Source organism: Sardina pilchardus, chromosome 3 (assembly GCF_963854185.1).
Source record: "Sardina pilchardus chromosome 3, fSarPil1.1, whole genome shotgun sequence".
In the NCBI taxonomy this organism is placed as follows: Eukaryota; Metazoa; Chordata; class Actinopteri; order Clupeiformes; family Clupeidae; genus Sardina; species Sardina pilchardus.
Window position 1 is genome coordinate 37032740 of NC_084996.1, and position 140555 is coordinate 37173294.

The following is a 140555-nucleotide window of genomic DNA, read 5'->3' on the forward strand; positions in this document are numbered from 1 at the left end:
TCACAACCCCTCCACACAGACACCTGTGGGCACGGGAGAGTTTCAATGCACTTTCAAGCACAAATTCCCTGTGTGCTGTTAGGAGGAATTCCCTTAAAATTAAGGTTGTTCTTTATTCACAAACAGCTTCACTGCTGGCAAGTGGTACCCAGTGGAAAATGGGGAGTGAATTAAAGTGAAGGTTAAAAATAATATATATATATATATAATGCAAAAGGCATGCCTTTACAGTCACGGGTGAGCAGTTCACTTGTGAAGGCACAAGCACCCACATACAGAGGAAACCAATAATGTGCCAGTCGAAGCTTTGCCATCTGCTGCCTGAAGGCTGTGGTCACTGAGTCAACTGCCCCTTCCTGTTTGGGCCACATTTGCAATTCCTCTGGAATGTTCCTCTGTAAAATGCATCAATGTACTTACAGATGCCAGCAGATGTCTTAAGAGAAATGCAAAGGGTAGTAGCTATCTGTGTAAGCTGACTAGTTACGCACTTCTCTGAATGAGTACAAAGAGCAGAAAGAAGGGCTAAGTGTCCATTTGTGTGTTTATGAGTCTATGTATAAGTACAGTATATGTGTTGGATGTTTGTGTGTAAGTATATGATTTGTGTGTTTGTATGTCTCTGTGTGAGTAAGTATATGCTTTGTGTGTGTGCTTGTGAGTGAGTGTGAGTGTTTGGAGGTAGGATGAGGTCATGCTGGAGGCAGCGCTGGATCTCGGAGCGCGCCAGCGAGAGTTCTAATGGAGCAGGGGCAGCGTGGAGCTGCCGGTTCCCTCATCTCGTCTTCCTGGAAAAAGCTCCTCATGCGGCCAGGGTGAGAGCATAGCAGCCCGGCCACACGGCTACTTCACAGAAACGACACCCACATGCTTTTTTTCCACTGCCTGCCTGCCAGTCCACACACACACACACACAGACCCCTCCAGCCGAGCTCTGAATCACCGAGCGAGGCCTAGTCAGTCAAGCTCAGAGTCAGCAGCAGTGGATGAGAGCCAGTGCCAGTCCAGTACACGGCATGAGTCATCTGATAGCGAGGAAATCGGTTAACCAATACTTGGAGTGACTCAGAGATTGCTCATTAACATGGTTGCTTGACTCCTCTGAATGGGCTGCTATTTATCAAAGAGTGTCTGAATCAGCACAGCACAGATCTGTCTTAGGCACACTCAGGCCTCTCATCAGCAAGCATGACTCAACACACACACAGAGAGAGAGTTTACAAAAGAGCTCTCTATCAAAATGCCATTCTGCTATTACAACAGTATTAGCTGCAGTGAAAAGCCCATTAAATCTACCTCCTACAGATAGAAAACGCCCGAACTAGTGCCTTGCAGCACAACATGATACACAGGGCCCCTATTAAGTTCAATTTAGCTAACAGCCTGCCTTGAATAGTGTGTCCACTGTGACAAATGAGAAGAGCGTTAGTGTGGCCTGCTTTGAATGAAAACAAGCATGTTTATTCATGTTGGGCCCTGCGGAGAGACAATGCAGAATCCAGTTTATCCCCCTGACACTGCCAGGGCCACAGAAATGATTCAGCAGCTGGGGATAATTGTTTCCTTGTGACATCAGTTCTTAATCCTTTTGTGTTACATGTCAAGTCATGACCAAGATGGGCTAATATCATTGGGCATGTTCACCCTAAAGTGACCTTTAAAGTTAAATACCGGAGGAAGAGTTTGGCGAGAGGAATGAGCTGATTTGTGTAACCGTTGCCGCTGTTTTTGTTTAGCAGCAACTCTGCATATCCAAAAGGGTTTCCACGATCAAAAGCAGTTGGGAAAAAAGTCCCAAGGATAAATTTAGAACTGTGACCAAACTTGTAGAAAAGCTGTTTGCGCCAGTAGTTTTTGCCAAGAATTACTTGTTGCAGTCAACAATTCACAACAACACAACACAGGTCGTGATTGCTTAGGTTCATGTTTCTATTTACATTCATTAACAGATGCTTTTGTCCAAAAGAACATTATATTTTAACCAAGGCCAAGGGCAATACGAAACACACCAGAGAGGTAGCTCACCCCTCCCTTTAGTATTCCTGGAGAAACTCCACACGGGGTCTCATTCTAGTTTGGGGGGCAAGCTGCCACCACTTTGTTTGTCTCTAGTTTTCAGAGCCTGGGTTGCCTACAGAGACCTTGCTTTACAGAATATATGAATGGGCAGCTGGCGGTCGTGCGGAGATGATTGCTGCATGTGACAAAAACATGTTATGGTCTTCAAATCGCATGCAATCGCTGACTGCACTTTTAAGCATCAACATATAAACAGTCAACTGTTGCTGGGGTTCTTGTGACTCCGCTTCAAGCCATGTGCATTTTGCTGGTGGTTATGTAGGCAACAAACAAGCAGGGACTGATTCAACATGCTCTCTCCTTCTCTCCCAATAGCCAGAGGTGGAGGCTCCTCTCTACCTTCCTTCCTCCCGCCACCTCCACCCCTTGTCTTGTGAACGACCTTTCCGTACACTCTGACAGAAATGTAGGTGTGCAAACCCCCCACCTCCCCCTGACCCTCCCAAATGAAAAACAAACTGGAAATGCATGAACCCATTGTGTTTGCTCTGCGCGCGTGTGTGTGTGTGTGTGTAACACCTCAACAAGACGGAGCATGCAGACACCAGCACCTATGCCACTACAGGCCCATGCAGATACTCTCCACCCCGACCGCCTCCCCGCCTCCTCCTCCGCACCCGTAGCGGGCCGTGTGGTCTTTTAACACATGTATCAAAAACACAGGCCACAAACAAGCCACTTAGGGAGGACACACAACACATGCGGAAAACACCTTAACACTTAGCCACCGCCACGGGGTGTAGACCAGCAATAGCATTCTTTTTTTTTTTTTTTTATCAACACGCTTGAGAAAGCATGAGATAGCTAGATGCTCTCAGTGTATCACGGTTGTTTCAGTTTCATTCCAAAACTGCTGTTAAGAAAACAAGCCGTGACGCCAGGTCTTGTTGACGGCAGTTTTAAATTCTGCAGAGACGGTGCATATGCAAGTCCTTTATACGTCATCTTCACACGGTTCTTGCGCCAGAGCTCTGGCCTCGAGTGGAAAACAACACTGACACCGGCGACGTGGTGCAACAACACTGTGGCTTTTGAGTTAAGAGCACATCTAGGGCTGTGCGTTTGTCAATTCCCATTCTGGTGTCAGACTCGGTGATAGATCGGTGGCCCCGGTCAAGTGCAGGTGTCTGAGAGGCTGTGAAAGAGCTGGAGCAGGGATGGGTGATTGGCTCTGAATGACTGGAGAGTGCAAATAAGGGGAAGAGGAGGAGGAGGAGGAGGAGGAGGGGAAAAGAGGCCTCCGCTCTGTTCTCCGTCCATCTATCCAGCTGGCCGTGTTTGCCCAAGAGGCTGGGCGCTGCTTGAGCTCTGTACACACACACACACACACACACACATGCATGCACAAACACGTACATACACACATGCACACACTCATACAACATGCAAGCACACACCCAGGGCAGGCAAAAACATACGTGCCACGTGAACACACTCACATACAAACACCCACACACACACACATACAAACACACACACGCATACAGCCCACATCTGCTCCATTGTGTTTTTATGGGCCTCATTACACATGTTGGGAGTGTGTGCTGCCAACTCAGCACTGTTTCACAACCCCCTCTGCTCTCCACTGTCAATGACCAGTGAGGAATGAAACCGCCAGACAAGTCCCCTCATTTTTTCCCTTTCTTTCTTTCTCTCTTTCTTTCTTTCTTCTCCCCTTCTTTTCCTTCCCCTCTCCCTTCTTCTCTTTGTACACAAGTTTGATAAGATCTGGACCTAGAAGCCACTTCCCTGGGGAACGTCTGCGAATGGAACAGCATTGACCATGACCCCAGCGACACTGCTGCTTGCCTCGCCGAAAGAAAAATGAAGAACAATTTATTTTCTCACAGACGTGGAAAATCACCCATGTCTTTTTTTGTAGGAGGGGAGGAAACGTCAAGTTAACGACTTTGCAAAAATGCAAATAATAAAAACTAGGGCCGGGCCAGTTCTTGACCTCGGTGAACACCAGAGCGGGTGGATTTTATCAAAGGTTATTTAAACTCACAGCCGGACGGCTTTGTGCAATGGCTGGATATGTCAGTGAATATTATCACGCCGTGATGACAGATTGCTGAAAAGCTTTTGCTTGTGATGTGCTAAGAGGAGTGTGTGAGTACGCGTCAGCTTGCTACTCTCACACATAGGGACTGTGGTCAGATTTCTGCTGTGATAGGCTATCTGTTATGAACAAGAATGCTTTCTGACTTGATTTACAGTGTCGCTAAACAAAACTGCTTAACCTGTTACTATTCGTTCTGCTTTGACAGTTTGGCATACGACAGAAACCTAAATCAAACTGATCAAATGCAACAAGGCCATAAAGGGAGAGGAAAAAAATCATCTTTGAATTTACAGAGGCTTTAAACTTCTATCCAATCAGATAAAGATGGTAGTCACCAGTGCACATTCTTGTGTCTGTGAGTAGTAATTACCCAATAGTCTACTGCAGAATGCAAAGGAGTATCACACCCCCTCAGGACCATTCAAACAAGCAGCATAATGGAGTATCAATGGGCTACAGTGATCCACACTATAGCATGCATGCAGTGCTCATCTCAACACAGAAACTCACTGTGTGCCGCATGGCCATGTCTACCATTGAGGTCATGTCCTCTGTATTTTTTTGTTCAGGTTTTATTTCATTTATTAAAGGAGAAATACGACAATGTTTCAAATAGATCTCCGTTTCTTGAGGTCAACGAGTACTGTCAGTATGACCAAAACACAATTAGTAAAGCGGCCAGCGCTACACTGTGGGGGCATGAACATGGGGCCTCATGAACATGCCCCCAGTGTGAACATGCCCCCAGTGTGTACTGCTGAAGTGTCTTGGAAGTTGGCTGCAGCAACTCAAGCTAGGTAAAAAACAATTGTTTTCAGGGTTTTTCGTACGGACAGTATACTCATGACCTCGAGAAATGGAGAAATATGAAAAATCGCTGGACTTCTCTTTTATGTGCAGAGCTACTGAGACAAATGTCACCGCAAACTTATCATCACGTGACACAAAGTTGCAGGTACAATCTGTCATAGCAGAATTACCAGTATGGTGGAAATGAAAAAGTGTACAGACACTCACACACATGTCATTAATGAACATGGGTCTATAGGCATCCTAGACCCTATTGGTACAGTTCAACAGTTCCCATCCCCCATTATCAGAGATAGATTACTTAATCTGAAGTCTCAATCTGTCCATTTCTTTCCACAAAACTCACCGAAAATCCTGGCAACTGCCCTGTACATTGCCGAACTGCAGTGTACTTATACACACCACTAGAATCACCAGAGTACTTAGCCTAATATGGAAACTGTTTATTTCAACACAGAATATAAACCATTCATTATGATTGCTGCCTGTCCTAAAATAATGACTAAGTCTCGAAGTGTGCACTTTTAAGGTGCTTTTGGCAAGAGTTAGTGGCGGGTGGCCCTTGCTGATTTGGCCCTGTCATAAGCTGTCAAACCTGCCTGTAATGACAAGACATGTCAGGAAGAAGGAAGCTCACGGACAGGAGACAGATAAATATCCCCAAAGGAGTCTACTCTGCTCAAGTTACCCTGCACATACAGACAGGTCTCGCTGAGATGAGAATTCCACTCCAAGCACTGAGTTGAGTGGTGCAGGAGGACTCGTATGACTAAGAAAAAACTTTTGAAACAGTCAAGCGATACCTCCCTTATCCTCTTATGGTCTTTATTAGTCATGAATCACCTGCCCACGCCATGTCAGATAGGCCTTAATCAGTGCATACAGACAATACATGATACAGTAAGACAGTGAATCAGTGAGAATGAACAAGTTCTGAACTGATTTAGATAGCCTCGGGTTGTAAAGAGGAAAGTAAGGTGAAGGATTGTGACATGGTTGTAATTTTGGAAGAGTGCAGGCCATGTTATTGATAGTTCTTCTGAGCCCACTTGAAGGGAAGGGTCCCATTGTTCAACTGTTTGAGTATCATTCCTGAGCAAGTTACTGATTTACTTGTGCTTTTAGGAGTGGTAGGCAAACGCCAAAGCAGCCAAATGCACACACACTAACACACACATTCACATGCATTCACACGAAAATGAACACCCAAACACATCCATACTCAAACACACACACACACACACACACACACACACACACACACACACACACACACACACACACACACACACACACACACACACACACAAGCATAACCTTAAACCGTAACTGTCTCCTGATGAAAACCCAAACATGACAGCAGTTTTGTTGGGAAAGTTTCTGTCAACAAACCTCTATTTACTACAGAGGTTTACTATATCCCACCTCTAATAGTCACTAGCATCAAACACATGCCTATAACAACTCTACTGAAACACTACAACATTTTGAAAAATGCACAACATTATACTCTAGGAATGAATGTGTGTGTGTGTGTGTGTGTGTGTGTGTGTGTATGGGGGGGGGGGGGGGGGGTAAATAATTAATCAACGAGAGAATAACTAATGTATGACTGACAGAATAATTTAATGACTGAATGACAAAGGTTGTGAATGTGATTGCAAACAAATTAATGACTAACCCTAAATATAACTAGTGAAGCCTTAACCAAAAAATCCCCTGCAGTAATGTAAACACGAACCCGTCTGTCAATGGCATTGAAAAGAAAGAACCAAAGCTTTAAAAAAAAAAAAAAAAAAAAAAAATGTCTTTGTGCCATTGCACCAGTCAAGCTTAAACTGCAGAAATACTCCTGCAATGAGATCAGCAGGTAGAGGTCTTGCTGGGCAGGCCCACAGAACTGAGAACAGAGGCGGTGTGATCCAGCATGAGCCAGGGAGTGGGGGTGGGGGACGGCAGTGGGCTCTGTGACAAAGATTGGGACTGCAGCAAGGGGAGAGCAGCATTCCTTGGGAATCACTGGGTAAACTGCACTGACCTGAGCCTATACTTGGAAACCTTCTTGAGGGTGAGAAGTTCACAGGTCACAACCAGAGCAAGTGAACCTTTCATTTGACCTCGTATGCAGGGGGCATGTTGAGAGTGAGTGAGTGAGTGAGTGAGTGTGTGTGTGTGTGTGTGTGTGTGTGTGTGTGTGTGTGTGTGTGTGTGTGTGTGTGTGTGTGTGTGTGTGTGTGTGTGTGTGTGTGTGGGTGTGCGTGCGTGCGTGCATGTGTGCGTCTGTGTTGTTTGTTTGTGGTCCTTGTTGTGTGTAACTTTCAACTGGCAGTGTGTGAGTGAACTGCCATGACCTAAAACTGCCTTAATTCACAGCTGTCAGTGCCACCACTCATCAGACCACAACACTGTGAGATTTCAGAACATAAGCAACTGTCACATACAGAACAATGTATTTCCTTGACTAGGCTATTTATGGAACAATTTCCTTTACATGAAAATAATTACACTATACTTATGGAACTATTATACTTGACCCCCAAAACCATAATTCGTTCAGTGATAACAGTCAGATTCTAACTCATAATGGGATGAAGTAGCCTGCCCTGCCATCTCTGTAGATTTTATGGGGATTTCATTGGATAATTTAATCGCTTTCGCATTCCAGTGTCATTGAGCAAAGGGCAGGTAGACTACTCTTATGACATGGAGGTCGATGCCCTCCCCCCCATGAAGCTTGAGGAAGCCTACAGTTTTACAATATCTTGTTATAGCCTATGGCACAACTGAGAGGGTAAGCAATAATTTACAACGTAACGTGCAATGGCTACAATAGTTAATTGCCAGAAAGAAAAACTCCTACCTGAGTATCCCGCTTTCTTCATGTTTTCTGGGAAGTCTGGGCAGAAGTCAACTTTCTTGACGTCACAAAACTATTTTGTCGCAGAAATTACGGGATATAACAGTTACAGTATCCAACGGAACGTCTTTGAAATCTCCTTAGAGTATTTGCTGTTGTTCACTCCCAAATCACTGTTCCAAGACGTTGAAGTTGGTTTTGCCGTTAAATATGCTTTTAGACAAATAGATCTTTATTCACCATACTGTCCTTACCAACTCAAGAGACTGTCAAAAGCAACTCCTCCTCGTCGATCTGACACACCTGAAGGCTGCCTCTCCACACCTTGGAGCTGCACACCTGGACGTTAACGCACGTTAAGCGCGAGGCGGGACTTGTAGCCTACTGTAGTACTGTATTTATATAGGGTATACTCGGTGATTATTGCATTTTGCATCGGGTTAAGTGTGGGTTTAAGACGGAGGACGTCATGTACGAGCAATGCATACAAATCTTTCCCGTCTTTAAAGCAAAACACGTTCGTGAAGAGGATGCGAATCACAGGGGGTTATTGACTTGAGTGTTGTAGCCTATTGTAGAGTTTGCACGTGAGCAACGCAGGCCTCATAATATAAAATATGTAGCCTATCCTATTACATAGGCTTACCCTAGCTCATCCCTTGTTCCGAAACAGGCCTCAAAAATAGCAAATAGTAATGCGGGGTTGTGAAGGAGGAAGGAAGTCAGAATGAGTCTTCCTGGAGAGTTTCGCAGAAACAAGACTGGTGCTGCAGACGTGAGGCGTTAATGCATTTCGAGGAAGAACAGAAGACAGAACATGAAACTCAAGGCAGCAGAATCAAAGGTGACACATAGGTTACATATGTTCATATGACTTCAATTGCTTTCCATTCATTTCATTTCATCCCAAATAGCTGTCCCGCATGACACATGGACCATACGGCTCTGACATGGACCATGTGGCCATGACCTCTGGTGGTCAAATAGGTAACCACATTATTGCCGCAATTTCGTAAGACTCATAGGCCTACATTTTCACACCTGAAAATAAGTGTAAAGATAGGCTTTTAATAGAGGTGTGCTTCAATTCTCGGAATCTCGACTTCTCAAAAGCCCCCCCCCCCCCCCCCCCCCCAAAAAAAAAAAAAAAAAAAAGCTGCTGAATTATACTTTATTGTATACAGTATGTCAGAAATACAGGGTAAAACAATAGAGCAACAGGCAAATAAATCTCCCCAGCTATTCTGAGAGAGAGAATGGCTGACTGCAGAGTGCAGAACACTGCCGTCTCAAACCGCAAATTGAGCGTAGGCCTAGTCCTTGCGTTCTGGACTACCACTCTTAACTTCTCATGTTCGAACTTTAAAGAACGGGAGACCGTTCTTTCACATAGCACTTTGTATTGAGAAACAGCCATTGATTTGAATATTTTGAGAAAACTCATTTGAAACACATCTGTCACACAATCTGAGACATTCTGGCCTCATCAGGAAAGGGGAAAAAATTGTGTGTACAGTACGTGTTCCAAGACCCATGTTTTTCTCAGAAGGTGATAGACTGAGACGTTTACACACGTATGGTTGTGGGGGTCTGCAACAGTTTCTCGTATTCTCCATTACCAAACAACTTCATCTCTCCACCACCACAACCACACAACCACACAGCCTTTCCCCAGCTTTATCATCAAGCTACAGACTAGTGCCTATAGAAAGTCATCATACCTTTTGAAATAGTTAGTTTTTTGTCTTACAGTCTGAAATCGAAACCCATCTAAAACAAATCTTTTACCAGTTTAATTTAACTGTACAACATCAAAATAATGAAAAAAAGTAAACAGTTCTGAAAATTAATAAACAATTAAAAACTAGAATAACAGGGTTGGAAAAGTCATCATACCCCTGACTGAATTGTAGAGCTTCCTTTTGCTTTCATTACAGCCATAAATCTGTTTGGATATGTCTCTATTAAAGCTTTGCACACCTAGATTGGGGAATATTTGCCCAATCCGCCGTGCAGAATTGTTAAAATTCAGTCAAATTCTGTAGGGAATGGCGATGAAGATGAACTGCTCTCTTCAAGTCAATCCACAGATTTTCTGTAGAATTTTAGTCAGGGCTCTGACTGCCACTCAAGGATATTCACAATACTATCATTAAGCCATGCTTTGTTCTTTTGGCAGTATGTTTAGGATCATTGTCGTGTGGGAAGGTGAATGACCTGCCCATCTTCAGCTGTCTAGCAGAGGGACGCAGGTTTTCCTCAAGAATTTGGGTGTACTTGGCAGCATCCATTTTCCCTTCTATCCTGACCAATTGCCCAGTCCCCGCTGAAGAGAAACATCCCCACAACATAATGTTGCCCCCATCATGCCTCATTGTAGGTATGGTGTGTTTTGAGTGGTGATGCATTTTTTGCACTGTGTTTGGTTAGCGCCTGGAGTTCAGTCCAAAAAGTTCAATCTTAGTTTCCAAAAAGTTCAATCTTAGTCTCATCTGACCATAAAAAAATCATTTCTGTTGCAGTTAGTTTTGGGTTGAGTGATTTTTTTTTCTCACAGACTGCCTAGATAGAAGTGAGTCATGAGAGCACAACCACAATGACCTCAGGTTGCATGGTGTATGTAAACAGGAACCTGCAGTCATCATCTGAACTAAGTGACATTTGGGCAGGAGCTGTCACAGTAAGGAAGGTAGTGCCAAACTTGTGTTGATGTGGTTGGAGGGAATTTGTTTTAGACAGGATAAATGTCATTTTGGGAATTTCAGCTATTAATTTCTCTGTCGATGCCATAGATCCTACACCACAAGAATAACATTATCAAAAAGTTCAGTGATATTCTCATAATCCTAAAAAAGGCCCACGACCATGCAGGACACACACACACACACACACACACACACACACACACACAGCCTCGCTGTCTCATACAGTATGCTTCGCCAGTTATTTAGTCTGCTTTTCAGACATCACACCATAATTGTCTTTAGGCCTACATCTTCTCCAGTGCATCTTCATTCAAACACAGATTGGACATACTGTAAAGATAGGGTTTTACAGTTTTTTTCAATCGTTTACACACTAAAATTAAGATTATCAGACAGTTAACAAAACTTTACACTTAAGAAGCAAAACACCTGCGCAGAGTAATACAACAGTAAGCACAAATTCAGCTTCACACTTTTTGCAAAACATTATACACAGTGAATGTCAAAACGATAACGAAAATAGATAAAGATGGTAAGGTACTTCCTTCTCATTACAAAGTGGCTTGCCAATGACCACACTAATGAACAAATTGAATAATCACATCCACCAGGTGTATAAGCACATGTGCAAAATTGAAAACGCAGCACTCAGGTGTGTTCTACAGTCTTGCCTTGCTAACGAAGACATAAGGTGCTTCTCAACATGCCTCTTCGATCCTCGAGGGGCGTTCCCACTGATCTAACTAACACTGGATAGACTATTCCATTGTTTTCGCCCCATCATTCTTTATGTCGATCAGTGAGGATCGAGGCCCGAGGAGCGAGGGAGGACGTATAAAAGCCCAAATGAGAGGCAGCCTGTGATGTGGATGAACCTTTATGGCCTGATCCAGCTAGACGGAGAGATGATTAGAGTATTACGTATTGTTGTTACTTGTTTGTATTGTTGCTTTAGTTTTTCTTCAGTGTCTACACTTCAGTAGTAAGAACTATAATTTTGCCATTTTCTGTTGATTGACTTGTCACTGTAACTGAACAGTGAAAGAAAGAAATAATGTCTGCAGCATCAGTTTTGTGCATTGCTTGATGAGTTTATTGTATATTTTCTCTGTATCTCAAAAGTAATCATGAAGAAAGTCATCAAAATATTTGTCTATCTAAATTATCCTAATGCTCTCAAACAATATGTCTGAGTAAGATCCATATATTGGAAGAGGGTTTTTACAGATGTGTTTTGAATTTATTATGTTGGTGTGTATAAGATGGAGACAGTGTAGAATCATCCAAAGAGTGATATGAGAACAGTCTAAAGCCCGGCGCCCACCAGAAGCGGCGTTCAGCGGTGTTCGGCGGTCTGGGCTTGCCGCGCAGGATTTTCTATCTCTGTGCGGCTGCTGCGCGGTAGACGTTTCCAGTGGTCGTTGCTCCATTGAAAACAATCGAATTCTATTTTTTTTCGTGGCACGGCGCGCCGCGTACGCTTCTCGTGGGCGTTGGCCTTAAGGTTTTATGAATTTGTTTATTGTTTTGACAGAAATATTCAATTTTGCTAACAACCTGTTGTGTTCTGCTAATTGGGTGTGGTGTTTGGTTAATTGTGTGAAATGTTTAGAAAAAAAGAGCCCTGTTTTCAAAATTGTGTGTTAACGTAATAGAGGTGTGCTTCAATTCTCGGAATCTCGACTTCTCAAAAGTTTTCAAAAAATGACCTCACAATGACCTCAGGTTGCAATGATTATTGATGTTGGGGGAAAGCATTTCTCTCTTCACAGTGTTCTAAGTGCAACCTTTTGCATTTGCATTTCTCATTGCCAAAATAGGGCCCAAAGACATCACTACATGAAATGAAATACATGGAAAATACACAAGAAACATGAACCTGGATCTTCGAAATCCAGGGCAGGATCATGACAATATCCTCGGTAAGGTGTGCTGTTTATTGTGATATGGATTTGCCATGCATAGAATGTTTGTGAGATATTTTACCCAGAGTAATGTGCGTGCGAGGTGTGTGCAGAATGCAAATATGATTATATTTTTCTCACAAACCTTTATCACAGCAACTTAGCTTAGATTCCGCTTGTTCACATGATACTGTATGTTATGTGATATCTATATGTGAGGAGTATCTGTGAGCAATTTAGTTGAACCCGGACTTGAGAATTTATTGGGGCAGAGCAGTTCAGTCTAAGGTCTAGTGATGCCCCTACTAGAACAGAATGTTTTTATGTAATTGTTTTAGGTTTCAAAAAGAGGACATGTCCAAGAAAAAGAGGTCGTCTGGTCACTCTGTAGGCTACTAATAAAGAGGAAGCACCAGCAAGCCGTAGACTAGCCTACAAGACCCACATCACTTTCACTTTGGCAGACATTTTTTTAGAGAAATCTAAAAAATCTTTGGCTGAAATTTTGTGCAACAAATTTGATGTCCAATAGTCCAACAGTCCAACATTTGTGGAGACAATGCACAGGACTGAACAGCACCGTTATGTGGTACATCTGATTTATTTATATATGTTTCTATTTTCTGGATGCTGACAAGCTTTTGCATTGCCCAAAATATACATACCAAAAGGTCTACCAAAATGTATCTAAATATGACCTTGACCATATGACCTTGTGAGGCTGAAACTTAGAAGGAAACTTAGAAGGAAGTGGTGCAAACGCATACCCAGCTTCCATGGCAGCTCTCTGAGCCTGGCAACTGTGCCAGTAGAGGTTGGACCCTTAAGGTAGCAGCCCCACGTTTGTGGAACTGCCTGCCCACAGATGTTAGACTGTCTCCTACTATCACCATTTTTAAATCACGACTAAAGACCCACCTCTATTCCCTGGCCTTCCCTGCCTCCTAGCTGTCCATCTCTCTCCTCTCTTCATTTCAAGTGTCTTCTATACTGCTGCTATTTTATTTTGTCTAGGCTGTCTATTTGTCTATTTGTCTATTTTGTCTATTTGTCTGTTATATTTCTGTATTTGTCTTGCTTACTTTCTCTGTGCTTTTATACTTTGCTTGTTTTTATTTTATTTTATTTTCTATTTTTAGCCATATTCTATGTACAGCACTTTGGTCAGTGGAAACTGTTTTATATGTGCTCTATAAATTAAATTTACTTACTTACTTACTTACTTACTTACTTACTTATAGGCCGCGAGCTAGATAGGCCTACCGTGCACCCCCCCCCCCCCCCCCCCCCCCAACCTCCCAACAAAACCATACTTTTTGGAAAGGTCTGGGTGTGTAGAATATGAATATGAATTTTGGGATGCACTACCTGTTTTAGCCCTGAGAATAGGGAAACCCTAAAAACCGATTATAGGCGATTCTAACACATCAGATGGTTCTAGTCAATCAGAACAGCTTTTAAGTGACCTATTACACACTCAAACTTCACATATGAAGACTTAGGTCAAATATCTACGATGCTGATTATTGGTAGGTGTCTTAAATTAACATAGGAAAAGCCTTATTGATATAATGAGCCCATTTCATGTATAGGCCACAAAGTAGATACGACTACCATACACCCCCCAAACCCCCTTTCTAACAAAACCATGTTTTTTTAAAAGGTTTGGATGTGTAAGATATGAAACTGAATGTTAACATTGAACATTTTGGGTTGTACTACCTGTTTTAGCCCTGTGAATAGGGAAACCCTAAAAAACGATTTCTAGCAATTTTAACACAGAGATTATCCCAGTCAATCAGAACAGCTTTTAGAAGACCTATTACACACTCAAACTTCACATAATGAAGACTTAAGTCAAATATCTACCATGCTGCATATTGGTAGGTGTCTAAAATTAACATAGCTAAGGCCTTATATTGATATAATGAGCCCATTTCATGTATAGGCCACAAAGTAGATACGACTACCATACACCCCCCAAACCCCCTTTCTAACAAAACCATGGTTTTTTTTAAAGGTTTGGATGTGTAAGATATGAAACTGAATGTTAACATTGAACATTTTGGGTTGTACTACCTGTTTTAGCCCTGTGAATAGGGAAACCCTAAAAAACGATTTCTAGCAATTTTAACACAGAGATTATCCCAGTCAATCAGAACAGCTTTTAGAAGACCTATTACACACTCAAACTTCACATAATGAAGACTTAAGTCAAGGTAGGCCTATCTAGCTCGCGGCCTATTAAAAGCAGACACAAATGTGTGGCCTGTCCCCGGGGTAGCACGGCCTACTCATGGCGTGGCGCTCATGGCCTCGTACACAGAGTCATTCCCTCTCTGTGTCACTTGCGGAGCCTGCAACGTCTTGATCTGAAAGGCAGGAGTAGAAATCTCTTATGACTACTTTACTGGTGAAACATTATTGCCACTATTATCATTATCATCATCATTATTATTTCCAAATGACCTTAAGGACAGCAAAGACCATGATTGGAAACATCAGGAAGACCATCACAGTGGTGATGGTGGAGAACAAAATCAGAATGAAATTGGTATTGGAGTTTAAGCCGGGAGTGGGGCCAGTGTTTGTGGTTAATGAGGATGACTCTTGACACACAGGCCCTGAGAAGAGAGAGAGAGAGAGAGAAATGATAAACAAAAATAGTGAAATTCTTGATCCTATTCATTGGTGTTTAGTGACTTACAGCTGATACCGTTGCTTCATTTTTTACGTACTGTACAGCCAATTCTCTGTCCCGTCAGTTCTCAAACCTCCTCCTCCACCCATTGGAACCACCAAGAATATGATGACTGATGCCACTTACTCTTGGACATTTATTTTTTGTTCTGTTTTTGTCAACAGTTGGCTATCAATCATGATTGATAATCAACTATCCATCTCTGATCATGCTGCCTCGGTTGCTTGGTCGTGCTGCTTCGCACTCTACAAGCTAAGAAAAATCAGGCCTACCTGACTCAATATAAAACTCAACTACTGATACAGGCCGTGGTGATCTTGCAACTCAATACTGTAATGCCCCCCTGACAGGTCTCCCAGCCTGCACTGTGAAACTCTTTCAGGTGCTCCAGAGCGCGGTGGCATGCCTGGTCTTCAATCAACTCAAAAGGGCACGATACTCTACTGACACATTTCTCATTTTAGGCAGTGAAATGTTTATACTACCTTTGGTTTGGACAGGGAGCTAGATAGTCAGGTACATGAAGACACTCACGATTCACGACAAGTGCAACAACTTCATTGGCCATGATCCTGATCTTTTCATCCAATGTAAAGTATTGACAGTAGTAAACTCCAGAGTCCTCCTCTTTCAGATTTCTGATGATTATGGACAGATTCTTCAAGGGTCCTGTGAAGTTCACTCTGTTGTTGTATCTGTCATCATAGGTTGGGTACTCTTTTTTGTCACTTTCTGCCCTGAGAACACGCATGACGATGATATTGTTCTGTTTGCTGGATTTGTACAATGCAAGCCGCCACTGTTGCTCTTGTGTAGAGCAGAAGAAGCTGAAGGACTCCCCAGGGACCTTTTCCATCAGAGAGAACGTCGCCATATCAAATCCTGTTAAAGCAACACCATGTGAGAATTGGTATTTGCCCCTTCTCACTGTACTGGGCACAGAGTGAAGGGTTCCACTGATGTCTATTGGTCTATTGGCCTTTCAGAGATGGGTTCCTTCCCAGGGCACCAATGTTGCATAGTGCAAGTAAGTAGATGTTATTATGTTAAGCCCTTTCAAACACAGTTTTCACTGAACACAATAAAACAGATGTAATGATGCAGGATGAGACCTACTGTGCACCAGCAGACACAAATACAACAACAACAACTCAAGAAGAGTGGGGGACATGCCCAGTTACCAATGTCAGGTATTCCGGGCTGTACAGTGGCAATGACAGCCATGCTATTCTCCCAATTATTAAATTCCATCAAAATGATGTAGAAAATGTCATGTTAATGTAGAAAAACGATGTAGCGTTTCTTTAAATCCTTTACCTGAATGATGTAATAGTAATCTAATGAACACCAAGCGTGATTCATATCAATTGAGGAAGGTCATTAAAGGCAGGACAGTGTGCAGTGTCTACTGGTAGTGTGTCAGCTTCCTACAAATTGACCTCAAACACCCAGTGGTACCATTTGCAACCATGCCAGGTCACACATACATTAGCGTAGCGGATCAGAGAGCCTTTTTCAGGGTGTAACCCTGCCTACACCGCTATGTGTGAGTTGCTTCTGAACTTATTTTTAGTATACACACTCATGTTGTTACATTTTCAATAGCCATTGAAATAAACGCTTTTAAATATTTTTTTAATTGATATATTGTTTATTTTTTTTAAAAGAGGTGCTTAAGAGTCCCTTTTGTGAGAACAACACAACTAAGAAACCACATAATCTCATAATTTTACATACTTTATTAAGTGATATGTAAAGCCATTCTCTATAGCCAACCAATACCTGGTATTTAATATACCACTCTGTATTTTTACCTTTTTCTGACCAGTGGAATCTAGTGTGTATATAGCTCAATGTTATGGTCACTTACCTTTTGGGCATGAGGTGCAGGCAGAGAGAGCAATGGTTGCGGCCAAGACCACTAAGACTGAGGCCATCTTACTAACATCCCAGAGACTGAGCTTCAACTTTGAGTCAGACAGCAGACACATAGTGGACACCTACCAGCAGGTCCAGAGGAAGCTTCTTACCGGTGGTTGTTAACTCTAACTCTAACTCTGCACCTCGTTGACAACCAACCAACTAACACCCCACTCGATCACCACTCTCCTAGCACCGACACCTCCTTGCCTGTGGCATTACTCTCAGGGGCGTAGCCGGTAATTTCTGTGGTAATTTAACAACTTGAGCCTGTTTCTGTTTATCTAGATGCCACCTTGTTACAAATATCTAGAAACGCCACTGGCAATGTGCAAAAACTGTAAAATACTACGGGGAGAGAGAGTAATCAGTGGCGATTCTAGATATTTGTAACAAGGGTGGCCCTAGTGGGGCACTGGTTAATTCAAGGTGGCATCTAGATAAACAGAAACAGGCTCAAGTTGTTAAATTACCACATGAGTAAAACCATGTACCAAGCACCATACTCATACATTGAAGGACAAAGACCATACTCTCACATCAAATGTCTTTGTAATTGGATAAAATGTCAAATACACTTTTCAGCTCATTTTCAGCTGTGAACAAAACCCGTTCAGAAATTAGGCCATTTGAGCAAAAGTGGAAGTGTGAAATGTTTTTTTTGCCAGTGGTTCTTATTAAATGGTCTGGTTTTGGAACCCATAATTTCACAGTCATGTTCATAAAGTTGTGACCAACTATATATTTAGCGTTCAGGCCAACGGATATGGTGAGGTATCCTACATAAGACACGCAACGACACGAAAATGCATATGTTAGGCATTACATTTGTGAAGCCTTTAACTGCTGATTTTACCTTTCAAAGTACTACTCAACAGGTTTGTCTTTGACAGGGGTGCGTTGTTTCCATGTGGCATTTTAGTTTGGATGGTTTTATGCTCTCATGTGCACCCCGGCCCACACTGTATTATTTTTTCCTCAATTTAAGTGAATCATATTCTATCTTACTTCAAGTAAGGGTTGCAGCTAACTTGTGTTTCACATGATATCTTAAAATTATGCAGACTTTTATAAAATTAGCTCCCTAACATTATCTAACATGAACATTGCCTATGTCCATGCCATGGCAATGACTGATATAGGCTACGAATTAAGTTTATCAAAATACCGGGCCAATGTTAGATCTGATCAGGTAACATTTTAAATTGGCGATTTTTCATTTGTTTTTAGCCACAAGCTCCGCGACCCATCACTCAGATCAGTACCACAACCCACTTTTGGGTTCCGACCCACCAGTTAAGAAACACTGGCCCAAGCTATATGTAAACTTTCCACAATGTCAATATTACATTAGGGCAGTAGACTACTTACAATACAACATAACAATACAACAGTGTCGGCTGAGTAGGTAGAATAGGCAGATATAAAAAAATTGCCTATACATGACGTGATTCCACAATCGCTATACTGGGTTTTGAGTGTGTGTAATAAGATAAATGGGCACTGGCAGATGCGATAGGTAAATAGATGCTTTCGTGTTACTGTAGCGCAAGCAGTAACCTGATATTTCAAACTAGTGCGCTGCAAGTGCATCAAGAAAGGTCTCGCCTTTGACTGTTAATGGCGAATCGTAGACTAGGATTTTGGGGTGGCATCTGGGGTGGCCAATTGAATCTCAAGGGTGGCCTGCCTGTGCCACCCAGAGCCACCCCTCTGGCTACGCCCCTGCACATTGCTTACACACTAAAATCAAATGCTTAGACCAAAGCCTCAATACCTAAACTTCTTGTAGCATACTTTAAACACTGTGAAACCATAGCTTAAACACACGTTTTATTTACATTAGACACTTTTTTCAAAAAATAAAATCATTTGGAAAACACTTTGCTCAAAATGCAAAGCTCATCTGCCAATTGTAGCCACTTACACACACCTTACAGTTTTTCTCGATTGTTAACACACATTTTCTGAAAGCATGCCTCATATTCTCAGAACTCTACACACAAATCCAAAACAACACACACAATGGGCAAAACTCCACAATTCTCCTGCAAAATGACACTTTACCTTCAAAACAATGTAATTTCTCCTCAAAATGCTCTTTTGTTCTCAAGAGACACACACAAACCATCATATATCAAGACATTTATAAGGACCAGTTGAACACTGAGGTGCTCAGTGTAAAACACTGCGATGAATTGAAAACACTTCTTCTCCATTCATTATAATGACTTGGGCCTTTTTTTGTTCAGTGTTACACTACAAACAGTACTACAAACAGTAGATAAGCTGATACAGTAAGTTGATATGCTTACCCTATCAATATTTTGAAATATCTCATTGTTTTCTATTATTTTTCTTTGTATTTGCGGTAATGTTATGGCGTTTTTTGTAGGACAATGCTCATGATTTCAGTATCCTGTTCAGGAATACAAAGTAGGATTACTTTCCCCAAATACTTGAAACATACTTTATTTTTACAGTCCTACAGAACAGCCCACAGGCAATACTGTACTACTGTGCTACTGTGCTCATTGAGCTGTATTGTACTGTCCGGTACTGTACTGTATTGATACGCAGCACTGCAATGTTCTAGTGGCTCGGATCTCATCAGAGATTACGGTCCTTGGCCTCCCCATCCTCCTCCTCTTACTCTCACTCCTCTGGCTCTGCCTCTGCCTGTACTACTACTGTAATACTAAAGCTCTGATTGCTAATTGTAAGACTGTGTGACAGGAGTTTGCCCATCTGATGAGTCAGTGTGCATGGTAGGGCAGTTAGCTTTAGAATTTGAATGGCAGTGTGTTCTTTGTGAAAACAAGCGATTTTCTTCATGAAAATTGTGTCTAATGCACAGAATTGTGTGTAGTGTTTTGAAAACAGTGTGTTATAGAACTAAAATTTGAGCGTAAAGCAGAAATTGTGCTTATAGTTCAGCAGAATCGGTTCAGGAGGTTGGTGCATGAGCTACATATTATGAGAATTGTGTCTCAAGTACCAGAAATTGTGTGTAGACAATTGAGAAAAACTGTAATTGAACAGGAAACAGAACACCAATCAGTCTGAACCTTCGCACTGTAATAGGCCTGAGGTAAGCCATTAGAACTTTGCAAGTATGAAGGCAATGAAAGTGCGAGTTAGAGGAGGACAAAAAGAGACGAGTCAGATGTGGAAGAGGATGTGAAAGAGCACAAGGACAAAGATGAGGACTCAGATGACATCAGGGTTGCTCTGATCCAAGATTTCCATTTCAAAGTTCAACATTTTATACCTGCCCCCTTACAGCTCCTTTCTAAAAGCAATTGAGGATTTTTTTTCAGCATGGCGCAGGAAAGTATGTGATCTTCAACCACACACCTGCAATGGAGAAGTCTAATCTACAGTAAGGGTGGATTCGGCACACAAGGCGGTATTTTCCCCATTGCCCAGCCCGCGAGGACACATGATGTTGACGAGGTCTTGTGGCCAGATCTGAAAAGAGGATGGGATCCTTAAGCCAAACTCTCCCAGTCCCCCACCACGACACTCACACACACAACAAATACATGTTTTTTTTTTTTCAATAGCAAATAATTGCAAAAATTGTTGATTTTTTTTTTTTTCTTCTGCAGAGCCCCGCCGGACTGTAACCCTCGAAAGGAGGGTAGGGTGGAAAAGTTTTCGGTGAATATCTTGAGAACTATAGGGCCTAGGACAACCACCTTTTAGCATGTTGGTCTTGAGGGGCCATGTCATCACATCCCATAACCACTCATTTCATATAGCGCCACCTAGTCAAAAATGAAAAAGCAAAAATTAGATGTTCGCAAGTATCGCAAGTATTTCTGACCTGACATGGTCAAAACGGCACGAAATTGGAAGTGTAGGACCATTATGACACCCTCTGAATCAAAAATCATAGAGCGCTGAATGCATGCCAAGTTTCGTGGAACTCTGTTCATGGGAGGCCAAAAGATAAATTAAAGTACAGTATGTGTACATTTAGTGACTGTACCAACTGGCTTGTATATGGCCAGACACAGTTTTCTATGAATATCTCGAGAACCATATGGCCTAAGGGCAATGTCAACCCAGCTCATAACAGCTCATTTAATGAATAGCGCCACCTAGTAAAAAATGAAAAAGCAAAAATGAGGCATTGTAATCACAGGTATCTTCGGTTGACAGATTCAAAACTGCACGAAATCTGAAGTGTAGGATCATTATGACACCCTATTTGATTCATGGTGGACCAATCAATAAATGAATATACAGTATGTGTATATTTAGTGACTGTACACTATGCACACACATGCAGGCACACACACACACACACACACACACATGCATAAACATACACACACACACACACACACACACAAAGACACACACATACACAAACAGTAGACAGGCAGGTATAAGCATGCACCTGCATGCACACACACATAAACACATACATGCACGCATGCACAAACACACCCTCATGCACACACACATGCATGCACACACACATACAAGTGAACATACACACACACAGACACATAAAACACTTACAAACGCAGGCAAGCAGACGCACACACACACACACACACACACACACACACACACATATCCCTTTACCCCCACTACATACACGAAAGTAAGCACACACATATGCACACATCCATTTACATACGTTAAAGTTGCAGCAGAGGATGGAGTAGGAGATGGAAGCAAATTGACAAGCTTGATTCATTTCTGGAGAGATTGTGCAGAACTCTGCGGTGGTCATATTTTGTACCGCTTTGTGGTACATCTAGTTTATTCTTCTGCTGTTGGCCGGTTGCTATGTACACTTTACCTTGACAACACATTCGCTGACCAGCTGAACCAAATCCTGCTATGTAATCTAGTGATGATCAGGTATGTGGTGGTGGGGTATGAGAGCAGTGACATAATGTATTTCCATTATTCCAGTGATGTTTTTATTCAATTCCTTACATGCTTTGTGTTATTTTCCATATTAGAATTAATAAATGTTATTGGAAGGCTTGAAAGAGCAGCAAGATTATTTGGAACATCATTCATCAGGTCCCTTTCCACAGATGTATTAATCAAGCAATTGATAGAAGTTAAAGTTAAAGTAACTGACCTAAATCAACAGCGGTTCAGCCATCTGGTGCCAATAGTCTCACAATCACTGAAATGGAGATTACCAGTCTCTGGTCATTGTGGTCAATCAGTATTCCTGACAAAAGAACACTCCAAACAACTCACTTATTACCTCCGCCAATGAGGTTATGTTTTCATTGGGGTTTGTTTGTTTGTTTGTTTGTTTGTCTGTCTGTCTGTCTGTTTGTCTGTTTGTTCGCAAGATAACTCAAAAGGTTATGGGTAGATTTCGATGGGGGAAGGTCTGAATTTTGAGAGTGATCCGTATCACCGTCTGGATCCAGAAGGCGGTTATGTTTTCGCTTGGCGGAGGTCTGCGCTCATGAGTGCTTTTCTAGTTCTCTCTCATTCTCTTCACAGTGCTCTAATTACAGCTTTTCCATTGGCCAAAAAAATATACATGCTAAAATATACAGTATATTTTAATCTCCAGACATGTACAGCACATTTTAAAACAAAGTACACTCATATTCCAAATATTAACATTAGCAATCAAAGATAAAAGTTCAGAACAATCAGTAGATGACCAGGTGGAATTTGTTATCAGTATACAGCTCTTGGTACAGGTTCCTATAACATAGACACATTCATACATGATACATACAACATAGATACATAAATACATACAGTAGGGTCATCCTAATCCATAACAGTCCTCAGCGTTTGGAGTTCAGAACGTTTATCGCTGTGGGAATGAAACTGTTTTTGAAGCGGGTTGTTCTGGAGGGGACTGTCCTGTAACGTCTCCCAGAGGGAAGTAGCTGGAAGGCGTAGTGTGCAGGGTGGGTGATGTCCAATGATATGGTGCTGAGCTCTGGTCCCACAACCCTGCGAGGCGGAAACTTGGAAGGAAGTGGCGCAAACGGCAAACGCACACTCAGCCTCCATCATGGCAGCTCTCTGAGCCTACCAGCTGTGCCAGTTGAGGTTGGACCCTTAAAAGCAGACACGACTGTTGTGTGGCCTGTCTCTGGGGTAGCACGGCCCACTCATCACGTTCTCTTCAGCGTGGCGCTCATGACCTCGTACACGGAGTCATTCCCTCTGTTCTGTGCCGCTTGCGGAGCCCGCAACGTCTTGATCTGAAAGGCAGGAGTAGAAATATCTTATGACTACTTTACTGGTGATGGGTGCAACGTTATTATTGTCATCCTTATCAATATTTCAGTTTTACCTTAGGTATAACATAAAAGACTAGCATGATTGAAAACATCAGGAAGACCACCACAGCAGTGAAGATGGAGAACAAAGCCAGAAGGAAGTTGGTGGTGGAGTTGGGGCTGGTGATGGTGGGGGTGGTGGTGGGGTAGCCAGGGGGAAGCTCAGGGGGGCAGAGCACAGCAGGCCCTGAGAAGAGAGAGAGAGAGAGAGAGAGAGAGAGAGAGAGAGAGAGAGAGAGAGAGAGAGAGAGAGAGAGAGAGAGAGAGAGAGAGAGAGAGAGAATAGGAGGTGGTGGAGTCAGTTAAGTTTTAGTCAGTTAAGAGTTTATATAATCAGGACAGGGACCCAGATAGTCAGGTACAGTAAATGAAAACACACTCACGTTTCACGAAAAGTGCGACAACTTCATTGGACATGATCACAATGGGTTCCCCATCTACCTCGTTAGAGTATTGACAGTAGTAAATTCCAGAGTCTTCCTCAGTCAGATTTGTGATGATTATGGACAGATTCTTCAAGGGTCCTGTAAACTCCACTCTGTTCTTGTATTGGTCATCATAGGTGTCGGTCTTATCATCGGTCTTAACATCCTTGAAAACATGCATGACGCTGATTCTCTTCTGCTTGCTGATTTTGTGCAATTCGAGCTGCTCCTGTTGCTCTTGGGTAGAGCAGTGAAGGCTGAAGGACTCTCCAGGGAACCTTTCCTCCAGATATGCTGTTAAAGGAACACCATGTGAGAACTGGTATTAGTCCATTCTCACTGAAATGGGCACAACTTACAGGGTTCCACTGAAGTCTATTGGACTGCCCTTCAGGATGAATAACTGTAATGGGGTGCCCTATGGAGTCACAATATGACTAGGGCAAGTGCCAGCGCACCAAGATCACATAGAGTCAACAGATGTTGATGTATAAGGCACATTTAAACACAGATTTTACTGACCTGTGTTAGTGCTATACAAGCTAAAACTATGGGGGCACAACTGGTTATAGCGCCCATGCCCTGTCAGACAAGACAGTCTGCCGTGTCTACGGGTGGTGTGCTCCCCACCAACTGCACTCCAACACAGGTCTCAAATACACTATGTACTGTATGGTAACTACATTTATCATCACATTCAATACTTTTTCACATAGAAATCCATATCAGTTTCAGAGGTAAAGAGAAGTTTGAGGGTCCTTTTTTGTGAAAAGGCAAATACTTTTAAAATGTTACAAATCTACATGTACAAAGTACTCAAGCTCAGACATAAAAACCAGCGCATAGAAATCCTCACATTATAAGAACTAAACCAGCTGAAATGTTTATAATAATTTATTATCTCATCGTTTACCATACTTGACTACATACAATGGAGATAGGAAAACATTCTCTTGTAACCAACCAATGCCTGGTATTTAATGAGCATAAACTATACCACTCTGTATGTATTTTTACCTCTTTCTGACCAGTGGAATGTAGTGTAGCTCAATGTTATGGACACTTACCTTTTGGGCATGAGGTGCAAGCAGAGAGAGCAATGGTTGCGGACAAGACCACTAAGACTGAGGCCATCATACTAACATCCCAGAGACTGAGCTTCAACTGTGAGTCAGACTGTTGAGTGCAGACAGAGACTGGTGGAAGCACCACATCGCTTTCACTTTGACTTAGTTTAGAGGCAGCAGAGTCAAGACGTGCAGAGGGTTGACAACTGTTTTGTGTGAGGGAAGAGGGGGTGGAGGAAATGCGAGAAATGAATCTAGAAAAAAAAACCAGTCCATATCTTACAGAATGGTAGCTACTTTTACCAAATGTTTGGTATCCACAATCATGTGTAAGTGAGATGACACAACAGATGAATTTCTAAGGGCAAACATTTGATGCAGAGTAATGTGTATATTATTTAAAGCAGTAAAACGGTGGGTATTTTATTTAAACCTGTTTGTTGTAATTAAGTCCCAATTAAGTAAATACTACATTACATTACTACAATACTAACACTACTTTACATTTGGCTGCCACTTTCTAGCCAAATCAACTAACAAGGGAAACATCAAGGCAATTCCAGACCTCTTGGTGAGAAATGAAATCAATGATCCAATAAGTGACAAGTCAGTTAGTGAACTTGTATGAAACCTAGACAATCGATATCCGGGATAAAGGTGCCCTTGTACTGATGAAACTTGCCATAGGGGTTTGTAGCACCACATGGCTGATGAGGAATAGAATCTTTCTGGCCCTAGGGGGTGGGGGGGTGGCTGCCCTTCATTCCCCACCATAAGGACTCTTCTTCCATCAGACACAAATAAATTAAACAATGGGGTGAGAATCACACTGCTGACACAGACTGGCCCTACAATAATTCAAGGAATCATTTGTTAATTAAATATTAATTTCTATTCATAACCATTTTCAAAGCAACAAGACAAATGCAACAACCCTTATATAGTCATATACATTGACATTTTCATTGACAACTCAACAAGAACTTCAGTGTGACACTTGCAAGCACAGAAATAGACTTTTATCTTTGTGTAGATCAGGTTTCTTATCACACACCTACATAAATGAAAAAAGGTAAAAAGAAAAACAGGTCCCTTGGGGTATTTCCACCATGTACAAACAGTGAGTATGCCATCAAAAAGCATCTCTGAACTGTGTCAAAAGAAGAGCAGCTGCAGTTTTGCAATTTGCCAAGAAACAGACTTGCACAAATGAGTGTGAGAGGCAGGAAACTTTATGTGTGAGATGCAGGAAACCTTAGTGGACCAATTTCACTCTGGTTCTATTCACTCCCTTCAGCCACCCTCTCCACACAACATTCTCTCTCTCTCATGTCACACACACATGCACGCACGCACACGCACACGCACACGCACACACACACAAAACAATGACTCTCAGTCCTTTCAGACATTTTTATTAAAAAAAACAACTTCCCCTAAGAACACCAAAGCAAAAACAAAATCAAAAAACACAACAGGAAACATCTGAGACGGCCATCAAACGTCCATGCAAGATGCAGGACTCGACCTCGCTCTTTCTTTCGCTCTCTCGCCCCCTCACTTCAAACGGCTGGCTACTTCACTGGCTCTGTAAAGCACACAGAGAGCAGATAAAACAATCTTCACACAGCCACAGTTCTATAGAAACGCTGAATCTACAAATGCTCAGGATAATACGTAAAGGAAGTCAAAAAGGAGACTGGAGTTGAAACTGGGTGTGAAAGTGTGTTTTAGGTGGGCCTGTGTCTCTCTGCACCTGTGTGTGTGCGTGCGTGTGTGTGTGTTTGCATGAGCATGCGTGCGAGTGTGGGTATGTGCATGAGCGTTGTATAAGTGTGTGTGTGTGTGTGTGTGCGTGCACACATACAGTACCTGCTGGCCTTGCTGTGGGCCTGCTGGCTGGCTGGCCGTCTGTCCTGTAGGCTGGCCGCTGTAGGCAGCCTGCTGCCTGTAGTACTCTGCCCAGGCCGCGCTGTAGTCCGTCTGCGCCCCTCCACCAGCACCCGGGGCCGACGCCTGCTGAGACGAACCCCCCGCTTGTGCTGACACACACAGAGAGAGAGAGAGAGAGAGAGAGAGAGGTTATTTAATAACAACAGTTAGAGTGTGTGTGTGTGTGTGTGTGTGTGCGTGTGTGTGTGTGTGTATGTCAGGGAGGGCCAACATAAAAAAAACAACATAAAATGAGTAAAAAATAAAATACCACATTAATAACTCCCATTGTGCATCAGGTTAAAAGAAAGTGGGATTTTCTTTATAATTTTACATAATGACAAGGAACGAGAGTGACAGGTGTCATCTATTCGTGTATGGTCACAGGGGGACAGATGTTTAAAGACACAATAAACGGTTTTCAACATCAGTCTAATTGAATCCATGAGAGACTGCGAGCATTGACAACTCTCTCACCCATTTTCTTGTAGTACTCCTCCCAGGCTTTCGTGTAGTCGGGCTGGCCTGAGGAGGGCTGGCCGGCCTGCAGCTGGGGCTGCTCTGAGGGGGCAGGGGCCGGGGCAGCCGAGGGGTTGGCGCCGGGCGCGTGGGCAGGGCCTCCCCCTGGTGGCTGCTGGTAGTACTGCGAGTAGTAAGCCGCCCAGGCTGCATTCGGATCGCCTGCTGGACCTTTATCTGGGCCCGAGAGAGAAAACAAGGAGATGGGGAGAGGCAGAGCAGGGGAAAGGGTGAAAAGAGGAACGGCAGTTGAGAAATGACAAAAACAGAGAAGGGGCGAGACATGAATGGTGCTAGTGGAAAAACCAGTGGGTGGATGAAATGGCTGAAAACACTGCTATGAATGAAAAGAGTGCAGAAAGGCGATCACGGAAAACCTGTGATGTGAATGCAGAGACCAGTGTGAACACAGTCAGGGCCAGGATGAGTGTGAGTGAAATCAGCACAGAAAACTAGAATGCATGAAGTGAGTGTGTACACTTAGAAAAGAAAAAAAACAACACTAAAGGCACGACAGAGAAAGCATGCGAATGAGGCTGGGTATAAAGACCCGTGTGGACGAGGCTGATGGAAAGCCCTGTGTGACTGACAAGAGATCAACTCACTGGGGTCATGCGGTGAGGGGACCTGCCACTGCTGGTAGCCACTGTTCCAGCCTTGAGATGGGTACTGGTATGGAGCAGATGGACCTCCGCTGCAAAGGAACCACATTCTGATTGACAAGTCCATTTGAAAGTATTTACCATATTTATTACATCTAGTTATGTGTAACACCCCCGCCCCCCACATATTGATTTTCCTCAGCTGCCATATGTCAAAGCCGTACATACATACACTATATTGCCAAAAGTATTGGGTCAACTGCGTTGACTCGCATATGAACTTAAGTGACATCCCCTTTTTATTCCATAGGGTTTAATATGACGTCGGTCCACTCTTTGCAGCTGTAACAGCTTCAACTGTTCTGGGAAGGCTTTCCACAAGGTTTATGAGTGTGTTCATGGGAATTTTCAACCATTCTTCCAGAAGTGCATTTGTGAGGTCACACACTGATGTTGGACGAGGAGACTGGCTCTCAGTTTCCACTCTAATTCATCCCGTTTTTTTCTGTTTTTGTCTATAGCATTCCATATATCTAAAAGCTTAGAAACTACATTGCGATCTTGGCATACCGGTAGTCACGATTTGAATTTAATATGGTCTAATTTCAATTGTCATCTGTAACTCATCTGAAGAAACTTTGCTTCGATTACTACTACGTCATTATTGACTTGGGAGACTGAAGAAGAAAAAACAAAAACACTGCTCCGAGACTGATTAGGCAAGGTAGTCACTCACTACTGGACATTTTACAGGCCCATTTAAGATATTGAAGGTAAATATACACTAGAATATTCCTGTAAAGACCTTTTACATATTGACAAACGTTGATAATAACATTTATAGGCCTGTCAATGGTGAAAATAAGCATCTGCATAGCATATTCACCACATTGAGGGTTACACCAAAGATCCTTCATTACTCCGCTTTAACCCTCTCTGGTTACACTGTAGAATCATCTGACCTTGGTCTTAAACATGGCACCCATGATTTGAGTTGTCCGAACTCTCTCTATATACGGCTCTGCCATCCATGCTCTAACAGTGCCCTCCTATGGCAACATTTGAAATAACAAAGATGAGTAGTCATACCAAGATAATCACAGTAAGACCACAGGAATCTTCATTTTGCTCATGGAATGGGCTGTAAAGAGATTGATCTAGAACCTTCCTGTATTTGGCTTCATTCTGTGGGCGTGTGCAATGTGAGAAGGTTTTTCTATGCTTGTGGATTTACGGGACAATGGGCTATATTGGCAGAAGAAGAAATTGTATGGTCATTTTGAAATCTGTTTATTTGTTTGCAATGTCCTATCCTTTCATTTTGGCTGCCAGTGTATAGTACTGTTTCAAAACCATACTGAACAAGCCCTTTTAATTCAAGATATTTCCCTATTGCTGACTAGATCTGGTACACAGATGTCAACTATGGACACTACTGCACAGCACAGACATACATACACTGGCCTGCCCACAGTAGTGTACTGCAGTATTGTCACAGATCAAAGATATAATTGACTCAAACGCTGAATCATCTCTCATTAAATCTATTCTTAAACTCTGTTACCACAGCAACTCTGACAATTTCAAGTGTATAGTGATGGCGCAATAACCCCAGTATGCCCTGTGTAACCCCCACAGCCAGGCACAACTCTGAGCCAGCAACAGTACTCACGGTGGGCCGGGGGCCCCCGGGGGCCCGGGGTTGTAGGGATTGGGGTTATAGGGGCCCATCGGACCAGACGGCCCCGGTCCTGGTGGACCAACAGGGCACAGAGGACCCTGAGAGAGAGAGAGAGAAAGAAAGAAAGAAAGAAAGAAAGAGAAAGAGAGAGAGAGAGAGAGAGAGAGGGGGGGGGGGGGCAGGATAAGACAGGTCAGAGGTCACAGAAACAGCTAGTGGAACAGGTATGAATGAATGGTCCTACGTAGATAGCTATTTATACTTCACTAGTGCTCTTAATATTGTGCTGACTAGCTACTTCGTCTTATCTGACCCATTTAATTGTAATATTGACTATGTTGATACTGTGTCGTAGTACATAGGACTACATCCTTGAAATCCTACTAGGACTACATCCTTGAAACTTGAACCTGAACAAGGTAATTACAGGTGCATGATGGGCTTTAACATGACTGCTTCTAGACTTACAGTACAAACACTGAGCAATACCTGTGAGGCCAGCTGAAAATACCACACCTCCCAAAAGTTCCTTAAGAGCTAGAGTATCATGGTAGGTTGAGAACTACTGCGTTTATGGGCCCCATTACCCAAATGCAAGATGAAAACACTACAGTACATATAACAATATCCTCTCCCATCACATTTCTTACCAACGCAAAGAGCTATACATGCCTAGCCCCATTTTGCTCTCTGCCTGTTACCTCGATCTTGTCCTCGATGAGCTGCTTGGCGTGGTCGATCTGCTGGGGCTGGCCGCGGATGATGAACAGTTTGAAGTTGGGGTCTCCGTTGGGCGGCGGCTGGTTGGAGATCTCCACAAAGGCGCCCGTCTGCTGGTTGATGGCCTTCACGTTCTCGCCACCACGCCCGATCACCAGGCCACACTTGTGGGCGGGCACGGAGAAAGCCATCTCCCCGCCCGGCGGCCCACCCCAGCCGCCAGGCCCCCGGTCCCTGCCCCCTCCCCCACCAGGAGGCATGCCTGGGGGCCCGGGGGGACCCTGTGGGTTGGAAGTCATGTCATCAAGTTCATGATGAGGTGAACTGGGACACGATGTAAATAAACACTTGATATAATTAACACAAATTAATATCACAAAATTCATATAATAAAATGTAATTATTATGGAGACACACACACACCCACTGCACTGCACACCCCCAGTCACTTTTTCAATGAAAAGACATACAGTATGTCACAAGACAGGAAGATTGTTGATCTTGAAGACCCAAACATTTGTGATGAGCGTGTATGACTCGTACCCCGTGACCTTCGTCTCGCACGCGAACACTCTGCACGAGGTCGTTGATGATGCGTGCGGCGTGGTCGCAGCATTCCGGTGGCCCCATGATATGCGCAACCTTGTCTGGAGTCGTGCCATCATCTAGGTGGAGTCACAGGGAGAGAGAGGACACCGTCTCACCTTTAGGACCACTCCAGGTGTTGGTTAGCAAATTCGTGATTAAAGAGCACCACCTTTACCTGGCTTGAACTGTATTCGGACACCGGCGTCGTTCTGGATCTTCTTGATCATCTCGCCGTTGCGGCCGATCACCACGCCGACGGAGTGGCGAGGGACTGGAATCTGGAATCCAAACAGGGTACGTGTGCAACTCGCCCAAACAAGACCATCACCACACACTTCAACCTTCTCTCTTTTCCCCACACACACACAGACACACACATGCATATAGAAAGTGAGAAACTCACATCTATGCCGCCTCCGCCGCCTCCTCCTCCTCCTCCTCCTCCTCCTCCTCCTCCTCCTCCTCCTCCCCCACCCCCTCCCATGCGTGAGCCGTAGTCGTTGCGGTCTCCGTAGCTGGGCTGGTCCCGCTCCCGCAGGATTTCCAGGACCAGCTCCTTGGCTTGCTGCAGGATGGACAGACCACAGGGGTGAAATGGAGAGAGCAACAGAACGAGAGCACACCAAGTCTCCACCAACCGACCAACACACCTTTACCCTCAGTATCACGCAATGGCACATTCCTGAGCTAACAGAGCTTTTCCAGAACCATTTCGGTTCACTATGGGAGCATGGTGGGAGCAGAGACCAAATATTAATGTGCCTCTCCACCTGTGGGTTATAAATTATTCAGTGTTACTACGCCTCACGCCTAGCACTTATCTTGGCCTATGTGTGAGGGAGTGCTTTGCCATTTTCACCTTCGTGAGCCAGATAAAGTGCTGGAAGTCAGATCCACACCTGGACTTTGTATGGCTCCCCAATAATGCGCAGCGGCTTGTCCACGTTGGGGCCCTGAGAGCTGTCCTGAATGAGGATCATTTTCACTCCTGCTCGCTCCTACAGGACAGAGAGATAAACACACACACACACACACACACACACGGAAAGATATACAAGTACACACACATGCACACACATTCAAACACACACAGATACAAAGACATGGCACATGACACACAGCATGTTATATTAACCAGCAGACATTTCTTTGATTAGTCAAAAATAGTACCAGAAGTCTGACGCCACGAGGTTACACTGCTGACGAGATACGCCACATTCAAAAATCTCTTTCTCCCTCTCTCTGCTTGTACCTGTAACTGTTTAATGGTCTCTCCTCTCTTGCCGATGATGAGTCCAGCTTTGCCGGCGGGGATCATCATCTCCTGCACGGAGCCGTTCTGGCCGTTGGTGGAGTCTTGGAGGGAGGACGGGGGGGTGCCCCTCCCCCGCGACACGATCTCGTCCAGAAGCATCTTGGCTTTCCTGGGAGAGAAGTGCACAGCATCAGCAGACCTGCCAATACCAGCGCAAACAGCACATCCTGGCTACATCTCACAGTAGTGACCCATTACAAACACATACAGTACGCACTTACACAGATGCAAAAACACCAAAAAGGACTGGTCATGTACACACACACACCCATCGTATATATATATACTGTAAACACACGAGAGAAAAGCACAGACAGTTGAGGACCCCTCCGCCCACACGTCCACTTACTGTATGGCGTCAGGGGAGCCTGTGAGAGAGACGCTCCGCTCGGGCAGGCCTCCGCTGTCTGAAAGCACAAACACAGCACATCCATGGCGGCCTGCTCAGCACATCTAACCCCTACTGCGCCGCAAGCACGCCACTCTTACCTGCGGCAATCTGGACCTTGCAGCCCGAGTCCTGCTGGATCTTATTGATCTGCTCGCCGCCACGTCCGATGACTGGGGGCCAGCCACGCAAAAACAGACGGAGAGAGGAGAGAGAGAGAAAGAGAGTGAGGAGAGGGAGAGGAGGGAGAGGGAGAGGGCCAAGGACTGAGACTCGACTGTACATCGGCTTTATTTTCCTTCATCCCTGCTACAGTAGCAGATAAGCAAATCTCCATAATAGAGAAATTCATCATTCTAACTGATGGAAGTATGAATAATACGTGTGCCATGGCCAAATGCTGGTGTATTAAGAATAGCAATAAGCAATAGTCCAAATCACTCACTGAGTCCCACCATGCTGTCAGGTACACTGTACTCTTCTGTGGTAGTAGCTGGCCTGAGACGGAACAACAGAAACAGGTTTAGGCAAGGGTGACAACATTCAGCCTGAGGAACATACGGTTCATATTTTCTGCAGGCGTTCTAGCAAAAAACATTTACATAAATCCACTTTTTCAGGTTTCCATAAAAGATTACTATTAACAAAGGAGAACACTTTTCAAATTAAGCAAATGTCAAACTCAGCAAATTGCTCCCCACAGTCCTCTACTGTAGCTGTCCATTCAGCACTCCAAAAGCATCCAGTGTTGGTACGCAGTCCTAGCTAAGCAAACCGTTTCACCCAATTGACTTTTATGAGGAACACAGCGGTGTAATCTAATAGGCTGTTCAACTTAAATCTCAACAGTCTTTTGCCAGAACTGCAGCAGACTACATCTTTAACTTTAACCATCCAATCATCATATGAATCATCATTATAAACCACATACTTCTGACATGTCAGATTACCACGCAATACAAGAACAAATAACTACAACAGGCTACAACCTGCTAGAAAATCCATAGTGGTCCATCCAACAAAATGCCTGACTTTACTACATTAAAGTCAGGCATGTATTTAGTATTACACATGAATGGGTCATTCTGAGTCAAAACAGACAGAGTCCAGGAAAATGGCCCATCTTGGTCTAGATATGTGCAGCCAAATATCGGCGCAACATACTGTATACATATTAAATATCCTATAGAAAATCACTATGCATGCCATACAGATTTGTGATGATTCAGTACTGAAAACATGTTTGTCTTCCACCCTACAAAGTTTGGGCTGGAATATTACTTTTCATTATATTAATTCCTAAACATTGCTTTCCAAATAATGTGCTTTTCGGGCTTTTCAGAAGTAATTCCAAAGGCTGAAACTAATATGAAGACATAGGATTTGAACAGAAACGCCTTGGTTTTAAGACCCATTCGTGATACAGACAAGGTCTGAACAAGGTCTGCACAAAATCGGAGATGGCGCAGCAACAACCTTATCTGATTTGACACAGAATGACCCAAATAGTCTAAAATACTGGAATAGCTGACAGTGTCACTTCAGAGAGATAATCTGAACACCAGAATAATTACCTTTGCTGAGCAAGAGCTGCCAATTGAGCTCCAATGGCTGTGGGGAATAGAAAGGAAGAGATATCAGACCAGAAACTGCTGGCAGTGAACCACAGCAGCAAACGCTGAGGAGCAAAATAAAACGAAGAGACGGGAACAAAGGGGAGAACTGGAACAGAATAACTGCTCCAACAAAGAGATATGTCCCTGGTCAAATGTAAGGTGTATTGGATACACAACTAAATGGTTGCACTAAATGTCGATATATGATATATGGTATAACAAGGAGACGTTTACCCAGAGCTGTTGCTGGATCTCGATCACTCTGGGGAGCCATTTTCTTGCTCTCTGGCTGGTCTGTGGCACAGTCAATCCAAGAGCATTGGGGTTTTAATTTGATTGAGCCAAAAGTCAAAAACATTCCTTTGTTCAAACCATGAATCTCACCACCATACAATAAGCTCAACAACAGCTCTAAATTCAGAAGGGGAGACAATCTGTACAAGTCATTATAATGTCCTGCAAACCTGCAAAGCATACATACAATCAAAGTATATTTAATATGACATGAAAAAGAGTGCACTTTCAGAAAACTAGACACCAGACCAGTTAACAAAGGTTGGGTCACTATTTATGAAGATTACATATTTGGTTTAAATTCTTACACATATAAAAAGGGGACCAATTGGCTCATGGGGTTCTGCATGCCTACAGTATACTCTATGTTTGTTGTCTGATCCTTTGTCAAGAAAGATATCAGAAAACTGAAATTGGGCCTACATACTACCTTTTACCTGCAACCCTAAGCACTTCATAGGCACTTCATATAAATTACAATGAAAGGAATGAACCCAGGTGTTTCGAAACAAAGACACTCCATTTGTCCTGTGTCCACTGCAACCTTCCTGGGTGGAGCAAAATGTGTTCCTGTGAGACAGGGATTTCATTGCGCCTGCCACAAACGTCAATAAAGATGAGCACATTTGAAAACACCAGAAAGGAGAAATTAGCAAAGATCAACAACGCAATTAAAAGCAACTAACCTTAAAGATAATAATTACCAATTTACAAACAACCAACTCTTCAGTTCATACAGTGAATCCCAATAAACTGGTACCATACCTACACTGGTAGGCCCAAATAACTAACTCCACCACCAGGTTTTTTTTGCGGTGGGTGTCTAGAGGGGTACGCTGAGGAGTGTCTGTTACCGGCATCCTCCAGCTGTCGCTTCTGAGCCACTGGGAAAGGGAAGCCTGCGTCTCCTGAGGTGGGGCTGATCATGGGTGGCCCTCCTGCATCACCCCCAATCTTTGCAGCTATCTGTCAGGACATGAAAACAGGGGATGATGTCACTTCGGAGGAGGATATGTTGGTGAGGGGAGTATTATGTGCACATTCTGGTTACCACATTCATTTGTGTCAACACTCGCATTGCTCCCACAAGCTACTGGTGAGGCTAAAGACCAGAGTAGGTAGAACTTAACTTCCTATTGCTATTTATAGTCTATCTCAAACTGTTGTCACAACAAGTCAGCATATAGGTTACATCTATTCGAGGACTCCATAATTACAAACGTACTTTTTTTTGTCAACACTATTTTAGACCATACTTTCAGCACCATGATGCAGTCACAGTTGAATATGTTCCAGTCAAATGTCTGATGTATGATTTAGTAGAAGGACATGATCTGAAGAAATGACTGGGCCGGTAAACAGATTTGACCATTTATCATGTTATGATGCATATATTTTAATCGTGTGTACCGATTTTTTTCCAAGATGAGCTTCATGCCATGGCAGGCACTATTTGAAAACAACGCTCCAGAGTCACTGTCGCGGAATGAAATGAAACGTCATAAAAACAGCGCAAAGTTACTGTTCACGGCTTGTCAAACATCATGTCTAATATTAGTGCCCTTGTCATAGGGATCAACCCAATTTGTTAATTTGCCAGCGACATTAACGTATCTACAAAGGCGAACTTCTCTGTTGTGTAACATCAGCTGAATGGAGGACCGTGAGTGAACGATAGAGATAGAAGTTGTCTTAGATTAATTAAAGTTTGCAACAGAGAAATGAAGTACTAGCTGCTCAAATTTCGTAACCATTAATGAGACGACAGAGAGCAGGCAGCTGACGTTCCCTGTGTGCACGAATTTTGGCGACTGTGGCTAACATTAGCTTGCTAGTTCTTCTCAAGCGCGCACACGCACAACCTAACGGACTAGCTACACAAACAAATAAATATGAACGCCAATAGTAAAAGGCGAGATCATGCTGTGTGACGATGCTGAACCTACTATACAAAATGTCATCATTTAACGGACATTAATTAAAGTCATTAAACATCTAACATCTAACGTTAGGCTATGCCTTCTTCTGAGGTTCGTCGATATGCCAGTTGCCTGCCAGCTAAGAATAACATCGAGAAACCTCAAATAAAACTTGCTGTTACTATAGCTAGCTAATTAGCAAAAAGGCCGACGTTACAAACTCCATCACACTTTCTTATCGAATAAGGTTGACATTTGGTTAAATCAAGAATACAGTCATGCTGTTGTCCTATATGTGCTCTGTCGTCTCTCTCGACGGCTGCTGCACCATGCACTTCACCAAACACACCCCCCTCTCACCTGCCGGGCCCGCTGCACTGCATCTGCAAAGGCATCTTTCTTGATTCCTCCACCGTTTCCAATCGAGGCCTGTCCGCCAAGAGTGGCACCAATTCCCGGTGGCGGGGCAGCACCGTACTCCGACATGACGTTTCGACTGAAAGTATCGCCGTAGCCCAAGTTACTCCGGTAAAACAAGCAGAACGTTGCGATGACTTGCGCAGAAGCGAGAGCCCAAACTCTCAAGGATCGGGGAGGGGCGAGTAGAGTGAGTGCGACTGGACCCTATGGGCTGGACACTGGTCTTTGGTCAGGTAGCCCCCGGCTTGACCCATTTCCTAATGCGGCCTCATACAGGCTCATGAAGAAACAGACTAATGGCAGCAATTTGATCAAATCAGACGTGTACTGTTTGATAAAAAATGTTGAATAAGAGTAGCCTAGCCTTATCCCTTAATAGAAATGGCTTTCTATGGGTTTCATTTAGGCCTAAAGACAAAATAGATTAGTGTTAAATAAGCACGTTTCTAGACGACACCTGACAATGTGCCTGAGTGAGTGCATGCATGTGCTTTAAACAGCGAAGGAATACTTAAAATGAGGCAAATCAATCTTTAATTTCATTGATTGCAGCAAAGGGAGGAGTTTATACACATCTTTTGTTTTATTCAAAATATTCACACTGATAGGATCCATGTAATAGCCTACTGTAATTTCAAAGTATAAATGCCACCTGTGAAATACTGCTTGGAAAATACCCAGTTCTAGGTCATGATGCATCAGAAATCTTTGTAATTTCAGCAGTGCATTTTGAAATGTAATTTACTGTTACCTGACACAAAATCTATTTAGGTGAATAGTGTTGTAATCGGGCCCAAATATGGAGATGCAAATATGATTTTGTATGCTACACACCACCTACGTTTACTGACACCTTTTCATCATAATCCCAGCAATATCTGCATTTACCAACTAATGATGATTGATATTTAATACTGTCTCATTATAGGTATCAACTTCTTACCAGTATGAGAGTTATCCTGTGCAGTAAGGCAAGCCACTTGTATAAGCATGTCAAGCATTACAGTCAAATACACAATGTCTGTCTGAAATGCCAATAGACACAACTCAAATGAATTGGTTAGGGAAGGTGCTGTTATTAACAGAAGCCAGAGTCTTTTCAAACAGTACTTAGCATTTATGTCGTCAGTGCAAGAACTAGTGCAGACAAAGCCCTTTAAGCGTCATCCAGTCAAAAACGTCAGTGTCATACTGTATATGGACCTTTAATCTTTAATCTGAGTGAATGTTGCACACACTTGCCAATCCCTCTCAATGCACACTTAGATATTGGAGCACAGTATGCTCTGACTAAAGATATTGGACATTTTCTCACAGTGCAACTTAATATGACCAAAAACGTGTACAGGACAAGCAACATCTCAGATAAACATAAAGATGTGTGTCCAGATGTGGACGAATACCCTGCAGGGCAGAAATCCTGCAGGACCTGCTGTTCACAGCAGCTCACATATGGCTCTTTCAATAGGCATCAGCATAGCATCAGCATATTCTGTGTTTCCTACAAAGAGTCAAGGCACCCTAACCAGAACGGAACCAAACCATCGAGCAGATACCGAATGGCCACTGATGTACCATATAGATGTATGATGTTAAAGGGCTTCATATGTGCATGCATTCATCTTATACTCTACTTGGATATGATATAGTCAACCACATCAACTATACATTCAGTATGTATTTTAAATACCATATATGATTAAGAATGTGTACAGTACTCTAGGAGCAGTAGGCTATGTTTCCTTCTGATGCAGTTTACTTAGGTAGCACACAAAATAATAAGGATCAAATCAACAGCAAAGCACTTCTTATTATGGGTAGTTGTTCTACTTTCAGCACTCATGGAAGCTCAGCATAAGTTTAAAAAAGTAAATAGGATGTTATGAAGACATAGTCATGGCAATGACAGCCTTTTGTGACTAATAGTCATGGACGTATAGGCCTAATAAAATGTACAATAACCTGGACCCATAAAATATCGTTCAGCATTTGTAACACCTTCACAAGATCAGATTTTGTGCCCCTCCCTGACGTTGCCCGTACCATGTCAAACAACAATAAATCGTGCTGCTATTTTTGTTGAAGCCCAAGTCAGTTTCCAGAACTCCATGGGGTGACTGTTAGTGTTTGGCTATAGCTAGTGCAAGTTACAGTGGCTTTAGTGTTATTAGTGGAAACACAACCAACATCAACCAATCAAAGCTTTCACATTTCTGTGCAACTGGAACTTGAGCACACAAACATCTGGCATGGAACAACGGCACAGTTACATTCCTTGTTCATGCTTTGTATGCTCTAAACAAGCTGCCTTCCTGGATTCAATAGTATATCAGTACAAAATGCAATTAATGCAATCAATCATCAAGCAAATACATATGGGCATTGTATGTGTTTTAAAAGAACACCAGGACAGAATTGTGCTGATCTTTGGAGGAAATTACAAATGTAAGACCTGCTTCGTAAATTCCACGCTTAACACAGCATGCATCACCAAAATGGGATGGTTAAACTCCTCAGAGGCAGAATAAACTACTAAATTAGTTTAACCACCAATCATACATGCTCCAAAATGTTCATAAACCATTCAGCATCACAACACACATGTAAACTCAGTTTCTCTGTCAAGTGCAATATTATACTCTCCCCTATCTCCCAATTAGTGCTGATGTCATCCCACTTACTAGCTGAAGGCCAGGACAGCGCTCTTTTAAAGCTCACAATGCTTCAACAGCGTCTACAGCATTAACCTTACAGCAGATGCAGGGCAGAACGGTTAGAATCAGCTAAACATACTGGATTGGTTGTTGCCACTGGTAATATTTAGGAGGGGAAACGGTGTGCGTATTTACAGTTAAGTACCACTTTGGGAACGAGAACACATTCACCTCTTAGGAAATGAGTGCACATCCACCCCATGTCCTTGTTCAGTGACGATAGCCTTGATAATATTTCTGTAAAACCTACCTTTTGCCATTACAAAAATAGGTTTTGAAATATGGAGTGGAATGGAGAAAATATACATCTGCATTAAAATACATCTACATTAAAACTCTTGTAAAAATACATCACTCAACACTTCCCCCATCTGTGCTCCGTAGCATTTCTTGGTCGTTGTCTAACTATGCTTATTTGTAGCATGCAATAAATGTACAGGATACTTCTCCTTCTCCACACCTACACTCTCCTGATGCTTTCCATGAAATTCCTCTGCTGTCAGATATTGCTTCTGGTCCAGCTAATAATGATGGTTGAGGCTAATGAAGATTACATGGTCTATGAGGGACACTTTTGTACACTAGGAGAGAGAGAGGGTTTTTGGACCGTTTACTGCAGTATCCTTCCACTGGAGTTGGCGTCTTCTGTTTTTGTTTCTGTTCATTATCTGAATGTTGTCGTGATCTTCAACTCTCGGACCATTTTCCTCCTCACAGAATCTCCCCTTCACCATCTATCTCGAGCCGACCCCGAGGACTTTTTTCATGTGCTCGTACACCACGTAGGAGATGCTGACGGCAGGGATGACCTTGAGGAAGTTGGGGGCAATGCCGCGGTAGAGGCCCGGGACCCCCTCGTGGGACACGATGTGCTTGAACTGGCCCACCATTGACAGCTGCGGCCCACCCCCTATGGAGGCTAGAGAGAGAGAGAGAGAGAGGAAGAACACAGCACAGCAGAAAAAATGCATTAAAACTGCAACATTGCAGTACCTTCATAAGGACTCGTCATGCACGTCATCTCCTTCATGTGCTTATGTAACTGTTTTCCAGTCGTCGACAACAAAGAGACACAGCTGACTGCTCTTAGAGATGCCCTGCTGCTGTCAGTGCAGTGATGTTGTGCCTGGCAGACTGGAGCATTTGACAAACATTTATAATTGTACAGCACATTACTATGTTTAACCTGCCTGTCATTTTTTGCCTTTCATCATGTCTCCTAGCTTCAGTTTTATCCATTCTCTCTCACACACACACACACACACACACACACACACACACACACACACACGCACACACACACACACACACACACACACACACACACACACACACACATTCACATTTCAATGTAGGTGCACGTAAGCCAGCCAGTGCTCCTCCACAAACACTTAATACACTAGAGGGCACCAGTCTGCCTCTGTTCCTTTGGAGAGTGAGTGAAGTGCAGGAGAAAGGTTGGTTGTGGCAGCCAGAATATCTTGGCTTGATGTTTTTATGTTCCCCACAGATAGTGCGCTCCATCGTTTGAGACTGAACAGTGTGCTGTGCTGTTTCCCTTGCCAATTTCATTTCATTTCATGATTTGGATTTCGCCCCAAATTTAATTGCAGAATTTCCTGTTGAACTCCATTTGAGCCTGTGCTCGCCGACCAGCAGGGTTTCTGCTTGGGCTGGCTGAGGAGATAAGGTAACCCAGTATCCCCTGAGTCACATTCCCACATCAGCTCCTGTGCATACCACTCTCCAGCGCCCTTCACACATACAAGGTTAGGGCCTCCTGTTAGGCTGCCTTAAACCTCACCATCTGAAACCCCCCAGACCCCAGCTGCCTTTTGTCAAGTCCCTGACATCCCCAGCGCCCCGTCTCACCTTGGGCCTGCATCCTCGTGCGGATCAGAGCCAGTGGGTAGCTGGCGAGCTGGCCGCAGGTGCTGGACACGGTGCCACATCCCAGCAGCACCAGAACCCCCGGGTCAGCCGAGCCTATGCAGTACCGCTGCAGCCAGGCATTCTTTAGGGTCTGAGAGAGGGATGGAGAAGAAGAAGGTGGAGCATGAGACTGGAATAGAGAAATAGTCCATTATGGACTTAGTTGTTGACTGACTGGCAAGGCAGGCTATTTGGCTGTATGAGCAAACCTGACAGGAGCAGAAAAGGAAACAACACAGCGGGAGGCTAAATCACAAACACTCCCTGGGGTCATTGGTAACTAATATGTTACACTCATTTCCCAGAAAGTGTCTGAGTCTGGCAAAGGTAACTGTAGTAGACTCAAAGGCACACACACACACACACACACACACACACACTCTCACACACACACACTCAGATACAAACCTCATAGACGGCCAGATCGATGCCAGCGTATGGAATGATGCCCAGAGTGTTGGGCATGTAGCCCCGGTAGAAGGCCCGTACTCCCTCCTTCTGAAGGATCTGCTTGGCACAGTCCAGCATGCCTGCGTACTGGCCCGTTTTCCTCAGAGTCAGCCGAGTCTTCAGCACCTGCCACCAGGAAACAGTTGAAGTGAAGGGAGACTTAACAGATTGGAGATTGAATCGAAGAGATTGGAGAAAACTAGTTAATGATGAGACCAGGAGAGGACAAAGTAGTATGAGCGTGTGCTCGTGTGTGTGAGGGGGGCTTGTGTGTGTGAGTGTGTGCTGGTGTGTGTGGCTTTTTTAGTTTTGGGATAAAGAGAAAATGAGAAATTAGACTGTGAAAAAAGCTGACTATAATCTCTTCTTTTTCTGCTTCTCTTCGCCCTGTTTCTTAAAAATCTGCAAGTTGCTGTACTTCTCTTATCTGTTTGAAACGGTTTGATCCCCCCCCCCCCCCCCCCTTGCACACACAGCTTCAGTCATGCTCGTCTGCCTCATTAAGTAAATGCCAACAGCGAGAGCCGACTGCTGCTGCACATTTGAATGCGGCTTAAATTTCAGAGCAGAGCTACGAGCGAGCAGGGGGACTCAGCAGTGAGCAGCGAGCTATTCACGTGCTTTAACTGCCGTCATTTCCAGTAACGGGCCTCTCGCACGTCCTTGTTGGGGTCAACAGTAAGCCCACACCCTCTTTCTAAGTTTCCGCCAGTGGCTCCAGCTCACTACTTTGTTTTGCCATTGTTGACTAACTTGTTTACTATGGTCGGTATGATGAGGGGGATCTGACAGAAAGTACACACACAGGGAGGATGTCTTTGTTTGTAACTGTGCCTTTAAACTCAGCAAAGGATTGCTACAGTATGTGCTAACTGACAAAAAACAGCATTAGTTGATAATTACAGACAATGTGTTTCTCATGGTCCATGATTTTGCATGTAAAGGCGTGACATATCTACTGTCTTTGTTTTGTGGTAGCACAAGGGCTTGTCATAATTGATTATACACATACAGTACATACTGCATGGCCTGCACTGTCTCACTCAGTGTCATTCAGTTTAAATCTGTGACCTTGAGAATGGCTGCTCGCTAGGAAACATACACAATGGTAGGGAGAGTATCTCAAATCTCTCATTCTCTAGTCCCTCCTGCATTCCCCTGTAAATGCATGTCATGGATGGTGATGGGTGTGTAATCTGATGTACTGTACCTCCATAGGGTAGATGATGGTCTGGGCAGTGGCCCCTGCCAGAGAGCCTGCTACGAACCGCTCCTGCACCCTCAGCGTGCCTCCCTCCCTGCAGCCTCTGAGCACCCATTTAATCTGCAGCCACAGAGGACGCCAGAGACAGAACGCACATGTAAGAACAGAACGAGAAAGTGCATTCTCTTTCCAAAGCCTATGATTCACAATTCAAATGCGAGAATATCTGAAGCATATGATTGATATTGGTCTACTCATTGAAATCTAATAGCAATATTTCAGATGAAACAATATCATTATATCAAAACATCACATGAAACATCAAGGCAGAGAACCTCAGACCTCCACACAGTGGAAGTGAGATTGGTAGTGTGACTGAGCAGGGGCTAAAAGCCCTAACCTGTTCATAGGCCATAAACTTGATAGCTGATTCTGGGGCTATTTTGAGCACGTTAATACCGTTCCCCCTCCACAGGGACCTGATGCCTCCCTCCTGGACCATGCCCCGCAGGCCTATCCACAGGCTCACTCCACGAGAGCCATGCACCTGCACAATAACAACACTGAGTCAGTATCATATACAGTAGTACAGGTGCCAAGAGTTCATCATTATCATATACAAACAACATTATTATCATATGCAGACAACAATGTTTTTACCCTCAACCCCAGTAGGGGACAGTGGTCCACTCGCATAACTTAAAAAGCACTGATCCAATTGTCATGCTAGTTGGAGGGTCACAATATCTCAGTCCTGTATCTGAATCCAAATGCAGAAATTTCCTTGCACTTTCCTCACTGAATAGGAGTCTGCAGTTGCCTGACTGCTGCTGTATCATCATATACAGACAATAACATTCCATCATCAAATAACCTATACTGCGCATGTGCCACCAGCATAGCGGACTCCAAAACGGTACAAGAGGGGCACCGCAGTGGCTGACTGACCTGCAGGAACACCTTGAGGCGGTCCAGTGGGGCTGTGCCGGTTCGGGAGACGGCTCCTGCCATGGCCCCCGCCATGAGCTGCCTCCACACCAACCCCGACCTCCGCTCCCGCTCCGAGAACTCGTCAGGGACCGTCAGCTGCTCACCGATGTCAAGCATCTGTGACAGAAGCACACAGAGCATTACATTAGTTAACATGGGCAGATTGTCTTTCCACAAACGTCTGCACTATTTGTGATTGAAGAAAAATGTAGGCACAGGGGGGCATCTGGATGCCCTGTTCTCTTTCACTGACCAGAGAGTGCTTCCAATGGTGAGCGATTTCCTCCAGGTTGTGAAGGGGGTTGAACAGGAAGTGATCTCGCCACTCTTTCCAGTCAATGGTCATGGTGCCATCCTTGTCCATACTGGAATGTGAGCAAAGAGGCCTCTGTCATATGTTATCACTCAACAGCAACATCTCCATCTGGGGTGCATTGTTGATCTTCACATTAAACTATTCATCACCACACGCTGACTATTGTAAAATGGATGAATTAGTATGTGTAATAGTTAATATATTGTTATATTGTTGTATTGCTATATTGTGTTGCATAATTTTCTCTGAAGTAGGGCAGGGATTTTCTAGGTCTCTCTGCCATATGTTTGTGACTATTATGAGAAAAGTCCTCCTTGTCTTTATGCACCTCTGGAGGATTCGGGAGGCCTGCTCCACGGATACATCCACTCCCAGGTTGCGCAGGGACAGCTGGATTTCTCCCACATCTATGTGACCTGGAAAAGAAACACCATCACTCTCAACATATTTATACTTTCTATGATACTCCCTGTGATTAGTCAGTGTAACCGGGCTATGTCAATGGACAACAATTTAACTGCCTAATTTAACAATACATGCTTGTTTTCTGACCAAATACATGCAATTCTAATGTTTTCTTTCAAGCTACACAAGTGAATGCACCTCATGCGTGTTAATCTTTCACTGTATGCAAAAGGTAAATCGCCAGCGTATACAGTATATTAATATGTATCCATGCATGGGCATGCGCTATGTGCATTGTGCATAAGGAGCGTGCAGTGGGGCGTGACGTCACGTGTGCATGCAGACCATCGTTGTTGCGGTCCAGGTTGTGGAACATGAGCCGGAGCTCTTTCTCATGCTCCAGTAGGTACTGGGTGAACTCCTCAAAGTCCAACTGGCCATCGTGGTTAGTGTCGCTGACACGCACAATCTAGGGTGGGGCGGGGTGTGGTCAAAGGTGATGATAAGGAAAGGAAGAGTGGGGTGGGTCAAAGGTGAAGGTTCATGAGGAGAAGACACAACATGATGAGGGACACGTTACAACATCACTCACAAAACGTTTACAGTAATGACAAATGCAAATCTGTTGTGCTTTAGTTGTATTGCTGCTGGTGTTGCTGTTTCCAATATTTCATAATGGGGACGTTTTCCTGGCAGCGTTCCGTAATGGAGAAATATTCACGCTATTCCCTACAATAGTCAGAAAATGGGAGACAATACAGAAAAATAAAGAAAATCCTGCAGGCACACAAGCAGAGAGCCGCCTGTTCTGGACTCTGTACTTTCTGAAATCTGCCACCCCATGTGCTCAGTGACCGGCAGCCCAATCTGAGGTCGACCTGCAGAGTGTGTGTGAGTGTGTGAAGCGCTAATCTCAGGCTTCAGCTCAGCACATGACTCAAACAAACCCAACACTCCAGTAGAAACATGGGGGAGAGTCTTTGCAGAGAGTCAACAAACTTGTTCCTGCTCTGCACGAGGCCTTGCCAGTCTCCTGACACGGTAATGCTATGAGAGACCCTGCCCGGATAGACACTTCTGTTTTCTGATCACACGGCACCCAGGAGGATGACTTTCTTCATCCCAAGCGACCATGACACTGGTGCAACTTTCAAAATTAATTCTACATCGCAATTAACCTTCCAATGTAAAAGGGATGTTAAACTGGTCCACTAATTTCCCTGGCCCAGTCTGTGATATAAATAAGCAACCTTTCTATTTCGGCAAGCTGTATCGCCTCCGGGTGTCTGACAACTCCCAGAGGACATGCTGAGGCCTCCACGGCACCACTGTGTCCTTACACACCAATCAACACTCTCATAGGCTACTTCTATTGAACATGAAAAAGAGTTTATGACATGGGCTGAAACATACGCATCAAGTTGTCATCTTAATCTGGACTACAATGTGTCATCTATCATATCATGCTGTTTGTTGGGATTCATTAAATATTTGGCAGCCAACTAGAATCTGTACTATAGTCTTGGACATTCTAAATATTAGAACCTCTTGACAATTCATGTAGGCAAACTATTTAGGTAACAGGAAATGCAATAAGCAAAGAGAGCCAACTGATTATTTGCGATTAGGGCTGTTAAATATCAATGACATCAAGGGTCAACTTACTTCCTGGAAAATTTGCTTATTTACCTCAGATTAACACTACCATACGGTTACTCATAAACTCCAACTTAAAGGGGAAATAAATACCAGAGAGAATTTGATAGTGAGGCTAAGATATTCTGACAGTTAAGTCTACCTTGCTAGAATCTCTCTCCCCCTCCCTCTCTGTCTCTCTTTTAGACTTGAAAAGCATTGAATGGCTGATGAATGTTACAATAGATCTAGTTGACAACAGAAGCAACATAGTCTGTGATCTGGTTTGGTTGATCTGAGTCTGGGCCAACATTGCTTATGGTAAAAAAAAAAAAAAAAAAAATTTAAAAAAAACATTTCACCCCTTGAGTATCTTTGAAAAGCCAACTATGCAAATGTGGTACCTTCCACAGTGGTTCTACCATTTTCCCAGGGTAAAAGTCACAAAGAAAAGTGCATGCCATCTGACATCCCTCATTCTTGTGAATTCATGAGGGAATGTTACCCAGATTTGTGCACTGACAGTCCATGGCAACTTTCCAACACATTAAACAGGTTCAGGGGAGATTAATGGAAAACTTTTCCAAACTAACTTCAGAGCCATAGGCTACAATATTGAGTGCTGCGTGGTTTCAGAGGATAGCCTATATAAATGTGGGTGTAGGCTATACCGGACTTACTTCTATATTGCAGTCAACCTAAACCTAGAATGAGGTTAAGGATATCGTCTGCGTTAGCCTACCTCTACAGGTTGGCAGGTCTCACATAGCGCGGTACAAGACATTAAAAATTAAGTTCAGGCCAAGTGTTGCTGGAACTGTGGCTTTTGTTTTTACAATAGCGATGGACAATTCTGTTCCAATTCCTGCCCGAGATCTAACCTCTAACTATACTCAATTCGTGCGCTATTTTCGGAATACGCGCGATGCTATTGCTTTGCCCCAGGTGTTGACATCATAATTTTAAATAGGCTAGCCTACAGAAATTGAGACCTTCACACACAAATAAATAATCACAAAAAAATAGATTAAGTTGTTGTATAGATCATGCCAGTCTTGCAATAGACCTACGGAGATAACCAGCAGATTCGGGTTCAGGTGAGTTCAACGGAGGCCACTTAGCCCGTAGCAGCCTAAAAGAGTTCAGAGTCCACGAAATTTTAAAATGTCATGTTCGTAGACTATGGCAAGAATCACCAAGAAATGTAAACACAGAATAGGCTATATCTGACGCTACAGAACCTGACTATCAATGTGTTCCTTACCTCCTCCACATCACCACGAACACCCCAAGCAGCTAGTCCAGTGCGCAGTTCATTCACGTCTATCCGGCCGTCTTTATTTAGGTCCAATTGGTCAAATAATTCTGCCCATCGTTTCTCTCTCTCTGGATCAGTAACACCGTTGTCTTGACAGCGAGCCCGAGTCCAAAGAAACCAGAACCGAACCCTCGGTTCGCCCATGTGAATTGTGTTTCCAAAATCCTCACTACTTGTACCGGTTTACAATGTTAGATGCTATGACGGGGAATATTAAGCACCTCCAGACGAAGTGCACGCTGAAGAAATTGCATCACGCCCACACAAGTTTGAGAATATGAAGTCCGTTTGCTGAACGATCTATCGATGCCTGACCATTACGAGCCGAAACATTTCAATTGAATGAAAATGCACAGAAATAGTCCAACTTACATGTTACACTGCCCTACCTCCACATCTGATACTAGAGCAGGGTTTAATCCTGTCAGCATTAGGCTCCTGAAAATCTCTGTACCGGTGTAAATGAGCTCCCCTGTCTGTAATATTAATCCCCGTATCGGTTACATTGCCAGTAACCTTGGTGATGCTTAAATCCTTCAATTAATTCCCGTGAATAACCATTCTCGTCACAGGCACGTTTGCAATGAGTTAGTCTAGTAGGCTAAATTGCAGCGCATCACAACCAATGAAAGCCTTTACCGTTTACCGCATTGTCGCGCGGCAGCTGTGCCCGTGCGCATGTAACCTATAGGGGATGTTGACCGGGCGTTTCTGGCAGCTGTAGGCTACTTGGAACTCATCAGGATTTAACGGACCCTCTAAATGTTTCGGAGAAAAAGAGTTTGAGTCTACGATTAGCCTGCGACCTCGTCCCCTGTTCAGTAGCCTACCGAGGTCGCCTTTTCCCGACGGCCTGCCTGAACAGCCACAATCCGAGGCTACTGCTCACAAGTAGGCTAGATGTTAGATGCTTCCGTTTTTCTTCTCACGCGTAAAGATGGAGCGCCAACGCCAATAGTGCTTTAGTACACCAAAACAAAACACATTTTACTGCCCGTTATGTTTTGAAGATGACATTTTTTTTCCATAAAGCGCAGTGGAAAGCCTAGGCTACAATACGCGCAAGTGTCACAGCTGATTTTGACAGCAGCTGTAGCGCATCGTTCGGTTGAACATTTTAACACCGTCTCTTTATAACCACTAACACACATTGGCTAAGCTCTACTATAGCTTACTTTATACCACCTGGCCTTGTGATTAGTCTCCTAGTCTGAATTGTTGTTTACAATCACATTGACTCCACAGTCAGACCCATAACTTAGCAGCAACAACATAGCCTAGATATTAATAGAGACCGTGGAGAGGATTTATGACGTGGTTTCTCATGATGATGCGCAAATGAATGGAAACTACCCACTCAGCGTTTTACAGGACAGAGCCCTGTCAGGAGATTAGGCTACAAACAGACACTCATGTCTCGGCGTGGAAGCCAGTCGCTTTGATATCATATGACAGCTGTAACTCTGAGATTGACTGTTTGTTTGTTGGCTGCTTTGTTAGTTAGGAGTGCACAGCATTTGGCCATTTATATACCGGTAGGCCTTTCTTACTGCAGGTATAAACTCCAGGTGTTGATAAATTCCTATTTGTTGCACTTAAGAGTACTGGCTACAGCAGGTCTGGTGAATGAGTACCAAAATGTCTAGATCTTTTTTCTGTAGCTGGTTGCACTATATTGTAAATTAACAAACCCCTTCAAATCTTAATATGTCAGATATATGGAAGTCCATAATACAATTCATATAGGACTTGGCCCTGCATTCACATTGAGATGAATGCAATCATGTCACGTTCATTACAATCAGTGGCTATAAACACTAGCTCAACAGGAATGACAGAAAGTCAATGGCCCTGCTGGCAGCCCTGTATGAAGCCAGTTCTCTCAGTTTCACAAAAAAAATCACTCTGCCTTTCAAACATGGAAGCCTTGCCACAAGGCCTTTGGCTTGAGTAGGGAAAGGAGGCGTTCAGTGGGCCAGTCCCATAGTGAAACATCACAGGTCGACACTGAGGCTCGCAACGATTGATATGCATCAGGATGGACTGAACTCAGCAGACAGCCAAAGCATGTGGACTGGCATCTCATTCATATACACAAGCTCATTTGTTGTGAGTAAAGTGATTTTGTTTTCATACATACAAACATGGGGCATTCTTGTGTTAGAAAGATTTCATGATCAAAATACTTTGACTAAAACAAAGCTGAGGAAATGATATAAAATGACAAACAATATTATGTGTTGTGGACACTATTGCGTGTTTGGACCGTTTTTGTACCTTTCCTCACTCGCCACTTTTCCTTTTCTGATGATCAACTTTCTATTAAGTGCTCACGTATCGTTTGTTGTCTCAGAGTGGACTGTAACTACGGAGCTGTCATGGTAACACAATATCACATTCAGTCGCTCTTGACCTTGGGGAAGCACTCCAGTTCATTTTTATGCCAAATAGAAAAAAAAAACATTCAGCGTAAGATATCCCAGAGTGCTCTAGTGCAGGCAGCCATGGCAAACTGGCAGACACACCTGTGCTTTTCACTTCTGTGTATTGAGTAGAAGTCTCCTTTAATGTGTTCCACCACCATCTGGAGGTAGAAAAACAAACACTCTCTTAGAGTACCAGACATGTCTGTCCAAGAAGAAGTGGAACATTGGGATTGTTTAGTGAAAACACATAAACTAAGGCAAAGTTCCTTTTAATCCTGATTCTTAAAAGGTACTAATCTGCATTGAAAGGATACTAAACAGAACTGAATAACTGAATTCAATTTCTCACTGTGCATCATGAAGCAAAGTAGCAAAGGCTTCTGCAATATCTTTATTAATAAAAATTGAATGAGAGCAAAACATTCCAATATGTATCACTCATGTATGTCTACTCATGCAAGTCTACTCATGTAGACTATCCTATGTTCTGATATCTGGGAAGTTGCATCAAAAACTGCCCATTGTAAAATGATGGGCCATATGGCATGCCCACTTGGGTCAGGTTTTAGTGTCCACACTGGTAGTGATGAAAATCTTGTGTAGGCTATATCATGAATAATTGAATATCTAGGTTAGGTAATGTCTTCAAAATGCGTACATCCCTGAGGTGATGGTCTGTTATCAACCAGCTGGGGCTGCAGTAACAACACCAGAGAGGGTTTTAGTTGGGTATGGGGTGATGACGAGCCACCCGATGGGCGGATTGGTTGCTGGATTAGCTTTTCTAGCGTGGCGAGGGCTGATCAGGTGACTCACGCAGGCCGGGGGAGAGCAGGGGAGAGCTGGGGAGGGCTCACTCCAGCTGACCTGGACTCAGAGGAGGAGACACGTCGATGACCTGCTGGGTGAATAACAAGACCTCGTGAGGTGGAGTGCCGTCCGCATTTGGTTTCCTGTTGAGAATAGGTGGCTTGCTTGTGCTAACTAGAGCTTATTACTATGGAGTCATTTTTTTTTATTACTTGATGTCACTTCCTTTAGATTTTTACACAGAAATTTGGCTCTGAACAAAAGCTTTTTAGTCCAACTGTAATGGCATTTTTTTATTATTATTACTACATACAGGTGAGGATGAATTGTATTAAGGGTTCTGTAAAATCTGATCTATCAAACTGAATTACCTTTTCATTAGGCTATGGTACAAAGACATTGTAGCTCAACTGTTAATTATGGTCTTGATAGTGTTATCATGGAGCCATTTAATTTAATCTTCTCCTTTGTAATGCGAGTTCATTGTGCCATTAGTTTACACATCATTGACTATGTTCAATATCAATTCAAGGATGTACTTCAGTATTAAGTTATTATCGTCCTTTGAAATGACATTACTCAGTGACATGCATAGAATGATCTTCATATTCAGAATTAAACAGATTTTTTCAAAAAAGCTATGTAGTTTAGAGAAAATCTTAAGTTCCTCCCAAAATATCCCTCAGCTGTGACAACAGACAACAGACTAAAGTCAGTGTACACACAAGCTGAAGTCCTTGATGTCACAACACACCAAGTCTCACAAACAAACGCAGAAAAGATAGCTGCAAACCTGACACTGGTTCTTCTCCTGTCAGCCTCTTGGCCACTGGATTTGGGAGCTGCAACCTGACAAGATAAAATCACACACCACATTTTGTGACACTGACACAAAATCATTTTGAACATTTCTGCACTGTGTGGCACCTTTTTTCGAGCTCGACTGGGAGTATTTAAGCTGTGGCACTGCAGCGGTTACACCCTCCTCCCATTCTAAGGTTATAAAAATGACACATTCAACCCTCCCATGGACTTACGAAAGACATGGGGGTGGAGTCCAGCACCAGCCAGCGTTCGGTCACTTTGTGGGGTTGTGGTCCCCCAAGAGGTTCTCGCACCCTCACCTTTAGTTCTAGGTGTCCCCCGGTGGCCTTCCTCCTGTTCATCACCTGCCAAAACCAGAAATGCCCACTGTTACCAAATCCATGCAATAACATTGGGCCTACAATTAGAATCATGGAAACTCACATTACAAGTGTCAGTTGGCTGCGATAGCTGTGTTTACACTGTACTGTGCTGTACTGTACTGACGGCCGACAAAAAAACCCCCAGCATGCTAGAAATTCAATCGGATCAGACTGGAGATGGAACATTGGCTTTTACGTCTCCTACTCAGACGTCATGAGTCTGATCGAACTGCACAGCATATCGGATGGGAGCTCTACCCGATTCTAAAATGAGCTGGATCTGACTGAATCTGGGGTCCAATTGCATCTGCTTGGCCTAAGGCTCTGAGACGGTCAATGATAACCATTCTGATTTTTATCACCCACATGGAGACAACTGGATAGTACTGAATAATATATGGCTAGTGATACCGATAACACTGATGGTCAGTTCTACACTAAATCAGGCAATCAGGAACAACATGACTGTGTTGCTGTCACCTCTATGATTTGTCGAATTTCACACTGGGTGTTTAAGGAGTCCAGTTTCAGCTGTCCACTGCCCACCACTTTATCAGTCTTGAAAATACCCCTGCAGAAATGGGAAGAGGATACTCACAAACATGCACACAAGCACACACACATGGACATATGCATATACTCAAATGCACACTTACACAGAGTAAGACAGGCACTCACTCCTTTTGAAGGATATCAAATTTGATGCCTTTAGACTGGATCACTCTCTTGAAGGCACGATGGTCTTTTTTCATAAAGAGCTTGAAATGCTCATCAAAGACTAAAGGGTCAATTCGAGTCACGTTAAAATACTTGAATATGTTAAAGAAGGCAAATACTACAGCAATGTTTTATGTCAAGTTCATATACCACCACTGATAGTAAATATACACCTGGATTAACTGGGTCTTTAACAGGCCGTGTTTGATTCTTTTGAGCTTCTTCCTACAGTAGATAAAAGAAGATACAGTACAGTACATTTCTAACCATTTCACCCACTTTACTGGTACATAATCCTATTGTCTTTATTCTAAATATGTTCTTACCAAACTTGGGAACTGAAACTCAAAGCGTACGCTTGTGTCTAAATGAGCTGAAGACATGTCTATAAATAAGGATGAGAAAACAATGATGAAACATTTTTGAAAGTATATGAACACTCACACACATTTACAAATGATTCGTTCTATTCATACCTGTAACAGCTGGGAGGTTAATGCCCTTTACGATGATCAGCTCCAACTCATTGCCAGTAAGATCAGGGTTAATCCTGGACAAGGATTATAACATTATATCACAGTAGTCTGCAAAATAGTGTGTTTTTGTTTGTGTGCGACTTGCACGTGTACGTGGGATTCTGTATTCTGAGTATTAAAAATCCTTTAACTCAGCTTGAATTCCGTGTTAATAGTTCGGCTGCGGTTGCATGACTGTCAGCAGGAGCACAGCCCCAGGCAAAAGCACTGACTACACGAGTGAGACAGAGTGTGCTAACTCAAGTCTTCAGTTTCTCACAGGGTCTCAGCTCACCGTGTCTTACAGGGTCAGTTCAGCTGCCAGTCACTTCTGAGTCACGGTACAGCTCTCTGCCCTGCTTCTATACAAAGAATATCTGCACCCAGCCCTTGAGAGTAGCATTTCACTATAGCATTTCATTATAATACTTTTACTACTACTATTACAATCATTGAGTGAATTAATACAATCTTATGGACCTCAAGATGTTCTGAGTTGAAAAAGGTTTGATATCTCGACTCTAACTATTCTTCACCCCATACTAGTGAGTGCTATAAGTGCCATGCTCACTTAAATGTGCTGATGCTGCACTCCTCTGTGTGGTACTTAGGTACAGCATATCCTCTTCTCTGGGACTCCCTGAGGATTTCAGCGTTCCGCGCACTCGCTTCTGCAAGTTCCTCAAACCTAGAATTGTTGGATTCAACAAACAAATGGATAAAACATAACAAAACATATGAAACATAGATAATAACAACACTAAAGCCAAATTATTTTTTTGGTAATATATGTTTTTATATGTAATATATGTATATATGCCAATCACACTGTGAGTTAATCACCTGGCGGTTTCCTCAATGTTACCCATGTGACTGAACTGCTGACAGTAGGAAAGGCATCTCTGTGGAGATAAGCAGCACATAGGAAATTTGTGGCAGGGAAGAGAACCACAAACTAGCAGAAAGTTATAAATTATTCAGTTATTGTAAATTTAACATGATTAAGTGCTCAAAGTCAAAGCCACTTAAGGCATTAAATCTGTTTGTCAGCTGAACTGAAGTTAGAAGAAAGAGCAAAAGAGGCTTGTTGAAAGCCTACAGGCTATGTTATTTGTTAGAGAAGAAACCTGTTGTTGTTGCATAAAGAGATCTATTAGGTGTGTGTAGGTGTCTCCAGTCTGAGGTAGCACAGGTGAGCCAGTGGGCAGATACGACCTGATTTCCACCGGTCCACATGGAGGGTTTGGCTCCTGGCCTCAGTAAAGAACAGAGGGGGAGAGAGGGAGATTGAGGGTCCGACTCAAGAGAGCAGATGTCCAAACACAGAATCTAGGCTTCTTGTAAGAGCATTTTGTAGGAACAAAATATAAGTCCACTCTACTTATCCACTGAAACATATTAAAGCAGGTGTCCAAACACAGAATCTAGGCTTGTAAGAGCACTTTGTAGGAACAAAATAGTTCACTCTATTCATCCACTCAAACATATTTTATGATTGAAGGTCTGGGTTGCATTGAATATTACGAGTCCAGGTGTGGCGTACCCAGCAGGCGTGAGGAGCGGCGTCGTTCTCCTCAGCGCTAGTGTCATGACTCAGCAGTGGAGAGTCATCCTCAGCACCAGACTGCTGACCGACTGAGAGAGACATGGAGAAGAAGCAGGTCTGAGAAGGTCTCATTACAATATGATGAAGCCTTGCAGCAGCATATTTAATATTTAACAGTCCCACTGAGGGAACTCAGAGAGGGGTAAATACACACACACACACACACACACATCAGTTCCTCTTCATCGGAGTCCTTCACAGGTCTCTCAGTTGGGGGTGTATGAGTTTGAACTGTGAGGAATAGCTTCCACCTTTCAACCATCCGTGAGGGTCGACAGAAGAGAAAAGGGGAGAGAGAAGGATACAAAGATAAGTGCGAGAGAGAGAGAGAGAGTGAGAGAGAGAGAGAAGTAAAAAGGGGAGCATAGGGGCGCTTGCATCACTGCGTTAATCTATTCCAGATTTGGCCAGAGAGGAAATTAGAGGCTGCTGATTAGCATGCTGCAGTCTCCGCTCATTAGCTCCTCTCGCCTTAGCCACTCCACGCCACCCGATCCCCCCAGCCCCCCCCCCCCAGCTCCCCCCAGCCCTCAGAGTCCACTGGAGCAACCATGAAAGGCCCGCAACAACTCTCTCCCACTTCAAACGACCCCACTCTCTCTCCCTCGGCTCCAAAGTCTCCTGACCCTTTGATAGCGCCATCCTTCATTTGGGTTGCCGTGGGGTGCTGCGAGGAAGGCTCTGATGAAGCCGTCTGCCCCAGGCTCACTGCGTGCCTACCGATGCCCCTCTGAGGTAGCTGCCGCATGTCTCAATTGGAGGGAGATCATATTGACAGCAGCAATAATGGCACGCTGAGGTGTAGGGAAGATGGGGAAACTTGGGTGTCTTGACATACTTTGACCAGGAGGGGGCGGTAGGGATCTGATTTCTGGAACTCCTTCGTTTATAGTCTCCACTATGGACTCCAGTTTCTGCAAAGGGGAAGGAGTGAAAGGGAAAGAGAGAAAGAGAGAGGCCAGACAAACCATTAACTTGACTTATGACCTTCATTATTGACTTTATTATTTTGCATGCTACTACAGTCATCCATCAGAGAGGCGAGTGTCTGGCTGGGCCGGGACGTGTTGGTGAGGTAAGGAGGAGGACCACTGGCGTTGAGAGAGCTCTCTACATTTACAGTGCTGACCTAGATCGCTCCCTAGTGCCCCCGGCACACACAGACGCGCAGAGCACAGCACACTATCCAGCTGATGCTCTGAAATGTGTGTGTGTGTGCGTGTGTGTGTTGGTTCTGTCGATGACTGTCTGTGTGTGTGTGTGTGTGTGTGTGTGTGTGTGTGTGTTGGTTCTGTTGATGACAGTCTGTTTGTGTTAGTATGTGTTTGTATAGGTGTGTGTGTGTCTTCATCATTCACATTGACACACAGGTGTTACCTTGGCTGTCAGGTAGTAATGCTTGGCCAGCTCCATGTCCCCTGTTTGTTTGGCTTGGAGGGCAGCCAATCTGTACTCCTTTAGTCTGCTCAAGACCAGAGGGGTGGACTCTGTATGTGAAACACGGGCACATACAAGCGCACACACACACACACACACACACACACACACACACACAAAGAAGAGAGAGAGAGAGAGAGAGAGAGAGAGAGAGAGAGAGAATAAACACTTGGCAATTGTGTGGTGTAAATCAAAAATATGTCGCGCAAATCTTTCTGCTACAAACTGAATTCATCCAAACGGTAAAACAAGACCACCATTGCCAAAAATCTTCAGGGAACATCATTAACTGAATCATGAATCCATTAACACTAATAAGAAACCATAATTCCATTCTATTAACCAGAGTAGTCTTCACACCTCACAAATCACACTCGGCCTTGGTGACCCAAGCGAGCGGATGAGATCAATAGGTAATTCACTCTCTGCCTTTGTAAATGTGCAATCCATAGAAAGCCATAAATCAACACTGACAGAAGGATATCACATTCACTGCTGGAAGCCCTGATAAGTTGCATTAGAAATGCCAGAGCACAGATGACATTGATCATTACTGTAAGGTTACTGTAAAGTAACCACTGATGCATATGTTCTGCCGAAACCTCATTATTATTCATAATGGTGAAATCATTCATTCTAATGGCGTCAATAGTATGTTTGTAATATAATTATAAATAGCCACGTACAGTACAGGCAATTCTAAAGTCAGTAGTGAATGTCTTTGGTAAATGGGAAGTCACACCTGAATCTGTAGTGCTCGATAAGGTCGGGTCATCAGTGGAGGAGAGCACCCCAGGAAAGCTTCCATGTGTCTCCTCTGTGACTGGTTGCACTTTCTGACAAGCAGAGGGTTTGCTTGGTGTAACTACAACAGGAGGTGGGATTTCTGCCTCGCTGACCGGATGTCCCCCTCTTGCCGAATCCAGCATGGCCTCTAAGGTCTAAAGGGGAGAATGACCGCATGTACCAAATGCCGTTGCAGACCAGTGGTGACATTACAGCAATTCTCATGCATTTTGAATGCAATGAATCAACATGAGGTAAAATCACGGCAGCATGTATATCACACTGACAGCTCCTTGGCCCGTCCACTCACTCATACTACCACATAACCAGCTTCAGATGGTCTACTCTCTACACACTGCATAGCATAGCCAGCTCTGAGGGATACTGCCGAATCTCGCACCTTCAATCCCCTCCTGTATCTGCGTGCTCTGCCCACTGCTTTGGCTGAGCTGGCTTGCCGAATGGCGGCACGGTACATGCCAATCCGCCCGACGAGGAGCACCTCTAGTCCCTGAGAGCTAGTGGAAGGCGCCTTGGTGGAGTGAGGTGAAGTGTTTGGCTCGGTCTGGCCGGTGAAGTTTTCTGCTACATCCTCTTTTAGAAGCTCATTTAATTCTGCCTGCGGACAGTGTGAGACGGAACATTTGGATTTCATGCAGAATGAAAAAAAAAAAAAAGAAACATACCCCAGATGTATTCCATATGGAACATGTCTCTAGTAGGAATCTGGCCCTGATGTGGAGTGTATATGCAACAACTATGCCGGATCATGTCCAGAACCCTGCCAAAGTATTTACACTCTGCTGCTGCAGCACATTTTAAAGGCAATCTCTGTGCAACCACTGAAACTATGTCCCCCTTGCAGATTGGTTTGTCCCACACACAAGCTTTGGTCCTGATAAATAATATGTTGGCAAGATTACCAGAAGTTCTGTGTCAGACTCCAGACCCTCCTCTTCATCATCTCCATGGTCATCCTCTTCCACTAATACAACCTTCATACAGAGCAATGCTAATCTTTCTGGATCTAAAAGCAGATGGTATAACTTCACATGAATATCACTCACATTAGCATATTAAATACCATAAATCATAGGAAACAAACATTGTGCTCATTATGGGCTAACATGTTAGCATAGGCATATACGTCTTCATCTCTTTAGAACATAATTTTGGCCTACGTGTTCTAGCATCATTTCCTCCTGCTGATTGACCCTCGGAGATATGAGGGGGCTGTTCCTCCATCTTCCATCTGTCTTCTCAGCTTACAAAAGACAAATTACTGTGACCAGACCGCAAAGGTATCTAAAGCTTTAGTTTGAATTATTCCTGTTCACTTTCGACAATTCCATTTTTGATATACAAAATTGAACCTGTTGTAGTCGTGTGAGGAGTGCTAGCCTTCCAGGCAAGACAAATAGCCTGGAGCCATTCAAGCTAACGCTAGCTGTGCGCTAAAAAAGTAAAAGACAGCTAAAAGACATTTGTCATATTAAACCCGTGGAATACAATGGTTTTGGGAAAAGTGCTATTATATTATTATAAATAATATAAACGATCGCTGACATGACCTACCGTAGGAGGGAAGCATTCATCCAAATATATCTAAAGGACCATAACATGTGATTGACTTCCTGTTGTAATATGTGTCTCCATTGGCAACCAGACACCTGTGAATGAGGTGAGGTCATCAGGTCATTTTTACTGTGCTAAAACCAGCTGTAAGCAATGAGAATTGCACATGAGAAGTGCCTTTATTTAGCTGTATTAACACAAATGTTAAATGGGATACTGAGAACATATTACACTTTAGTAATAAACAAGAGTCTGAATATGTCAGCTTGGACTGAATAAATGACATTTAAGCCTCAGAACAAAAACAGTGTGTGTGTGTGTGTGTGTGTGTGTGTGTGTGTGTGTGTGTGTGTGTGTGTGTGTGTGTGTGTGTGTGTGTCTTTCTGTCTCTTTCTCTCTCTCTCTCTCTCTCTCTCTCTCTCTCTCTCTCTCTCTCTCTCTCTCTCTCTCTCGCTGTCTTGCAGCTCTCTCCTCTTGAGATTATTATATGGATGCTAAGTCAAGATCTGTAATTTAGTGGAATGTAAATGTTTTGTTCCTTCCCTGCCGCACACTCTCAGCCCGTGCAGCATATCCTACATGGTGACCTTAGCTGGTGCTTGCAGCGAGATGACTTACGACTGTGTGTTGCTGACGGCTCCTCATGCTCTGTATTGGGCTGTGTTGCAGGGCTTGCGTGCGTGTGCAGACAGGGGGTGGCTGGAGGAAGACTGTTCATCACTATGGTCACAGACTACTGCTGAGGTAACCGGCTTCCTTCTCCTTCTCTCTCTCTCTCTCTCTCTCTCTCTCTCTCTCTCTCTCAAACACACACACACACACACACACACACACACATACACACACAGTCAGACACACATTTGGGGCAATCAGTGACCTCTGTTGAAGTAAATAGTTTTTCTCTGGATTCATCCAGCATGTACTTTCCTCTGTTTGTGGGCCTCGGCTTCATGAAAGCTAGACGAATGCAAGCCACATTGTAAATACCTCTCACTGTGCTTTCAAAACATTTTGTTTTTTACAAATACTCCGATAAACCCTGCGCCTTTTTTCCACTCCGTCCCCCGGATGCTTGTCTTTCATGTGGTTCCCAGTCACTCCCATTTCTGTCTGTTTTTTGGGCTCTTTAGTCGCCACGCAGAGTTCAAGGAATGGTTCTAATTTTAGGGGAGCAGCCCCCCTCGTTGAAACATGTTTCTATATGGGGTGGCATTCGGGATTAGCGGCGAGAATTCACAGGGGGCTCGAATTCCAATTGAGAAGCAACGCCGCTGCTGCCGCCGCTGCCGCCACTGCCCTGCCTCAGTGGTTCACCATCCCTGCTGGCCCAGGGCCCAGGTCGGAGTGGCAAACAAGGGGCAGGACCGCACTCTTATTGTTTTTCCTGCAAGAGAAAAAGACTTTGTTCTCCCGACATCAGTACAGTGTGGTCATTTGGGTAGACTCTGGATTCTGACATCCTGGAGGTTTTGATTATTGGGAGGGAGGAGGGGGAATCACTGACAATACGATGATGGCGAGGGAAAAATGTATGAATTCAGAAAGAAAGAGAGCGAAGAAAAAGAGTGAGACAGAGAGAAAGAGAAGAGATGTCTATTTATTACCATCCATATCCTTCAAACATCTGTATGATCTGAAGCATCCCCCAGAGGGCTTGGGTCAGGTCGTGTACACTACAGGGCCGGTGTCTTTGCTGGGACTTGTGTTGGTATTAATATGGATGAGCGTGATAGCAGCAGTGGAGTGAGACCCGGCTGCGTTTTGATCTTCCCCTGCTCACTCATTACACCCCCCACACGCAAAAAAAAAACCACCCACCACAGCAGCCCCGGCTTCAACCCCAGGCACCCTCTCCTTCACCCAGTCTGACTCGCAGCCAAACCACATCACAGACAGAGGGAGATGTGGCAGGGAGACTCCCAGAAGAGATGGCGGTATAGAGAGAGGAGTGAGTGAGTGAGGGAGAGGGAGAGAGAGAGAGAGGGAGAGAGAGAGAGGGAGAGAGAGAAAGAGAGAGAGAGAGATAGAGGGAGAGAGAGAGAAAGGGGTCGAAAGGGAAGGGAGTTGATATGAAGAGAAAAGGCAAAGGGAAGGAGGTGCGTGGGGAACACAGGACTGAGGCAGAGAGGGAAAAGGATATGAGGACAGGGAATAGAAAAGGGAAGAGATGATGAGAGATATTTTGCTGGTGGGACAGGGCCGAGTGGGGGGGGGGACTTTCTGCTGCAGATGTGGAGTACCATAAAGTGTGTTCCGAGAGACGTGCCTTGTGACAGAGATGAAGAGAGGGAAGGAGGAGTGAAGAGAGAGAGCGAGAGAGAGAGAGAGAGATCAGAGACCTGCGCGGGTGAGCGGGAGCTGTTGATGGCCTCACGTCTCCTCTGTTTTATGAGTCGGCCGGTGCGGCAGAGACATGCTGATGTCAGAGTCTCAGTCCTGGACTCTCTCACCCCCCATCCGTCTCTCTCCCTCCATCCCTCCCTGGCTTTCTCTGTTGCGTCTCTCCGCCTCACCCTACCCTTCCTCCCAGCGTTAATTACCGAGTCGTCTTCAATCAAAAGGTCCTGCATCCCTAGCCCCTGTCGCACCATCCATCTCCCTCAGCTTATTTGTGCGGATGCAATCAGGTCAATGTGATTACTGGACGCGTCCTAATTGTCTTATGACCGCAGTGCACGGCTGCCTGGAATGGAGGGGGGCCGAGGGTAATGAACTGGGTCAGAAAAGACCCGGTCTTGGACCTTAGGCCCCACGAGTGGACAGCACCAGTCTCAGCCAGCACTCCCCGTAACTTCTTATATAGCCTCCGATATCATCAAGCCCAGCGACCCTGACCGTATGTCACAAGGTCAGGTGAGTACATTATTAAGATTTATGAATTTTGTCCACGGCTTTATCCTCTCTCCCCCCCCCCTAACATGGCTCTAGCAGATTAGGAGCGTGTGACAGGACACAATGCCAGGTTCTTTTTCTTGTGCTGTGTGGGAACAGCCTTGTCATGGCCCTGGAACACTGGCTCATTCAGTGGAGCACCCTCTCAGTGCTCTCCAGCACGCACTCCGGCTGGAGGGGGCTCCTGTGGCCACTCAGGGGGCTCCTTGAGCGCGTCTCCTAATTGGAGATGACATTCATGCCCACTGAGTCGCTCGCTTCGGGTGGGGTTGGAGTTGGGAGCGGGGGTGGGGGTGGCCATCGGGGTGTTTTGTTGGCGGGGGATGCAGCCGTGCTCTTCCTTGTAGAATGGTCGTGACGGTTCCTGTTGCAACTTTAGTCTCTCCCTGGGCTGGATCTTGCTATACATACATACACACACACACACACACACACACACACACACACAAACACAAACACACAATCTCGCTGACTCGCACAGACAAGCGCACACACACTCACGCTCAATTGCTCATCCAGATACATACACACACACACACACACACACAGTAATTGCCTAAAGCAGGACACACACATACACTGTTGTGTAGTATTTTGAGTCTTCCTCTTCTCTGTCTCCTCAGCTCAGACAGGGCAACAAGACAGAACTATTCTGGTGCTAAGGCCCCCCCACAGTCCCCCTTGTGTTTACTGGTTACATCTTAAAGTGTCATGTTTAAATACAAATAAAAAACTGAATGAAAAACAAGAACACAGATGTCTGCTGAACATTCCAACATTTTAATTTCTTTCCACTTGCAGTAGCACCAAAAAAAGCAATCACAGAAAGGTAACAGCAGCCCTCAAACTCCCTCCAGTAGACACATCCATTATTTCACCATCGGCAGAGGTGTGTGTGTGTGTGTGTGTGCGTGCGTGCGTGAGGACCGAGGAGACAGCGTGATTACGGGTGGCCACGGTGTTCATTCATTGTTCGGCGAGTCAAGCCATTTCAGGGGGAAAAAAAACCCACCGACAGCAATGAATGTGAATCGGGACCTTGTGCGGCGAGGGTGGACGGACGGACGGAGCGTGCCGTCTCGCGCTCCGCTGATCCCCTCTGATGAAATTAAGCGCCCTCCGGTCGCCGTCTGCAACGCCGCCGGGGGGGTGGGGGGTGGTGCGGCCGCAAACAGCAGCCGCCGCCGAGTGAGTTCATGCATGCAAACACGTGTCATGTGAGGGAACGTCTCCATCCGCCAGACCCCTCGAGATGTACTTAAGGGGCCCCTCTGATATGAAGACCTCTGCAATGCATTAGATGTGTTTACGTGTCTCTTCCATCAGGTGATGATTCCTTCGGGTCTGGTGCGGATTGGTGAGTGAGTGGCCAGAGGTGTTGGTCAGGGCGAGTCGGTCAGACAGACGGACAGATGCGTGTGCTCAAGAGGCAGGGTACACTCAACACTCGATGGTTTCTCTGAGTCATAAACTCACCGACAGCGTTGAATGTTCACTGAGACTCTGGCGTGGGCTTGACATCACGATGTAAACAAACAAACAAGCGCTCGAACACAAACACACGCTCTGATACACACGCACACAGATGCACACCAAAGCACGGCAATTCAAGGATGTTTACCCAATCTGTGTAATCATTATGGACTTACAAAGGATTAACAATGTTAAATGCTACATTATACACCTGCTAGCACACAAACACACAGACACACAGACACACACACACAAACTCATCAACTACACACTCAAATAACCAAGCAAAAAAAATGGAATTGAAAAAGCATCATGACTCATTTGTGGCCAGAGCAGAGCTGACCCAGTCATCGTTTAATGCCGTCCTCCGTGTGTGGCTTTGTGTGTGTGGACAGGGAGGAAGTGTTAGCGCAAGAGAGAGGGCGGGAGGGAGGGAGGGAGGGAGGGAGTGGCAGCCCAGAGAGTGGAGCAGCCTGGGCTAGCATGTCGAGCGGGGCCCTGGGCTTAGCGTGAGGTATAGCATAACCTCTATTATCTGATGGTGGGGGGAGGGGATGGAGAGAGGGGGGGGGGGGGGTCTGAGCGGGAATGGTACAGAAGAGTGGAGGGATAAGGAGTGGGGAGGGGAGGGGGACCGAGAGACAGAGAAAAATGGGGGAGAGAGGGGGAGGGATCAGGGGAGGAGTAGAGGTGGAGAGTGCATGTCTGGGCAGCAGTGTGCATGAGTGTGCTTGCGTGCATGTGTGTGCGTTTGCATGTGTGTGTGTGTGTGTGTGTGTTTGCGTGTGCGTGTGTGTGTGTTTGGGGGTGGGGTGGGGGTGTCGGTGATCGATTCCAGGCTAGGCATTTCCAGACAGCCTGAATGGCAAAGGTCAAAGGGGCTCATTTCCTATGAAAGAGTGGCTGTCTGTTCACACCGCTTGTCTGTCGGTGCGTCTGGCCGTTGGTGGGCCTGCCGGTGTCCCTGAGTTCAGTGGAACCCCCAACAATCACACAGACATGTCCACACACACACACACACACACACACGCAAACACATCCCTCAGAGTGCACGAAAACATGCTTCATTCAAGCAGGACACACATCAGAAAGGAAATGACCTGCGAAGACCCTACTTGAGCCTGTGCACGCCGCACTGCTAACAAACACACAGGGCTGTGGCACCTCTGGCCCGCTCTCCTACTTCAGACGCGACGCGAGGCAGAGTTCGCTTCCTGCTCCGTGTGTCAGTCACTTCTGAGTCATCCCCCAAACACCCCACACCTCACATTCAATCGTTACATTGAAATGTGTGCTGCGGATAGGGGCTTTCTTCGTAGCCATACAGCACCACATCTCTGAGACATTGGGAGGACTCAACTAGACCAAAGTCTCGGGCGTGGAGATCCAACGGCTCTGAGGTTTTTGGTGGAGGCGGACAAAATGTAATATCCTGAGTAGGCCATGTTTGTCCAGCCGTTGCAGTGGTTGCAATGGTCTGCTGAGGTGCGGAAAAGAGGGGGAAGGGTCCTTTTTGAGGAAGAATGAGGCCGCTATGACAGACCCCTCCCCCACCTGGGACTTGAACTCGTGACCCTCCGGTGAACGAGTTCAAGGGAGACACAGTCATTACTGGGAGCCTAGACTGTGTATGTGGGTGTTTGTGTGTGATCTTGAAGTAACAAAGTCACAAAGTAATGCATTTTAGTAATAAGTAATTCTGTGCAAGTGTACTAAAATACTAGTGATTATTCTGTGCAAGTTTACCACCATACATCATCTTAAATATTTAAAAAGTTCTTTATAAAGAAGATAAGTACTTTGCAAATGTGGTTAATTTTTGCAAGTGGGTTCAGACTAGCTATAGCAAGGACCAAAGGATTTCATGATGCCTTCCTGGTGTCAATCCAATACAGATGTGTGTGTTGTTTAAGATGGAGGTATTGATGAAGATGTTGGTGGTAATGTGAATGTTGATCGCCCATCCCCCCTGTCTGGGTTAGCTGGTCTATGTCTACCTGAACCAGACTAGATCAATACTTTAATCCAATTGCCATTCACATCCTTTGGGATTGATACCCCCATGGTCACTCACACATATGGAGCCCCCAATGTCTACGCACACACGCACGCACACTCGCACATACACACACACACACACACAAAATACATACTGTATACACACACTGAATTGATTAACCACACATGCAAACATGCTGTAACCACATAAAACATAAAAAAGTAAATTTACATGAATATCTATTCTGGCATCTGAAGATAAATATTATTATTTTATTCATCCCCCCCCCCCCCCCCCCCCCCTCTCTCAAAATGTTGCAGCCAAGGTGTTGCTAGCTTGTAAACCGAACCAAAATGCATGGGTCACGCGTGCCTTACTGAGTTACATCACATTAGGATTTCATGCAGGCATGTCCAGCCATATTAACAGCACTTGTCACAAATGTCAAAGCAAATCAGGGTCTGGTGATAAAAAAAAGAATTATTCTCTCAATGCTGCCATCTGTTTGGCTACAAAGATTATGATGCTGCTTTCACACAACATGTCAACATGCACAAGCAAGGAATTTCACAGAGGAGATCCACTTTGGGTGAAATGCACTTACCTCGAGTCCGCTGGCTCCGGTTGGGAAATCTAAGATGCCTACACCCAGTCTGGCTGTCTCCCAGCCTCCCGGCCCCTTCTATACATCGAGTTCTGTTCCTCCAGCCGCCTGCATTCCTCCACCCCTGTCTATATCCCTCCCTCCTGCTTCCCTTCCCCTCTTCTACTCCACCATCCTTTCTTTCTTCTATTTTAAAACTGCCCCCCACTCTCCGTCTCCTCATCTTTCACTTCACTTGTATTTCAGAATCTCACCTCTTGTGCTCTCAGTCTCTCGCGCTCTGCCTCTCTCTCTCTCTCTCTCTCTCTCTGCTTGTCGCTCTGTGCAAGTCTTCTCTTTTTCGGCTCCTCGATCTCTTGATCTCTCTGTGTCTCCGAAGCCTTCCTCTCGCTGCTGTAAACTTAACTGCAGACAGTCTGGTGTTTCCGTGCGTCTGTGCGTGTGTGTGTGTGTGCGCGCGCTGTCTGTCTCTGTGTGTGTGTGTGAGTGTGTGTGCGTGTGTGTGTGAGGGAGAGAGGGAGTGGGGAGTGCAAACCAGGACACACAGGCTGTGTCAGTTTGAATGAAAATTGTGAACGCTCTGCTTCTCCCTCCTCCCCCTCTCTCTCTCTTCCTTTCTCTCTGCCTCTCTCTCTCCCTCGCTCTCTCGGCTTCCTTCCCTCCCCCCTCCTCCGGCAACCTCGCCTGTCCCTGCCCCTCCCTCTTTCTCCCTCGCTCTCTCTCTCTCGCTCGCTCGCTCTTTCTGTCCACCGCCCGGCTTCTCAGCTCCCCCACCTTCAAACATTTTCACACTCAGACAGACATTTATATTTATATACACGTCTCCCCCTTTTCATCACTCTTTCTTTTTCTCCGTCTCTTACTTCTTTCTATCTCTCGCTCTCTCTCATTCACACACTCACACACACATATACACATACGCATACAAACATGCCTAGATCAGTGTGTGCCAGACAGTTAACCCTTTGGTTCCTTTATGTCACTTCAATCTGCATATTTTACTCATCCCAGTCTGCTATTTTAATCCACTGAGGCTCTTTCACCTCCAGTGCAATGTTAATGTATTTCTGTTTTATGGTAGTTTTCCATTGTTGATTTTTCTACAAATGGATGATATTCCAGTTTGCTAAATAACAAGGGGAGCTGTTTATAGACAAGAACCTCATACTTGGGCTTTCATTAACTTTAAAGAATGTGGACTTTGAAGATGATGTTACTTGGTCTTTATTGTGTTAAGAGTAAAATCTAATTTAATTTCTCTTTATAGCTTTTTTTGTTGTGGTTGTTTTTTGTGGTACATGTGTGCTCCCTTTCATCTATGCCTATGATGGACACATTTTCTTATTTACTTGTGAAAAATGAGCCCTCTCTTACTTCTTTAGATCAAAAAACAAACGTTGTTGTTTTTATTCAACAGAACGGTGGCAGTCCATTAATCCAAGCTTTCCCTCCCCTCCTCCCAGTCCCCCCTCAGTGCCCCTCCACACTCCTCCTCCATCTCCTCCTTAGTTACATATTGATCAGAAAATATGTGCGGTGCTAGCCAAGCTGTGGTCACTGAGGTCAGACCGGTGGCCAGACATCCCCCCTTCCCCCTCTCTCCGTTTCTACTCCAACCCCCTCCACCTCTCCGCCATCTCCCTTCAGTCAACAAGCCAGACTGACCACCAAGAGTCCACACCAGCGAGCCTCTGCTTGCACAAGAGGCTGACATTGAACAGAGATCCATTTACAGATAGAGTGACTGTCAATAGTCGATGGAGAGGAGGAGAGAGTACAGGGGGAGAGCGAGAGCAGCAGGGTCGATGGAGGCCACGCTGGAATTGATGAGAGGAAGGGCGCAGTGGTATGGACAGGAGACGAGAGGAGAGTGGGTGGGGGGAGGTGAGGGGGTGCAAGAGATGGATAGTCATAAAATATGAGCATTTGAAGTGATTTTCTTTGTATTTTTCATTTGCTTTCGACAGGCATACCAATAGATAAAGAAAGCATCACAAACTGCCTCTCTATGGCCTTACTAGCATATCACCTCCAGCAGTTAAAGGCTCACAACCTCAGCTGAAGAAAATACCACAACCATGTCAACCAGGCTGAGAGAACAACCAGAACATTTCCCAGAAGAATGCAAAATGCTAAATATCCATATGCTATACTCAAGGCAAACCATCGCATTCAAAAGGCCACCATTTAGCATAAAGCTAGGAGGCAGAAAGGTGAAGTGCTTAAGGAGTCATAAACAGGAGCCTTTGGAAGGCTCAGCCCAGCATGGTTAAGTGGGCATTATGTGTTTGTGAGGGGAAGGGAAGCGTGTTGAATCGGCCACGCGCCATGCCCAGAGCTCCCCACAGACAGACTGATGGGCAGCCGCCGCAGTCCATCAACGCATTATGGAAATGGGGTCTCATTAGACATCGCTGCCTGTGGAGGTGCTGACCGCCTCGCCACATCTTGCCTGAGTGAGCTGAAGTCCAGCCACGACGACTGGCTGACAGCAGGAGTGGAGAGACACACAAACTCCATGAATTAGACAGTAATGCATTAGAATGCATCAAACTCAATGATGGCCACTGGAAAATGCATTTTAGGACATTTCCTTCTCTCTTAGGGCAGTTATTCTTTAGCCTCATGGTCAGAAAGTTCTGCTACCATCGTATGGGCCCAACCCATCACATAAGTGACACATGATATTTCAAACGAGCGGTTCGTAAAAGGACGTTAATGACATCACCGGCTCACCTTTGACCCCATTAGGGCAGGCCTCGGTCTCCTCTCCAGCTCAGAGCGGAGTTGGGTTACCAGCTCGAGGGGCAGCACAGCCCTTGAGGTCTTGTGCACCCAGTGACCAGCTCTCCGGAGACTGACAGGGTGGACAAGGAGAGACAAGGGGGCCATTTTCCTCATGTGGCCTCAGCGCAGGAGCAGGAGCACTGAGCCTGCTAAGAATAGGAGTTCAGCTCAATTGTCAGCTTTGGTGTCTATCATTTATTCATGCAGGTCATAAATAGCAAACTAATATCCCCTCTATAAATATATTGAACTGGCAAGGAGATATTCCTTTGATCCCTGGTTAGCGCGTAGCTATCAAGGAGGGAAATTGTCACTTCAACTGAAGAATAAGATTAAAAAAGAAATGTTCAAACACTGTCACTGTGACTGTGCATGATTCATGACTTTGTGAATGTAGTGTGGAGCAGTGTAGAACAGAACTCAGCGGTAGTGCGTGTGTGAAAGCGTTTCAAGCTCTGAGGTGCAGAGTGTGCATGCAGGCTCAGTGACGGAATGGCGCACTTCACCACAGAAACCACAGTGCTCTTCCTCCCTCCCAACTGACCCGCGTCTTTCCCGGGATGGACGCCGACTGATCAGGATGAATGATCCTCTCCCAGCAATGAGATACCCATCAGATACGAGAGCCCTGCACGGCTTTGCCTTTCTGAGAGCCTCTGAATCAATACCTGGCCTCTCAGTGCTGCCCAGCAGTGGCAGAGAGAGAGAGAGAGAGAGAGAGAGAGAGAGAAAGACAGAGACAGAGAGAGAGGTAGACGTGCAAGAGATTAATCTGAGGCAGGAGGATTTCTCCTGAAAATGAATTAAAGCTCTGCAATGACACAGGAGGTCAGTCAAAGGCAGCCCGATTAGAAGAGTAATTAACCTGAGTCTTAAAGCGAGCGCACAGGCCGGCCATTCAACTTTTCAGGTGGAAATAAACCAGCTTATTCCCCAGCAAGATTTCACCAGCTAGGATGTCTGAACAAAATGTCTAAAAAGACATCCAACTCAAGATAATAAGGGGACTGGTTCTAACTATAGATAGAAGACTGTGGACTTGTGTGCAAAAACGTGATGCATCCATTTCCCGAGAAATATTATGAGAAGTAGTTGAATTATGTTATTTTGGAGAAATTTAATTAACTAACTGCAAGAAGAAACCAAGTAAGAGGCATATTAAATCTCGTTTAAGCCAGTATGTGATTCAGGCAGTTAAGATGCACTGATAAAAGTCACATGGGAGACGGTGCAGTCATACTGTGAGATGCATATTGCTCAAAATCATATCAATTATCATACTTAATTTAAAGATGGTGAAACATTTGATAAACAAACTGATCCTTAACAGACTGCCTGACATAGGTCATAGAAATCTGAAGTACAGAAACATTGTAAAATGCTGCTTTTTGTGAGATACTTTATTGGGTTCCATTCCCTATTCCAACTTTCACCTCCTCTTCCCCTCATCTTAGAGAAATGGGACACTACGGCCACCATCTCTTTTCTTGACCCATAGAATCTGCCTAACTTCGACTGGTAGCTAAATTGTTGAAGCTGCACAGCAGAAGTTGACATTTTGGTAAATGACAGAAGCAACCAAAATCCCATTACAATGATGGTTATGACAACAACATAGAAAATGTCAGGTAATGAAATACAGTCAGTAATTTGCTTTGCGCTCACATTTACACATTTCTGCTGACATACTGCATGGTAAGAATATTCTTCCATATTGCCCTATAGGTTATTTGAAGGCATAAATAGTCTCTCTCTCTCTCTCCCTCTGAATGAGGATGAGCACATTTTTGGCTTTGTGTAAACCCTTCACGGTTGCCCTCATTTTTAGTCTGTAAAATTAGTCAGCAGGTGAGCCGACAGATAGCATTTCCTCCACGGTGCATCGTCTGGGGGACAGATTTATGTCTGAGCCTCTTCCTGAGTCAGTCCCACAGACTCACTCTGGGTCCCCTCCACTCCCACCCCCTCTCCCTCTTCCTGCTCGGCGGCCCTCAGCCTCTCCCTCTCCTCCTCGTCCATCTCCAAGGCAATGGGCTTCCAGGAGTCCTTGTGCATCTGCTCATTGAGCTCCGTCACTTGTGGCGCCGGCGGCACCGTGGCAAAGAGCGCCGGTGGAAGGTGACGGAACTCCTCGTCATTCACATCATAGTCCTTCATCTTGGCGTCCAGCACCCACCAGCGGCCAGCAAAACCCACGTCCAGCATCCGGTCGGGCAGCTCACGCCAGGGCACTGATAACGCCGAGCAGCGGGCCTCGTACAAGCTGGAATCTGGGTCGTAGTCAGCCCTGTAGGTCAGTGATAGCACTCCCAGGCTGACATGGCGCAGGCAGCCGTGGTTTTGGAGCTTGACCAACTTCTGCATGTGACCGTCTGACACACCATTGCGGATCCACGGCGAGAGGAGGCCCAGCTGGTTGGCCCTCTCCTTCAGGCTGGTCTCAAAGGAGCCATCCTCAGGGTTTGTGTAGAAGCAGGCCCAGGTGCCCCCCAGCAGGCTGAGGTAGACCCCAGCTTTGATGGGACGCTCCCGGGCTCCCACAAACGTCTCACGTACGGCTTCCTTGTAGTCGACAAACATGCCGCTCAACCACCTACCTGACAAAAGACAAAAGGCCTGTTATCTTCTGAAAGCTTATCACGTGATACATAGAAGCTAGCTACAGCTCAGAAAATTCACGAGAATTGGCCACATCTGTAACGTTAGTGAACACAGTACACAGCCTAACACTGACCTACAGCTAGCTAGCTGTCAGTAGTTGACGGATCTTGATCGCCAAACTATATAGCCTAAATACTGAGGATAACATAAAACTCTTTAACAGATCATATATTCATTGAGTGGTTTCCTTCACTTTCACATGTTACGTTACGTTATTTCACTTGAATATTAATCTCATGCGAGCTAAGTCTAAATGACACCCAACAGAACTCAAAGACAGAATCATGATATCATTACGAGGAGTAAATAAAAAGTAGCCATCTATGATCATTCATTCTTACCTGCACGGCCGTTCCGTAACCGTTGCCATCGTGTGCTTTTCGTTGGAGCTGTTGCTGCTTCTGCTACAGTTGTGGAGCACCATCTCCTGAACACCAACGAGGCAGCCATACTCGAATCACACACACGACCTTCGGGTTCCAAGTGGAAAAACCCGGAAGAAATATCTGACCTGTACCGAGACGTCTTCTCCCGTGGTCACCTTCACTCTGCTCTCACATTATTTCAATGCCCACAAATGAAACACGGGAGCCAAAATGGCGTATCTGTGCGCAACGTCGTATATTATTGTACCGATGTGGAAACACAACTGGTATCGAAAGTTCCGGTTCAATGTTTAAAGGGTTAACCATACAAATGTAAATACCAATCCCTGGATATCGCACATATAAATAAAATGTTCGTAAATATGAACCAATTTCGTGTATATTTAATGGTTAAAAAAAAGTCAACAAGTTTATCCTATCATTCTCAAAATAATTCTCAAATGTTCCACATGTCTCATGACCACGTGACCACTTTATCAGCTAGCAGGAACTACTCCACACAAGGGTGACGTGGAGTGTATCCTGACTGCATCGAATAGCATGAATTAAGTACACTCACGGCAATGATTGTAATTTCATGTACAGACACGATTTAGTGAGTCGTGGTCTTTTCTCAATGTTCTTTGTCAAGTGACGACCAACTTCAGAGGATAACCGAGGCAAACAAGTTGTATTGCTAGTAGCTGACAGGCTATTTATCCATCATCAAGTCAGCAGAACTTCATTTTGGATCAAGTTCGCAGACAGTGGCTTCTGCTCAGGTGAGTATGGCAGGTACACAAACACACGGAATGTAAGCTTGATCCTGAATAAGCTGACTATGTTTAAATGAGCAAGGATATTGTTAAACGAAACGATGCATTTGATGCTAGCTTGTTAGCTAGCTCTAGCTGGTATGACAGGACAGGTAGATACTTTGCGTCTAAACCAATTATCTAGAAACGGCAACTATCTCAATTAAGGATTCTGACTCGTTTGGTCGCAAACAAACAACCTGTTTTAGTAGTTACCGTATTAATGGCATAATGATGGCATCACGAGTATCCTCTTCGACAGCCTAGGCACTAGACACCATTACATTTCTGGCGAACATTAGCCTACTAACATTCTGTCCGTCATTAGGTTAAAAAAAATGACCTAATACGATGTTCTTAATTGTAGGTATTGCATGAGGATTGAAGATTTACCCTTGTAATCATGGCAAGTCCTGACGACTTAAAGTTTCAAGGTAGGTTTTCACTGCAGCTGTGTCTGAACTCAATATCATCCATGACCCTCCATTCCAAGTGATCTTGTAATGTTAATCGATGTGGTCCCTTCATCTCTTTCTCTCTGCAGAATTCGAGGAGGCTGCAGACCTACTGTCAGCAGACCCCGGGGCCTCTACCCTCAGTGTGTCCGCCTCAAGTGGCACAGCAGCTGGGGCCCAGGACATTAAAGTGGACCTGTCTGAGGATGAGGACAACCATCAGGAGAGCTCAGGGGTGAGCGGACACTGAATTTGGCCCATTTGAAATGCTATACTGCTTCATCTCTTGACCGGGAAACAGTGTGTTAGGAGTTCATGGACATAAGTGGCCACTCCTAGTTTTGCAACATGGGTTGTCATGTGTCAATATGGTATTTGCCTTGGCTTCACTTTACAGCTACTGGGTGAGGAGAAACCAACCAGTGGGTTTTGGACATTTGAATACTACCAGTCGTTCTTCGATATAGACACAATGCAGGTATGGACTGCATCTCCCCATATATACATTGTACGATATTGGACATCCCACTTCTGCACACTAATTCACTGTTTGCTTGATACACAGGTGCTGGATAGGATCAAAGGATCTGTGATGCCTTTGCCTGGGCGAAATTTTATTAGGCATCACATCAGAAACAATCCAGATTTATATGGTAGGAAAATGATTGGCAATGTTAATATTTTTTTAACATCCAGCATGTCCTGTTCATGTAGACAGGATTTAAAGAGGTCTCTGCTGATTATACTGTACCCATCCATTGTAGGACCCTTCTGGATCTGTGTGACACTGGTGTTCTCAGTGGCCATCAGTGGGAACCTCTCTACCTTTCTGGCCCAGCAGGGTGACCCCAAGTATCACTACAGGCCCCAGTTCCACAGAGGTGAGGACCTCAGGCTGCGCTGCGGGTTGCCATCTGGGGTGGCTAAATATTCTCGGTGGAACGAGTCTGTGAAGCTTGCTTTTCAAGTTAAGCATAGACAGAGTGGATTGTCTGACCCCGAAAGCTCGTCATGTGCATAATTTCTTAAAATAAATGTTTGACATATTTTCTTTTTGTGTGCTTTCAGTGACGATAGCAGCAGTTGTGGTGTTCCTCTATGCATGGCTCGTGCCTCTGGGTGTCTGGGGTTTCCTGACCTGGCGGAAGGGCAATGAGCGCCAGACCAGTGGGTATTCCTTCCTGGAGACGGTGTGTGTCTATGGATACTCCTTATTTATCTTCATCCCCACCTCGGTAAGTGGAAGCACTCAGATGTTTGATATAGCAGTACCAACACTCAAAGTACCCTATGTTTTTTCAGTCAATTGTCATGTTCGCATCATAGTTCTTCATTTAGATTTAGCTATTTACATGTAGTGTATGGAATGATAACTTTATGGAGGCTTATTCCTTTTCCAAGACACCATGCCACAACGACCATTTGAGATCGTCCAGGTGTTTCTCACACTCTGTGTTACAAACCTTTTCTTTATCAAAGGTATTATGGAGCATACCTTTTCAATGGGTACAGTGGTCTCTCATTCTAATTGCCATGGTAATCTCTGGGTCAGTACTAGTCCTCACGTTTTGGCCTGTTGTCCGTGACGACACCAAGGCAGCTGCTTTTGCCACAGTGGGATGCATCGTGGTGCTCCATGCACTGTTAGCTATTGGCTGCAAGGTAAGTTTCTCCTACAACTTTTAGGTAGATAATTATCATCAATCTTAAATGTGAAGATTAAAACCACATGCACCTAACAACTATGCCTTGGTTTGAAAATGTGAGAGTGCCAGTTGTACTTGGGATGTCTCCCCCTGAAACACATCTGTTCTTCCTCTTTCCCCCCAGCTCTATTTCTTTGAAACAGCTTTGGAAATTAAGCCCACTCCCTCTCCAATCCATGCGGTCACGAATACCAGTTTGGGCTAAATGAACGATGTTTGAGTGGTGTATGTCTGGGGTTGTTTTCTTGGAGATTGGGACGGGGCAGAGGTTTGGGGAATTCTGATTTAATTTGTAACAAAAGATATCCTCTATTTTTGCACTTGTGCAGCAAAGAAATCCACATGAAGCTTTGGATGAATGTTTGATATGGATTATGGTTGTGTTAGCTGGGTTATGGTCCATTCCCAATTCCATAGTGCCCTCCAACCTCCCCCCTAGGTTTACTAATTTTGGAATGAGAACACTGTATAATTCATTATTTATTTGTACTTTACTGTGACACTTTTTATTTTCCGTTTTTGACTTTGGGAATTTCCCTGGTATGTATGTAAATAAACACTCATTCCACTTAAAAGTATATCAATTGTGTTTTGTTGACTGTTGTTTTATGTATGGATTTGGAGTACTGATCCAATCAATACTTCTGATCAAACTAAGAGTGAGTCATGAGGATATTGTATAGTGTATCCTGTAGACGTTGGTGACATTTGATTGACCTAATTCAGTTATTCTTGTACGACAGCAGTCAGACTTCACTTGCTGTTGAGATGGGAGGGGAAAGTTACGCAAGCCCTAGAGGCCCTCAGGGTCCTGGGCTTTTCCCAGGGAAATGCACATGGCATTAGAACAAGTGGACTTCTTGCCTGCAGCCTGTGATAACTACCACCCTTATCTCCCTGAGATTAGCTTGAATTATACAAACAAAAAATACTGGTCTAGTAAGACTGCACAGACTGTGTATGGGACTCCTCCCACGACATTTAATTTGCTCTTTTTTTCCTTTTCTTTTTATCGTTTGTTGCTTCTTGTGAAAGAAAAACAAAAATAAACAAAAAGTAAACAAAACAAAAAAAGTTAACTCTACAAACTAACAGACGTTACCATTTTTTTCCTGTTTACCTCCAAGAATATGCTAAATCAAAACAAACTGAAAATATGTGACTGGAAGCAATGCATACACATTTCTGATGTCTCTGAGAGGGCCTTGGGGGACGACAAGGTGTTGGGCTTCAGTTGTGAGCGAGCCAGATGGAGATCTGAGGGGACATGATGAAATGGGAGGAGGGGCTTCTCACCGTGATATCAGAAGTCTCACAATACACGTAATCATGGAGTCAGTGTGGGGTTGTAAACTCAGATCCTGCTGCTCAAGCGATATATCTTTCGATCTTTCCAATGTATGTACAGAGCACCGTTTACCCACATGTCTGCTTTCCCGATGTTCACTCCTGCATACTCCCCCACTCCGTCCTCCCCACTGGGCGGGTCTGACTGTCCATTCCCCTCAGTGCAATCCCAATAGGCTGTGACAGGTCAATCTTCTCTGCTGTGGCATCCAAAAAGCACAGTTGGCAAAAAGAGTTATCGTAAAGGAAATTCATGATGGTTTGCTTGAGATTGAGAGGGTGAGGGTGGGGGTGGGGTTGATCATGGCTGTTTTGATAGCCTTGCAGTCTCTCCACTAGGAACACCAAGTCTACACGGGACAACCATAACTGCACTACTGTAAAACTAACAAACAGACCTTGGAGTGGCAATGGAGTCTGGGCTATCTGAAGATTCTACCAGCTAGTTTTCTTTTTTTTTTTTTACTCTGTCAAAGACGGGTTAAAAAATGCTTCGGAGGGCATCTGGCTACCTGATGAAGGTTATTACACTAGTGTACATGCGTCTATGACCCGCGGTGAAGACAAAATCTTTCCGAGACTAGCAAGACGGAGAGTAGAGTTCATGCCAAGATGAGCAGGCTCTCAATGGTGAGATCGTGGTGCTTACTGTGGCCAAGCTCACACACAGACCGAGTGACGGACAGAGAGAGAGAGCGAGAGTGTGTGAAGGGAGGATGTAAAGCCAACTGCACAATGTGTAGTGACCGCGACTCCCAGTCAAACAGCAAACTCCATGCTCAGAGGAGAGGGGTTCTCCTTTGAGACTACAGTCTGTTACCACAGTCTTCTTTGCTACAACAGTCTGTTAACGTGTGCATATGTGCGTGATTGTGTCCTTGTCTGTGAGTGTGTGTCTGTGTGTTTGTGTGTGTGTGTATGTGTGTGTGTGTGCTGCATCTGAGAAGCATAAAAAAGGTGGGCTGGTCCAGTGAGACTGGCGTCCTTGCCTGCCTGTGTGGTTCTCCAGTCTTTTTGAGTCTCTGTTCAGTTTTGTGCTCATCAGCGCTGCCACCCTGTGGCTGGACTGGGAATACATTTTATGTTTGTTTTAGCAGCTGCTGCAGGATGAGAGGATTGACGGCGGCAGTGGTCCACTGTCAGGCTCGCTGAAAATGGTGCTACTGTAGTAGAGGACGGATATGTAACGAGAGAAAGAGAGAGAGATAGATAGATAGACAGAGAGAGAGAGAGAGACTGATAGAAGAGATGATGGAGCACAAAGACGGCAGCACTGGTTTTGGTTTTCTGGTTTTGGCTGTGGTCAGTTTTGGGAGGCTTGACATGCAGGGGCCCTGGGGACGGCCCTTAGCTCCCATAGTGCATGGTGTTGCTAGGAATTGCCATGGGCGACGCCATGGAGATGGCCGGCCCGCCCATTGTGAACTGGTTGGTGATGGGATAGTAAGAGCTGCTGCTGCTGGGACCCGGCTGGCCAGTGGAGGCTCCTGGGGAGGTAAAGAGAGAAGAAGGTCAGAGGTCAGCCCAGGTGGGTGTGCCCTTCCTCCACCGAAAATGATTCACATGTAGACATCTGATAGGGATAACCCCATAGGATTAGATACATGACTTCATTCATGCGTAATTCCATGGCTACAACCCCAAATCAGAAAAAAGTTGTGACCTTGTGTAAAATGCCAATAAAAATGTGAATGTGATAATCTGCAAATCTCGTAAACCCATACTTATCTGCAAAGAGGACATAGACAATATATTAAATGTTAAAAATGACAAATTTGACTGGAATATTCTTAGGGAAATATGTTCATTCAACAAAAGAAAGATAACTGACACCATAATTTGGTATAAATGACCTTGGTCCTTTGGACCTCTGATCATTAAAACCAGTTTCTATAAAGAAAATCATTGTATTGACTGTCTATGAGCACAGTTTGATACTCAATTCACAAATACTAGTGTAGACTTTACCATGCAAAAGAATAAATTGCATTTAGACATGACGCAGAAATACCATGTCTGGTCCTAAGACCAATTTAAAATTGACTGGGGTAAAATGGTAAAAGGTCCTGTGGTTATACCAATCCAAATCTGCAATTATTTATGGCAATCACAGACTATTCTGGACATGCTCTACGACATGGGCATCTTGCACATCTGGCAAGGCACAATCAATTCTGAATCGTGTACACATGTTTTGAGCAGCATGTACTGCCATCCAGACCATGTATTTTCTATGGAAGACCTGGAATAGGTCAGGAAAACAATGCCAAAATGAATTCTGCATCTATTTAAACAGTATTTCTCCTCAGGGGAAGAGTCCAGGTGCTAAATGGTCTGTCTGCAGTCCAGACATGTCAAATTGGGCGCATCACGGAATGGAATACATGATCAAGAAGACTCTGGACTGTTGAGCAGCTAAGATCGCATATCGGGCTAGAATGGGACAACATTTAATTCTCAAAACTCTAGCAACTGGTGTGCTCAGTTCCGAAACATTTACAGAATGTTGTGAAATGAAGAGGTGAAGCAGCACAGTGGAAAACATGCCATGTTTTGAAACATGTTGCTGGCATTAAATTCAAAACAAACATGTACAGTATTTTCCATAAAACAGTCAAATTTGTCATTTTCAACATATCTTGTCTAGGTCCTTTTTGCTGCTAAATGTGGGTTTGAGAGATATGTAGATTATCACATTATTTCTAATTTGCATTTTACATCCCAACCCATTCCAGTTACATCCCAACTTTTCCTGATTTGGGGTTGTACATCCACACTATTCAGTTGTTTGAATCCATAACACTTGTTATGTCTCTGCTCCCCTCATCTACACTACTCTTGCATTTTGCGAGCTCCTGAAATTGAGCGAATTGTAAACGCTGTTCGCCCTGTTTTCGTGATGGCTCTAGCTTTGCGTTTTAATGGTGTTCAAATGGGAATAATCATGTGATCTGTGCTTCAGGTCTCCAGCGTCAAGGTTTCCGGAATTTTGTGAATGTTTCTCTGGACGAAGATTGTATTAGTTTGAAATGGTGTATTTAAAAATGAAAAACGGAACAGTGTGGATGTAGCCTATGGATAACCCTAGTGTGTTGAAGGAAAGGTACCAGGACTGTATAGTACATGTGGGGGGTATAGTCATTTTATTTGTTTGGTTTGAAGTGGACCGTCATTAGTAAAGTCTCTAAGAATAGACAAACGTACCCTGAACTATTCCTGTGCTCATGATTGAGCCCATTCTGGAGTGTGTGTGGTTCACTATGCCGGTATTCACTAGATTAGAGAGGAAGGGAGACACACACGCACACATAGAGATACAAAGTAAATCGACAACAGAACAGGAAAGCACATCACATTAGGGACATGGACAAGATTGGTGGAGTATAGCATTATTGTTTTGATTACATTGGACTTTCAGATGAACACTTACTAGTCCCTCTCCCTCTTAAATTGTGTACAGCGCTTAACAAATCACAGTTAGTGTGAGGAGGAATAAAGGTGTGTGTGTGTGTGTGTGTGTGTACCAAGGGGGATGAGGTTGTTGTGAGAGACCGTGGAACCACTGCCGATGACTGTGCTCAGGTCATAGGCTGCAGGCATCCCTGTGAGGACGAGAGGAGAGAAGAGGAGAGAAAAGAGGAGAAGAGAAGAGGGGAGAAGAGAAGAGGGTGTGGGGGAGGGGGCAGGAGACCGTTAACAAGAGCCCACTACACTCCTCACAGCCCATTTGCAGGTGGCCATGTAATAAGCTGGCATGGGCACAGATATTTTGTGCATGCCTCCGACTCCGCACAAATAAAGACACGCTCTAATTAAGTTTTGGCACAGTTGCCATGGGTGATGTGCAGCTTAAAATGTCTAAGGCCAATTAACTTGAGCTCAATTAATTTATATAATTACTGCTACACTGCATGCTAAAAAACACATGGCAGATTTATCTCTAATCCCCCACCTGATGAAACAAACCAGGGAATGAAAGACATTTACTTTCCACCACGTATAATTAGGTGTTCTGCTAATGGCTGCTTTGTACCACAGAGGAATTCATATGCGTGTCAGGGAGAGGGAAAAGCCATCCTGACTGCTAATCTTTTTTGATGTGCGTTGGGCGCGTCGGAAAACTACTGGGGGGAAAAAGAGACGAGCGTAAAGGCAAGCGACAGCTGACACAGATGGACCGCTGTCTGTCTGCCCTGGCCACATCAGAGGGTGGTCTTAAGATGATCTCTGGTCAGATGTTAGAGGTGTACCAGCCGCATACATAATCCTTAATCCTCTCATACAACTGCCAGTAATCCATGCATGTCCAATACACCACAGACATGGACAAAATTCAGCTGGACAACATTGTTGTGAATTATTTCAGGGCAGAACACATAGTATACTTCACATCAGCAATATTTCACATGGGTAAGACTATAATTTGAGCAGATTCATATCAAGATGTTGATGAACCTTGTTGGTTAACGAACCAATGTGTGCTGTTGTACATAGCCAATGATGGACATGTATGCATAACAACAGATTTCCTGTAGCTGTCCAACTACCCAAAGATGGGAGGCAGCTGATAGCTTATGGGCAAATGGAAGCTCATTTCTGCCTCCACATGTGAACTGTATGGGGAGAGATCACATCTGGACATGCTCTGGTCTAAGGGCCGCCTGACAGGGTGGGGTGTGCACAGGGCCAGTGTGAGAATAAGCGATGTGAGTGTGTACCGGACACAGCCATGCCCTGGCTCCCGCTGTAGGCTCCCCCTGTGTTCCACATGTTCTCAGAGGGGGAGGTGTAGTGGGAGCCCGGAGGGGGGACTGGGGTGGTGCCTGTATACCTGCAGCCAAGAGAAGAAGAAACGCACATCAGCATAAGCCCTCAAAGATGCACTAACACACATACATATACAAAGGTCCCCATTAAACTCCAAAAAATATCAGAATCTACACACACCACACACACACCACACACACACACCACACACACACCACACACACACACACACACCACACACACCACACACACCACACACACCACACACACACAACACACACAACACACACAACACACACAACACACACAACACACACAACACACACAACACACACAACACACACACACAACACACACACAACACAATTGAAGACAAAGAACGAAAAGGAAAAAGACTGGGCATTGTGTACTCACTCACCGGAAGAAGGGGTTCTTCAGGTCCAGCAGGTTGCTGGACTTAGAGCCTGTCTGGTCCACTTGTGCCACAATGCTGATGTCATAGCTCTGTCTGTGGGCACACCGGAGGGGGGAAATAAATCAGCCGACCTCTCCCAACACATCCCCACCCACACAAACACACTGAATGATGATGGATGCTTCATCCGCGAGGTCTGCAAAACCCCTCACGGCTGCACCAGGTCACCTCACCTCTTGTTGGCCACGAGCATGGCAGTGCCCGACATGGTGTCTCCGGCCTTGGCAAAGAGCGGCGACTGCAGCAGGCAGCGCACCTGGTACCAGTGGGTGAGCGGCTCCGTCGGGGCGGTGGACAGCCATACGGTCATCCTGGGGAGGACATGAGCATGAGGGAGAGGGGTCAGTGCGTTAAGATTTTGGACATTTTTCAACAGATGCTTTTAGACAAGAACGTAGAAATGAGGTATATAGCACTAGCGAATGACCAGTCAAGGGCTAGAGCATTAGGGCAAATCAATTTCCCCAAATTGAAAACTAAATTGGTTGTCAAACAATGCAGAGACTCTAACTTTTGTATACATTTGTAACACAGTAATAGAGAAAGTAATGCAGTTGTGGACTCTTAAGCAACTGCTTGGATACTAGGAGTGTTTGGGGCTAAGAAGCAATTCAGCCACTACAGCATCATGGAGGCGAAAAGCTTCACTTGACTTTGTGTAGGTGTAGGGTCAACTAGAGGTCAAAAGAATGTAGTGGGCAAGATGGACCAAATCAAAGATGAAAATCAACTTGAAACAAAATAACATATTAATGCCCAGCGATGGAGAGTTCGACACGTCCAACGCATCCAGTGCTCTGACCTTGGCCCCATCCAAACCAGTCGCCGAACGTCCCTCCATCTATCTCAAAGAAAAGCCCGTTAGCCCGATGTCTAACGGAGAACAGATGAGCTCCATCTCTCTTTGCCTCCCCCTGCTGTATTTCAATCCACCGCTCTGGGCCTCTGCTGAAGGACAGGTGGCTTTACGAGTCCCTGAGCACGCTGCCCATGACACGCGCCGCTGCTCTTTATTGACTCGACTCTCAGCAGCAGCAGCAGCAGCGGCAGCGGCTCACCGTATAGACAGGCACCGTCTCAATGTCACCCAGGTACAACACACTGGTGGGCTCGCTCAGCTCCACAGAGGAACAAAGTGTGGGGAAAGTGTTTTGACAAAATAATATAAAGCTTCTAGGACAGCTGATACTGTTTAAAATACTACACAAGAGGACTACACAAGCAGCTGTTAGTTCATGTCAGTATGGGACATCTTGCGCAGATGGGAGAGAGTTACTTACACAGATCCCATGAACGCCACGTCGAACCAGAAGGCCAGCCCGTGGACCAAGCCGGAGTGGAGCATGTGGAATTTGAAGGGGATCTCGATCCTGACAAAAGAGTGAGAATATTCCATTTCAACATCTCACAACACTACTCCGGGACACACAATCAAAAAGATTGCGGTCATAACATTCTTGGCAGAAAGACAGGATTCTGATCAGGATGTAGAGAATTTCGCTGCTTTTTTTTCTCCCCCAAAAAAAGAATTACAATATTTTCACCATTTACAATCTTAGCATAATCGTGTTTCTGGTACATTCTAGAACTATTGTTTCATGCAATATTTGAGTACTTATTGTAGGAAAGCAAAAGAAATATGTACAAAACTGGCTGAATAGTAATACCATTTTAAATATCTCAAGCAGATGTAAACACATACTTGTATAAATCTTCCTCTTTAGTCTCCAGGAAGTTGACTGTATGTTTCACAGACTTTGCCATGAGGATCCTGATGTCAAAGGTGTCCTTATGTGTGTGGAGAGAGAGAGAGAAAGAAAGAAGAATTAACCAACATCTTTCTGTAGGACATTCAGTCAGTCACACCTTCATTTCTATTACTCAGTCACACCTTGATTATTCAACACCTTTCTAGCTCGCCTCACACACATAATCCCGTGGGCTCCGTTTCTGAGCTGAATCTGAATGGTATTGTGTTGGACCACTTGTCTGGAGCAGGCCCACCATCACACCGGGGCTCAGCTCACGCTCGGAGAGGTCCAGAGGAGGTCTGGCCACTGCAGGCACTAAAACAGCACGGGCCAGAGAAAGACCTCTGTTCCATCTTATTACTGTCCCAGCACAGTAATACACAGACATGGGCAAGAGACAGGCCCCTGCTGCTGACTACTGCTGGAGGAGTCGGAGAATACGCCCACTCGCTCGCACGCACGCTTCATGTCGGACTGTCACAGAATCCAACACCTCAGCCGGTGTGAACGAGCAGATTATGCATAAATTCTGAGACACACCAACACTCCACTCCACTCCCGCAGGGCTTTCGGATGACAAATGTCCTTCTCAATGCAGCCTGCTCCCTCCCTCACACACACAGGGGTGAGCAAATCACTACGCAGAGTGAGAAAGACAAGAGCGCGGGGTGAAGAAAATGAGGCACTGTCGACACAAGAAGTGCTCCACTGTGGTGTGTGCTAAATGAGTGCAGACTGCACTGCTGGTGCTGACAGCACACAAACATTTAAACAAGCCCAGAGTACAAGTACACACACACACACCTTGCCTGACTTTCACAAAAATACACAAACAACTTTGCCACTGTCAGGAAAACCAAGTACATTTTATGACTTTCTCAACACCAACTCACTCACGCCTACACAGACTAAATTTACTTTTTCTCAAACACCCACTTTCAACATGCTGACTGTTCTCCTCCCTTCCCACACATTCACAAACACACCTACAGAGACCGTGTCCTTATGTGGCTCCCCCATACAAACCCAATACACAGTTTCCCTGAATTCCAAATCCCCAGAGCCAACCAAATGTACCAGTTTTTATTACAAACACAAGGACAGACAAGAGACCAAGCGAGAGAAGAAAGACACAGAGAGAGAGAGAGAGAGGGGGACTGTGATGGCGCTCCTCCATCTCTTGCTCTTACCACAATGGGCTGGCGGAAGTACTCGTCCACAGCAGCTCCTCTAAGCGCCGAGAGGTCCACGCCGTGGAAGGATGGCTGGTACCTGAGCACAGGGAGCAAGGGGTCATGGGAGGAAGAGAGGAACGGCTGAACCAACCCATAATAAGCAGTGACGAGCGGAAGGAACGGAAATCAAGAGGCTCATTTTGGTTCATCTTCTTCGCTCTTGACATTTTGCCGCTTTTATGATAATGAGAACCATCATTTAAGAAAAATAACCTTGAGGCCAGCCTCTTATTTCTTCCTTTCCATCCTTCATGTTCCAACCACTAATCCTCCCTCCATTTATGTGTGTGTGTCTGCTAAATGAGTAAATGTCAGTGTACATGGAAATCACTGCGTCTCTCTGTCTCTCTCTGTGTGTGTGTGTGTGTGTGTGTGTGTGTGTGTGTGTGTGTGTGTGTGTGTGTGTGTGTGTGCGCTCCACTGCAATCACTGTAGACAAAAGTGTCTGCTCAATGAGTACCTGTACCTGTAAATGGACTCCCTGTGACTCTGCTTTCTCTCTGAGTCTCTCAGCTCTTCCCATCTCTCCCTTCAAAGCCCCTTTGTCACCACACAACACAACACAACACACACAACACACACCACACACACAACATACACCACACACACGGCTCACCAGAAATTGGCCTTGGTGAACTGCTCCATGTACAGCTGCTCATCTGTGAAGGGTGCCAAGTGCACATCACCGATGGTTGGGAACATTTTACCTGAGCATGTGTGAGAAAAATGTGGACATACTGGTGAATTTTAAGGACACAGAATAAAGACCGGCTCCTAGCTCTCACTAGTCCTGCACTCACTGGGTCTCTCTCAGCTCTAACCGCGGTGAAGGGACAAAGGATCCTGAATATGTTCCACTGCCCACTCTCCCTTCACTTCGCTAATGCAGGCTCTCTAACTCTCAGCCAAACAGCAATGGTGTTGTTGCTGGTTGTCTGAAGTGACAAGCTTGATGATGATGAGCTCTAGCTGAACTGCGTGATAGACATGGCAAGTGAGCTTGGCTGCAATGACTTTCCGTTTGCTTTCTTTTCTTTCTCCAGTCCACAAAAAAATCTCCTCATAGCTATTTTCTTTTTTTAGTCCTCTTTTCATCGTCCTTTTGTTCTTCTCAGTGCTGGGCTTTGAGCTATGTTGTGACAGCTTTGTTAGACGGCATGTACAGCAGCTGGAGAAACTAACCCTCTGCCATCAAAAGTTTTAGCAATCATCTCCTCTCCTCTCCTCCTCCTCGGTGACTCACCGTTGTTTTTGAGGAACTTCTTGGCGTGCAGGTAGCTCTCCAGCATGCGCTCGTTAAAGAGCATGTAGCCCATGGGCTCCGAGATGATCACATCCACCTGCTCCGGCAGCGTCACCTCCTCCACCTTCCCAGGGATCACCACCACCCGGTCGTTCAGCCGGTTGCTGTTCACTAGGACCTGCGTGGGACAGCAAATCACTCTTAGGAATTCCTCATCTCGTGAACACTGAAAGCCACTGATAACGTGACTTCAACATTGTAACTAAACCAAAAACGATGGCACTTTAAAAAAAAAAAAAAAAAAGGGTCTACATGGATGGTTCCTACAGTGTGTGTCAGGCCAGAAATGCACGCATGTAGACCAAGACTGAACTTATGTTTGTTGATTGCAACAACATTCATTTCAATTTATGAGGTATGAATGTAGGGTACAGTATATCATCCATTTAAAAAAAAACAACAACAACAAAAAAACCAATGTAAACGTATGCTTAAATGCAACCAGTAACCCACATTTTGCAATCACTTTGAGGAACAGTTTCTTTTCCGGTTATGGATGCAGAATCAAGTTATTAGCTAGGGCCATTGCAACGGTCATATTTGTCTTTTTTATTGCACCTTTGATAACCCTGCTATAACATCACATAAAAACAATGGACTCTGCACTCCCAACATGTCGGTGTGCTTTGCGCCCTGCGGCAGGACAGCGCTGCCGTTACCTCTGCATGCTGGGCCATGGTGCTGGCCTCCACCGCGTACACCTTCCTCGCTCCAGCCTGGGCCGCAAAGAAGGAGAGGATCCCAGACCCGCAGCCCACATCCAACACCACCTGGCAGAAAGAGACATGGGTGGTGCTACGTGATGCTAAACAAACACTTTGCCAGCGTCTAAAAAGCCATCTTCCAGGGAAGATCATAAACGTGCAAGAGAAAAATTAAAACAAATCTGGTCACAGTCAGGGTTCATATCTTGGCTAATAATATCATAGAGGCATTATGACAAAGAAGGCAATCAATCAATAACAGCACATTCCTACTCCTAATAAGGGCATTAACAACACTTTCCTGACAAAACAGTCATGTGACGCTGACCACGAGCCTGAATGCAAAATAGCTAGGAAAGCTCTGGTACCTTGTCTTTGAAGTCTGTGTGGTTCTGGAGGATGGCCCGCTGGTAGGTTCCAGTTCTAACATAGTCCTGCATCATGTTCTGCTGCTGGGAGAGGTAGCCATAGAACTGGGGCACAAGGAGAACCAGAGTCAGTGCCACTGTCCGCTTACCATCATTATAAATCTATACAGACCTCAATCATGTTGCCGAAGTGTCAGTGAGTGTGGTCAGTTCTGTATTCTTAAAACTGTACGGAAAAGGCATTTACAACAGCTTTAGAAACCCGGTGCTGACGCCGCTGAACAGTAAAACGCAGCCCCTTAGTGTGTGCGTGTCATAGTATACTAACCTGGAAATACTGTACAGCAGAGGATTCCTCTGTCCTGTCGCTGAAGACTGACTGCTCTCCTCTGTGTCCACGAGAGTTCTTCAGGATGTTGTAGAAGGACGAGAACTCTGCAGGGAGGGAGAAGGAACAGAGACGCCATGAACAAACAAGCCATCAGAGAATAGAGAGAGCTCAGCTCATGGACATGGACTATTTCAAAATCCACAGAAAAATCAAGAAATACAGCTAAAAGCTGCATTCCTTCTCCACATAAATCAACAACTAGTTTAGAGTTCTCATGTCTTTGGAGATACATAAAGGCCATCCTCCCTCATTTTATTCACAAAGTTTAGTGCATACCATGAGAATTGAAACAACATAGTTCAAATGTTCTACTTGGCATACAGTAGCTGACTTCCATAGGGAGAAAAGAGCTGCTCTCCGTGGTGAGTGCAGTGCTGTTGTATCCTACGCAGTGCTGTTGTATCATACGCATGATACAACAGCACTGCACTCACCACAGAGAGCAGCATCGGTCAGCTACCAGTTATCGGTCAGTCAATGTTTGTCACATAGTCCTCTGTCAAAATGCACCCTGGTGGCCTTTCTTACCTGTTTGGGATGGGAACTGCAGCAGTACGCTGTTGCACCCGAGGGTGACAATGAAGGACTGCTTGCCCACGCGGCTGCATTCTGTGTCCTGGGAGATGGAGCATTTGAACACGCAGGTCTCTTCTGCTGTGAACAATGGGGAGATAGGTAGACGTGTCAGACACACCACTACAGAAGCTATGGTGGAACTCAACCTGACTCTGCCATGCTAACCCAACAATGACATAAGTAAGCTCTCTACTGTAAGGTTCTATACATCAGAGAGAGCGATGCATGTGCAGCCCTGGTATCTTCACCTGTCCGGTCACCAGAGTTAGTCTACGCATGGGCATGATCGAGCAATTGTGTCTTGTGCAAAGATGAGACATATTAGGCGACCATTTACTACTGAATCAATCTGAGGTTATGCTCAATAGGAATCCACAACACAAACAAGCCTGGGTCGGATATCCTTCATCCTTCAAAACACAGACTTGGTTTTGCACAGTGTACGGTGGTTATCTATTCCTCCTTCAGCTCCAAGATTGGGATGAGCATGCCTGTTCCAAATGCAACAGCTGCTTGTTTATGTAACAGAGTTTGTAAGAAAATGAGAAGATTAAATTAAATATTTATGCGCAAGCTCCTCTCCGCAATTCTGGATGGATTCAGGATGAAGCACTTAATTTCTTGCTCTGCACTGTGAGAAGTGTAAAGACATGTTTTAAAATATTTTAATATTTTAAAATATTTAGTCATTGCTCTCTGGTGCTTGCTCCTAAAATTCGCCCACAACCTTATCTACTCGCGCTCCAGCCGAAAGTGGGAATCAGTTGAAAAGTCCACGGGGGACAAAAAGCAAATACTCTTTTATAATCGGATTGCCTTATTGGTCACGTTGAAAGGACAGAGAATGTACCATAAAACACAAACAATGAGACATTGTTTGGCGGTACTGTGTAGGCTACATGGATGAAGTTGTTTCCATAATAGATACCTATCCACGATGGCAACACTGGCATGGATAGCATGTAAGTATGGTCAAAAACAATCTAGATATCGCAACACACGCCACTGAAATCCTGGATTGTATAAGAGCACAGGTAAAATAGTACATGATCAAGGCCTGAGGGGACATCGCTTGCTGGAAAATAACGTTAATGTTCTCACGACACAACAAATCAAGTTTGGGCAGCATCATTTAGCCTAGTTAAAATAGCACTGATCCGAGGAGCATCACCGCGCCGTGCCATCCGACACAAAAGCAGCCTACCACTGAAGGAGCTAAAGTGATGGGAGGCGGGCGCCCTGCCATTGTTCGTAGAAGAACAAAGATGAATACATAAGTGGCTAGTTATTAGCACACTGGCAAGGTTTTCACGATATATTTACTTTATTGTTATATACTTTAAATTCCAGCAGGCATACGGAAAGATGACACGAGCAAGTTTTGCTAACGTCAGCTTAAATCAACTGTACGCAATACAAATAAAAACATTACCCTAACCAAGAAGCCAAAAACTAGGCTAGCCCTGATCCAGGGGAAGAATAGAATATCAGCAAAATATGACACATTTGTAGCGAAGCTTCCATCAATTCCATGTTGCGCGTTAAACGTCACCAGCTGGAAACGTCTGGAAATGTTACAAGCGAAGCAGAGATGCACGACTCTGGTGAGACTGTAATAACGTTATATTACAGAAGCATGTACTATTGTATGGTTAGCTGTTACTGTTGCCAACTGGTAGGTAGCAGAAAACCTATGACATAAAACAGTCGTTTGAAAAGGCCCGAGTGCTACACGTAACAAAAAACAAATGACTTGAACATTTGCTTACTTTGACCACTTTCTCCTGATCTGGAAGGAAACAAGTTAGCAAGAGAGTTAGCTCGCTAGCTGGCTATGTTACCTGAGGCCGCTCATAACCTGGTGTTACAATCAAAGACAGCATGGTCTATCAATGATTATGAATAACCATCTCCAACTATGTAGCCTTTGGTTTCCTACAGTAACGATTCCTTCAACAACAAGCTGCTGAAGCATTTCGCAAAATACGTGAAGTACAGCCCAATTGTTTGATTCGCGGTCTCTGTTTTTGGAGAATACGAGCTTCTTCGCTAACGCACTATAGACATGCACACATGTAGTTACAATTACAGCCGAGTGATGAATAGCGTTAGTGTAAAGCCTCCAGGCCCGTGGGGCTTTGTGTAAGGATTAAATTGCTTACTGTTGGAGAGGTTTATCAGGGCCGCATCCTGGGTGGTTTTCACCTCCAGCCGTAGAGGTTGCTGTTCTGAATGCCGCTGTATGTCGCCGTTTGCGTCTCCGACAGAGAGGAGCCGCACGCCGGGGAATACGGACACCGCCATCTTCGATCTAGAGGAGAGACAGCTCGCAGCAGCGCACATCCAATCGCCCGAACTGCACTTGGACGCATTCACTCAACAGGAAAAGGAGGCCCAACTCTCTGACTCCACTTAGCGGTGATTTTATGCAACTGCAGTCGATCTCACAGCATCGCCCGTCTAAGAATCTGATATCTTTTTTGTATCTTTCGGATACAAATCGGATATCTTTCCTTTTGTAGATGGTCAAGTAATTGTCGGAATGTGTAGTATGTCGCATTAAAGATATCGAGTTCTTGTTGTGATGTATGTCATGGAAGCTTAGGCCTAGGCTATATGGACCTTATGAAGAACATTACACTACGGGCTACGGCTATTCTGACATTTAGGCCAAGAGTGTTTGGTGCATGCATTTGTCCTCCCGTCACAAATGGCCCTCTTTGCCTAGGCCCTTCGACTTCATTTTGGTCAATCACTTCCCAGGAAAGCACATGGCTCTCATTGCTGGCTGTAATGCTCATCCCAAATTATTGATGTCAGATGATCATAAACCGCTCACAAAAAGTAAGGAAACTTGACTTTGGCCCATTATATCTCCCCTTTAGTAATACCAACCAGTAAAGTGTTTCATATCATTTTTATCGTTGATTTGTCACCTTTACAATGAGGTATAGCTGGTAAGCATAGGGCAATCGTGGAATGAGCAACACAAGCAAACGTGTAAGTAGTGGCAACAAAAAATGTGCCAAAATGGCCTGTTATGCTATTGGAATTCACCTTTGTTACTTCAAGCATTGACGATTGCACTCTCCCACAGAAACGAGGAAAACAAAACATGTTAGGCATACATTTGTTCATTTTATACTCAGTGTCAGGGTCCTCAGTAGCGTGTAGAGGATCCATATGCAGCCACAACAGCTTGGCACCTTCTTCTCATGCAGGTCACCAACCTGGCTACATTCTGCTGTGGAGTGATATCTCCCTAACTCGAAAGACAGACCTTGTTATCATTGAAGGCAATCATCATGCAGTTAGATACCGGGATGAGATTCTGGAGCCAGTGGCAATTCCATATCTCCAGAATATGGGACCAATTGCCATCCTCCAGGATGACAACGCTCGCCCCCATAGAGCTGGGATCATCAGAGAGTACCTCCAGAATTTGGGAGTGGAGAGGATCTAATGGCCTGCCGTGAACACTTGTGGGATCAGCTTGGGCATGAAGTACGTGCCAGAGTCACCAACAAAACCAGGTTGGCTGACTTACAACAGATCCTTATCGAGGAATGGAATGCCATCCCACAGCAGAATGTAGCCAGGTTGGTGACCAGCATGAGAAGAAGGTGCCAAGCTGTTGTGGCTGCATATGGATCCTCTACACGCTACTGAGGACCCTGACACGGAGTATAAAATGAACAAATGTATGCCTAACATGTTTTGTTTTCCTCATTTCTGTGGGAGAGTGCAATCGCCAATGCTTGAAGTAACAAAGGTGAATTCCAACAGCATAACAGGCTATTTTGGCACATTTTTCGTTGGCACTACTTACACGTTTGCTTGTGTTGCTCATTCCACGATTGCCCTATGCTTACCAGCTATACCTCATTGTAAAGGTGACAAATCAACGATAAAAATGATATGAAACACTTTACTGGTTGGTATTACTAAAGGGGAGATATAATGGGCCAAAGTCAAGTTTCCTTACTTTTTGTGAGCAGTTTACTTTTCTCTGAAGACAAAGTAGGCTATAGGCCTGTTGAGCTGATTACATCAAGTGAAAAAATAGAAAAGAAAGAGAACAGTTTGGTTTCATGATGACAAAAATGATAAAGTGACATTGCGTCTTATCTTTATCCTGCCCATGTATGACGTGTTACCCATTGAAAAAAAAATCTCTTCCTTCTTGAGCCTCAATTTGCATCGACATCTTTTCCTGATACTGTCCATGGAACCAACTAAGACTATGCGTTCATAACCATTTCCTCTTTGCTTCGTAGCTGCAAACACCATCCTCCTCCCTTGACTACAGTCAGCTCTGTTGGATTGTAGGCTGGCATTGCCAGATGACCTCACTGCCGGTCACTAACCATCTGTGGCACTGGAATCATACAGTATACTGTGATCATTTTTTAACACAATCACTGCAGCATATTCAGAGCTGATTGGTTGTGTGAGGCCTGCATGTAATTAGCCCCATGACTCATAGACTGACAGATGTAATGTGACAAAGGACACAGGACAAGAAGAACGATATCTTTATTCTCAAGTGTCAGACAATCTGCTATTTGCACAATTGGCACAATCTTCTCAGTAGAAATCAAAGATCATAGAGCGCTACGCGCAGCGCTCTATGATCTTTGGTACAAATAGTCAGTTTTTGTGTGCAGTTTTCCACTCCATATATTTGATGCTTGTGCAGGTGCCAGGTCTAGCAGAATTTAGAGAAATGACAGATAAACACAATTAGCGCAGACGATGTAAAAATCACACCTCTATCAAGAGGGAGCTTGCATGGGAAAATAGGTATTTTCCGGGCATGGCTGCCCTTCTACACTACTCTTAATGAAAATACAGCCAGACCCTCGCCTCAACAATGCACATAAAGTATCATGCCAGTGTGATGAGAAACATTTCACTGCAGCAAATAAACAATATAAATGCAAAATGCAATCATCACGACAATAATAACATCGTCTTTACATAGATGGTACAGAGTGGAGTGACTATACAGTGTTGTCTCAAGAGTAGAGATGGCCCCACATTATCACTTTCTTCACATGTTGTCCAAATCTTCCAGCATTGGGTGACAGAGTGAGGAGACAGGTGTGGGTGAGCAGGATAATCAGAAACATTTCAGCAAGCTTCACACCCCCAGGGTTACTACAAGAGACATGCATAAGAGTGCATATTATAGCATATGTAAAAGTACGCCCAAGTTATATTTTCAGCACATTTATCAGAAAATGTGCTGAGTCTGTGCTTAAGGAGGTAGGTGAACTTATAGCTGCATTCGTCAAGCAAAACCATTGAAAAGCATGTAAAGCAAAGATCCTTCATTACTATCTAACCCTCTCTGATGTAAAGCATATTCAAATGATTTTCCCTAAGGTAAATCAAAGTGGGGACAATCATCAGTTTTCTGTCTTCTGTTTAAAAAGCATTCAATTTTATCATCCTGTATTTCTCGTAAATGCAATGTTTTGCTTTCCATTTGAAACAAAATCAGATCAGACAATTTGTTTCAGGATTCTAGAGGGGGGAAGTTGCTAAGCAACATGACGTCACTAACCAGTGCCCATCACACATTAGATCTCTCAGTGAGCATGAGGAGTTTGTTTGGGGTTAGGCGATTATGTCCTGTGCATTGTAGTCAACAAGTCTTGAGGGGAATCAGAGCTCTTTGGGCACAGTCAGTGGCTGCAGCTCCAGTTGATGGCTGATCATTACATGTCACGTACTGTACAAAACTTACCTCAGAAAAGGGCGCAGGACTTTGGAGGGCGAAATGGGTTATCGCTGGACGGAACTCCCATCAGTAGAGGGTCTTTATGTGCATTTTGCAGACAGAAAGTCTTCAGGTCGGCAGCAGCCTGTGATACCTACATAGTAAAGGAGGATGGAGTAGGCAAGCTTCATGATTAAACAATCTTGACTTAATCATTTCAAAAGGATAGCACTTGAGCCCTGATGTGTAAAATGAATCACTGATTACATTACATGAACCTCTTAAAAACAAAATACATGGTGGCCTACAGCATTTTTAAAAAATGATGGAGAGGAAAGAATGTGAGAAAAATAAAAGATGAGGCCTTGAAGCAAAAACGTAAAAACAAGCAAAGCATTGATTGTAGCATAAAGAATTCCTGACAAAAAGTTCATCACTTCGGTTGGATTTAGGTCGTGCGACGGTCCACTAATCTGGACTATTTCAGAGAGGCTTCAGCCAACAATTGCCCCACTGTCATGAGGCTACAATCAACAAAGAGCACCACTGTGATGCCATGGGGGAACACCCAGATGTTCGTCTTCATTTCCCAATCTAAGCGGATACACCGGGCAAGTATGCAAACATAATGTACGAATGTTGAACAAAAGTATTGCCCAAATTTAAAAAGCCGCAAAGGGGAAAAAAGCGTACTTGAGCGTACAACCAGGCAAACATATTCTTGCCAAGGCTGCTATTTCGCCCTTCAATGTAGCCTATTTGCAATTCTTATTCTGAATGTCTGCATCGGTAGACTAAATAAAATATAACTGCTTTGAGCTTGACATCCTTTTTCAATTAACCGACCGTAACTGCATGCTCAGAAATAACTTTATCGAATAGCCTAATGTCAATTCTGATGGGAAAAAATAAATCTCATTTTCTTGGTGGACCAGCCTTTCACAGGCAAGATACAGACGTGGAGTAGGTTTACTTCGTTACAGACCAAAGGACGATGCATGGACTTTCAAAGAAGTTTCTTGACAAGTCACACCCTGAGCAGAGAATCCACTTTCAAAGTTCTTTAAGCATAGGCCTACCTTGATCCTGCGGACGCTGGCTTCCAGCCGTAGTTGTTTGACGGCTTTTTGTGCTGTAACCAAATTGCTGTTCGCGCTGTTGTTTGACATGACGGCGTCGGCTTAGGAAAGTGGTCTGCAGATAGGCAGTCCTCACTCATTAAAATGCATTGAACTCGGCGGCGCCCCCTCTTTGGATAAGACCTTTTCCCTACCGCATTTTGACCGATAGTCGCAGAACCTCGTCCTCCACCTCTTGGAAGCTCCATATAGCCTAGAAATCATTGAAAAAAATATCCTCACTACATCACCCACAACCTTATTCAGAAGAATGACAAACTAATTAAATAATAAACTATTACAAAATAAACGGTCAGCCCACAATATAGGCCAAAATAAACTAGACCTCAGTCAAGATAGCCTACCATAATGAACCTATGCCAGTTCAAATCACAACTGCTGCTACAAGCACAAACAAGCTTCAGCCTACATATTCTTCTACAGTGCCCTGTCTAGAGGCTAGTTTATAGGCTAAAGGCTACGTTTGTAAAATGCTAAAATACATAACATGTGCTTTATTACAGATTGGTATGGCCTGTCCTAGGTTATCATCATCCGGTTGAATAATTCCCATCGAAATCTGATCTTCAAAAAGATCAAGCCTCTCATCGAAATGTCACTAATTTTGGTCATGTGGATTGTCTAACTTCACAAGTTAACTCTTGCCCATGACTCTTGCACTGACTGGCTCTCCTCCTCAGAGTTTGAGATCATGATAATTACCAATACTTTTCACGTCGGGGCTAGGCTTTCATTTTGAGTTGTTATGTTTTATCATCTAAAAACTCAACATAGCTATTAGCTATGGTTACTGAACAATTGTATCGGTCAAAACGTAACTTTATTTGCAAGTCAAAATAGTAGCTTACCTGAATGGATGGCTTCAATCAGGCTCTGAAGTTTTGTATATTGTCCGTCACCGCCATCTAGTGGTAGATGTATGGAACAGAACCTGGAAGGTCAAACTGGTATTACATCCGGTTTATTCGGGGTCGTTCAGAAGGATTCCACACTACAGGAGTTTACGATGTTGATACGAGTAAGTTGTCTTGATTACCTGTACGGCTGAATGATTGAGATGACACGTTACACATGATAACACTGTGCAGAGTAGAAGGAGTTCAAGACAGTAATAATGTTGCAATGCTTGATGTGTGCGGTGATAGGGGGAGGCTTGTATAACCATCGTTAGCTAACCTATGTCAGGTAACGTTAACGTTACCTAAGTTAGCAATGTTAAGGTTTTGTATCTGACCAGACGAGCTAAACGGAAAATAAGTGTGCGAGAACTAAACGGTGTTGAATATAATTTGCCAGCTTGATATGCATGCCATAATAATCAAGATAAGAGGATAAGAGTGACTGACAGACTCGGGATACTGTTACATGACCATTATGCACCCTAATATGTCCTGTCATGACACGTGTAAGTTGGATTGATTTCATGTGCTTATTGTCTGTCACTTCTTGCTTTTGCTGTCATAGAGAGTATTACAGTTGGGCTTGTCTGCTGCGAAAGGAAGTCGAATTATTCATCACAGTGCGCCATGGAGAAGTCCTCTTATACCTATTGTAGTTGAACAGACGGTAAGACTCGGCCGCGGATGAATGATGTCATGTCATTGTGCTGTACACTAGGCCAGTAAATACTGCATTTTGATATTCACATTGTGATTATGTTATTGTGCATTTTTACATGTAGGGCCGAGGAGAACGCGCCTATGACATCTACTCTCGCTTGTTAAGAGAGAGAATTATCTGTGTTATGGGCCCAGTAAGTCTCTCCATCTTAATTGATTCAACAGTGTCACTTTGTCAGACTTGCCATATTATGTGTAGGTTTACTTGCTCACACATTGAAAGTGAGTTTGGCTATTCTTTCACACAAACTTAGGTCACAGACCACTTGGAGGTGCACGCAATATCGAATTTCCTATGTGATTTCAATGGTGATGCAACGTTTGTTTGCACCTCCAACAGCAAACGTCCACAAATGCCTGTATGTTTGTGTGAAAGAATATGTAATGCATGTAATCTATATGTGGAAAAGACATTGAGCATAGACGGCAGAAACAAGGTCTAGAAATGCATTCATGTCAAAATTAGCAAGTGTTTTTTTTTTTATGAACATGTATCTGCACACAATAGTGTACATTCATTTTCTTAGATATGCTACCTGCAGGTTGCAGTAGTAAGGTACATGGTGATCGAGATTTGCAAATTGACTAATTCATAAGAACTACTTACGTCTTACAATATCTGCCTTGTGTCTCTCTCTCACTCCTATCAGATTGATGACTCTATAGCCAGTCTTGTCATTGCCCAGTTGCTGTTCCTTCAGTCAGAGAGCAACAACAAACCCATCCACATGTACATCAACAGCCCTGGTGAGTGGAGAGGAATTCTGCTGTTTTCTGTCAGTCTCTGGTTGAGACACATTGGCAGTCTCTATTAAATACTCCCTCTGACCTTATTGCATTGGTACTCTTTCACCCGTAGGTGGCGTGGTCACAGCAGGCCTGGCAATATACGACACCATGCAGTATATCCTGAACCCCATCTCTACCTGGTGTGTGGGCCAGGCTGCCAGCATGGGCAGCTTACTCCTGGCTGCAGGCACAAATGGCATGAGGCATTCACTCCCAAATGCCCGCATTATGGTTCACCAGCCATCAGGAGGGGCAAGGGTGAGAACTGGGGGCACATTGGGAAGTTGAGGAGGTAGAAGAGGTGGGTATTTGTAACTGTAGGCTACTGTATGCTGTGTTTAATACTGTTAATATGTGTTTTAGGGCCAGGCCACAGATATTGCCATTCAAGCAGAGGAGATTCTTAAACTGAAGAGACAGATCAACCAAATTTACAGCAAACACACTGGACAGCTACTGGAAACAATAGGTGGGTTGAAAGTTGTTTTACTATGTTTTCTGTCAAGAAATTACATAAGTTATAAAGGAATAACTGATGGAGCAGTTCAGCAAAACAACTTTGTCAGAAAACATGGATGATCTGTTGTGATTCGGTGTATCTTAACCATGTAGTGGTCTCTGACATTTTTATTGAAAGCCTGTTTGAATTCACAGTTTTATTGACCCGTTTGTGTAAACGGGGTAAACCTAGCCTGATCTACTGGCAGTTGGATTTTGCCCTGCACATTTATCTCTCCTGCTTCCTTTCCATATTTGCTGGAACCAATCACAAACGGGCTTATCCACTAGGTGCACCCGGATCGCTGGTCTGATTGGTTGAAGGACTATCCAAGCGTACAGAGTCATTTGAACTTTGCCCATTGATCACGCCTCTTGTGCAGTAGAAATACAGTACAGACTCCCCAGACTAATGTTCAATCTCAAAAGATTGAGCTTGGTGTGGTGATAGCCAGGCTGCCGTCTGTGTTTATTGGTTTTAGTAGGATGCCAGTGTTGATTTTGACTCTTTATGGAACTAACCCCCACCCACTCCATTACTCGATATTCGGTTAGTAAAATGTTGAAACGTCCTCCATGACGTGCCACATTAATTGACACACACTCTCGACTAGTGACCACTGGTATTTAGTTGCGTTGGAGAGTTTATAACACACTACTACTTAACAGCAATTGGTTTCGGATGGCCCTTATTATAGTGGTCCCTCCGTGTGAACATGCAAACGAAGGGTAAGTGGCTAGGGAGAGGGCAAAGTTACTAGTTTCAGAAAGGGTCGTCTCCAGGAGCTCAACTGTTTTTGTCTCTCGCCATGTTGTTTGTATTGCATGTTTTACCCATGTGATATGCCTTTGCCTCCCCCAGAGGGCGTGATGGAGAGGGACCGCTACATGAGCCCCATGGAGGCCCAGGATTTCGGCATCATCGACCGGGTCCTGGTGCACCCCCCTCAGGCCGGACAGGATGAGCCCGAGCTGGTACAGAAAGAGCAGACCACGGCGCCGAGCTCCCCCGCTGCCCCAGACTCTCCTGCCCCCGAGCAAGGGGCTTCTGGGACCAACCCGCCCTCCTCATACAAACCGGAACCCTGAAGGGAACAGTCCAGACTCAGCCCTCCCTCAACACGTCTGTCAGCCTCATCCTGCACAGTTCACTAAGGGTATGCCTGGAATGAAGGCACCAGCAGTACCTCTTTTGGCCTAATTTCAACACCATGTTTTATTTCTGGTGTCTTGGGTCTCTAAATTTGGACAGAAGACATGCCATATTGCGAAATGCGTATGTGGTCTTTTGTGAAGAGTAAATGTGTGTTACACTAAGTCTCAACAGAGGCTTTGCATTTGTAACCTATAGGTGTCATTTTAATAAAATATGTTTAGAATAATAAAAAAATTATGTGCAAACTGGTCATATAAATTATACATATGTGATTCCCTAAAACAAAGAAATAAATACGTTTAGAGTGGACAGATAATCTTTTAATTTGGAAGATTTTTATTATTATTATTATTATTAACATTTAATGTTAAACTAAAATTCTAGTTTATTCCAATTCATTTTAATGTTAAATATTTGCCCTTACAAAGTAAACCATCTTATAACTTACATAGTCTGAAATTTAGTTAGTTATCATGGGGAAATAAAAACATTCTTATTTTTTCAAATGTTTTACTTGTAATTTCATAGGAGTGATGATTTAAAACTACTTTACAATACATTGAGATCTGTTGTTTTTGTTTGCTTATACAATGTTTTGTTCATATTTACATTTCTACCTCAGGTTGAGATTGACCTAATATGTATAATGCAGCTAAAAAAAACTGACTATAGAAACCTATGCGTGGTAAAAAGACTGATTTACATCAGATACATACAGCAATTATATAAGGAGCAAGGAACAGCATCAACAATTGTGACATTCAAGAAAAAAATCATTTCACAGTGAGTATAAACATTTAACAGATGTACACCTTTGTCTTTACAAAACTTAAACGTAAAAATAAAAGTAGAAAATCCTTCCGTCTCTGAATATCAAACTAAACCATGCAATATTTTAATAGTTACCTAGCAGTAACAGGCAAAAAGCGTTTAGCTTGGGTCAGTGCCCTATTTGTGCCGCAGCCAACCCAAATGCTGGACTACGTTTTCACATAATGGAACAGCTGCTCTTCTTGGTGGTGGTTGCCCAGCGTAGCCAGCTGAGGTTGGAATCACTGTAGGGGGGGTACCGGAAGGCACCGACCCGCTCCAGTGCCCAGCTCCTCAGCACGCTGGCACGCTTGTGACTGAACGTCTCGTAGCTCCAACGCCCATGGTAGCAGCCCATCCCACTGGCACCTGGATGGGGGGGACGGAGGTCAAATAGGGAACGCTGCATCAGGGGAATGAGTTATTCTCCTGAAGGCTAGAGGTATGTAAACCTGCCTTCCATATACTGACCAATCATGAGCTATGCACTTGGGTAGAAAGGATCCATGATACCAGTATAGTGCTTGTAGTTATGATATGATGGCCTGCAACCGTTAGACTTACCAATTCCTCCAAAAGGTAAACTTGGTAGCGTCATGTGCACAATGCCATCATTTGCACAGAATCCTCCACTGCAGGTATTTTCCAGAACTGTGGTTACAATCTAAGGATGGCAGAGTCAGGGTGGAGATGTTTACATAGAAATTGAAACAAATTCTTTACATTACACCAAGCCCCCCCATGAAAACTGTACTCTATTTGGTGCACAAACCATTCAATAGGCTCTGACAAGCGATCGAGCCACAGCACATTAGGCGTCATCTGTTATCCCTCCTGCTTACCTTAGGGTCATCAGAGAAAGCATACAGGGCGAGGGCTTTCTCTTTGGTGTTCACAAAGTCGATGGCTTCCTGCAGGCTCTCCATGGTGAGGATCGGGAGGATGGGTCCAAAGATCTCCTCCTGCATGAGGGCGTCCGTTCCATCCACGTCCACCACCACTGTGGGTGCTGCAGGGATAGAGGTGAGGTGGGGGGAGGCAGCACTCATCATACAGACTTTACAAGGGCTCTCAAAAACACTGTGCATCATTGTTCATTTTTAAGTGTGCACATTCTTCATAGCCTAGTCTGCACATTGGGAAATTCAAGGTTGAAAATGGTGGTGATGAATATGAAGCAGATGTTTCTCTCGAGGCAACAGAATCCAAAAATCTAATGTCAGCTTTGTAAATCACTATTGCAGTTTACATCACTACTACTGCTGAAACTAGATGTACAGCATACCAGCAATAAATACCAGCAATAAAATCATAGCTTGAGTTTGAGATATAGAAATATAGATATAGAAAGTTGCAGCACCACCAATGGCGTACAATCAGAGGTTGTCGCGGTGGTCCTTTACGTCAAATGTTGTGCATTATGGAACAGCTCATCACTGACGAGGTGACCAAACCTATATGACTGCGCTGCACTAGTGCTGTAACGTTATAACAACATTCCTCCACCCTGCTTACCGATGTACTTCTCCTCTCGGGTGCTCTCCCCCCCGATCACCACTTTCCCCTTGGACTTCCCCAGCATGTCCATCAAGTGGCTCCAGTGCTTGTCCGTCACAATGCGGCCCAGGTCTGGGCAGCGCTGGAGGTCCGTCCCGTAGAAGGCCTCCAGGGCCTCGCGGATGGCGGGCAGCAGGGCGTCCCGCGTCTCGGCGGTGCAGAGGACGTAGTCCGGAGCGACGCAGCTCTGGCCCAAGTTAAAGTACTTGGCCCAGACCAACCTCTTGGCAGTGGTCTTCATGTCCAGCCGGCCATACATAAAGCAGGGGGTCTTCCCCCCCAGCTCCAGGGTGACGGGGGTCAGGTGAACAGCAGCAGCTTGGAGGATGCTTCGAGCCACTGACTGAGAACCTAAAGGAGATGTGCAAATCGAAGTGAAGTAATAGAAGTCAATTTGCACCACCACATGTGCAACTTTACACAGAATCACCACATCAACACACACAAATAATATAGACTGGACTGAATTGCAACTTATCTTACCAGTGTAGAAAATGTGGTCAAATTGGTTCTCCAATAACTTTTTGGTGTCCTCCGCTCCCCCACATACAACTACATAGCACTCCTGAAAGAAATTTGTGCAGACATGAATAGGAAAACATATTGTACACACAGAAACATACATGAGGGAGGACACGTGAATGACCACTGCATTACCTGGGAAAGGTACTTGGGAATCAGTTCAGCAAGGAGCTTCTCGGTTGCTTGACTGATCTCAGACGGCTTGAGTACGGCACAGTTACCTAATGCATGATGCCAGTATAAAGAATGAACACTCAAAGCAACCCCCAGCATTTGTTATTACTGGATGCTGAACATAGAATGGTAGTAGGTACCAATCTGTCAGAATACAGAACTCCACTACAGCCAGGAGTGACCAGAACTAAAAACACAACACACTGAGTAGGGGACACACATCCCTTGATGAAAATCAGACTACGTTAACCAGGCCACTAGCGGTTGAGAAATTGTGAGACAGGTGAAACATAACATGTATGATTTATTAAATGTATGCAACATATTCATTTTCTGCCCAAAGTACTCCTGGTGGATATCTTAACTGACCCTTCAGGGGTGCTGTGTAGGGAGATGTTCATCCATGCATTTGAGGAGATTGTATAGTGAACAGATAATAACCTTAAATGCTAAATGATTTCTTCACAAAATGTATTTATAATATATAATTAGTTACCTCGGTCAAAAAACTAGTGCTCTCCAATAGACCTCTGAAGTTTGCATACAAAAACGACCCCAAAACTGCCATCTTTGCCCACATAAGAAGATCTGGGTACCATCTTTGCCCATATTAGGAGATCAGGCAACTTTTGGTCCTTTTTGTATGTAGGCTAACTTCAGATGTCTAATGGGCGGAGAAAGCCATGCTAGCTGACTAAGCCAGTCTGTCCTTAGTATTAAGCCATAAATTATCCACCTCTACAGAAAGGCAACACAAGACAAACCAGACTTGGTTCACCCTTCACATGATTGGAGACAAATGACACATTGATGCTGATGAATGGAACAACAGTTTGTAGGTCAGAGTGACTCTCCCACAGAGGAGGCCAGAGGAGTCAGAGAAATTGAAGAAGGCTGCTCATTTCAGAACAGCTGCCACACAGTAAAACGACTGCATAATGACCTTCCATATGATCAAATGTTATATTATTATGTAGCAGTATGGTGAAATATCAGTGTAACTAGAATAAATCAACAAAACTATAAATAGTGGCAGGCACTATGTAAATATGTCCATCTCTTTGGATCAAATAGCCACTACCATACTGTATGTAATGAGGGTCATAACCTAAGGCTGGCATGATCAAAAAACAGGCATGAATGGAAGGATGTACCTGCGGCTATGGCACCAATCAGAGGTAGTAGAATAAGTTGGAGAGGGTAGTTCCATGCCCCTATGATCAGAACGACTCCAAACGGCTCTCTTCGTATGGTGCAATCATCAAACTTTGTTGCCTGAAACACACAATACACAAAATACTGTAAAGAGTAGAACAGACATGAAAATCAGGACAGCTCTTCAAGATAGCACTCATTCTTGTGGACAAGATTGCATACTTGTTCAATATACTGGTTCTGATATACACATTAAGGTTGAGAGAAAATGGAATTGATAATTCAGTCACTGACAGTCATGACACTGTGTGATATCTGTACTGTTCCTAAACATGTACTGTACAGATATCACACACGATGGATGAGTGTCTCCTGAAGTTTTCCACTGTTGTTGTATGATGATCTGTCCTTTGCTGTTGTGTATTTACACCTTGTATAATTCTCTATCAAATCAGAGACACATATTCTGGAGTACCCTGTGCTTCGTGTGTGCCTCTCTCCTGTACTACAGCTGTAATTAAACCATGTATCCTGATTGTACTTCATGTTTCACTTTGGTATAAAACAAATTTACCAACAAGGTTATGAACCATCAAGGTAAAGCTTCCAGGTTGGTTACGCAAGCCTTGAGCAATGTTGTACAATGCAGATATCACTGGCACTTAGCTCTTCTGTCTCAACGAAGGGAAACAAAACTGAGCTAAATTCTCAGAGAACTGTAATCTCTAGATCCTCAATACAGATAGTTCCAGACATTGCTTTCGTGTTTTGTTGGAAAGGATTACCAGATTCGTGGCCACATATTCAGGTTCCATCCAGGTCTTCAAGTTATTCATCGCGTGGCAAACGTCATTCCTCACCATGTCAATCTCTGAGAGCACTGCTTCAAATTTTGGCTGTTGAACAGAGAGCAAAAGGGACAGGTGCTGTAGTTCAGCATCTATGGCAGCCCACTACAATCGGGCGAGGACAGTAAATGCTGTTGTACATGTTCATATGCCTACCTTGGCAAGGTCCTTGTGTAATGCTTCCACAATCTGAGCTTCATTTTCCTCCATCAAGGCGAGGAGGGCTTTTAGCTGAGTGAGACGGAACTGCAGCGGAATGGTCACTTTGGTGCAGAATGTTGCACGGAGTCTGGCAATCACTTCACTGTGACTCTCCATCTTCTTGCACCTGACATACACGTCTACAGAGAAGTATCACCAGGTTTAGCGCTGGTGAAGACAACACGTCAAGACTTGTACATATGCCATTAAGGTATTTGTAATGCAGACATTTCTCAACACAAATAGTCGAGTAGCCTCGGAACAAGTTTCAAGTTTAAGTGTAATGTTTCACAAAGCGCCTTGGTGTGCTCACAACACAACACATTTCATCACAATACATGATACAAAATAAAATACCTGAGTAGATTGTAATTGTGCATCAGAGTGCATGGGTGTCTAATTACTTAGAGGTAGGTACTATCCCACTATGAAAATGTCAAGCCACATTTCCCCACAACATACACACGGCTTTCAAATTATCATATGTGCAGTTTCTTGAATTTCCCCTTGGGAATCAATAAAGTATCTAAGTATCTATCTATCTATTTGTTCCTTTCACCAATATTAAAATGTAAGGCCATATAGGGACTAAGAATCAAAGTCTCTGTCATCATCTGCTGGACAGAATATTTGTAGTTTTACAGTTAAGAACACAATTACATACCCCTAGCAAAACATGATTTAATGTTGATTTTCTCTTTCTTTATTTTCTCTTTGAAAATGACGCCCCAACATGGCAAAAGGTTGCAAGACAATGTGGTAAACATGGAATCAGAAAAAGAAGCGTTAAAATCTTTTTAAAACATTTCATGAAAAATGGTGTGTGGCAAATAATCGTTCCTAATAGCTGCTAAAAAGGTGCGGTCTAGAAACATTGAGGAAACATGGAGAGGCTTACTATATATGTGTTGTAAGAACAATTTTAGTGATAGCAAATAAATATGTTCATTGATTATTCATAAAGGGTATGAATCATTTTCGACACGCCAATGTTAGTTAAAAATATATATCCATGTTTCTACCACATTTGTCACAGCTTTTTGGCATGTGGCAGTCATCATTTTCAGTCAGAGCAAACATATTAGTCAAGAGAAAAATAACATTAAATCAATATTTTCCAGGGATATGAGTAATATTGTTCTTAATGGTATAGCCCAATATAAGGAAGGGAAATAGATGAGATGGAGAGACAGTTGAGATGCTTTCATAATCAACTAACTGGAATTCCAACCGGTGGCATTTTGGAACCTTGTGGCGGCGGCGGCGGCCTAAACAAAACATGGGTGCGTTATTTCTCTCCGTAAAAACGCAAGCTACTAACGCACTTTTCCGCAAATAGAGGATGGCACACATGACATCCACAAACATTTAGTTCTTGGGCTACTTCGGGACAAGGTTGTCGTCTAATAGCCTAGTCCTACTGACTGACTGGAATATAATAACATATAATAGGCTATATAAAATAGAGCGATGAACTTACCTTACTTCGACCTTCAGGTTACTTGTAGTTTATCGCTCAATGATTTCAATTCGGAGGCGTCCACCTCAGATGGGTTAAACTCGTTGAAACACATGCAGGTACACTGGGAAACCAACAAAAGTATTTCCGGGGTTTCATGTAGGCTACGCTGATTCATAAAGAGCGAGTTTGTCTGGTTTGGTCAGCGGAGCCAGTTGTTATGGCAATGGAACAAGAAAAACTCGCTGGAAGATGTGAGATTGAACTTAAATGTAGTCTAGGGGTCCACTGTGTTAAAGTTCCTCAGTTGCCACTTGCCACTTAATATACAGATCAGTGGGTTGATGTGTCATTTTAGTTCAACCTTCCCTTCCTGATCTTATGACCATCTGTCCACGAATCAGCAAATGCTGTCCTTTAAGTGGGATTTTTTGGTTGACAGATTTCTGCAAGACTCTCTGTTGACTATCACTAACTGTTTTAAGCACCAAATTAGTCAAATGTATTATTTTTTTGTGGAACAATGTTTGACTTAAAAGGCAACTACACACCAACATTTAACCTGCAATGAAATGCAGTGGCTCACTCAAAAATATTGGCCACATGAAAATAATTTAACGTTTTAACTGCTATATCCTATTAAACTGATTGGACATTGAATAACACACCAGAAATGAGATATTACACTAATTGAAAGCATTGCAGCAACTTAAGGAGATATGTTTATTGTTGTTGTATGACAGATTTTTGCCACTGACTATTTTCTGTTTCTCCCACGTCAGTGCAGCATTTTTATTTCATGAGTCACATCATAGGAGTATCAAACTCAATTGCCACCACCACCAAGTATGTTTGGAATTAGCAGTCGTTATTTTACATAAGAGCAGAGAAATGAGATTTATCAAATCAAAACCTAAATTCTCTCACCATCGTGGTCATGAACACAAGGCACCGCAAATGTGTGTGTGTGTGTGTGTGTGTGTGTGTGTGTGTGTGTGTGTGTGTGTGTGTGTGTGTGTGTGTGTGTGTGGGTGTGTCTGTTTGTGTGTGTGTGTGTGTGTGTGTGTGTGTGTGTGTGTGTGTGTGTATGTTTCTGTTTGAGAGACTAGTATGTTAGTATGGGAACATCAACATCCAGCTCAGTTCTTTACAGTGAGTGTCACAGAGCACATTGCCTCCCCCTGGTCATTGACGGCTCTGCAGGTATAAACTCCGGAGTCCTTGGCCTCCACCTTCTCCAGTTTGAGGCTGCAGCTGCCGTCCTCCTCATAGTCAACGGTCACGCAGGAGGGCTGCTCCTCCAACTCCTCCTCCCCCTTCAGCCACTGCACCTCTGGGTCAGGGTAGCCTGTGTAGGAGGAGGCGCAGAAAACAGGTAGGGAGATGGAGCTAGGAGAGGTGTCTCAGGGGATTACAACCAAGGGGGTCAAACTCATGGAGTTTACTCTGAACCGTGTTGTTGGCCATTGGTGAGAATGTGGGTGAAGACACAGTATGTGAGAAGATGGAGAACATGTGTGTGTGTATGTGTGTGTGCGCCATGTAAGAGTGTGTGGGCTCATTGATACCTGTGATTTTGCAGATGAGCAGGGCTGTTAATCCTGCTGCTACGGTGACGTCTGAGGGCTTCTGGCTGAACTGTGGTGCAGACTGAAGTTTCCTCTCCAAAGCCTCCAGCACCTCAGGGGAGTCTACAGCACAGATGGCATACACCATTACAGACTTTAAAGGTGTGTGTGTGTGGGGGGGGGGGGGGGGGGGTGTAAACAGAGGGAGTGGGAGAGATGTAAACTCTTTGTGTCCAAATGTGGGCACTCAAGTGCCTTCCTTACCCTCCACTGGGCTGCTTACAGACAACGAGCCTTCTTTGGGTTTCAGTGCCATTCTCTTCAAAGCCAAGAGAGCTTTTCCAGTTTTCTGTACACACACACACACACACACACACACACACACACACACACACACACACACACACACACACACACACACACACACACACACACACACACAGGGAGTCTCATCAGTCTCCTGAGGTCTTCTACTTTCCTTAAGGCGCTCTTGATCTGAGTTCTCCATCTGTCATGCAGTCTGTCTTCGCTTCTTATTCTATGCCTAGTTTGACACTCAGATGTTCCATCAGTCAATTACCTGCCTTTTTTTAACCTGAATATTTTCAAGTCTTCAGAACAATTCTTTTTACTTCTTAGACCAATATATCTTCACATTTTCATGATCATTCCCCTAATTTCCCTCATCATATATTTTAGCGTATTAGTTAACAAATGTTAATTAATGTCAACAAGACTAATGAATAATTCTCAAGATCATTCTCCACTACACACAAATACCTTCCATTTCTGTCTGGCCAGGAATTTCTTCATCTTGTCCTTGGAGAGGGACTTTGCAGCTCCTCCACCAGCGGAGAGCATCCAGGGATGGGCCAGAGCCTCCTCACAGGACATCCTGCGCCTGCACACACAGGAGCACACGCGCACGGCTCGGACACGCCTTTGTGTAGGAATACATACAGCATACAGTATGTGATCTGTATATGTGGCGTGGGTGGAAGTCTTCAGTGTGTCAGGACCACTGTGGACCGCTGTGTAAATAGGGGCAGTGTGTTTCTTCAGGTGGGGGTAGCACTGTAAGAAGTAGGGATGGGTATTGATAAGTTTTTATCAATATCGATGGCATTATCGATTCTGCCTATCAATCCAATTCCTTATCAATTCTCTTATCGATTCCCAAAAAATGTAGGTGCACCCACATTTTTCATTGCATCGCCTTTAACGCCAAAAGGTCACCTTTTATCGCTCTCCTTTCATATAATGTGAATGATTTTTTAACAATAAGGCGTAGAAAAAGCTTGTCTTTATTCACAATAAGGAATATACATATTCTTTATAAAGATTATAAAGATATAGGCTATATATAGCCTACAGTGTATATATATATATATATATAATATAATTCTTTATATATTCTAATCTATAGCCTACTACTGACATTTCTGATATTCATGACATTCATGACTATTCATATTACAACTCTGCCTCTTTAATTCAGCTGTCGGCTTGAAGCCTCAAATTGTAAACAAAGTAGCATAGTTGGCTAGCTTATTATAGTCTACTGGTTGGACTGTTCAGTTTCCCCACGTGTGTTTAAGTTGCAAGGTAGGCTAATACTTTGTCTCCTTGGGACAGGTCCTTTTGAGTCTTAGAGTTGGAAAACATTGAGATGATCAGTCAACTTGAATGCAAGAGTTTGAATCAAATTTGTGCAGTAGCCTACGCTATGATGCTAACCGAAATTAATTATAATGTCGCTAGTTGTCTTCTATGCGTCATTGCTTTCACGATTGTGAATGTGCATGTCGAGGGGCGGGTGTCGCGCACGAGAGAGGGAGAGGGAGAGAGAGCGGGCCAAGGGGGTTACTTATATACAGTTTGGCAAAGTTGCACGCATAGTCTACAATTAAAACTTGTGAAGGAAACGTATGCTTTCACCCGAGCAGCGTCAGGTGCACCTAGAATTATTTTCAGGCACACTCTTAAACATTTTGGGCGCATATGCACTCTGGAGCCCTGGACCAGGCAACGTTAGCACCCCTCCGTAGTCTGTCAAACACATGACACTCTTGGAGCTTAATCCCATGCTTCACGGACAAATGTTTTAACATATTGCTGGTATTACTACCCTTACACGATTTGACTTGTAGTATGAGTCGTCGCAGAGGGCGTATAGTAACACAACATTTCAGGAAAACCGGAAAAAGTCCGACGTCATGCAGGCTGAGGGAATCGTTAAGGGAATCGATAACAAAAAAGACGTACGATGTCGATGGAATTGATAAGTTAAACCCGGTTCCAAGACGGAACCGGTTATCGATGCCCAACCCTAGTAAGAAGGGTGCGTGGGGTTGGGGACATGGTTGTGTGTGTGTGTGTGTGTGTCACCTCTGACCTCATATTCTTGTTGAGCAGGGAGCTGATGAAATTTTTGGCCTCAGAGCTGATGTCCTCGAAGCTCTCATCGTCAAACTCCCACTGTGCAGCCGTGACCAGGGCTAGAGTTTCAGCATCGCTGCTGCCCTGGAAAGGGGACTCTCCACTCAGCCTAGACACACACACGCACGCACGCACGCACGCACGCACACACACACACACACACACACACACACACACACACACACACACACACACACACACACACACACACACACACACACACACACACACACACACACACACACACACACACACACACACATTTCTGTTTCACACTCTGTTTCTATGTTTGCTATGACTTTACAATCTTGCTTTTGCATTATTCAGTGAAGATTCAGTGCTCACAGGATGTAGCAGATCACCCCGATGCTCCACATGTCTGTGCCAAAGTTCACAGGCTCGTAGTTGATCACCTCTGGAGCCACAAACTCAGGCGTTCCATGCATCACTGTCAGAGGCGTGGAGGGATCTGAAAGAGAGAAGATAAATAGTGCTTCTCCTAAAGGCTCCATCTGGATGTTTGGAGATGCTGCAAGCTGTAAGCTGGAAAATGCCCAGTTTCTCTTAAAGTGGAAAATCTCTGTATATGACAAAGTATGGGCTCAACACAAACACATGAAAATGGAGAACTATCATTTTCAAGTGTGATAATGGTTCATCCTAGGTACAAGACAGAGCCGCACACACAAGACATACACACACACACACACACACACAACCCTACACACACACACACACACACACACACACACACACACACACACACACACACACACACACACACACACACACACACACACACACACACACACACACACACACACACACACACACACACACACACACACACACACACACACACACACACACACACACACACACACACACGTGTAAACACACTCACCCAGCTTGCTTGCAAGTCCAAAGTCAATGACCTTAATGGAGGTGCCGCTCTTGTCCACGCAGACTATGTTCTCGGGTTTGAGGTCCAGGTGGATGATGCTCTGCTGGTGCATGAAGCGGACCCCATCCAGCACCTGGTGCATGTAGCAGGCGCTGGTGTGCTCCGTGTGCTCGTAGCTGTCGTCCACGATGCGCTCAAACAGCTCGCCGCCCGCTATGCTGCTCGGCAGAACAGGAGAAATGCATGTCACCCGGCCGCACCACGATAACAACATCGTACTCAAACAATAGAGTTACTATTGTTGAACCCAGGTCACCGCCGAGTCAGACTGATCCGATGAGGCCAACTGAATTATGTGGCCTAAGGCTCATGTGTGTCCTGCAAAACGGGTTTTCCACTGATTGTGAATCAGGAACTATGACGATCTACGGAAGCAACCCAAAACAGAGTGACTCCTGCAGTGAAACTACATTATTGAAGGCATGGTGAGGGACCACCTGCAATGCCTTCCAGGACCAGTCCCCCCCCCCCCCCCCCCGATACTCACAACTCCATCACCATGACGACCTCAGGCTTGGTGTCGTAGGCTCCCAGGCACTGCGCCAGTTTTGGGTGATGGAGATGGTTCATGAGCTCAATCTCCCTCCTTGCTGCCTCTCTCTCCTTCTCACGGCGGCCCCTGTAGAACTTCCCAGCATACACATGGCCCGTTTCCTTGTGTTTGAGGCGGAACACCTGCCCAAACTTACCCCTGAAGGAGAGAGAGACAGACACTGTGGCTTCTCATTTGTTCATGGCTCCTTTCTTTGAATTCATTTATTTATTTTATTATTCCACTGCTCGGTTGAGTTCCCCATTGTCCTGCGTTCTATAAGGGTGTGCATTTTACAGCTTCTATGTAACGTGACAGTGCATTTAAACTTCACAACGAGTTTGGCGAATTAATATTCAAGTGTGATACGGTCTTGTTCAGGCTAGCTGATAGTCTACATAAAAAGACGTCTGCAACTAGCCTAGTTAAACAAGAATTGTAATCTCATTAAACAACTTGCAGTCCTGGTGGCGCAACGATGATTCATTACGTGAACCAATAAATTATGTAGTAGCCTAGTTGATGGCATGGCTGAAACCAAAGATACTTAAATACTTTTCAACCGTCTCTGTTAGAACTAACGACTGGCTTTTGGCCATAGCAACCATCCATTTAGAACTAGTAACCGCAGTTTGAGAAATTTTATATTTACTTTTCTAGACGGAACGTCCCTCTGCTTCGCGTCGGGCCGTATCACCGTCTAGAACGTGCATTAACTTTGAATAACCGCACGGCGTGTCGTCCATTATCCCGTACATAGTGTTCGTTTCTGACAAGGCAGAGACTAATGAAATGAAATGATTACAAGTTTTTTGTTTAGATTGATTGTGACTGATTATACTCACGATCCCAGTTTTTCTAGAACATTGTAGTGGTCGGTGACCTTGTGGACTGTGTCAATTGTGACATCCACATACTGCAGTGGCATCTCCTGTTGGTCTTCTGGGAATCGTGAAACACACACACACAATAAAGCTTTTTTATCCAAACTGCAGGCCGTAACATCTGGAAAGCCTGATGTTTGTTCCCATACACCACAACTGTGTAACACTTTTTGTACTAATTTAACTACTTCTGAAGGAAATTGGTCAAAGGTAAAAATGTAAAAGTGCTTATGTTTGGTGTCTAACTACTGACTATAATGAAAATGCTATCTGCAGGTATAACTACTGTAGAAAAGCAATGGACGGCAGCCACACAACATTCTCCACAGAGCTAAGGCCTTCACCCAGCAGAATCTCTCACCTGCAGTCTCCATCTGAAAGACCTGTGACTCCTTGCTTGGCTCACTCACACCCACTGCGTTACAGACGCGTACCCGGAAGCAGTACTCCCCTTGGGGCTTAAGCTCAGCGTGGAGCCTGAAGGATGTGCTCTTGCACTGGGCCGTGAGCTCACGCCAGACCCCTGCTTTTTCTGGGCCTACTTCCTTGACCTCTACCACATAGCCTGTGACAGCGCTGCCGCCGTCGTAGCTGGGGCCTGACCACGAGATCACCGGACCCTGAGGGGAGAAGGACACCACGGGACAGGAGGCCGGAGGATGGGGTCTGTCTGGAGCACAAACCCACCCACACACACACACACACACACACACACACACACACACACACACACACACATCTTAGAGTGAGAAGCTTGCATGGAGCGCAATTTAGTACTTTCAGTCAAATACCAAGCAGCAGTGAGTAAACACAAACACAGAAACTAGCAGATTGGCATTAACATGCAGGAATCAGGATGCTTGAAAAAACTCTCACAGGAATAGTTCAGAGGGCCTGTGACGATGCTTTGTGGAGCGCCCTCCTCTTTGAGCCAACAAAGAAGAGGCTACTGCATCAAGCAAAAGGGACCTCTGACCATTACCGCGTGTGTGTGTGTGTGTCTGTGTGAGAGAGAGGCGATGCGTACCAGCGACGGACAGGGTGAGTGTTTGCTGAGCGGTGGTCTTGCGATCGCGTAGCAGGACGCAGTAGACACCGGCGTCCTCTGGCTGAGCTGCGGAGATTAGCAGTGTGCTGCGCTCGTCACTGCTCTCTATACGGTACCCAGGCCTGTCTTTCACCTGCACGCACACACACTCACACACACACACACACACACAAGCGCACACACACACACACACACACACACACAGAGAGAGAGAGAGTTGCAGTATCTATTGTGTGCATGTCATGTATATCACTGTCTTCATGTTCTTGGTTATGTCTCAAGACACATAGAGAAAGAGACTGTGTGTGTGTGTGTGTGTGTGTGTGTGTGTGTGTGTGTGTGTGTGTGTGTGTGTGTGTGTGTGTGTGTGTGTGTGTGTGTGTGTGTGTGTGTGTGTGTGTGTGTGTGGTGTGTGTGTGTGTGTGTGTGTGTGTACCTCCTCTTTGTTGTGAATCCAGCAAGAGGCTACAGGTGCACAGCCACTGAATTCAGCTGTCAGACGTGCCTCAGTCCCAACCTGAACCTCCACCACAGCGGGGGGAGTCAAGAACAGCAATGGAGGAACTGCACACACACACACACACACACACACACACACACACACACACACACACACACACACACACACACACACACACAGACACACAGGGAGAGGGAGAGAGAGTAGAGCATATTAAAAATCAATTGACTACATCAAAAAGTGCTTTACTATGAAATTCAGGCACAGCAAGACATAACATTTACATCCATTCAATTTGAGTTACTTCTGCTGGACATCTAAGTGGATTATTTGAATGCAACTGAGCTGTCATTGGTGATGGAGCTCTCGCTATGACGTCTGGCTTCATTTGTTTCAGTCTACATTGGGCTGATCACAGGAGCAGTAAAGATCACCTGATATGAGTAGCCCTGCTTGAAGGTTTACCAATGTCACATGAGCAATGTGTAATTATTCAAATCTGTGGGTTCAGTACTATTTGCCTGGATGTCACAAAGCGATTAGAGATGAGAAACTGAGCTTTTTACTGTGTGTTTAATGACTTTAATGAGTTTGTCACTCTCATCCCCCTCCCTTCTCTCTCTCACACACACGCAACACTTCTTCATACAGAACTGAAAATGTTTATCAAGCTCACACAATGATAAAATTCATTCACTTTCAAACCTAAAACAAAAAAACTAAACACTGTGATCTGTGAGCATAAGTAACTTCTAATACACTATACTGATACACTTCTACCAGCACTGGTATGTGGACTTGAGATACCTGCAAGCCATCGTTTTCATCACATCAAGAGTAGTATTACAGGAAGACCAATGAAAATGGGGACAATTACTTCCTATCTTTTGTCAAGAGAAAGTCACATGCAATTGTGTTGATTTTGAACAAAAGAAAAAAATCTTACTAATCCTGACCATTATCATGTGGCTATTGTCCTGTAAAAATGCATATTGCCAGATATGTCCTGAGCTACTATTTACAATCTATGGTCCTGAGTCTAAAAATGAGCCGGTTTATTTAGTAAACTCAGTCAAATCTGAGGAGAAGTTGTTACTGCAACTGTGCAATGTTTGCAGGTTAACAATCCCTCTGACACCTCAGTGCCTCTTGAGTCTGGTTGTGACAGTCTATGTATGTCAATGCAGCAAAAGAACAACAAATGACAGAGAGAAAAGAGAGATCTCACCTGTCCCTGAGCTTGTCCTCCTCTTCAGAACAGCTTCTGCGGAGAGTCAAGAGGAAATGTAGGTGATATTACAAAAAAACAGTGGGCGGAGTCTATTTGTGTGGGATCATGCACGCTTGAATTGTACAGTATATGTTCCTAGGCAGAGCGAGCCCTGTGCAGTAGTGTATAGTGCCTGGTCTTAGGGCTGGAGGTGCTTTGTAATTATTTACCTTTCCGCCGTGTTGGGGTTACTGTTTGGGGACTCTGAGCAGGAGACAGTGGTCCCTGAGCAACACTGTCCTCACCCAAGGGTGTCAGTGGTGACCTGGGGCTCCTGCCATTCAGCCCCTCTGAGGTCGGGGAAAACACGGAGGATGATGGCAGCTTGATCTTCATCTGGCACACTCTCTCAAAGTCTTGATTATTTCCATTTGTGTTTTTGTCTACTGTTGAGAGAGATAGAGAAATTCATTGAGTGGATGTATGCGTGCGTGCGTGTGTACAGCCTTTGATTTCTGTCATTGAGAACCTAGGTTACAAATGCCAGCTCATTGTGTTGGTGTTTGGTAGCCTAGGTCATGTACATAGGTTGGCGGTCCGTGGACTTTGCATTGGAGGACTACATAAGACTAAGGCTAAGCAGCTAGTAAAATACTGTTCCATATCAGCAGTTATAGGAAGCATGTTTATTTGGAAGAGACAATGTTTCCTATACCCTTGAACCTGTAGATTCCTAATGTACTGTAACTTGTAAAGTGGAATCAAATAAAGTACATAAAATGTGTGTGTGAGTGTGTGTGTGTGTGTGTGTGTGTGTGTGTGTGTGTGTGTGTGTGTGTGTGTGTGTATGTGTGTGTGTGTGTGTGTGTGTGTGTGTGTGTGAATGTGTGTGTGCTCGCATGTGTGCATGTGTGTGTGTGTGTGTGTGTGTGTGTGTGTGTGTGTGTGTGCACGCGCGTGTGTGTGCATGTAAGCATGTGCGTGCGTCTACCAACAAAACGTTATCAGTTAAACAGATAAACGCGGAAAGAAAGCTGGGTTGAAACAGGTTCCACTGCGTGTACTTGTGTACCATTCAAACACATCAACACACCTCAGAACAGAGCACATGAGAGACAGGCTGTGGCCAATGACTAATGGAACTGAGGCTGGTGGACACAGAACCGAGAGAGCAGTGGACATCTAGTGCAAATGTGTGGAGCCGTATAACATAAGACTGAGCTATGGGGTGGTTAACCATAAGGACATGGGAAGCCCTGAAAGATGTCCTTATATTTGATAAAAAGTAGGAAAGACTTAAGGATGCCACTCCCCTCAACATAGAAGGGCTTAAAGCAAAGGATACTGTTAAAGATATTGATGTCTTAATTGACAGTGACCTAAATCAGCGTTTTCCCACCTCTAAACACTGCCAAACTTAAATGTATTTTTAGAAAACAATTGCATTTATGCATTGATCATGCATTTATCTCCAGCAGGGTTGTTTACTGCTATGTGATTTTCACAGGCCTTCCTAAAATGATAGTCAAACAGGTCCAGGTGATACAAAATGCAACAGGCAAGGTATTCACGAAAACTAAAAGAACTGAACACATTCCTCCAAAATGTCCCTGCATCAGGTTCCAGGAAGTCACATTGAATTTAAAGCTCATCTGCTTTAAAATCACTAAATGGAACAGGACTTAATTGCCTATGCAGTACAGTACAGCAGTACACCTTCCAACCTTCCAGCCTACTCAATGTCTCAGGAGAAATACTTGTTGCTAAAACCCCCTGTTAGAGCTAAACACAGTTTAGCTGCTACTCCAGATGACAACAAAAATGCCTCAACTGTAGTCATTTTCAAATTTAGACTCATGACCAAACTCTTCTCGGTTGCTTTCTGCTAATTGGTCTAACCAGATGCACTCTGTCTTTTAATTATTCTATTTTGCGTATTTGATGTTTTTTAATGATCTACTGTACTTTTAAAACAATTATTAAACTATTGCCTGTTTATGCCTATACTGCAAATAAGTGTCATGGTTTGCCCTGCAGATAGAGGATCTGATTGGAATGAATAACGGAATGAGGACTGATGGTAGGGAGTGATAGTGATAGTGATCGAAAAAAGAAAGACCATGCAAACATACGGATAACATCATAATAACAAAAACAACAGCAACTGGGCAGCGCTGATGTTACAGTGTTGATTATGACTAATCGATAAAGAGTGCCTGTTTTTGCAGTTGCTATCTTGAAATAATTTAAACATGCTGAGACGTGGAGATGCAGACGCTTCTCCTCTGATTTCCTGATTTCAAATTACTTTTGTTTTAGTCACTGGAGCACAAGGATGATATTACATTGCATGCTCGTAAATGGTTGCATCAGTTTCTGTAACCCAAGTTAGCTTGTTTCTTGTGCCTTGGCTATCCCTGCTATTTCTATTCCTGTTTTGGTGTCACTGTCAACTAGGTCCTTTATGCTGCTGCTTTGTTTGTGAACAACATGCTTCTTCTATTTAGCAGCCTTTTGCAATGATGTGTCAACTTAAAATTCCTATTTATCAGCTAATGGTCTTGCCTCTAGGCTTGTTTGAACATTAACCATTTCCCTGTGTGTGTGTGTGTGTGTGTGTGTGTGTGTGTGTGTGTGTGTGTGTGTGTGTGTGTGTGTGTGTGTGTGTGTGTGTGTGTGTGTGTGTGTGTGTGTGTGTGTGGTGGTGGGGAGGGGAGGGGGTGGTTGGTGGTGGTCCATTGCTCCATTGGTCCATTTAATTGCACAAATGGTATTTGTTCTTTGAAATCACGCCAGGGTATTGCTTGGAACACTTTGATGTGTATCATTGGATACACCCGGAAAAGTCCCATACACGAGGGGTCGTTTTCCTCATCGAAGAAAAACTCTAGTATTGTTCCAGAGTGTTTGAATAAGGTCAACTTTGACCCCGTAGGCCTGCTTAGTCTGACCTTTCCACATACAGACAAGGAAGGATTGTCACACCTCTCCTCTAGTGGTTACCCTACTATCTCTCTAGCACAATGGGGATCTGTTGCATAAGGCAAAACCAGACCGGTACGGTACGCTTCTCCCCCTGGACAGTGCTGTGAATGGTCAGACTGTTCAGACATCTTTCCTCTCTCAGCTGTGCTGTTCTCTGTTGATATACATACTGTAGCTGCTTAATTATTCTTTACATACCTCGAGTCAGTGGCTTCACCCCGACAAATACGGAAGCAGACGTCCATTCTGATTTGGTGACCAGTTCAGTGTCTCAGTCCTTTTTTTTTGATCGTGACCAAAAGCAGAAAGCTTTTGTTTGTCCCCTAGCAAGTTATTTACCCAGTCAGGAACTGAAATGCCGTATTTCAATGTTGCATTTCACCACTATGTCACTAAGAGATGTATGAACTTGATGTTGATGGTTGATGTGACAGAACACTTTTTTCTTAAAACAGCAAACTGGCATAAACCTGTCTTCAAGATTCTACATTGAATGGTGCATGAAAGTACATGTACCCTTCGGCAGAATTATGCTGAACACAAATAAACTGCCACAGTGAACACAAATGTGTCTCAGCTTGTTCTATCACTTCTGCTTTTTTGGAACGAAGTGCCGTTTATGAGTCCAGAAGTGGCTTTAGAGGGATTATTGGGCCAGCATGGGCCACACCAGCACAGAGGAGAAGTGAAAGCGGCGGAGGCCTCATCGGCGCTGATGACGGCAGATTAAAACGACCCGCAGAGCTGTCCTGACATGCTACGAACTGGCAACACTCCAAATCAACAGCACTGACCTGCAGGGGAAACGTTTACAGTAACAACCATAACCTCTCACACACGCACAACCTCCCATGCACACGCAGGCACACACACACACTGACACACACACACACACACACACACACACACACACACACACACACACACACACATACACACACACACACACACAGAGAGCGAGAGAGAGAGAAATGTACATATGAATCTCTCATTGCACTTTGTCTCATGTAAATCTGACCGCTAGCCCTTACCTGAGTCCAGTGCTTTGTTTGCGGTCATGGTCCGTTTGTTGGTGGTGACTATGGTGCGAGTGCCAGGGGACAGCTGCACATGCAGGGTGGACACATAGCGCTTCTTGCCCTCTCCGCGATCCATCCTCACTCTAGAATCCACACGGCCGCTGGAGCTGTCAGTCCCGCACGAAGAAGAAGAAGCCAACAGTCATTTCCCCCCGGCCACTTATCAGACTTCCCCTCTCTCTCTCCCTCTCTCTCTCTCTCTCTCCAGGCTCTTCTCTCACGCTCCCTTCTTACTTTCTTTTTCACATCTGCCTACTGCTCATCTTATTGTCTGCAAGTCTCGCTCCTTCTCCTCCCACACACACCATACACCTTCAGACCTCTCTCTGCCGTTCCTCCGTTCTCTCTGTCTAGGCTGGGACCACTCCTTCCGCTCATTTAAAGTAGCACTCAGCTGTGAGAGTGTGACAGAGAGAGAGAGAAAAACGAGAAAAGTGAGACAAGCGGGAAAAAAAGCAGGCAGAGCAGGAGAAAAAATGCTACAGTCAAGGACCAATCGTGTTTTGAGATTTGTTTTCCAGTCTCCCCCCCCCCCTCAGCTCCGTTATCAGAGTAGAAACTGACCTTTGGATGTGTAGCATGTCAGCACTATCGCGGACCAATGTGTCACTGTCTGTGTGCTGCACAACACTGACCTGCTTGTTGGGAAGGTAGAGTATGTGGAGCATGAGAGCACTAGGAGCACATGGAATGGGACAGACAAACACACTCACCAAGATCTACGAGCCCAAAGTGACTTTCAGTTCATCTCTTATCACTACAGGAAACAGAAATGTTCCTCATATATATATCAGATGGGATTTTTCCACATTCCTGTTTATGTTGACTGAATTACAGTGGTTAATACAGCATGATGAATGCTGCTAAATACCAGTGACTTTACTTACTTTACAGGTCATCTCATTCCCATGTCATTCACACAGCATGCTCGTAGGCAGCACTGAACAGACTACACTGATAAAACATGTAAGAAATTCTTGGGGTTTGTGGTGGGAAAAACATCTGACCTTTCCTACTTAGTATGGCGTGTCAAACCATTTTTGTGGCTACTTACTTATCTACTTATGAAATTGAGAAATTCCAACTGCAGTTACTGTCACTGCCCACTGGTGTTGTTACACTCACAGCTTATCAATCACATGAATTGATCATAGCCTACTCTTATTCCACTGCTAATATATAACACACATGATTAAGTAAAAAAAAAAAAAAAAAACATTTGTAAATGTGCTAAAACACTGCTGCTGGATTGACAAACTGAACTCTGAACCTCTGCGACTGGCAATAGCACCACACACAGCACAATGCTTACGTACTGTTCACTGAAAAAACAATAGTCAATACATTTGGTTTTAGTATGCTTACTAGTATATTTATTCAGCATTACGTTGGCATCAAAGGCAAAATGCAGGTGGGGGACTGGAGATCATAGCTGGGTCTTCAGGCGAGTGCACATCAGGCAGGGGCTGCTCCTCTGGCCCGCTTTGAGACGCATAACGGCGGTGGCTCTCCGGATACGCCAGGTGCTCGGGGACTCGTGTGCCCGTGTTTGGGAATGAGGTTGGGCTCTCTCAAAGCAAGTGTCTGCGCAGAGATGTGCGGGGGTTCCCGGATCAGTTCTGTCGGCTCCACCGTGTTGGTGGCGACGCTCCAGAACCAGAAGTAGGTGCTGAAGATGTTGTTGAAGCTCAGGTCCTGGCCCTGCAGGAGCTGGTAGTAGGGCTGCAGGGAGCCCCTGGAGATCCACGAGTCCCGACGCTTGCACTGGGTCAAGTCACACCGGAACTTCCGCAGGCCACCACGACACTACAGACAGAAAAGAAGGAGTTACAAAAAGACATATACAAGAAGGAAAACTGTCAACAGAGAAACTGGAAAAAAAGAGACAAGAGTGTTCGAATGATGTATTACCATGAGCAAAACTTCCAGAACTTGATCAAGACTTTCACACACACGTCCAGGCTTTCCCAGGTCTGGAAAACAGTAATGGACTTGGTGCATGAAAGGTTCTACCAGTATTCTCATTTATTTCCAGTGGAGCGTTAACTGTGTTATAAGGCCATTTTCTGTTAAATATTCTGCTCCTTACATCTTCACTCTGACACTGAATGTCTTGTTTGGCCAATAATAACAGTTTTAATGCACACATAAATCCTTCTTTGTCGTAACGTGCTGATTCCCTAGTCTGTGTAGACACTAATTGGATTAACAATAGCTCACACAGCTCACACATACTGTAGCTAACACATCTGGCTCCACCAGAAACAAATGAGTGCAAAGAGAGTCTTTCATGCACAGAGCCTATTCACAATTCCATACTTTTCCACTTTACAAACAAGCACCCTACAAGCACCCTGTGTTAAGGAGGTTGCTATATAATTACACATGGGGAGACATCAAAAGGCTTACAAAGTACAAGTGCAAGAGTAGAATATGATTGGTGATATACCTCCAAGTTTCTGTGATCAATATCCTCAAAGCTGAGAGGTTTCCGCTCTTGCAGTGTGATGTTGACTTTAATCTTGACTGGAGTAATAATTTCCATGGTTTCTGCCCCTGGGTGCTTGATTGACAGCTGCGATAGAACAACACAACAGCGCAAAACTAACACTTCACACTTCACAATGGCTTTCAGTGGAGCACATATTCATCCCCTTATAAAAAAACAGATCACTTTGATGCAGTGAACAGTGTGTAAACCAAGCGCTGTCAGCTCTGAGTAAACATTATGTTTTGAGATGTGAGCTCATAGATAATAGCACCACCTGTCTGATGCGGTCCGCAATTTCTATTGTCCTCCAGCTCTTGACAGGTTAGCCGTGGTACAGCTGGGCGAGTGTGGATGTTTTGAGGAGCGCTTGTCGGTTAGCGCTACTCAGGCAGGGCGTCTGAAGGTATAGTATGGGTTCCTCTGATCTGGTTCAGCTGTGCACACACATGGAGCATGTCACACTGCTGCAGCGACTACTTAGACTGGTCATCCCAGAGTGCAGGGATAGGATGGGGTCGTGGGAAGTAGCAGAGTGGAGCCAGGGGCAGGATTGTGCTATAAAGAGGCATAGCTGTAGTTGTCCACTCACCAGCAGGCTTGATGCAATTGAGAAGCTGGTGTCTGCTCAAACCTAGGAGATGAGTCACTTTGGAATAGTATGAGAGGGCGTGACCTGTCATGTGAACGCCCCAGTCTGTGAGTCAGACGCTGTGTCTGGTTATGGTACAGTCAGTGGTACCTGTCAAAGAGCAGCAGAACAACGCATGGCCAGACAGGTGCAATAGTGACAATGTCCAAGAAATTATTGTGGGGGAAACCCAGTAGTAAGCCCATCGATTTCTATCAGATTCTGTTAGTAAGGGTGACGTCAATATCCTGTCTTCTGTGCTATCAGGTAGCATTCCAGAGTCCATTATCTTGGTTATGGCTTTGTAAAACACGGTTTCTGAGATATCCTCAGACGCTGTCCCATATGTAATGAAGAGATAAATAGACAGCCAGAGTGAAAGAGAGAGAGAGAGAGAGAGAGAGAGATTTTACACTTTCATTGAAAATAAATTAATTGTTGAGTTAACTCTTTTCCATATCAAACACCTACGGTGTGCCTACCATTGGCACACTTTGAGAAATGCTGGGTGTCTGTCAGCACAGATACAAAGTCTTGGAACCCCACCAGCCCATCCTCTAGGGCAGAAATTAGCATTGGTCATCATTGCCATCAACATCCTATAATTATTGCTGCCTTAGTGTAGTAACTTTGAGAGCACTACCATTGCAATCAGCTTTCTTCAGGGCCAGATGAATGTCTGTAGGTTTGAGAGTGATGACTATTGTGTTCAGGATGGTGGTAAATACAGTGGTACTGATAAATCCTGTATGATCCTTGGTGAACAGGTCAAATATGGCACTGAACCCTGAGAAGAGAAATGGGAAAATAGTCTTGCATAGTGACCCAAGTTTATATCTGATTTTGACATGTGCACTGTCTTGTCACTCATCTGTGCCTCTGTCAGGGGTTCACTTGGAGTGACTGTATCCAGGTCTTTAGCATGGTCAACACCACTGTATAGGTATCCAGTGTTGATGATTATCACTGGTTGTCTCTCTTCTCTTTTTGTCATCTAACGTGGTTATTCTTTCCTTTGATGGCTAGACTTTTATTCTTTCTAGGTTCACTGGAATTGGCTTGGGCTTCCCGTGCTGATTCTTCATGGTTTTGGACTCTTCACCGTTAGCGTCAGTTGACTCATCAGGTGGCTCTGAGTGTGTACACACACACGTTGGACTCATGTTGGGAAACTTCACTTTGTATCAGCTTACTTCTTTTGTTATCTTCAATGGGTTGATAAGATCTTTTTTGATGATCCTCGGCAATTGAAGTGCCATTTCTACTGTCGTCCTTGGGTTGGGCTCTTGGTGACTGTTGTATTGTTTTTAACATCTTACCCTGGACTACTTTACTAAGTTCCATACCATTCTCTTCTTACCTCTTTGTTACACATGGACCTGTTGAGCGGAGCTGAGGACTGTGGTGTTGAATCCAGCAGAACTGCATGAAAACTCCTGTGCAGCTGGAGTATGGTCAATGCGATTACAGGTGATAACAGGTGACTGGTTCTGGTCATGAAGTCCAGGTTTCCTTTCTATTGACATCCCATGACCACAGAGTCGACTCTTTTGCATGTTTGTTGTTCATCATGCTGTTTTCATCTTGGATGCCTTGAGACCAAAAAACAAAACACAGACAAAATATGATAACCAACTCAATGGTTTCAGCTCTGATTTCACATGGCTGCAATCCCTATTAATGGTTTATTTTTGACATGTTTCATTAGTCCGTGCCTCTAAAACATGTGTTGGTACATAAATAATTGTTTATGCTCTCATGGGCTTTCAATACCTATGCGTGTAGACTGTGAATGTCCATTTAAAAATGTATCATCATCCAAATTCTTCATTACTTAATGTGTGTGTGTGTGTGTGTGTGTGTGTGTGTGTGTGTGTGTGTGTGTGTGTGTGTGTGTGTGTGTGTGTGTGTTTGCGTGTGAGAGAGAGAGAGAGAGAGAGAGAGAGAGAGAGAGAGAGAGAGAGGGGGGGGGGGAGACTACACATGTGTAGTGCTTTTTAACTAAAAAATCATACCATGATCATCCACATGGTCCTGTACCAGTCGAATTTCTTCTGGCTTTATGTTTGTCATTTGTCTCAATAGAGGACCTACGATCGGTCACAATGATGAAGCTGGCAGGCTCTGTATACTATCAAGAAAAATGGCCGTCAAGAACAGGTTCTTAAGAGTGCTTTAGACTCACAACGTCCTTGTATCTTGTAACAAGGTTTTTGCAGTTAATATTACGGCACTATTTTTATTATGGAGAAAACGTTTGTCTAGGAGCGCTTCTTGGACTCAGAAAAAGTTTGTTTGAGGTGCTCTTTGGAAGGGAAAAAACAGTTGGAAAACCCAGAGGAACTCCAAGGCACTCTCATATAACAAAAGTTAAAAAGCCTTTATTGTAGCGGCTCGGTCACATTAAACCTTTTAAAAACTCCAACGCGTTTCGGCCATGTAGCCTTCATCAGGGAGTCAAACATTTCTCACAGGTAAGGAGAGGTTCTTAACACCTAAATTCACCAATCAGAAAGCTACACCTTGCAGATGTGTTAGTCAGGTGACAAGTGTAAGTATACCAAACATCCAGCAGGTGTCATCCTTACTAAACAGTGAGATACAAACATCGTACATACAACACACTGAATATCATACATACATACTGTCCATATGGTACAAATATAAACACAGTACACAGGTTTAAAGAAAACACTACTGAGAGCAGAAAGTACAAGAAAAGAAAAGAAAAGAAAGCAGCCAACAGAGACACAATCAAAGGAAGACACTGAAGTCCAGGTCTTCATTTAGGCCTGGATGTTTAGTGGCCTGCAGCTTAAAAATCCAAAAAGTCTCCTTCTGATTTAGTTGCCTCTGCCTATCACCTTTTCTCAAGGACAGTGGGATGTGATCAATCCCACAAGCCTGCAAAGTGGATGGGTCGCTGTTATGGTGTTCCATGAAGTGTCTAGCCATTGGGTAGTTTATGTTGCCTGTGCGAATCTCATATTTGCGTTCAGCCAGTCTGTCTTGTAGGCGTCGTTTAGTTCTTCCAACATAAAACACTTTGCACACAGGACACTCCAATCTATAGATCACAAAAGTAGTTTTACAATTTATGAAATGATTGATCGACAAATGTTTTTGGGAGACAACATCCTGGAAAGTTTTGGTTTGCACAACATTTGTACAATGATTGCAGTGGTGGCATTTATAACAACCCCTGGGTCTGGTGCTCAACCATGTTTGTTGGGAATCTGGTTTTAGATAACTGTGGACTAGTTTATCTTGTAGGGTAGGACATCTTCTAAAGCTTACCAGAGGTGGATCAGGAAAGAACTGCCTTAAAAGCTCGTCACTCTCAATAATACCCCAGTTTTTCCTTATGATTTGTTTAATTTGTTCAGCCTCTGTACTGTATCTAGTAACAAATATTGGTCTATCTTTTGTCTGTTTCTCTGTATTTCTTTTCAGTAGTGAAGTTCTGTCAGTGTGACAGAACATCACTACTAGTGTCACTACTGAAAAGAAATACAGAGAAACAGACAAAAGATAAACCAATATTTGTTACTAGATACAGTACAGAGGCTGAACAAATTAAACAAATCATAAGGAAAAACTGGGGTATTATTGAGAGTGACGAGCTTTTAAGGCAGTTCTTTCCTGATCCACCTCTGGTAAGCTTTAGAAGATGTCCTACCCTACAAGATAAACTAGTCCACAGTTATCTAAAACCAGATTCCCAACAAACATGGTTGAGCACCAGACCCAGGGGTTGTTATAAATGCCACCACTGCAATCATTGTACAAATGTTGTGCAAACCAAAACTTTCCAGGATGTTGTCTCCCAAAAACATTTGTCGATCAATCATTTCATAAATTGTAAAACTACTTTTGTGATCTATAGATTGGAGTGTCCTGTGTGCAAAGTGTTTTATGTTGGAAGAACTAAACGACGCCTACAAGACAGACTGGCTGAACACAAATATGAGATTCGCACAGGCAACATAAACTACCCAATGGCTAGACACTTCATGGAACACCATAACAGCGACCCATCCACTTTGCAGGCTTGTGGGATTGATCACATCCCACTGTCCTTGAGAAAAGGTGATAGGCAGAGGCAACTAAATCAGAAGGAGACTTTTTGGATTTTTAAGCTGCAGGCCACTAAACATCCAGGCCTAAATGAAGACCTGGACTTCAGTGTCTTCCTTTGATTGTGTCTCTGTTGGCTGCTTTCTTTTCTTTTCTTTTCTTTTACTTTCTGCTCTCAGTAGTGTTTTCTTTAAACCTGTTTACTGTGTTTATATTTGTACCATATGGACAGTATGTACAGTATGTATGATATTCAGTGTGTTGTATGTACGATGTTTGTATCTCACTGTTTAGTAAGGATGACACCTGCTGGATGTTTGGTATACTGACACTTGTCACCTGACTAACACATCTGCAAGGTGTAGCTTTCTGATTGGTGAATTTAGGTGTTAAGAACCTCTCCTTACCTGTGAGAAATGTTTGACTCCCTGATGAAGGCTACATGGCCGAAATGCGTTGGAGTTTTTAAAAGGTTTAATGTGACCGAGCCGCTACAATAAAGGCTTTTTAACTTTTGTTATATGAGAGTGCCTTGGAGTTCCTCTGGTTTTTCCAACTATTTTTATTATTGATTTAGGAGTTACAAAGTATCTCTGCAGTCTTGGATAATATAGTTGGCTTTTAAATGATCAAAACATTGAAAGCAGAACTACACACTTCTACTCTACTTAATTTGTTTCATAATTTCCCTATAATTTTCCAATTCACTTATCATAATGATTTTAAATTCAATGACAATGGCAATGATTATGAATTTGATGTTTCAAAGTCTGTGCATTTACATTTTCTCCTTATCTAATCGCATTTCAGCACCCTGGCCAGAGACCTTGCCAGACATGCTCTATCTACTTTGCACCATCAAATAGTTTAGAAAGAATGACAGTGTGAAATGCATCAACAAGGAAAAGAAAACAAACTCCCTTGCACCTGAGCTACCTGAAGTCTTTCATGCATGTAGCCTATTGAATCATTAAAGACAAAAATCAACATATATTCAAATCAAACCAAGATATTTTTTTTCCATTTGCCCTCCTATGAAGTCGGTCAAATGTTACTTGCGCCCCTTAGGTTCTAAGCCTTCAATTTGCTCAATGGATCCATATGCATCCATACTGTATGTCCATACACACACTTACCTACATATGATGTTAACATAACCCCTCAGCTATGGGCTACCCAGGAGAACAGTGAAGCTCTTTGTGTATATTAGCTTGTGAGTGTATTTCTGGAATCTAGAAAACAATGTCACAAACTATGAAACAACAAACTCTCACTTTCAATATCCATAGAGCTGCGGATCAGCAAGATCTCCCATGACTTCAGACTATCCTATGCTTCCAGTGCTTCCAGTGCTAACCTGACTGGCAGTAAACCCTCCGGGTTGGTCAGTTTTCATCATTGCCCTTGGACAGTTTTCAGCCGGTTACATGGAATCAGTTGAATTCATTTAACATGAAATATTCTTTTTAAATGTATTTTCTTTTTTCACTTTTTATTATCTGTTAATTCATTTGTTGTCTGTCTTGCATGTCTCGGTGTCACGGGTGTGTTGCTCCGTCTGGCATCTTTTGTCCTGTGCTCTGTGTTCTATAATACGTTTCCATTAGATGTCACTCCTCACTCAGTGCTTCAGTGGACTACATCTACATGTATGTGTGTAAATTGCTCAACAAAATCATACCGTCACCATCGGCACTGTCCTCGATCAGTTGGATCTCTTGAATTGTGTTGATGTCTACTGTGTCCTGAGTAGAGCTGAAGTTGGTCATGGTGCTGAAGTTGGCAAAACCTGTGGTGGTTAACAGCCCAGCAATGGACACTAGCAAGAAAACAAAACGGTTTTCAGTGAGAACAAAATCTACAATTACTTTCCCTTAATTTATTCAAAATGCAATATTATGTTACAAATGTGCAATAATGAACACAAAAACATGCATTGCACAGTGTACATTGTTGTAGAATCTCCAATGTGTCTGGCTTCTACAGTACTTCAGTTAGAGGTAATTTGTCAGTTTGCTGTATATTTGGATATGGGAATATGAATTGCTCCCTTATTTTAAAAAGCCATACCAGCATCAGCAGCAATGTCCTGGACCAGCTGAATCTCTTTTGATTTTGTGTCAATGTCTTTTGTGTCCAGAGTGGAGCTACAGTAAGGTTGGTCACAATGATGAAGTCAGCCGGATCTGTGGTTAACTGCTCTACAATGGACACTATCCCGAAACAAGCAAGAACATTTGCTTGGTTTTCAACAAGTCGGCAACTTTCTTGTTGTTTATACAGTTTATGAACTTTAATGTTTACACTCTATTTAAAAAAATACAAATTCTCTTAGAAATGTTTGTAGTCTCCCATTAGATTTCATTCTTCAGTAATTACACGCAAGTCTTCTGCACACACATTTATGTGTGGAATGATACTGTGAATGTTTATATTACTTTTTAAAAGCTTACCATCATCAGCACTGTAGACCAGTTGGAGCTCCGTTTGCGTTGTCTGGCTGTCTTCTGTTCCTGAAAGGATCTGAGGTCAGCAGGATCAGTAGTATGGACGCTAACAAGAAATATGTCAATGAGAATGGCAAGGAATAGAAAAGCAAAACATTCTTCATTCTTCATCCTTCAACTTCATTGTCATGCATGGTATTTCTCTAATAAATACTGCACAACTGGCTTCTTAAACACTTCAGTAACTTTTCAGTATAGACCTGAGTGCTCTCTACGTTCATGTTTGAGTATGACCATGGATCCATTATGTTAAAAACTCATACCATCATCATCAGTATTGTCGTGGATCAGTTGGACTTCCTCTGGATTTTTGTTGATGCTCTCTGTGTCCCAAGTGAAGCTGAAGTTGGTCAGTGATGAACTCTGTAGTTACAGTAACTTCTCAAGTATGAACACTGGCAATACAAAATATTGTTAATATCATCAAGAGGTTTTCATCACACATAAGGTAAGTTTATTTATATAGCACATTTTTATACGCATAGAGTGAAACCCAAAGCGGTCCACACAGGAGTCAAGACATAAACAGATAAATTAACAAATAATTGAAAATAAACTGAAACAAGATGCCGGACAGAGCAGCGTACCTGTGAAGCACAGACATCAAGACAAACAAACAAAAAAGACAACAAACAAATAGGCTTAGCAGCTTGAAGTTAGGTTTAGAAAAGCTTTAAATGTTCTTTAGCAATAACATACAGTATATTTCATCATTAGTCTGAGCCTCAATCAGTGGTTCCTCTGAGGCATTACCAATGGTACCTCAGCTGGGTGCTCTACATAGGCAGTATCAATGTCCAAATCCTAATGACTTTGGCCAGAGAAGCAGGTCAGAGAAAGTGACTTACTGTAGAGTCCATCTGAACCTTGGATTGTGACTGCTTGCCCTGCATGGCTTCAGATTCTCCAGTTGCTCCTCTCGTATCTATTTTTCTGTTATTGTTTGAGCTTTGACGTTCACATGGCTAGACCTATTGGTTTGTAATACCCGTCATGGGCAACATCATCTTGCATATTGGGGCTTTTCTTGTTCCTCTCCTCGACTCTTTGAATCTTCTGGTGGGTGGAGTTGGAGTGGTCATCAAAAGTTTTGGTGAAGCAAACCCCATCGACCGACGCCCGAAATGGGCAAGGCGAGCACCTAACCCCCCACCCCTGGAAAGTAAAGACATTCAGACTACCATTTTATTCCCCTAAACTGGTTTTAGAGGATATCACTTCCTGCTGTACTGCATTCTGATATATCCTCTCTCTACTGTTCTTCCCTCCAGGCAGATACAATTAGGGTTAAATCACTACAGAATATGAAAATACATAAGTTATTGTAAAGATTCTACATAGAGGTTATTAATATTATTACCTACGCCAAGAGGTTATGTTTTCATCAGGGTTTGTTTATTTGTTTGTCTGTCTGTCTGTTTGTTTGTCTGTGTGTTAGCAAGATAACTCAAAAAGTAATGGATGGATTTCGATGAGATTTTCAGGGAAGGTCAGGCAGCACTGCTTCACCTGTAGTCTTATAGAAGCCTCCTCTGCCCCAAAACTCAAAACTCAAACTCAATTTTGTCATTCTGACTGTTCAACCTGAGCTATTTTGTTTAAAATCAAGCTTGTTCTCTCATCGGGTTGCCGGAATATAATTTGGTGATGTTCTGGTGAAACAAAACAGCTTTAAAACAATCAACAGACTTAACTATCTGAATACACTGAGATAACAATCAGCTAAATTGATCAATCTAGATGAAATAGAGGTATTGATCATGATGTCTATTTGATGTTTGTTTTTTTGATGGAGTATAAAGTTATTGGTCATTTTGTTGAAAAAAAATTATTCTCCATCACATTCTTAAAAAAACAACAACTCAATACTACACTTTGTTTTCACAGACTGATATCTCACAAATCAAATTAATCTGGCTTTTAGAACATATACAGTATATGCTATCATCAGTTAAAAGTACAAAAGCTTCCATGTGCATAAAATAACCTACCATTAATCTGAGCCACTTTTGGTGATTCATCTGATACAAAAACTCCCACATCCTTTGCATGCCCAAAATCCCTCTCAAAATCCTTTGCATTGATGGCAATCACTGATTCTTGATATTGCGTTTTGGTCAGTGTAGCAGCTATGAGTGGACTTTCTGTGTCCACTGGCACAAACTTCAGAATCTCCTGCTGTACCTCCATGGCTTCACTCTCTATCATTTTGTTATTGTTCATGTTTTGGTGTTGACAAGACTCTGTGGTCTTAGCATCTGTGATCTTACTGCATAATATTGTGTTTGTTTCTTTGTTGTCTCTCGATCCTACTTGCCTGTTGTCTTCAGGAGACAAAATCAGTGACAGATTTCACAGCAAAACATCTTTACAACTTTAAGTAACTATGTTCATTGTTTGTGTGTTGGTGTGTGTGTGCTTCTCAGGCAAAAGCACTATGAATCAGTTCTCTGAGGGGATGCATTGAGCCCTTCTGCTTTTACACAGCGACTGTCTCTGTTGGTGAATTGACTCTATCGGAAAAAAGAGCATTTAATCTTCTGTATCGGGTCGTAATCTTTATTCACTTTTTGGTCTTGGTATGAGGTTTACCTGGAACAACTGTTCCCAGGTCCTCGGCGTGCTGGCTTTGGTTTTTAGCAGAGGCACTGGCTGGCTTTTTCTTTGATGACTGGCCTTGAGCTTTGGCTTCTGCTGTGTCTTGATCTGCTGGTGCTGGCTTGGTTTTCCCTGCAGTGCTACGCCTCCTGTCATTGTCCTTGACTCTGCCTGAATGTTCCTGCTGCAGCTTCTGTCCCTTGTCCTGTACAGCTTGACTTTGCACCATGCTGTCTGTTGCTGTTGCTAGAGTGCTGCTGTGTCTCTCCACAGTGGTACTGGTGCTTCCTCTGCTACTGTGGTTGGTCTGGTCTTTGCTTGTCTTTTTTACTGGCTTGTGAGCTTGAGCCGCACTGCATGTAGTGTTTCGTCGCTTAGTTGATGCCATGGACTGCACCCGGTCTGAGATGGATGGTTTTCTCACTGGGATCTCAGTGGATCCAGCACTTCTTTCTTTGCGTGATTCTGACCTAGACGGCTGAGACTGATTTGGTGTAGTGTCACTGGACACAGACTTTTGCCTTCTGTTTGTGTCAGTACTCTGGGTCTTACCTGACGATGATGGAGGATATTTTCTCTCTGGTTTTTCAATAGTTGTGCTTTCCGTGGCCGTGGCCCTGCTTGACTCTTGTGTCACTCTGTCTTGCTGAGTTTCTTTGTAGATGTTCTTTGCTTGAGCTCTGTTGGAAGCCACTGAAGGATGAGGTTTCCCTGGTGGCTCAGAGCGACTCTCAAAGGCACGTTTCGAGGTATCTTTGGTGGTATGGATGCCAGCACTTGATTCTTGGGCCGAGTGCTTTGTGCCTTGTCTGGTAGACTGCGACTGTGTGACGTTATGACTTTTGTTTCGTGAGTCCCCCACATTCACAGACTGCGGCTTCGAGGTCAATTCTCTAGTCTTGGTTTTACCTGGCTGTTGCGCAGGATGGTGAGGTTTCTTTCGCACAGCCTCCTTGGATGCATGCCTCCTGACTAGGGCCCTGTCTGAGCCTGCCTTCAATGCCTGGGTCTTACTCAGCTCATCCTCTGTGTTTCCTGCATTGTCGTCCACTAAAGCTGGTGATGGATGTGTCTCAGTCTGTGATGTCTTTGCAGAGGTACATGTGGCTTTATGTGGCTTCTTTTTGCCTAATTTGGACCGCACAAAGTGTTTTATCTTGCCTTGTATCTTCCCCTCCTGCTCCAGCCTTGGGCCTGTTTTAGAGGAGCCACACAAGATGGATGGGAACATGTTCTTCTTGATTGTAGCACAAACATTCATCTTTACTTCCAATGGCTCTCGGCTTATTTTGTCCACTGTGTTTTCTTGATCTGGAGCCCCAGGTCCATTTTGGAGTATATCCTCAGATTCCATTGAGATGCAGGGGAGCATGAGGAATTCCTTACCCTTGCTAGTTGCTTCTTCTGTCTTTAGCTGCTCCGTTGTGTCTGTATAGACAAACATGGCTTCTTTTCTATCCTCTGCGTAGTCTGCATAAATTCCAGGTGTCATTTCTTCATGGCAGAATGATTTCACACGACTGTCATCTGGGCAGGAGGACTGTTCTTGAGTGTCTGTTTCTTGAGAAATTTCTCCATCGGGCCGGACAGCTTTCTCTGAGCTCTGGTCAACAGACTCTTCGACAAAGCACTGAGCACCAGAATCCTCAGAACTGACTCCTGACTGTGGACGCAGTTTTGAGAAAAGTCCCTGGAGTGCCTTGATGGGTTGAGGGCTTGGAGTGTTCCTTCGGATGGTTGGGGACTTTGGAGCAGATTCAGAAAGTGACTCAGGTAAAGCTATGCTAAACTCAGGAATAGGGGCAGAATCAGTGGCAGTGGCAATCACCTGTTCAGCAACAGGAGAGTTGTTTTGAAAGTCTAAGGTCATATCAGTCTCAGGATTAGAAGTGTTGATGTCTGAGCCCTCTGGGTCAGAACCACTGGTGTCTACACCCAACTCAGGATTGTCTTTATGGAATATTTTCTTGACCGCTTTCATGTTTGTAGATGCTGATTTTACAAATAAAAGGTCTGTGCTATTGTAGCTCACCACTGTGATTGATAGCAGTCTGCTGGTGGTGCATTACAGAAATTCTCTAAGAACTAATAGACTATTTTACCTGAACACAGAGACGAGAGGGTGAAGATAGAGCTCCGCTTGCCGGAGGCTTTGCCCCCAAATCACCAGAGTCCCACACCTTCTCTGTCAGATGTGTTTTGCACACTGCCAGAATGACTACCACAAAGCCCTACGAATTTCCCTTTGAGAGAACGTTGTTTACGTTTATGACGTAGAAAATTCGTGTGGCGTTTTGTGGAAGCTACAGAACTCTTTTTGAGACTGTGTTATTTCCTTGACACAGTTAGTAGCCTAGCCTAGTCCTCCACACATGAATAGGCTAATAAGCTAACACATAGCCTACACCAGACTATCAAAGCGCAGGCTAAAACTGAATGCAATATAGGCTTACATAACACACCACCACACGTTGAAGCCATAGCGACAGTAAAATAAACACTTTGAAGCCCACAGACATGTTACCTACCGATGGTTTACTTTTCATTAGGTGCGTGGCTTCATCCCGCAATATCTTCCCCACAAACCCGGCAAAACAAAGTATACTGATTAGTTCGTTTTGTTCTAAAATGATTGCAAGGCCCGTACCTTCTCATTCTCCCAGTTTCCTTAACCTACTGTAAACATGACGATTGTAATGAGACCATTATCAACCACAAGGAGGGGCTGTTGACATTCAAAAGCATACAGTCCATAGACAGTAAAAAATCAGTGTCCTATCCGAATTAAAGCGGGCTAAACTTTTAAGTTTCTGAATCTTGTAAACCCATTAAAACTTCTGAACCCACTAACACCTTTGTTCTGAGGGTACCTACACGGAAAATGTCATCCTATGCTACATTACTTCTTTTATGAATTGATTATTGGGCGCACAACTTGCATTTTTCACAGGCAAATGCTTCACAAGTAGACATCGCCTTTCACCAAAGGGCACCTTATTCAAACCAGTAAACCCCAAAATCTCAGCCCAACCACCATCACTGCAACATTCTGGAGAACATGGCATTGTATTGCAGTGGTGTATGTCACATCGCGTATTTCTTAGTTTTCGTATGGAGACATAATCTTCAGTAATCCCGCTTTTACCGTGAATATTTCCTTCCAATGTTGCTATGCTGTTTATTATGCTGCCCACGGAATCATTGGAAGTTAGAAAATGTTACCGACCAATCAGAGCAGAAAACTTGCTGACCGCGACAGAACTCTTCGCGAGGGCTCAACAACGTCAATCAGAACCAAAAAGTTGAACTTGAAGAAGAGCTCGAGAGTCTCTTTTGTGTTTTTGTTTGTTATATTCTGTCAAATTATTTATTTTTCTGTCAAATGAAGTGTTAATATTTAATAATCGTGGGAATTCAATTTGGCGGATTAACTTGTGGAGAACATACAATTTCGTTTGACAACATTTTAATGGAGGTGAGCAATGATGAACGCATTTCAGCCTGACCAGCCGTTAGCTCAGTTAACGAGAAAACATCAACTCTGTTGAAATAGCTAAAGTTAGCTACCTAGCTAGTCCCATAACTCAATATAAATAATCAATGTCGTTTAACCGAACTGCTTATGAAACTAATTAAGGAATTATGTGATTGCGAATTTCATGCCGTTATACTGCCACAATATGTAGTTTGCATACATAGCGTTATACCTAGATACTTCATGTTACAAGAGGTGTGTTGCTAATATGCTAGCAGGTTAAGCAGTTAACTTGTGACTGCATGCACTTGGCTAGCTAACATCAGAGACAGTAATGTGAACATTGGCCATTTGGTAGCCTACCATTTTGTTTTTTGGAGATATTTACGTCCATCTTGAATATCTTCATTCATATGGTTTCATGTGGTTTTGGCTTGTGTAAGCAATATTATTTTTTTGGTAACGACTGCTTCAATTTCTTTAAGGGCAATAATGCATTGAAAAGTCAGTTAAGAGGGAATTTATGCGGTCCAAGAATGGCATTTGATCGGTTCCAAAATGCAGTGTCGGGGTCAGACTCATACTTCTCTCAGCAGAAGAACCAGGTGAGATGTCCGTTACAAAGTTGGTAGGTAGCTAACGTTAACCAATAACAAGTTAAAGAAGGAAAGAATGTTACATTAAAGAAGGGCTAATCTTGCATCCATGGTGATTTACCTTCACATGTTCATATTCTATTAGGGCATACAATTGATTATTTCATTAAATCAATGTTAACTGGTTTACTGAAATGTGTGTTCCTCTTTGCTGTATGAGAGTTATACAAATATATCCTATTTAATATTTTATTTAGATAATCTAACTTACTTACAAAATGTCTGTAGGCCAGTCTCATAGATATTGGGCGGCTGCCTCACCCCTATCCATTACCCGAGTTCTCTCTGCCTGAAGATGCCAACCTCTACACCCCATGGGCAGCTCCAGATGACTATAACAATTTTATGGATTGTGCTCAAAGCAATCCCAAAAATATATTTGAAAGGTAAACCTGCCTGGTCTTTTTTTCTTTATGAGCTTATTGAAAATCAAATCAAATCAAATCAATTTTTGATTTTGACAGATCAGCAAAAGTTTGTGTTTTTGTCCTCAAGGAGTCAGATGGATGCAAACCAGTGTGGGAGTGAGGCTGATCTCTATGGCTTAGTGTCCAATATATTGGAAGATGCTGATCAGTTGGACACCCCTTTTGCAGAAGAGTAAGCACCTTTAATTTATTAGTGCATCATACAAAGCCGTAATGAGGCAATTCAAATTAGTATGGAGTGGTGAGTGAAGAAGTGATAGAGTAAAGTGATGACTGAATGAGGGATAGAGAGGAATAGTTATGGTATATACCCAGTAAAGCAGCAAAAATACATATGTTCATGAATTGACCACCACACACACACACACACACACACACACACACACACACACACACACACACACACACACACACACACACACACACACATACACTCTCATGCAAATCCACATCTACACACTTCTCACTACTGAAAAATATATGGTTATTAAATTAGATATTATTTTGACTGATACAAAAAAAGTTTTGGAATTTTAAATTAAAAGAGGCAGAAATTGGTGCTATTCATATTAGTGCTGGGAAATACAAAAAAAAAGACATTTACAGTAGTGTTTCATTTTACATTGCAGAACCCAGGGCAATCTGAAGCGTGCTTGGTCCCCTAAGACCATGAGACAGAACAGCTTACATCAGTACTTCACCCCAGAACTGAAGATGCAGCTGAACTCCGGCTTCCAGCCCGGTCTGGGCTACTCTGACCCCCAGCTCAAGGCTCTGCGGCAGCTCACGAGCAAGGACGTTCAACTCCGAGCCGACTGCCTCCAGCATCTCAGTGACTTTGAAAGTGACCCTCTCTGGCTCCTCCCCCCCTACAATGGAGACGCCCAGGCGTACCCCACGTTTGAGACAGAGCTGCCCAGACCCCCGGGCCTAGAGCTGCCCCCCGGGGCCGGCTCATACATGTCCAAGGCCCGCGTGGGAAAGGCTCAAGAGTTTGTGAAAGACGAGGGCCTCTGCGGGATTGCCGGGGCCCTAGAGTCTGGAAGGCCAGGTGAGTCGTACTACGGTGACTACGGGGATGATTTCAGCATGGGCCATGCCAAGCCCAAGATGCAGAAGCCCCTCTCCATGCAGGAGGTGAGCAAGCTGGCGGCCAACATGCAGGCCATGCTGATGGGGGACCAGGAGAGCATCTACTCCCGCGAGCTCCCCCCGAACAGAGCACTGAACCACAGGCACTACGAAGACACAGAACAAAAAAGCCTCCTGTACCCCCGCATCCCTCCAGCTATGCAGTTCAAGAGAGATGTGCAGAGGGACTTTGAGGAGCAGCGTGGGAGCGACCTGGGGAAGAGGCAGTCCCCGCCGTGTGACTTCTACACGGGACTCGGGCAGCAGCAGTGCGACTACTTACCTTCACCCCTGCCAATCAAGAACAGCACCAGCAGCAGCGGTGTCAACGAGCCCAATCTCAGTCAGTATGCTTCGATGTACACTCAGGCAAACCAATTCCATGGCCAAGGCAAGCAGATGTCCAGAGCTGACATGATGAATGGAGGTAATCTTGGGATGCCCAGGTTCCCTACACCCTCTGCTTCTGATCTTCGCTCACTGCTGACCGCCCAACAGCTGCAGAGGGGCCCTGGCCAGAGCTTCATGTCCGACTACAGCCAGGGGGACGTTGGAGCGAGCCTGCAGGGCCGGCAGGGGCCCGGATGTGGCAGCCTGGAGGGCCTCAGGAGAGGCCAGGGAAACGGTGGTTCTGGAGATGGGCCCGACATGGATGTCCACGCTGAGAAGCCACGTATGCACAGCTCCGACAACTGCGCCCCCCAGTGCTTCATGGATGGAAAGTCCAAGCCCCCATGTGGAGACAGGAAACAGGGCCTGCTGCAGAATCCTTACTTGGAGCTCCTGGGCAGCCTGTATGGACCTCAAGCCCTCCAGCACAGCGCCCAAGGGAAGCCTCAGCAGTCCTCGTCCTTCCTGCCCCTGCTCTACCCACCCGTGGGTGGCCAGAGACATGGTGGCTGCAACGCTCTCCCTTCCCGCTCCTCTCATCCCTACAACTCCCTGTTGGACTTCGGTGACGTCGTGCCCGAGGGAGAGGCAGCAGGCTTTAGCCCCTACTTGCAGGAGGCAATGGGATTGGGTGTGGGGGGAGATGGGCCACTGCCAGGATTCCTCTCTGCTCTCAGGGGTCCCAGGATGGGCAGGAGCCGCGGGGGACCCACCAACCAGCTTCACCAGCACCTGGAGGAGTGCTACGAACAGTGGAGGCTCCTGGAGAAGGAGAGAAAGAAGGTGAGCATGGAGATTACAACCGTGCTTATTATGGGCTAATGACATTCTTTGCTTTTATTAGCTCTAGTTTACAAGACACCTGAAGCTATCAGTTGCAGCAACTCAGTAGAAACCTGAACAGATTTATGAGTTGTTTTCTTGTTATCTGTTGAATGTGTGTGGATTTCGGAAGATAATACAGTTAAGACAGATTGTTGTGGAACTGATTGTGGGTTGCATGGGCCGGCCATGGGTCACAACTGACCAGCTGCAGCAAGTCAGCATGTTGATAATGTACCTGTTTTGTCCTGCAGTCTGAGGGTATCCTGACCAAAACTTACCCAGGGAAGCGCATATCAGTGGGAGGCAGCAACCCCCTGCCCAAAGTCCCTCATAACCCCTCCCGAGTGGATCGCCTCATTGTAGACCAGCTGCGAGAGCAAGCTAAGGTTTGTACAGACACCACAGCATGGCCATTGGTTGTTCTTTTCTGTTCACCCTTTTATAGGTGCATCATGTAACTTTGTTGGGTTTTTGTTATTATGGGCCATTGTTTTGGTGTGAATCCGAATCTAAGTGTCTTACCAGTAACGTGTCTGCTGTGGGTCAGGTGATGAGTCTGCTGGGGAGGATGGAGCGGCTGAGGAGCGTCCCCCTGCACGCCAACATCTGCACATCGCTGGACCGGCACCTGGAGGCCATCTACAACACTCAGGCCCGCCGCAGAGAGGAGCTGCTCAGCTGCAGCAACGGTAATGGCGGCTCACGCCAGAGACCCGGGACTACTTTTCTCAACGAGGACAGAGGTGAGGGTTGAATCCACTGGATCTACTACTGTTCATACACACATACACACTCAAGGTGCTTCGGGGCGTGTGTTGAGGTGTGAAGCTGACATGCACTCAGAGTCAGTGTCCTCATGGATGTTTATTTATTTATGTTTGTGTTTTTTTGTCATTTCAGACATTCTCCTGCTGGCCATGGCCCTTAGGGACCTGACCAGCAGCACCAGGAAGTCACGCACAGCCCTGTGGTGCGCCCTGCAGATGACCTTACCCAAGAGCAGCCACGGCCTGGAGAACCCAGAGGCGGACGTCTACCCTGCTGCAGAGATCCACTTGGAGAGGATCACCGCTGTATTTTAGCCCCCTAGTGCAATGACTAGGCCTCTGTCTCAGGGAAGAGAGTAAGGTAGCCTTAACTCAGCTTCATCCAAGACGGGATTTATTCGTTTTTTGACAATGTATATACAATAATATTGCATCTTACGTTTTAGTCAACAGATAGTGTTCAGTGACATTTATTTAAGGACAGACTTTATTATGCTGGCTGTCCCAGTGAAATCTGCCAAACCCACATTAGACTACCAGAGTGGCAGTAGTAAGGTGTGTATCCATGTGAACAGTGAACAGAATTGAGGGACAAATGAGAACTGAGTGGTAGTGCTGAAGATCACAGAAAGTGTATTGTCAAGGGAAGGATAACACCACCATTAAGGCACTGGAATAAATGCGTAATGAAGGGTATGCCATGAAAAACTGCTTAATAGGAAAGGGTAAATGTTTAAAAAAAAATGCTAGCAAAAAAGTTTCTTGTTATTGATTAATCTTGAAATAACTTTAAGCCTGGAATTAATGTTCTGCCAGCATTTGGTATCTTATATACACACATACTGTATGCAAACAACAAACACCAATCTTGAGTATTAATTATTTAAAGCAGTATTTATGAATAATTCCTGTTGTGATTTCTGTAATGTTAATTTCCTTTCTTTGATGTATTTATTGGAATGTTTCTTAACATCCAGCTTTCAGGATTTTTTGTTTTGTTTCTGTGCCAGTAATAATTGTGAAAATCTTGAAAAAAGAATCAGATGATGAAAGTTTAAATTTTCTTGGAGGAATCCATGCTTTATTTATTTCAGGCTCATCAAAACATAAACCTGAGTATCCAAGATTTATTCATGACATCCACAAAATCTTGTTGAAATGTTTGTATTCCTTGCTGTGTTAGAATCATCTATTTTCTCCTTGTGGCCAGCAACCAGCAATAAGGAGTGTAATTTCTAGATTGTGATCAATTAAGTGAACCAACCACACATTTATTTCTGTTCCAACACCAGCGCATTTTAACCATTCTTGCTGTTGAGCATTCATGTCAATCAGAACCTTCTGTAATTAGTTACTTAAATAAACACCCCAAAACACCACTGTTCTCTGCTCACTTTATTTAAGTATAAAACAACTCTGAGAATATAAATGTTCAACAGGATTAAGATCTTTGTTAGGAGGGGGTGGAACAAAGGTCTCCAGCTTTACTCCAGAAGATTTGTGCATGGTGGTAAAGAGCACTTACAGTGGCTTGCCATACCATCCTTGGTTTCAGCCTCTCCTTTCCTTTAACATGCCTTTAAATGTCACATATACGTCAGATGTGCAAAACATCACACACACGGTTTGCCCAAGACAGGGGTGCCCAATTTCTAGGACACTGATGGCTCACACACTCTTTCAGTGTGTTGTAATCTTGTAACCAGTTCAAATGAAGTACAGTATGACCATACAGGTGGAGAACACACGATGCAACCTTATTTCATGCAGCTTAACTGGATCAGATGCCACTGCAATATTCTCACATACAGATGACATTCCAACTACTAAAAACAGATCTGTTTGCACTTTCTTAGAAAATATAGAAGAAACAGCATGGTTAACCCAATCCCCCAATTGATCTCATTCTTCACCTAATGTCTGTGAATAAGTCCAGCGCAAGATTGCTCTAAATCTAGTCATATTAGGGCAGTCTTGCTAGGTTATATTTTCATTTACTTCAACTTAATACATCTGTGCTTGTTTAACAGTTAATTATGATGATTAATAATGATTCATAATCAGAATTAATCAATATTCATAGTCTTACTTTAGCTGGAAATAAAACGAGATCAATCATGGCGATGAATGCAGTCCACTTTCTTTATAATGTCTGAAACTGTTTAAACTCTATAATTGTCAACTTGACGTTTGGTATACCTACTTCTACTGCACAGCTGATAAAAATGATGTTAGTATACAACTGAA

The 140555-nt window shown here is 44.1% G+C and overlaps 14 protein-coding genes and 1 long non-coding RNA gene across 21 annotated transcripts in view; 3 read left to right on the forward strand and 12 right to left on the reverse strand.

Annotated features, from left to right (window-relative positions):
• Positions 1-8088, reverse strand: part of septin9a (septin 9a) — a 76027-nt gene extending 67939 nt beyond the window's left edge. The window contains exon 1 of the mRNA XM_062533135.1: positions 7815-8088. Within this exon, the coding sequence (XP_062389119.1) occupies positions 7815-7836 (22 nt within the window). The 5' untranslated portion in view covers positions 7837-8088. The remainder of the gene's footprint in view (positions 1-7814) is intronic.
• A 13933-nt stretch (positions 8089-22021) lies between these two features.
• On the reverse strand, positions 22022-24995 carry LOC134077494 (uncharacterized). The gene is made up of 4 exons (XM_062533141.1): positions 24824-24995; positions 23715-24050; positions 23346-23518; positions 22022-23253 (listed from the first exon to the last, which is right to left on the reverse strand). Exons 1-4 carry the CDS (start codon positions 24891-24893, stop codon positions 23164-23166), a joined length of 669 nt encoding a protein of 222 aa, XP_062389125.1. The 5' UTR covers positions 24894-24995; the 3' UTR covers positions 22022-23163.
• A 1226-nt stretch (positions 24996-26221) lies between these two features.
• On the reverse strand, positions 26222-37020 carry LOC134077495 (far upstream element-binding protein 2-like). The gene is made up of 18 exons (XM_062533142.1): positions 36758-37020; positions 35333-35444; positions 34419-34478; positions 34143-34179; positions 33014-33066; positions 32670-32741; positions 32530-32587; positions 32118-32289; positions 31765-31863; positions 31269-31430; positions 31041-31143; positions 30821-30942; positions 30259-30558; positions 29549-29655; positions 27880-27968; positions 27233-27451; positions 26696-26865; positions 26222-26411 (listed from the first exon to the last, which is right to left on the reverse strand). Exons 1-18 carry the CDS (start codon positions 36881-36883, stop codon positions 26403-26405), a joined length of 2070 nt encoding a protein of 689 aa, XP_062389126.1. The 5' UTR covers positions 36884-37020; the 3' UTR covers positions 26222-26402.
• An 853-nt stretch (positions 37021-37873) lies between these two features.
• slc25a23b (solute carrier family 25 member 23b) lies at positions 37874-48392 on the reverse strand. The gene is made up of 10 exons (XM_062533145.1): positions 47728-48392; positions 45174-45297; positions 44752-44839; positions 44361-44472; positions 44066-44224; positions 43518-43664; positions 43124-43237; positions 41872-42039; positions 41404-41554; positions 37874-40450 (listed from the first exon to the last, which is right to left on the reverse strand). Exons 1-10 carry the CDS (start codon positions 47923-47925, stop codon positions 40266-40268), a joined length of 1446 nt encoding a protein of 481 aa, XP_062389129.1. The 5' UTR covers positions 47926-48392; the 3' UTR covers positions 37874-40265.
• A 2256-nt stretch (positions 48393-50648) lies between these two features.
• On the reverse strand, positions 50649-58762 carry LOC134077496 (coiled-coil and C2 domain-containing protein 1B-like). Of its 2 annotated transcripts, XM_062533144.1 has the most exons (19): positions 58639-58733; positions 58447-58529; positions 58189-58292; positions 57666-57884; positions 57222-57420; positions 56420-56529; positions 55881-55956; positions 54980-55071; positions 54564-54686; positions 54280-54338; positions 54008-54124; positions 53398-53471; positions 53248-53306; positions 53095-53146; positions 52883-52982; positions 52685-52775; positions 52055-52186; positions 51811-51866; positions 50649-51105 (listed from the first exon to the last, which is right to left on the reverse strand). In XM_062533144.1, the coding sequence occupies exons 2-19, from the start codon at positions 58508-58510 to the stop codon at positions 51081-51083; spliced, it is 1752 nt and encodes a 583-aa protein (XP_062389128.1). In that variant the 5' UTR covers positions 58511-58529; positions 58639-58733; the 3' UTR covers positions 50649-51080. The 2 variants fall into 2 exon arrangements, with proteins under 2 accessions (XP_062389128.1, XP_062389127.1); XM_062533143.1 differs by having other exon boundaries at positions 58447-58762.
• Positions 58763-69966: 11204 nt separating this feature from the next.
• On the reverse strand, positions 69967-71734 carry timm29 (translocase of inner mitochondrial membrane 29). The gene is made up of 2 exons (XM_062533146.1): positions 71598-71734; positions 69967-71192 (listed from the first exon to the last, which is right to left on the reverse strand). Exons 1-2 carry the CDS (start codon positions 71704-71706, stop codon positions 70495-70497), a joined length of 807 nt encoding a protein of 268 aa, XP_062389130.1. The 5' UTR covers positions 71707-71734; the 3' UTR covers positions 69967-70494.
• Positions 71735-72134: 400 nt separating this feature from the next.
• yipf2 (Yip1 domain family, member 2) lies at positions 72135-75172 on the forward strand. The gene is made up of 9 exons (XM_062533153.1): positions 72135-72403; positions 72804-72870; positions 72981-73126; positions 73289-73369; positions 73457-73544; positions 73656-73772; positions 73960-74126; positions 74371-74553; positions 74722-75172. The coding sequence occupies exons 2-9, from the start codon at positions 72840-72842 to the stop codon at positions 74800-74802; spliced, it is 894 nt and encodes a 297-aa protein (XP_062389137.1). The 5' UTR covers positions 72135-72403; positions 72804-72839; the 3' UTR covers positions 74803-75172.
• Positions 75173-75549: 377 nt separating this feature from the next.
• On the reverse strand, positions 75550-89878 carry carm1 (coactivator-associated arginine methyltransferase 1). Of its 3 annotated transcripts, none has more exons than XM_062533148.1 (16): positions 89677-89878; positions 87467-87589; positions 86876-86982; positions 86548-86652; positions 86135-86245; positions 85416-85593; positions 84789-84879; positions 84128-84209; positions 82889-82974; positions 82467-82556; positions 81360-81497; positions 81130-81219; positions 80663-80775; positions 79469-79546; positions 79149-79217; positions 75550-77431 (listed from the first exon to the last, which is right to left on the reverse strand). In XM_062533148.1, the coding sequence occupies exons 1-16, from the start codon at positions 89855-89857 to the stop codon at positions 77292-77294; spliced, it is 1782 nt and encodes a 593-aa protein (XP_062389132.1). In that variant the 5' UTR covers positions 89858-89878; the 3' UTR covers positions 75550-77291. The 3 variants fall into 3 exon arrangements, with proteins under 3 accessions (XP_062389132.1, XP_062389131.1, XP_062389133.1); XM_062533147.1 differs by having other exon boundaries at positions 87467-87592; XM_062533149.1 differs by lacking the exon at positions 79149-79217 and having other exon boundaries at positions 87467-87592.
• A 2156-nt stretch (positions 89879-92034) lies between these two features.
• si:dkey-204f11.64 (uncharacterized protein LOC100537752 homolog) lies at positions 92035-95272 on the reverse strand. Of its 2 annotated transcripts, none has more exons than XM_062533156.1 (4): positions 95227-95272; positions 94319-94571; positions 93267-93393; positions 92035-92674 (listed from the first exon to the last, which is right to left on the reverse strand). In XM_062533156.1, exons 2-3 carry the CDS (start codon positions 94406-94408, stop codon positions 93268-93270), a joined length of 216 nt encoding a protein of 71 aa, XP_062389140.1. In that variant the 5' UTR covers positions 94409-94571; positions 95227-95272; the 3' UTR covers positions 92035-92674; position 93267. The 2 variants fall into 2 exon arrangements, with proteins under 2 accessions (XP_062389140.1, XP_062389139.1); XM_062533155.1 differs by lacking the exon at positions 95227-95272 and adding an exon at positions 94723-94784.
• Positions 95273-95289: 17 nt separating this feature from the next.
• clpp (caseinolytic mitochondrial matrix peptidase proteolytic subunit) lies at positions 95290-98674 on the forward strand. Its single transcript, XM_062533154.1, has 7 exons — positions 95290-95396; positions 95843-95944; positions 96060-96131; positions 96648-96744; positions 96857-97044; positions 97150-97255; positions 98147-98674. Exons 1-7 carry the CDS (start codon positions 95298-95300, stop codon positions 98371-98373), a joined length of 891 nt encoding a protein of 296 aa, XP_062389138.1. The 5' UTR covers positions 95290-95297; the 3' UTR covers positions 98374-98674.
• Positions 98675-99121: 447 nt separating this feature from the next.
• Positions 99122-105497, reverse strand: aldh3b1 (aldehyde dehydrogenase 3 family, member B1). Of its 2 annotated transcripts, none has more exons than XM_062533152.1 (10): positions 105188-105497; positions 103663-103875; positions 103444-103554; positions 102658-102778; positions 101465-101550; positions 101291-101372; positions 100766-101158; positions 100093-100259; positions 99815-99914; positions 99122-99619 (listed from the first exon to the last, which is right to left on the reverse strand). In XM_062533152.1, the coding sequence occupies exons 2-10, from the start codon at positions 103822-103824 to the stop codon at positions 99429-99431; spliced, it is 1413 nt and encodes a 470-aa protein (XP_062389136.1). In that variant the 5' UTR covers positions 103825-103875; positions 105188-105497; the 3' UTR covers positions 99122-99428. The 2 variants fall into 2 exon arrangements, with proteins under 2 accessions (XP_062389136.1, XP_062389135.1); XM_062533151.1 differs by having other exon boundaries at positions 103663-103847; positions 105188-105495.
• Positions 105498-105870: 373 nt separating this feature from the next.
• On the reverse strand, positions 105871-118840 carry mylk5 (myosin, light chain kinase 5). Of its 2 annotated transcripts, none has more exons than XM_062533158.1 (15): positions 118288-118840; positions 114502-114714; positions 114290-114325; positions 113038-113165; positions 112581-112734; positions 111915-112223; positions 111515-111611; positions 110625-110828; positions 110078-110295; positions 109519-109642; positions 109130-109282; positions 107515-107635; positions 106999-107083; positions 106735-106857; positions 105871-106514 (listed from the first exon to the last, which is right to left on the reverse strand). In XM_062533158.1, exons 1-15 carry the CDS (start codon positions 118409-118411, stop codon positions 106306-106308), a joined length of 2298 nt encoding a protein of 765 aa, XP_062389142.1. In that variant the 5' UTR covers positions 118412-118840; the 3' UTR covers positions 105871-106305. The 2 variants fall into 2 exon arrangements, with proteins under 2 accessions (XP_062389142.1, XP_062389141.1); XM_062533157.1 differs by having other exon boundaries at positions 114502-114717; positions 118288-118839.
• An 8451-nt stretch (positions 118841-127291) lies between these two features.
• On the reverse strand, positions 127292-128394 carry LOC134076308 (uncharacterized). Its single transcript, XR_009938599.1, has 4 exons — positions 128302-128394; positions 127985-128084; positions 127602-127744; positions 127292-127350 (listed from the first exon to the last, which is right to left on the reverse strand). It is a non-coding gene; the product is annotated as an uncharacterized LOC134076308 (long non-coding RNA).
• A 5549-nt stretch (positions 128395-133943) lies between these two features.
• On the forward strand, positions 133944-139687 carry moto (minamoto). Its single transcript, XM_062533159.1, has 8 exons — positions 133944-134111; positions 134597-134716; positions 134996-135153; positions 135263-135367; positions 135825-137499; positions 137793-137927; positions 138089-138284; positions 138442-139687. The coding sequence occupies exons 1-8, from the start codon at positions 134106-134108 to the stop codon at positions 138621-138623; spliced, it is 2577 nt and encodes an 858-aa protein (XP_062389143.1). The 5' UTR covers positions 133944-134105; the 3' UTR covers positions 138624-139687.
• ccdc43 (coiled-coil domain containing 43) overlaps positions 139625-140555 on the reverse strand; it is a 3840-nt gene continuing 2909 nt past the window's right edge. Inside the window, exon 5 of the mRNA XM_062533160.1 lies at positions 139625-140555. This exon is cut by the window's right edge and continues 925 nt beyond it. The gene's annotated coding sequence lies outside the window, so the exon portion shown is untranslated.

Coding starts and splice junctions, on each gene's coding strand:
- LOC134077494 (XM_062533141.1), bottom strand. CDS start 24,893: ATGATGGCCTCAGTCTTAGTGGTCTTGTCCGCAACCATTGCTCTCTCT. Junction 24,051..24,823: donor TTGCACCTCATGCCCAAAAG/GTAAGTGTCCAT, acceptor TTCCTTTAACAG/CATATCTGGAGGAAAGGTTC. Junction 23,254..23,345: donor TCTTTTATGTTATACCTAAG/GTAAAACTGAAA, acceptor CCTGCCTTTCAG/ATCAAGACGTTGCGGGCTCC.
- LOC134077495 (XM_062533142.1), bottom strand. CDS start 36,883: ATGTCGGAGTACGGTGCTGCCCCGCCACCGGGAATTGGTGCCACTCTT. Junction 27,969..29,548: donor CCGGGGGCCCCCGGCCCACC/GTGAGTACTGTT, acceptor GTTCCTTTGCAG/CGGAGGTCCATCTGCTCCAT. Junction 27,452..27,879: donor CCCCTCACCGCATGACCCCA/GTGAGTTGATCT, acceptor TCTCGGGCCCAG/ATAAAGGTCCAGCAGGCGAT.
- slc25a23b (XM_062533145.1), bottom strand. CDS start 47,925: ATGGGCGAACCGAGGGTTCGGTTCTGGTTTCTTTGGACTCGGGCTCGC. Junction 43,238..43,517: donor AGTTTATGGCCTATGAACAG/GTTAGGGCTTTT, acceptor CTGTGGCTGCAG/ATTAAATGGGTGCTCAGAGG. Junction 41,555..41,871: donor TCGATCTGGCCGTCTATGAG/GTTTGTATCTGA, acceptor TCCCTCTCTCAG/ACCCTAAAGAATGCCTGGCT.
- LOC134077496 (XM_062533143.1), bottom strand. CDS start 58,510: ATGGAGGAACAGCCCCCTCATATCTCCGAGGGTCAATCAGCAGGAGGA. Junction 55,957..56,419: donor ATTACTACCTGACAGCCAAG/GTAACACCTGTG, acceptor TCCCCTTTGCAG/AAACTGGAGTCCATAGTGGA. Junction 51,867..52,054: donor ACTCCACCCCCATGTCTTTC/GTAAGTCCATGG, acceptor TTATCTTGTCAG/GTTGCAGCTCCCAAATCCAG.
- timm29 (XM_062533146.1), bottom strand. CDS start 71,706: ATGGCTGCCTCGTTGGTGTTCAGGAGATGGTGCTCCACAACTGTAGCA. Junction 71,193..71,597: donor GTTACGGAACGGCCGTGCAG/GTAAGAATGAAT, acceptor GTCTTTTGTCAG/GTAGGTGGTTGAGCGGCATG.
- yipf2 (XM_062533153.1), top strand. CDS start 72,840: ATGGCAAGTCCTGACGACTTAAAGTTTCAAG. Junction 73,773..73,959: donor CAGGCCCCAGTTCCACAGAG/GTGAGGACCTCA, acceptor GTGTGCTTTCAG/TGACGATAGCAGCAGTTGTG. Junction 74,554..74,721: donor TGTTAGCTATTGGCTGCAAG/GTAAGTTTCTCC, acceptor CTTTCCCCCCAG/CTCTATTTCTTTGAAACAGC.
- carm1 (XM_062533147.1), bottom strand. CDS start 89,857: ATGTGCGCTGCTGCGAGCTGTCTCTCCTCTAGATCGAAGATGGCGGTG. Junction 86,246..86,547: donor ACACAGACTTCAAAGACAAG/GTACCAGAGCTT, acceptor TCTTTCTGCCAG/GTGGTGTTGGATGTGGGCTG. Junction 84,880..85,415: donor GAAGTTCCTCAAAAACAACG/GTGAGTCACCGA, acceptor ACACATGCTCAG/GTAAAATGTTCCCAACCATC.
- si:dkey-204f11.64 (XM_062533156.1), bottom strand. CDS start 94,408: ATGTCAAACAACAGCGCGAACAGCAATTTGGTTACAGCACAAAAAGCC. Junction 93,394..94,318: donor CCAGCGTCCGCAGGATCAAG/GTAGGCCTATGC, acceptor TTTACTATGTAG/GTATCACAGGCTGCTGCCGA.
- clpp (XM_062533154.1), top strand. CDS start 95,298: ATGGAACAGAACCTGGAAGGTCAAACTGGTATTACATCCGGTTTATTC. Junction 95,397..95,842: donor AGTTTACGATGTTGATACGA/GTAAGTTGTCTT, acceptor TTGCTGTCATAG/AGAGTATTACAGTTGGGCTT. Junction 95,945..96,059: donor CTATTGTAGTTGAACAGACG/GTAAGACTCGGC, acceptor TTTTACATGTAG/GGCCGAGGAGAACGCGCCTA.
- aldh3b1 (XM_062533152.1), bottom strand. CDS start 103,824: ATGGAGAGTCACAGTGAAGTGATTGCCAGACTCCGTGCAACATTCTGC. Junction 99,915..100,092: donor CTTTCTCTGATGACCCTAAG/GTAAGCAGGAGG, acceptor TGCCATCCTTAG/ATTGTAACCACAGTTCTGGA. Junction 99,620..99,814: donor TTTACCTTTTGGAGGAATTG/GTAAGTCTAACG, acceptor CCCCCCATCCAG/GTGCCAGTGGGATGGGCTGC.
- mylk5 (XM_062533157.1), bottom strand. CDS start 118,411: ATGGATCGCGGAGAGGGCAAGAAGCGCTATGTGTCCACCCTGCATGTG. Junction 110,829..111,514: donor GTTCTAGAAAAACTGGGATC/GTGAGTATAATC, acceptor TCTCTCCTTCAG/GGGTAAGTTTGGGCAGGTGT. Junction 109,643..110,077: donor TGGACTTGCAAGCAAGCTGG/GTGAGTGTGTTT, acceptor TCTCTCTTTCAG/ATCCCTCCACGCCTCTGACA.
- moto (XM_062533159.1), top strand. Junction 135,368..135,824: donor GACACCCCTTTTGCAGAAGA/GTAAGCACCTTT, acceptor TTTACATTGCAG/AACCCAGGGCAATCTGAAGC. Junction 138,285..138,441: donor TTTTCTCAACGAGGACAGAG/GTGAGGGTTGAA, acceptor TTGTCATTTCAG/ACATTCTCCTGCTGGCCATG.